This window comes from Amphiura filiformis, chromosome 15 (genome assembly GCF_039555335.1).
Source record: "Amphiura filiformis chromosome 15, Afil_fr2py, whole genome shotgun sequence".
In the NCBI taxonomy this organism is placed as follows: Eukaryota; Metazoa; Echinodermata; class Ophiuroidea; order Amphilepidida; family Amphiuridae; genus Amphiura; species Amphiura filiformis.
In genome coordinates, this window is record NC_092642.1 from 64,190,656 (window position 1) to 64,334,834 (window position 144,179).

Consider the following 144,179-nt stretch of genomic DNA (forward strand, 5'->3'; position numbering starts at 1 on the left):
TAGGAGAAGGTCAACACATATGACCTCCTATATGACATGTTATATGAGATGTACAACAACCTGAATATCATAAAGATCAGTGTTCGTTTGTGCATATGAACTGCATATTTACAATACTAAATATTACTCGTTATATATTATGTCAAATATTGGTATTATGACAACACGGTATATACATTGTATATAAAACGACTAATAGATCCTACTATCATGGCGTCAGGTCATTGGTTCATCATATCCCGTATGTTTCTTAAAATTCATTCATATTTGAGACAAATTTCTGTGCCCATTTTATAGGCGTACAGGTGGATCCGGGTTTTTTTGTCATTTTCATTTCTTTTTGATGAAAGAATTAAGGTTTTCCACTGCACGGAGGCCACTATGTGATACTAATTTAATGCTATTTGTAAATGAATGCGGATTCCCGGTTGTTGTTTTTCCACAGTGTGACAACTGTCCACCCATCCAGACAACATCATCACATAATAAAACGTCTGTATTTTTACGATGAGTAAATATTAAACTGAACTTTGCCTTGGAACATTGTGTAAGACGGTGTAAGATTTTGTGGGCGCCCTCAACATTATTATCCTCTTTGTATCCGTAAATGACATGGCATAGACTGTGTGAATTCTATGAAGACTAGGGGCCTACTTATACATGGGGTCATATCCATGGACACAAGTAACGATAATTGACAACACGATACGCGACTGTATTTAGGAGGCTAACCACTAATAATTAATAATGCCGGGTAGGGCCTACTCCTGGGCGACTCGTGTGGGCAAGGACGCTTAGGACGGTGACCAAATGAGTCTCAAATTTCACCGGGGAGGGCACTCAAGTATGATAATGTAGGCCTATACGCATGTGTGGCCAACTTTTTAAACACCCCCTAAAACGAGTTTGACCCTACCAGCAAATGGAGGATCAATAGGCCTAAGCTAACTTAATACACTAAAGGAAGTTTTGGATGAGAAAACGGACATTTTGATGAGAAACGGCCAAAATGGTGAGAATTTAAATTTTCTCATTCTTTTGGATGAGAAACTTCCTGGTGTGTGTGTCAATCATTATTGTCTTATTAAAATCCGGGACTTTGGTTGATCTGTGCTAGACTCCAGCACATGTTAATGACGCAAAGACAGTTGTGGTAACACCATGGTCGCAGACCTGCAAAAAAGCTCAAAAACAGATAGTAATGAAACCAGTTTTTATTTTCCTTGCTCTAGCGAGTTCACAGAGAAGGTGTTTCTAGTACAATGCAGCGTCGGACTCTAGCTGAGAGCGTAGCCTGAGTCCAAACGGACTCCAAGAAGGGCTCTCCATACACAAATGAACAAACACACAGGAAAGTAGTCTCCTCCGTGACCAGCTTGATTTCGATGGAGCGAAACCAAATTGGCTGCAGAGGAGACGGGTAATTTTGCCATGCAAATGAGGTGAGTGCCCTCTCAAGAATAACTACTCTCTGGTACTACCTACCGCACCACTGGGTTTACTGTGCAGCAGGCGAGCAGTGTGAGTAACATGACACCACTGCTTTGCTATGCTGCATAGAAGTGCATGGTTAAATTTGAATTTGTATAGTTATATTTACATAAAAAACGCAGTGAAGATGCTGGTCGATTTCACATTTTATGTTATCTACAGAAGGTGTGAATTATCCTTTAAACACACATCACTTTCGTTCTGAAATCGACCAAGTAATAATGACACACGCACAATTCTAAAACAACATCTTTTGCACAGAGTTCAATGGGATTTGAAAAGAAAAGTGGCAGTTGAAATTCTAGTGATAACACTTTCGCAGTGCATGATGGGGCTTCCTTAAATCATCCTCTGATACACCCCCTATGGAAGACATAACCTTCATCACCCACACAGGGGTGTAGATTTCAAATGGAGTCACCCATTCAGGTAATCCCATTTAAAAATTCAGACTCAGTGATTCAGTGTACGTGTATGTGCGATTTTAAAAGTTCATATCTTCCACAGGGGGTGTAAGGATTTCAACTGTAATAGCCCATTGACTTAAATCTACTTTAGTGTAAATTACATAACATCACTTCTAATTGCATAAGCATGTCGTTTACTATTTGTTAACTTTCCTTGTAAATATTCCACATTAAATATTCATTTCATGTATTAATGCAGATCAGTTACTGTGGTTACCAGTCTATCAACCCCTTGCTCTACTTTTAAAATAATTATCTAATTTCCAATTCTTTTTCTACTATATTCTACCATTCGATTCAATTATGATTTGTGTAATTGTTGTAATTCTTGAAAGGTTTTAGATTTGTTTACCAAGTACTTGTTTCTCTGTGTGATTTGATTTACATGTTATTATACTTATAAATGAAGTTAAGGTCCTACCATCAATCATCGGTTTAAAGGGGAAAAAGTCGAGACACTTCTGTCAGAATTGAATTATCAATGTATATATATTCTAAAACCGAGGAGAATATGTTTGCTTTAAGGCACTTCACTTTAAAAACCTTTCAAAGACTACATTATATTTTTCTTTTGTTAACAATGTTTGATTGGCGTAAGTCCCCCGCGTAACCCAACCGACCATACTTTTTTTTGGGAAAATAAAACAGTTAGCCGGGGTCGGAAAGTACCAACATTTCTTGAAATGGGGGTTGGTCGATAATTTTTTTTTATCCCCACAAATATTAAATAATGCTTCTTCCATTAGGGACATGTAAAAATCATCATTAAACTAGATGGACCGCGGTTCTCGGATGTCGCGGTTTTCGACGCACAGCGTGATCCCTCCACCAAAGGAAGCGATATAGTAGTTTTTACTAATTTAACCTCAGATGACCCCTGGTGACCTTCCAAAAATTTGGCTCTATAAAATGTTGACTGTATCCGCCAAGTTTCATGCCCATACGACAGTTTTTACTAATTTAACCTCAGATGAACCCTAGATGACCTCGGATGACCTCGGATGACCCCAAAATGACCTTCCAAAAATTTGGCTCTGAATATTGAATGTACCCACCAAATTTCATGCCCATACGACAGTTTTTACTAATTTGACCTCAGATGACCCCTGGATGACCCTGGATGACCCTGGATGACCCCAAAATGACCTTCCAAAAATTAGGCTCTAAATGTTGACTGTACCCTCCAAGTTTCATGCCCATACGACAGTTTTTACTAATTTGACCTCAGATGACCCCTGGATGACCCCAGATGACCCCAAAATGACCTTCCAAAAATTTGGCTCTAAATGTTGACTGTACCTACCAAGTTTCATAGCCATATGACTATTTTTGCTAATTTGACCTCAAATGACCCCTGCATGACCTCAGAAGACCTTGACCCACTAACCAATACAAACTTGTTCTGTCTGGGGTCAAGATGCACCCACCCACCAAGTTTGAGGAACGTGCTACCCCTAGTCTCTGAGAAAAGAGGTAAATAAGGAAAATGGGCCCCTGACCTCAAATGACCTTTTACCTCAGTATATGACCTTGAACCTCACCCAAAAAAAAGTAGCCAGAATTTTTGACCATGACCCACCTATCCTGAAAATCTGAAGTCAATCCGCCCATCCATTCCCGAGATATAGCATCCGGACGGAAGCACGGAATCACGGAAGCTCGGAAGCACGGACATTGCAAAAACAGTATGCCTCGCGGTGGAGGCATAAAAAAAATAAAAAACAAAAACAAAACAACTATGACCCTGATTTTTCAGGATTTAGGGTCAGTTGCTGAGGGCAACACATCAATTTTTTTTTTTGGGGGGCCTACCGATTTAGCTAACTTGAGTGCTAAAAACAGACTGCCAGAAAAATCTTTACCAACATCTATAACAAGAACAACAAAAACCAAATAATACTTGATACCACACTTGATTTTGTACACTCAAACTTTCTACTGTTTTTGTCGCAGTAGTTTTTAATCTAAAATTCCATACATGTGTACGACATCTGCATAATAAGCAGATGTTTCCATAAATATTGCAATCTTCTATCTGTTTTCATGTATTATTACACCGATTATTTTCACTTTTCAAAGTTTGCAAGGTGATGCATTTTCAATAGATACCATCATTAACATCTACTTCATACACTCCTATATAAAGCAGCCAATCATCAATTGATGGTGTAAAACAGGTGTATAATGCGAGTGCTTTCGCACATGTCACATACATTATGTAGGATTGATTAATTTTTGGGGCAGGTTGATGCATTTATATTTGGTTCTATTTTACAACATTTGTAGTGTTAATTTTGTAAAGAAAACAGCAAAAAGCATGGTTTTTTTTCTCGTGTATGAAAAAGGTTAATAAATGTGTGTCACTTGTTACTCGAGAAATTGTACAAATGCACTTGTACTGAGATGTTGATGCAACTAATGCACTCCCCCCTTTGAGGCTCTTGCATTAGACGCATCAACATCTCGGTACGCATGCATTATTTTGTACAATGCCACTCCCAACAAGTGATGATACGTATTTATTTAAACCTATAAATAATATTACGTATTTTTTGTGTCTCCACCTTCCATGCTTTCATTATTTGTAAAATATGCAGAAAAAAACAGCAGTAAAAATAATGTAAAATACTGCACAATAATAAAAAAATTAATTTTCTGAGCATTTTCATCTCCAAAAACTGCAAAAAGGCTTGCAAAATAAAATAATTATGACAATTTATATTCAACACTTATTATACCTATATTATATACATTCAATAATATTAACTTAAAGGTGGGTGGTCACATTTGTTTCATATATTCTCCATTCTATCTTACAATGAGGCCAACCATTAAAACAATCCATTTCCAAATTTTGAGTTGCATTACCAATTAAATTTTACTGGGGTAATGAGAAAAATATGAGCTTTCTTCGGATACCAAAATCCACCTAGACCAACTGGTTCAACAAACAAACAAACAGACAAATGCACCTGTAACAAAACAAAAGTTTCTTACCCGTTAACATACATTAAAAGTAAACAGGATTGCCACATCTAATGCTTCACAAAAATTAATGTTTCACAAAAATATATATACATCCCCTATAAGTTTGAAGTACTACATTTGAATATGTGTTGAATATAGAATATATTTTGCTCACATCACTGTGAGAAACATTCTGCTGAACATCTTGGGCCATGAATATACATTCAAATCATCTATAAAATGTTTCGGTGTACATTTATCATACAAAATGTTTTAAATGATCAATGAAAAAAAATGTTTTGCTCACATCACTTTGAAAAACATGATGCTGTGCATCTTGGGGCCATGAAAATACAACATTTAAGTCATCTAATAATGATGGTCAACCTATTATTTTTCCTAGTCAGAGGGATCAAGCAAGGACTGATTTCAACCATACCAGCTGTTGCTAAGAACTGAGTCGCTCCTGTGAAGAAACAAATGTGTTTGTACACATCTCTATGGGACTTTATTTGGTGGTGTGAAATCAAGGACACATGTTCAGTAATTCAATAAACTTAGTTTTTCTCAGATAAACTCAGGTTTTCACAGATAAACTTTAATCACACCAAGTATTCAGTAGTTAGATAAACCAAGTTTGTTTGTTTTTCATTTTGAAAGACTACTTAGTTTATATGCGAAAAACTAAGATTATGTGAGAAAACCTAAGTTTATTAAATTTGGCTTGCCATAGACTGGTTACAGGTGGATGGGCTGGCGACAGTCTGGTTTCCAACCTTTTGATCTCTCACTTTATCATATCACAGTCTGCTCTAGCCTCCTCCGTAATTTAATATTTGAACATAAAGCAGAGTATCCATGAAAAGGATGTAGAAAAAGTACTAAGGTGATTCCATTCAAATCACACAAATTTTGACTAATTCAAGATGACCACAAATGAACCATCAACAGATTTCAAATGAAATCACCCAATCAGGGTTACAACCCCATCTAAAATTCATACTCCCTGTGTGGAAGATTAAGGTTATGTCTTCCATAGGAGGTGTATGGATTTCAACTTAATTGTGCTAGAAAGTTTTTGGAGCACAATTTTGCATATTTCATATCTTCACTTGTGGCTTTCTTTTCTTTTTATTCTCAATTCTATTACCTCCACGACCCATTATTCAAAATCGCGCACTGTGATTTGTTGAAACGCGTCACGTGAGAGCCCATTATTCTGCAATAATGGGTCGATCGCTGTAACACATTCTACGCACAGCATCACGCTTGGTTACGGCGTGCAATATTTCCGCGATCACGCGCTGTCACTTACGCTGCACGCGCTCCACCTTAAAGTAAACAACTTAAAATATTTGTGCCAAAAATGATATTTTCTCTATAAATCGCACTATTTTATGGTAATAGAATAGAAATAAAGGGTGCAGCATTATCCTTTCCACGCAAATAATGTGTCCTCGGCAGTAAAAGCGTTTAAATAATGGGTTCGGCCTGCGCCGCCCATTATTTACGCTTTTACTGCCTCGACACATTATTTGGGTGTAAAGGATAAAGCATTACCCTTTATTTCTTAAATATTGCACCAGCACTTCTCAAGGTATTGTCTAAAATATAAGGTTGTAGTATTTTTCTTCATTAAATGTCAATAAAATTGTTGAATTCAAAACCTCTATGGATGACATGACCTTTAATTCCCCACACAGGAAGTATGAGTTTCAAACTGGGTTACCTGAATTGGTGGCACCGATTAGCTTCCCTGAGGCACTGACTGATGTTTGTGAAAAAGTGCTATTGTTTACATTGGTTACTAGAATTAGTCCATATTATCCAAGACTAAGCCAAACATCATCATCATCACCCTACTCTTTTCAAAACTGACTATGAACTACAGGTTTGGCTCCCTATACACTGAACCAATGGCTTAACATCCCCTCTGAATGATCATGTACTCTCATGGTTCATTTATCCAATTCTAATTGCTCAGATTGATGTGGCGCCCTTTAATGAGTGCCATATCATGGAGCTTTGTTTGAGCCAATTAAACATTTTGACACGCAATCGACCGATCAGATTACCACGTCTGTTGTATGATTGTCAGACGATTGAATCAGCCAAGCAGAACCCCACTTCCATGTTTATGCTGTGCATGCTTTAAAAATATAAACAACTGCCATTCTTGGCATAAAGAATTTCATCTGATCAAGATCAGTCAAAACTTATGTTTTCTGGATGCTTCATCATCTTTGACACTTTGCTGCTACAACTTCTAGAGTTGCTGGTTCAATATCACACAGCACTTCAAAACAGCAACACTGCTGATGAAGTCAACCGATGGTTGATGAAAGCGTCCAGAAAAACATAAGTTTTGACTGGTCTTGATCAGATGAAATTCTTTATGTCATGGATAATTTACAGACCTGATGAATTTATTCAAAGAACTGCCATTCCTCTCTGGCAGAGACTGTAAATGCAAAATGGGAAGTTATATAATAAGTCTGCATTTCATTTACACATGTTACCAAGCCAATGCCCCTTCTTGTTGTCACTGACAGGCATTGAACCTGTGTCCTCATACACTAGAGAAAATGCATTGGTAAGAGAGTGTGTCACAAGTGGGTACATTCATATCACTTTCTCCCACAAATAGAACACACTATATCGAGGGCTCAATGCAAGGAGGTCCATCTGCAATTGCTACCAGATGGCACAGGTGTAAAAAATATAATACACAAATTGCCAAATGTGTATAGGGCAGCTATCTGGATAGCGTCTTCTTGCACTACCCCTCCATGTTGCACCACTACTAACAGAGAACACCTTTCTGAGTACTGAATCTTGCCTGAATTCATGTGAGATCAGAGCCATGACACTTATACTGAGTACTGAATGTTGCCCCGGTTCATAATGTGATATTAGGGCTGTGACACTTGTATTCAATCCCTGTATCAAAAGTGATGTCACTTAATTCACTGGCATTTGGGGGAGTTTCTAGCCTAAAATTTATGTACATGTGCAGACGGTATGCTTGCATACTACTTCAATAGTGAAACTGAATTACTCCTAATTTTGTTTGATTGACAGTTGCTAGGCTCGATCATACTTATAGTCTTTATATCTACCTCCAGTCAGCGGCATGTAGCTTTGAAGTTCAGCATGTGCTGCATTGGCTTAGAGTGGTTTCTTTTGTACATACATGTATGTAGCATGTTGATCGCGCGCTTAGAAGTATGTACATGCACCAAGTAATGCTAAGCTAACGCAGAACACACTGCACTCGCTGACTGGAGGTAGATATAAATTATATAGACTATAGTTCCAGATCGTTGATTACATATTACAATTGTAACACAATTACGCTACACATGCTTTACGATACTCAACAAGTCTTGATCCAAGTCTTATCATCTGCCCGTCATACGTTGGAGAGATAGGCTACTGACTTCATTTGCGCAAACAAGTGGCTTATCCTATGGTATATTAGTACGCCAGAATCCTTGGTGAGACATCACTACACCAATTTCAAACCTTCAATATTAGCCAACAGAGCTGTTTAAGCGATTTTCTTTGTACATATCAATTAGGCTTGCTGGAAATGATCTTGAACGAATCAAGACTTTTAGATCCACAGCTTTATTGATAAAAGATAAGATATACTTTGACTTGAAACGCGATTCTACACACTGGCAAGTTTCTGGAATTTTCCATCCTTAACACAAGTTTGTGTGAATATCAAATCCATTGGTGTGATGAAACAAAATGTCCAACTTGGTTTTACCAAGGATCATTTTGCATTGGCTTCAGCCCAAAAAAGTTGTATTGCCCAAGCGACCCAAAAATGGGAAAATCAATGTGTCGTATTGTTTTGTCTTTCAGATTTGAATGTTCATATAAATGTTTTTAACTGTTCGTAATTCATTCAAATCTGATATGTCCCAAAAACAAGACTGACAGACTGTATAAATCATTGTTTACCGTCATAATTTGTTGGGGAGCATTCAAATTTCTAATTCATATTCATTCGATCTTGTATTGCTTTGTTTTTTTGTTTTGTTTTTTACTATCGCTAATTGCAGTGTTGAGATTTTGTTCAGTAAGCTGGCAGGTGTCACCCTTAAGTGCAAATCATATTGGCAGTCACAGCGTGCCATTTACAAATCGCTAGTAATCAACCGCCAAAAGCATTATTACAATTGCTACCAGTGTCCAATCGTGGCTAGCGAGGTAGAGATTCAGTTACCTTCAAGTTGAATGCTTGTGACATGATGCTAGGGCATGCTAGCGACTATCAATTAAATATTGGCAACCGCTTTTCTGATAAGTGACAGAAGTTACGTCACAAAAAAACGATACGCTCTCAGTGATTGCCCAGTATGATATGCCCTTGAATCAATATGTTTTGTCTGTGTTTAAAACATCAGATGTTATAATAAATAAATAATATAATAAATTTTGGATTTATAAAGCGCCTTTCTCCAGATCTTAGAGGACTCAAAGCGCTGTAATTTCGCTGCAATGGTGAATCATCACAATCAGATCGCATCAACTAGGCCAGTTGCTACCGAACAGCGCACACCTATCCACATTTAGATTGTAACATCCACCAATTATCTGTGCAGCTCCCCAAATTCCATTGGGTGAAGGAAGTTTTTGATAACCAAACAACTAATCACCGATTTTTGCGATACAGGAGGAAACCGGAGATCCCGGAGAAAACCTGCGAGAGCGAGCATGGAATCGGGATAAACCAAGTGCACATGAGTCCTTGGGCCCCGCCGGGGCTTGAACCCGGAACCTCAGTGGTGCAAGGCGAGGGACCTACCGCTGCGCCAACTCGCTCCCCCATGTTGTGTAGTCATCAGTCCAAGTATCTATGGACCCATGGCAGAACGTAATTACCACAGAAGAATCTATGGAAGTGATCCCTGCGCTGGATTTCTAGCACATACATGTATCATTTAAATGCGCAATGATACCTTCAATCTGCTGATGCTTTAAACACACACACAATATTAAAAGCAGTTGCAGACACATTGTGCTATTCTAGTTGAAATCCATACACTCCGTATGGAAGACATGACCTTGGGGTTCGATTTCAATCGGTGTCCCACATTCAGAGGACCCCATTCGAATTTCACACCCCCTGTATTGAAGACTTATGGTCACATCTTCCATAGGGGGTGTATGGATTTCAACTAGAATAGCACATTGGTTTGTGTGCACAAACATGCATTTTTAATATCATCTGCAAATTTTTTTTTTAAATCAACAGATCCCGATTTTTGAGCTAAAGGGCAATACAACTATTTTTGCATTATCTCTGATTGAGAGGATTCTCTGGCGCCTTCATCCAGTCTTTTTTCAGCATTTGCTTCAGCTGTGACAGTCTAAGATTGGGATTCTCTGCTTTCAGTATAGGTAGATGGATTTCTTCGTAGGCAAGAAATGCTGCCTTCATTCTCTTCTCTGGATGTATGTCTACTTTTGGCTCGTTCACACTGAAAAAAAACATGAAAATAGATAGAAATTTATATGCCTGCTGTCGAGTTCTTGGACAAAGAAATAATAGATCACACTCTGTATATTACTGTACTTATCTAGTTATTATTGTAGCAATGCCTACTGTCTAGTGAAGGGAGTAAGCATTGTTTGGCCATAAGCCAAGCTCTGACTTTCAGGCTCTGCTGGGGACCAGCAGTGTGGGTGGAGTCTGTGTTGAGTTATCCAGCAATAACTTGAAGAGTCAGCCCACTAAAGAATGGGAACACACACAAGAATGGGAGCTCATAAAATAATAGGAGCCCGCAAAATAATAGCCTGCAAGATGATGGTACGCAAAGTGCCAGTGATGGGATTACGCAAACACGCTTAATTAGGGATTATGAAAACATACATGATACAAGAGTAAACTGACGACGTATAAAAGAACTTTGAAAGCTTAGCCTCTCGGTAAACAATCAACTGTTGTAATAAGTAATAAGAATAGTAAAACATGTATGATAGAAATTTGATCAATAACAATGTGGGATCTCAAAGTATAGATGCCAGGATTTAGCACAAATTTATGGCATCATAACAAATTGTAAACCAGGAAGTGAGCCACACCATCATAATGTGCAACATCTGCACCTGCCGTTTTTCACACATGACGTAATTGTAACTAACATAGAGTGGAAATAATTAAAGTATCATTTCACATAATGACCTATATATTGACTGTTTGGAGGACAAAAATGTTAACTGCAGTTTTAGTTTTCAGAAAAGTTTTGATTAGATTACATATGAAAATCAGATTTGCATCCAATCATTGGTAACTATGGAACATAATGGTATTTCAAGTGAATTTAATTGTGTACTTTAATAGACTATTCCAGTTGAAATCCATATATCCCCATGGAAGACAGGGGGTGTAGATTTCAAATGGAGTCAGCCATTGTGGTAACCCCATTTCAAATTCACACACCCTGTGTGGAAGATTAAGGTCATGTCTTCAAAAATGGGTGTGCGGATTTCAACTGTAATTTTTAAATTACTAAAATAACCCAATGTACTCAGAAATGTACTTAACACTTTTGTGTACCAAACAATATTGGACCTTTCTTTGCAGTGCTGCCTCCTCCACGTTTATCTCTCAGTGGCCCGAAGTTTAAGGTTCAAACTATTAAACTGTATGTTTAATAATTAAAGAAATGGAGCTCAGACAAACTGGCATTATAATAAAGGAGAGAAAAAATCAGAACCGTTCGGATTCGAACCAGCGTGCACTAACGATTACATGTCGTTCAGCTCACCACCACACGCCACAACAGCTCATGGCGGATCTGCCGGCGAATTGAACATGTAATGGTTTTATTCTCTCGTAAATGTCTCACGGCCAATGTAAATTAATTATAATTAGAGAGGGCGGCCTATCTGCTGTGTCCTGGCAGAACAGGACAGAACTGTATATGTTTAATAGTTAAAAGGAATAACTATTATAAGATACAGCTAGCTGTGAACCTTTACACTACTATGTGAAGCGGAAAAATCACTTTACACCATTATTTGCAGTCAAACTTATGATCACTCAAACTTATAATAATGGTGACTTTTTTGTTATATGTGTTTAGTTTAAAGTATAGTCAACTTACTCGAGTACAGCAATGGCATCTTCTACGCTTCTTGCTTCTAGTTGTCCTTTTGCAGCAGCTTCAGCCACAGCAATGTTAGGATTCTCTTCTAACGGTACCTCCGGCATCCTATCCTTTTGTTTTCTCGCTGTAAGATACAATGGGTGTACCACAAATGAATAGCCATGTTGCTATAAGGGAGGCACCTTACCTGCACAACTAACCCATGCCTTATGCACAGGGATATATGTAAACCTGAGAAGCTAAAATTTTGTGGACCATATTGCCAATTTCAGAGTGTCAAAAAGTGCCATATGCAGTGTTATTACTAACTTTTGTTTCAAATGTCAATAATGTAATTTTTTGTGAGCAAAGGCTTCACATGCAGCAGTGGACATAGTTGGAGGGCTGCATATGGCCCACTGGTTCCATGTTGGCTACATCTAGCGGGCAGGATCTTAGCTAGAATTTAGGTTTGCCCGTCATTTGAATAAATTTGCCTGTCCCAATTTGACCTTTAAAACATTTACCAGACTTCTACAGCCCATTGGGGGTTTAAAGAGTTCAAATAATGTGCTGCTATAGTCTTGTTTTGCAAATCTGGTCTTCTAAAAAGGTCAACAGACTTTCTAAACACCTACATTTATAATATAGCATCTGTCAAAGGCATTAATTTTTCCAGTCCCAGGGGCAAACTGCCCATCTAAAATGACGGCCAGACGGGTGGCTAGCTAAGACACTGCTATAGCGGATACATATTTTTACAAGCAGACGTTAATATAATCCTTCCAGTGATGTTTAATTTCCAATGGCTTGATAAGTGTATGGTAAAACTGGATAACTTCTTCCAGAAGGGCTTATTTCTTCCATACCCAGAAAGTAGCGAATTCTCAGGTTTCTACCCCTGTGTTGATGGTTTCTACAGCTGATGATATGTGGGATTTCACTATCACTGTTTCTCCTCCACTTTAAATAACATCAGTTACCTCAACATATTTGCTGTCAACTGCCTCTTGTTTATCCTGCTGGTTTACCGGGTAATGCTGATTCTCCTTCCTCAATGCCCTTTCTTTATTGACCTCTGACCTATGACATACCTTGTTCTGCCTCTGCCCTTTCCCTTTCCTGGATTGCTTCAATCTGTGCTCTGGTTAACTTGCTTGGTTTAGCTCCTGCTGGTTTAATGGGTAATGCCGATTCTTCTTCCTCAAGGAGCTTTCTTGCTTCTTGTTTCCTGGCAATTTGTTCTTGCTTCTTTTTCTCACTGTCAGCCTAAGAGAAAAAATTAAATGACAATAAATATAGGAATACAAAGTTGACATGAATTATATTGCCTTGTTTCATCAAGCATGTTGATGAAAACTTAGCTTCGTTAACAAGATTATAACAGCTAATAGCAGCCATCTTGGATCAATACACTACCATAAACAGAGATGCCACTCAGTTTTACTCAAAAAACCTGAAACTGGTGAGAAAAACCTGAAAAAGCACTATTCTATTGCTATAAAAAACAAAACAAAAAGCCAAATCGTCGGTTCCATCTTGTTGTTGGCAGTTGAATTTTGAAGCTATCACTAAGGTCTAAATTATGGTTCCTACCTTACGCTGTTGCTTCTTGGCTATATGTTTATTGTCATCTCTCCAGTACTCATCCTCTTTCTCCTTTTCTTTCTTGGCACTCTCTGCTGCTTTTGTCTCAGCCTTGCGTGCTCTGGCAGTAGCTGCCTTGCTGTTTTCCCCTCCTTTGAATTTCTTTGGCATGATTTTTCACCTGCAATCAAGAATTGAATCGAGGAGTTTTAGTGCCATGAAAGCACTATCTGTAATAGCTGCCATGTGTCATATATTTTGATGTGTACACATTTAAATTGCAGCTATTGCTGTACTAACCCCTCAATATGGGACCTGCTACTGGTACCACAGAATTAAGGGTCAGTGGACAGGGTTATCTATGTCACGATATCATGGTAAAATTTATCATCATATCGCGATAAATTTTAAGACCAGGAAACTCAAACAACAAACATTATCCACACTTGGCCTGATTTTGCGCAATTTCAACAAAACTAATAATTGAAAATATTAAATGGATTCATGGAAGGAATTAGCTACATCGCAAGTGCTTCATTATAATTAGAAAGGTAAAATCTGACTACAAATTTGGCATGATCAATTCCATTTAGGTGGAAGTTGGGACATGTGTAAAGAAACATTACAAATAAAAAAAAAATCAGGTTTGACAAAAATTAACCAATTTTCATATTATTATAAGATCATACATTATGGCTTTAAAATTAAAAATATAATCATTTCAAACCAAAATGATTGTAAGTCATCTCAGGTTTGTCAGAAACCTACAAAATAATTTTTCATTGTAAAGCTGAAAGTGTACTTGGAAGACAATTTTGCAACTTGTAAGTTGATACAGGGTGCTGCAAATTAGGTAGGAAAATTTAAAAGTTTGGTTCAAAATGTAAAAAATGTTGTTCTTCTCTTATACCATAAAAACTTTTTTAATGCGCTAAGAACATTAAAGGCTTTAAACAATACATGTATGAGTTTATTTTTTTTATGTTGCTTAAGTGAGATACAGGGTGTTTAAAAATTGTACATAATTTTAATATTTTAATCAATAAAAAACACTTTCCTCCATCGCCTTCACAAAAACCAATGGCATATTTCAATTCCTCATCAAATTTCCTTTAAATAATTGTAAACTTGACAGAAGTAGGGTCATTCCCTCATTCCCTCATAAGATATATGACATTCAGAACATTTCAGAGTACATTATAAATGCACGCTTAGTACAGTATTCCCCCGTATATACTATAGGGAAACCATCAAAGGTAGGACACAAAATGGAGCACACTTGCAACAAATCAATTTAGCTTTAACTTAATTCTAGTCACATTTTAAAAGCTAGACATAAATACCAACAAAATGGTACATAATCCATCTCAATACTAATAATGTTGTGCACTAAAAATCAATATTCCCTATGTTTTAGGTCAGTCAGCCAAATTGGCCCAAAACACAATAGGTCATGTATTTTATACTGGGACCCTAAAAAAGGTGGTGCTGTCACATTTTGTCTACTTAAATTCCTTGATATTTTTGCTAAAATTCATCATGAACAAATGGTCTTGGTCTTATTTTGAAGATAAATTATTAATCTAATGAATTAATAACAAATACAATTAAACAAATGTATTAATTAATTACAACAGCTTAATTAAGTTAATTAGTCAGGGGTGGTGCGGAAGTGGAGGGCAGGCGGAGGAGCTCTGTGTAATTCAATGGGAAGTTGGTGTACATTAATAAAATGTATGCACTTTGTTGCCTAGTATAAGTAACAATGCATAATTTTGCCTTTAATGTTAATCTTATTTTTTAACTTTCTATAACTATAAATGCCTAGTTAATCTTAATAAACTTAGTAATTAAGGATTTAACAAGCTTTTAATTAATGCAGTGGAATGTGGGTCATGCAATACAATGGGCTTTAAATTTTGCATGCATGTACATATGAAATAAATTTCAATACCGGTTTTGTTTTATCTTTGAAATATAAAATAAATCTTCTCAAAGGAGATTATTACAGTCAAACGATTGAATCTGATGACATATTGATCTCTGGTTATTGTTAAATAGTTTATTGTAGGCTAATTGTGCATGTATATGCCTACATGTACCTTTGTTACTAATTATTCACTGTATATTGCTTTTTGGAACACCTTATATAGGAATTTGATATTATAGCAATTCTTTATTATTTTGAATATATTTTCTAAATTTAGTGGCACTTAGGGGAAATTTTACATAAATTCAAAAATTTAAAATACAACTTTTTTCACACCCTGTATAACACAAGGGGCTTAACAAATATAGTGCAAACTATATATTTAATGAAAGGACTAACTGTGTACATTCCAAAAATCAAATTCATTTTCCAATTTAATATACTATGTAGAAATATTGGAGTGGTAAAGAAATTTAATTTTTTCGGTTGTGTTCAATGGAATCACCCTGTATATTTTTGGTACACCCTGTATATCCACTCAAACTTTACAGATTTGCAATCATGACAATATATGCTTTCTAAAAATGTATACTTTTATTAGTTTGGGTGAAAACTTTTTGAAATATAATCAGAAATACAAAAAAGGAGTTGATTTTTGACAAATTGCAAGATGTGACACAATTGGGTCCCACCTCAAAAAACATGACCAATAGCTACATATTTTAGATGGAAAATTAAAAGAAAAGGTAGGTCAAGGAAACCTGCATAATCATTATGTCAGGCGGATTTATGTGAAGCTCTCAAATCTTCTTTCTTTCTTTCTTCTTTAGTAGAACCAAAATTGCTACTAGTGCCAGACGATTGCACCAATTTTGACCAAACTTGGCCACAAGAAGCACTGACCCAAGCTTAATATAACTTCTACACGGATAGGGGTCAAAGGTCATATGATATAAGGGTTATTAGGGGTCATTTTGTGAAAATCTTTAAAATGCTACTGCTCCTTTAAATGACATGCTATGACCACCAAACATGGTTAGCAAGAACCGCTGGCCCAAGCTTCAAATAAGTTGTACCACAGATTGGGGTAAAAGTTCATGTAAGGCTTGATAGGGGTCATTTTGTGAAAATATTTGTGTGAAATGTTATGAAGCAGCTATCATTAGAGGCAGCAATTTGGGTGATAACTTAGGCAGGGAGACAGCTTGTCTGCTGTTTTGATAATGAGAGATAAGCATAGTAAATATTTTGAAAGTCTCAACATATTAAATCTTAACCACAGTCTAGACCAAACTGAACATGTCAGAGATTGTCCAGTGTAGGGGCAGTGGTGTGGTTTTGGGTAGATAGCTGACAGTGGATCTCACATAAGATTTTCTTTCTTTTTGGGGGGGCTATTTGCTATATGGACCAAGTATAGGCACGGGGAACTGGGTTAGGAATGCACTTTTGCTTGGTTATATGGGAAAGTGCTTGGGAGGGCAGCGTGGGTAGGGGAGGAGGGGAGTCAGGTCAAATTCAAAGTTAATCCGATGGGGCTGTAACTCCGAGAAAATGATCACTGACAATTGAGGAATATGAAAGTGCAAAAGGTCATCCGAGGTCAAAGGTCAGGTCAAATTTAAAGTTGCTCCAATTGGCCTGTAACTCAGGGAAAACAATCCCTGACACTTAAGGAGTATAAATCCATAAAGGTCATCTGAGGTCAAAGGTCAGGTCAAATTTTAAGTTGCTCCGATTGAGCTGCAACTCAGGAAAAATGATCCTCGACACTTCAGAAGTGTAAAACCGCAAAGGTCATCCGAGGTCAAAGGTCAGGTCAAATTTAAGTTGCTCCAAACAGCCTGTGACTCAGGGAAAACAAACCCTGACACTGGAGGAGTATAAAACCGTGAAGGTCATCAGAGGTCAAAGGTCAGGTCAAATTTAAAGTTGCTCGAATGATCCCCGACATTTCAGGAGTATAAAACCGCAAAGGTCATCCAAGGTTAAAGGTCAGGTCAAATTTAAAGTTACTCCGATCAGCCTGTAACTCCGGGAACACAATCCCTAATACCTCAGGAGTATAAAACCGGAAAGGTCATCCGAGGTCAAAGGTCAGGTCAAATTTAAAGTTGCTCCAATCGAGCTGTAACTTGCAGAAAATGATCCTTGACACTTGGGGAGTATAGCATGAGTTTACCCGAGGTCTAAGGTCAAACGATGCTAATCAGAATCAATCACCGCCTGACATTCGTGGCTTGTGAGCCACAGTAGCTCTAGTGATAATTGTTGTCTATACTTCACTTTACCCAAACATTGATGAGAGAATCGCACATGGAATTTTAGAGGGATTTTAATAGCAGTTCCATATACCGTATACAAAAGCTGCTCTATCATTAGGCTTTGCTGTTTTGTTTTGAAATTGGATGCAGCCATAATTAAATGTTGGCTGAATGTTTTTGACGAAAGTGAATCTATGAAGTTTGACAAAATGTAACTTTGCTACGGAAAGCACTATGAATGACAAAAAGCGGTTTTCAGTTTTGGCTTTCTTTACTCAACATGCTCAAGTCGACAAGGGCTTCGGGCAAAATTTGGTGTAATGCTGGTTTCATACTACCCTGCCGCTTGCCGCTGAGCGGCGTGGCGCACGCGCATTGCAGACAAACGGACACAATAAAGGCTTGTCATTGGTTGAAGCGCCCTGTCGCTGCACGCAGCGACAAGCGGCAGGAAAAGTATGCTGGAGTTAGCGAGTTCGGTGGATTTTGGATTTTTTTTACCAACCCCCACAAATTTGGTATCACTGGAAAGAGCATTGAAAAAGAAAGCCAATGATGCAAAAAGTAGGGGAGATTGGGGTTAGTTGAAACATTTTTCACAAAATCGTCTTTTTAACGCAAACCGATTACTTTCAAGAAACACTAACCATATCAGTATAAACATATACATACATGCTACAAATACAGCCTTAAACTTTATTGGACCTGCTTATGATTATTCATATAATCCAATTTGAAAATTTGAAAAAAAGTGTTTCAACTAACCCCACCCCTGAGGTAAGTTGAAACATAGGGTGAGTTTAGTTAAACACGGCTTGTAAAAATTTCAAAATAATTATTATTGTGTTGTTAGGGTTATACTTCCCTTGAAGGCACCCTTTAACATACAATCAGTGTGAACAAATGAATAAATAAATATGTGGGAGTGTGGGTCAATACTTTGGACACAAGGTGACGAGTGTCAACATGGACCAAAATATGAGAAGCCTAAAATATTATAAAATGTACTTTCTGTGTGCACTTTTTGCTTGTATTATTGCTTTTTAACCATATTAAAGCAATATTGAAGAAATGGTAAACATGTTACAAATTTTTTTAAAGTCAAATTTTTAACCATATTTTTCTATGCGATTTTCACGTGTCAACTAAACCCACCTCAAAAGTTTCAACTAACCCCGATGCCTATTTTTACATTTCAGGTTCATTACACAAAATAAGAAATACAATAAAACTATTATTTAACATTATTCTGGAACTTACTACTAGTGCTTATGATACTCAAAAAATAATCCCCTGAATCTTCAAACAACATGGAGATAACGCATCTTTTCTGAGGGGTATAACATTAGTCAGTAAATAAAAAAACAGATATTCCTTTCCCAAGCCAACACTGGTGGGGCATCAGTGCTGTTGCTAATTTGGTGGATGACCCTTACTAATACCTATTACTAGGTGCCAGTATTTTGCCAAATTAATTTTTTGTGTCAGAAAAAATACAATGTTTCAACTTACTCTGCGTTCCAACTAACCCCAATCTCCCCTACCCCAATACGACAAAGTATAGGGAAGTTATGCTCTTTTAAAGGTCAAAAATGTCCGTTTTGTGTCTGACGGTTTTTGTCTTACACAAGGTCTACCTAAAATTTGGAATACACTTTTGAAACCAGTTAAATAACACTTTGAGTAGTTGAATTATATTAGGCCTGCTAAGAATACGCGATTTTGGAGGCCAAAAACGCACCCTGATTTTCCAAAAACCGCAAAAATCCGCGATTTCCGCCAAAAAGCATAAAATAAAAAAAAACAATTTTTTTTTTTTTTTTGCGATTTTTAATTTTTTTTTTACGGATTTGGAAACTAACTAGACCTAACATCAAGTGCTACCATCATTAAAAAAAAAAAAAAAAAAAAAAAAAAAAAATTAAGAAAATAAAAAAATAAAAAAAATAAAAAATTGCGTTTAAAAAAAAATATTTTGCGGATTTAGAGAGTCCCTTGACCTTGAGTGAGGTACTGCAATCATTTGTGGCTGATTTTAAAAAAATTGGAAAAAAGATACAAAAAAATTACAAGTTTGTATCCAAATGGGACCGATTTGTAACTTGTGTTCACTGCATAGTCTATTGAAGATATAAAAATGCATTGGTTTTGTACACAAGTCTGTATCTTAGATAGATTTTGAAGTGAACACAAGTTACAAATTGGTCCCATTTGGATACAAACTTGCAATTTTTTGTATCTTTTTCCAAATTTTTTTTTTTATAATTTTTTTTAATGATGGTAGCACTTGATGTATTCCAGCGACTCTCCAAATCCACGAAAAAATAAAAAAAAAAAATCGCATAAAAAAAAACCAAAAAAAATAGATTTTTTCAAAAATGTCAAAAAACGCAATTGGAGCCAAAATACGCAAATTGCGGCGCAAATAACGCAATTGCGTATTCTTAGCAGCCCTAAATTATATGCTGTTGCAAGACTTTTTATATGTAAACTGAACTAAATATTATATCAACCTCATAGCTTTTAAAGCATGTAAAGTATATAGGTAAGACAACTGCACTTGAAGATTTAGATACATTTGTCAGCATTTCACAAATTCCTACCTTTTACTACCTACCCATTTTGTTACATGAACAACAACACTAAGGTGCAAATATCATTTTGCTGACTACACAGGAGTGATTCAAATGGTTTATCAACTTACAAGTAGTTAAACAATAATTTGGAGATCTCCCTTTCTGTAATCTTCTAAAAGTTGACATGAATACACTGGTTTCTCATGGTCATACACAACATTATACCAGTGAGGATGGGTCAGACACAGTGCATTATGGGAAGATGTTTGAGGACAATTGATAGTTATCACTAACACCAAACACACACACCCCACACAAAATATTCACATCCCAGAAAACCAGCGTCGACTGAGGTTTTTCCAATGCAGTGATGTAATTGTGTTTATAAACTGCAATGCATCCTGGGAAGACATACAACACTTTCAGGGTTTCCCTATTCCAGTGCCCAATATTTTGATATCACACGATATCTCTTCCCATCATGCCCATGGTGTTAAGAATTTGTTGATGTGGAAAGTGGATTGATTATATTTCTTTTATACACGAAATGACTAAAAACGTGTTATAAATCTTTAAATTAGTAATAATTACATGAAATATGATCCTAAATCACATAGCCATAGATGATGTTCTCAATGCAGCACCAGCGCCGCGGCACCAAGAAGTTCTGGCTTCGACGACACATTTTGACAATGGTGATGATCACGTAATTTTCACATTTAGCTGTTGTGCTTCCTTGTGATAGCCCCAATCCCAATGAAACTTTGGCAATATACTCAGAAAATTCTAAATTTGATCACAATCTATGTTTCATATATGTTTCATCAACTCCTTATATGCATTTTAAACTGATTTTGAGAGTAGAAAATCGCAAAATTACGTGGTATTTTTCACCTAATTTGAACTGATCGCACTCCGTTTCTGCTTCGTTTGAATGAGTTTATTTTGGTATCAGAAGAAAGGTCATTCTTTGAACTTTGACATGATATGAATATTTATTAGATGACATCATCACGACATCAGATACAGTAGTGTAGGAATCTAAACAACGTTGTTGTTTCGAGATCAGTAGGAAAATGGCGTCCGATCTGATTAGACCGTAGAATTTTCACTCTAGGTACGTCATATTCAGTGACTTATTTCACCAATTTAAGGTTGGTTTTCGTGCAAAAAAGAAAATATGTAGGTAGATTCATCTATATATTTACCAAATATGTAAACTTAAATTTGTCGATATGGCACTTTTGAACCATTCTAAATAAATCAAGTTTGTGAACAATTTTTACACGATCAGATATAAACTGGAAAATCCTAATTCCACCGAACTCGCTACTGCCAGTACTGGAGTGGATCGGAGGCTTAATGATGTGGTTTGACAAATTTGATTAAAATTGCCTTTTATACCTACTTTAAACACATACATGACATACCAGTGCGCAAGGACCTTTATATGGAAAATCACGCAGGACGGCTAGCACTAATTTGTAAAACATGAAAAGGAATTCTGCAAAAAATAATACCTCTAATCTAAACATGCTAAAATTTTAAGCTTACTTCATCATAAGTGTAGACGTATCATTAATATTTAGGTCGCTTTCACGATGATAGGTCACTATATAAACATATAATAAATAGACATAATCCAGAATAAGCTTATCTACCTACCTGTATGGGCCACAAATTTAAGCTCATGAGCTTACTTCATCATAAGTGTAGACGTATCATTAATATTTAGGTCGCTTTCACGATGATAGGTCACTATATAAACATATAATAAATAGACATAATCCAGAATAAGCTTACCTACCTGTATGGGCCACAAATTTAAATTATTTAATAATAACAGCCCAGCATTTCAATTAATTTCGCAATGATTTGCAACTCCGAATTTAATATTTCGGTAAGCAGTAATAAATCCCATAGGCTGAGAGGTGGTTGTAAAGGAGCAACAAAAAATTCCTATAAAAGGAAATGCTATCTACCTAAGATAGCAATTTAATATCGTCACGTATTTTTAAGGGGCTGTCATTTTGAGTCACCAGCAGCTGACACCCAAAATAGGGGGGTTGTAGAATTATCAAGGGCTGGTGACCAGCCCTTAATAATTCTACAACCCCCCCCTATTTTGGGTGTTTAAAAAATTATAACCCATTATAGTAAAATTCCCATTCCAAAATTATTTATTTAAAAGATACTAAAGCTATCCTGGAGTTAAGTGGCATATTTTCTAATTTCCTGCAGACGTGAAAGATGAAGGTCGGCCGCCATCAATAATATTTTGGGACATTGATAGGTTTTGATAACACTTTTCAATCACGACACTAAAAAATTCTCTGGAGCCCCCCGTTAAAAAATATGACCACCCCCTAAAAATCGCTCCAAAATCACCTAAAATATGTTTTAAAAAGCAGTTTTTCATCGCATTTCAAGGAAATATTGTAAGAAACTCCATAATTCAACAGGTCCCAAACAAATTGGCATTGAAAATACGTATATTGGTAAATCTCCTCACAAATTTGCAGAAGCCAGCAATTTCATTAAGGTGGATTTTTCATAAACTCAATATAGCCATATTTTCAAAATGTCGAAAATGAGAAAAAATGCAAATTTTACCTAATTTCTAACTTAATTATTGCCTTTATTCAGGCTGAGTTTGATATGACCTTTTAGATAAACATTTCCCATCCTTTGACTATAGGAAAATGCTTTTTCTATTGTGGGATCTTTTTCCAATTTATTATGAGGGGTCTTTAAAATATTGCATTTTGCATTAGTTCGTAAATCAACAAAATCAAAATGAGCATATTAATATTGTCTAATACTATGTACAATCTGTATCTATCAGAAAGAAAATATTATATAACATCAGTATGTAGATTATTAATAACAACTGAGTGCAAGTTTTTACCTAGAAGTGACTTTTTAATGTCCAAATATCCCATTTTTGGCTGTATTTGGTCAATAATTTACATTCATATATGCCTACATACATGGCGCTACCTATAACGGCGCGCTTGACTGTTTGAGACTAAACAACGGCGATATGGCCCAGCGTTTAGGACCGGCTGATCTGCGTAGGGATTTCAGTTGGAGAAATAATGGTATATGATGAAGAAATAGTATAGTATCACAAAATGTTCTGGTATAAGTGTGGTTTTCATGAATGAATCCCTAAATTAAATTTGATGATGCGTGAGAATTTGTTAGATTTTACTACATCTACTTGGTCCCATTACCATTTGGTACAATAACCATTTGGTCCTATTTACCATTTAGACCAAAACCCAATAGTCTAGGGACCGTTCACAAACACTTGGGGGGGGGGCTAATGCAAATCGCGAAAATATTTCGGGGCCACCCCTTTACAGACCTCAAAGGCCCCTCCCCTTTTTGACATGAAAATTATGGGTCAACCCCATAGAAACCTATTTCGTTTTAAAGTTTGGAGTGACAGATAACTCATACTGGCCCATGCCCATGCCTGTGGCACCCCTGGCGATGCATGATGAGCCTATACCGGTTATATTATTTATATATCTTGTAAAGACCGGAAAAGAAGAACAAATAGCCCGGCAAAATGTCACTTTAAATACATGCAGGCCGCATATGTCTTCTTCTTAATTTTTTGGGTACACTATATTTGATGAATGTAGTATGTTTATACACGTGCCCGTCTCATTTACATATATTTACAGCCCGTAACGAGTTGTAGACGATTTTTTTTTGATGAATTGGCAAATACACGACATAGTATTAGATTATAACTGGTTATTAGACCATACGGTTAATAGACCAAACGGTTATTAAATCAAAGGTAATTAGGCCAGATTGTTAATAATACTAGAATTTACGCGGTTCATAATTAAGGTAGCCCCACCCAAAGGTGTGCAAACAACAAATAATATGCAATATGTTAATAAGCTCATTAATATCAATAAAATATATGCAAATAACATGACACAAAACTATCCAGCACATCAGGCCAACATTGGGCTATTCCAGATGTATTCCGCACCCCCCCTATGGAAGACACTTCCGGAATTCGGGGCTAAATTGACAGCCGGAATTCACATGTCAGGAAAAACCCATGGAAGACACTGCCGGAATTGTGGTAATATGTCTAATATGGCCAGCCGGAATTCACGTAAATGTAAATGTCTTCCATAGGGTTCCAGCTGGAATTAGAACATTTTTGTTTCCAGCCAGAATTCAAGTAAATGTCTTTCATAGGTTAATCGAGATGGTGATCATAAGTGAAGATTCTGCTGGAATTGGAGCATTTTTGACCATTTTCCAGCCGGAATATTAAGAAATGCGAATGTCTTCCATAGGCACATCATGGCCTTTCACAATCCCCACTCTTGTTTTTTCGTTTATTTTAGCAGCCGGAATTTCACCTAATCTCAATGTCTTCCATACCCTCCAGCCGGAATCTTTGCTAAAAATGACTGCTGGAATTCTAGACACATCTCAATTCCAGCTGGAATTGTATTTTTTTTAAATGTCTTCCATAGGGGGGGGTGCGGAATACATCTGGAATAGCCCATTATACTTCATGTATCACAAGACCAAGTTAGAAGATGATCGGTTGTTGCGTTTAAGCTGTAGAGTGGATTGATGAAAATGTGAGCAAAATATGCAAATTAGCTCATCAATATTCATAAATATAACAAAACTATACAGCTTATCAGGCCACCATATCCAATCACCAAACCAAGTTTGAAATTTATCGGTTATTGCGTTTAAGCTGCAGAGTGGATGAATGAAAATATAGGCAAAATATGCAAATAAGCTAATTAATATTCATTGATATACAAATAACATGACACAAACTATACAGCACACCAGGCCACCATATCCAATCACCAAATCAAGTTTGAAGTTGATCGGTTATTGCGTTTAAGCTGCAGAGTGAATTAATGAAAATGTTGCTGCAAAATGTAGGCAAAATATGCAAATAAGCTCATTAATATTCATAAATATGCCAATAACATGACAGAAAACTATACAGCACATCAAGCTACCATGACCAATCACCAAGCCAAGTTTAAAGTTGATAGGTTATTACGTTTAAGCTGCACAGTGGATTAATGAATTTGCTTCCGACCGGACAGCCAAACAAAGAAACAAAGAAACAAACAACCAGTCAACCATTTGGATGATAACATAAGCCCCACATATATGTGGGGGCCAAAAATATTAGACCAAATGGTTATTAGTCTATATGGTCAGTAGACATACTGGTTAATGGACCAAACAATATTATACTAAATGGACATTAGACTATATGATTATTAGACGTGGTAATTAGCCTTTCTGGTACTAGACCTTTTGTTTGTACAGACTTGATATTTAGTATGGAATATTTTTTTGCAAAATTCCAAGACTGGTCTGGAAGGGGTCTGCATAAACCGCACGGGCTAAATATTAATCGGGGTGTGTCGGGAGATGGTGTAACATAATTTTTGACAGAAAATGTGCTTTCCAAATTCCATTAGTTTACATTATGGCGCTCATAATGTAGTGAATTATCCTAAAATTGCGGTTTTAAGGAGACTGAATTGGATTTTTGTGGGGGTAAAATTTCTGAATTTGAGCAACATCATTCTGTTATTATCAAATTTATTGAGGTTTAAGGTGATGTTTACTGAACCTTAATACCAATAAGTGTTCATCAGAACTGAAATGCACTTGTAATTTACCAGTTTTGAAAGTGGGAGGAGCTTTAAAAATATGGCTCTTAAAAGTGGTACGCACTCAGAAAGTTTGAATGGCCCTTACAATCTTACTGTACACAAAGAAGCAGCGTGAGTTCATTGGACAACCAGAAATCCGCGCAGTTGTTTTTGTACCATAAGTTTATAACATTTGACCCCCGGGGGGTCATTTAAACTTTCTGAGTACGTGCCACTTTTAAGAGCCATATTTTAATCTCCTCCCATGTTCAAATATTTGTACATTGCAAGTGTATTTCAAATGTGATAAATGCCAATTGCTAACGAAGTTTAGGAAATATCACCTCAAACCCCTATACATTTGATTCTGATAATAACAGAACAATTTTGCATAAAGTCCGAAATTCCAGCCCAGTCCTCGAATTTTGCGAGAAAATATAAAAAAAAAAACTAAATGTCAAGTCTGTAGATAAAATGGGTATTAGACCAAATGGTATTAGACCAAATGGCAATAGATCTGACACCTGATAAAGTCCCCGAATGCGTGAGTCTCACGCTCAATGAGATATTGTAAACGTACATCATTACATGTACATATTCACATTCAATTTTAGACAATGCTTGAAGTACCTGTACATGTTATTTGATAGATAACTCATATTATCAAATTCGCCTTTGAAAAGAAATGAAAATTCCATTGCATTGGTAGTAGATATTATATGAAGTATGGCGTGGTGTTTGTTTTGTTTTGTTATAAATGTGTTGTTCTTTTTTGCCTGATCTAACAGTTAACTAAATATTAGTCAATTTTATTTTAAATATGATTTATTACCTAAACAGTGTAATGTTGGTTGCAAATTCCACTTTCGAAAATATGTTTAAAGACACAAATTCCTTGGAAAAACAAACTCCATTAAAAAACACATTCTGTTATTAGAAACATATTTCTAAAATCAGCAATCAAAATAAATATCATATCAATCTAGGAAACCCAAGTTTCATATCATTAGTAAGCAGGGAGATTCATATGCAAATTCCACAAATTCCACTATAATAAAAGAGCAAAATCCACATGAAAATAGTTATCAAACTTAAATCAATAATAACCTTGGTTGAGAATTGAAGCCGTATTGTGAATGTAAAATAATTAGTATGTTTATACATTGGAAAACGTTAATTGAGTCTAAAAAAAAAAAAAAAAACGGAAAATCCGCCAAAATCAACAAACTCCCCTGCAGTATAGGAAAAAAGTCCCACGCTAATTTAAACATATTTCAGAAGTACAACATGTTGGTTATATTATCCAAAAGGTTTGATCCAATGTTAGCCTGAATATAGCAGAAAATGTGATTTGAAAATGTTCTTTTTTCGCTACTTTCAAAATTATGAAAAATCCTGTTTTTGCCCAAATTCCACGATGATATTACGTAATTATATCAAAAGAAATAAATTTTTCTGAATAGGTCATCTTATAAAGCATAGTTCAATTCCAATATGTTCAACTTTCTGTCAGACCCAGGTTATTTCAAAGGACATTTTCATGATGTCAAATGTTGTTCATTTTTAAGCTGTATCAATTCTGAGGCAGGTCAAAAGAGGGCCAATTTTAGGGGGGTCATGGAATTTTCCCCAGGGGGGGGTCACCTGATTTTTTTACTATCATAGTTGTGAACCATCTGACCTAGCTAGACTACATACCAAATATCATTGGATTTGGCTGACCTTCATCTTTCAGCTTTGTGTAGAGGCCGCATGGTGCTTAGAAAATATGCCACTTAAGTTCTACAATGGCCTAAGAGGGGAAATGCAACTGAGTTTTCGGCTTACCTATTCAAAGAAATTGCACGCTCCGCGAGAAAAATGTTTTAAAAGGGCATTTCGTGATCCACAGCATCACCCCCCCTTTTCTCCAAAAAAATAAGATTTTATACCACTGGAAACCTCTGGATAGGCCTACATAATGACAATGTTTATCTGTTTATGTACAAAATATTTCTACCAGAACGAAATTATATGGATGATGATGGAGCAGTGAATGTACATTAAATCATGCATAACTCGCAAACGCAATCACTGTAATAAGAGTAATACGATTTTTTCGTGGATATGTACTGAAATGTGTCATACAAAGGGGATGCTAGGATCATGAAGAAATTGTCTATAATTTCATGTTAAATGCACGCATTTGAATTAATTCACTTGACCATTCATATTAGGCCTAATTGGAAATTTGCCCTATTTGGGCTCCCAAAATAATTCTTCAATGTAAAAATGAGAACATTATATAATATTTTAAAGCAATAATGTGTCATTTGCATAAAGAACCACTTGATCGGTGAACTCTGAATACTGAACCGGAGATCTCCGGATTTAATATAAAAACTTAACTTTTACTGTAATTAAAACACTTCAGGCTCAGTAGGCCTATTTCACGTGGTATTTTAGTACACCACTGGGCATTACAATCATGTAAAAAGTAGTCGGGGAAAATTGAAGGCGTCGCTATGGAGCAAATCACCCACCATAGTACCATGGTTTTAAGAAAGTGAATGGGCCTATTATAATTCAATTCACAGTAGGACTAATAATTATATACCAGAACAAGTTTGACGCCCTGAAATATAGCTTAATGACTAAATCGACCAATTTTGTCGCGACTATAGGGCCGGATTTACCTTTTTGGGGGGCCCTGTGCCCAAGTTTTGGTTTACTGCATATAAGCCTATAACATGTATAACATGCACCCACCCAGGATTCACAGTAGCGGAAGGCATTCATGAGCATATTGTGTTCTGATTGACTTTTGCGAGTGAAGCGCGCATAAAAACTTGACTTTCTTAGCTGAAATGAAGTTGAATTTAGCCAGTTCAAAAGTTTACAATAATTTTAAATTTTGGTCCAAACCCCCGCCCGCTCTCAGTATCTACTCCTCCTCTCTCCTCTCCTTCTTTTCCTCATCCTCCATTCATTTTCTTATTTTCATGCACTAGGGGTAGGCCATTTTGGCCCCCTGGCACTCCTCCGGCAGCTACACTACGTGGAAAATCAATTACGTAATACGTTGCCGTGTTTTTACAGTTTTTTTTGTGATTTTTGGCAGACCATTTTGAGAGTTTACCACCCGGGGCCCGCCCGGGGGTACCATCATAATTATTGCACAGGCCGTATATTGTCATACTGCAGTTACTGTCCGTTTTCCTATACACAATTACTGTGACAGTGCTCTTACCATTGACGCGTGACCTCTACAAATAGCGTACGTTATAAGCCTGTTATAAGTATGGGGATTTGCCTAGTTAACATCACTCCAAACTTCTAGCAAATATATTTCTCTAACATGATCTAAAATTACAGCTAGGTTAGATGTTCAGAAGGGGTCGCACTTTCGTAGAATATGAGTGAGGGCAAAGCATAGCTAGCTCATAGCCAACTCCCCGTGTTAATTGAATGGAGATTTGACCGAAAATATTGAGCTATATTGGTAACGGACCGCTCCGTTCTGAAGGATGCCACAAAAAACGGTACAAGCTACATTTAAACTATTCTATGAAATTCTAGAAAATATAGTTTTGTAACATGTCCTAATTTTTAGCTAATTTAGGTGTTTGGAGAGGGTCGCACTTTTGTGTTTTAGCGGAAGGATATGTAAACGACAGATAACACCAAAAATATGAAGAAATTATTTCCAAACCGTGTTAAGTCAACAATCATTATGTTGCTCATTTTCAAGAATGCTGGTTAACAAAAAGCAGGCCATTGTCTCATTTCGTGAACAAAGGTCCACATACCATTGTTTCCTTCCGTTTCCTTTATAATCGGTTACCCAACTGAAGCCAGTATAATACCAGCTTTATTGCGATATCGCACATGTAAAAACAGACACATGTGCACAACCAGAGAAGATCCGATTTAATCAGTTGAGCTGTTTCAATGAGTGTTATCTTGGTTTAATAGCTTTTAATGGGGTTTAAGTCCTGCAAAGGTCGAGATGAATTCTACTGTAGACATGACTGCATCATGTAGGGCCTACTACTTTTTGAGACATTTTACATGGTATTGATTTGATTTTATTATTTTATTATGACTGGGAATTTTGAATTTACTATATAATTTTGAAAGAGATACAATGAAAAGACTAAGCAACGGGCACTTGTAGACCTTTTTGCATGTAGTAATTATTATTGTAGTTATTATTATCATGCATACAAACACAAAGTAAATCAGGCTTTCCGTCATGCACCACTGATGCCTCTGTTGTCCAAACTTTTTCATTCACTACCCCCTCTACTGTTGACCATACTCTGATCAATGACGTTCAACAACACGAAAACGATCCAGTTTCGGCTCATTCAGTTGCTGGTTGCCTTTGTCTTTTTGCGTGTCCATTATAAATAATGCAAAAAACAAAAAAGCGATACTACATTTCGGAACCTGCTGAAAATAACGCAAATAAATAGCGCAGTAAATGATGGTCGACCAGCTGCTAATGAAAATTTTGCCGACAAGTTAATTGTCAGAAATGTCTTATAGGCAACCGCTTTTACAAGCAGATATTCGTAGTGTGATTCAGGCATGTCAGAGTGATCCTAAATCACCATTTCAAGGTATGTAAAGAGATTTAAGAGTGTCAATGACGACGATTTTCGGTAAGCTTATTTTTGTTTTTGGCCATGCGTTTTGAACTGGGCCCATATATAGGTGGAGTTGTGACATCTGCGCAGCACAAATGACATCATCTATTTAATTTTCTCTAAAATTATGCAAGTTATACAGCTAAATTTGGTATTAAATTAAAGCACTCATGCAGGGCAAGAGGATAGAAGTGATAACACATGTAAAAAATTTATTATGTTCTGTTAATTACTTGTTAATTAACAAAGCTCCAGGGTGGAGGAGGATCTGGCGCAGGAGGATCTGGCGCAGCAAAATTGGCATCTGTGGTGTAACTAAGTTAAATCATGTTCATATTACGATTTATTGCATTTGAGTACATAAACTGTGGCTAATTACTAAAACTAATCAGATTTTGATCATTTGGATGTTTGTTAATGAGTGTTAATTACCTTAATTAAAGAATTATTTTAAAATTACAGGCCTACGTTGCATTGGTAGAACTATGACTGTACGTCAAGTACTTTGATCAGGACGGTCATAGTTTTGCAGTCAAGGCCTCAAATTGATTCATAGATTCTGAAACTGAACCTCATACATGTATATAATTTAGCATAATCAAGCCAATTAAAAAGCATTTGCATATATTACTGACAAACTTGGTTATGACTTGAGCAAATAAAAAAAAACAAGAGAAACTAGGCCTATTTGAATGCAAGTGATGATATGGATGAGAGGGTGTCAGAGGACTCTGCAGATCAAACAGAAACCGATTCAAATGTGACACAGGTTATACCAGTTTGATTGTTAAGGACCTACATGTAGCTGTCACTGCAATTCAACCATCATCTGATGCTATATTCCTATTTCTTGCTTCATGTCATATCAGATGGCGTGGTTCCTCTTGAAAACAATATGCAGTCAGATTATGGTCATAATCAAAATATGTATAGCACTCAGGTACAAAGGTTGTTATGTTAAAGGAAAAAGGAAGGTTTGCTAAGGAAGAGAGGAGGCCATAGTACCACAGAAGTGTGTTTTAAAATATTGTGGTATCAGTCTTCAACAAAGCAAAAAGCAGACCGAGAAAAAAAGAGGACCATGAAGACATTATGTTTACAAGTGCATTATAAATCTGGACAATGAACATGACCATCATTACTGCTTGCTTGTTAACAACCCCCGTTTCAGTACAAAAAATGTAAATTTTGTTTTTAGCAATGATTTGAATTGTTTTGTATAGTTAGTATAACTCTTCTGTAAAGCAAATTTGTACAAAAATGGAGAATTTTCACTGAAGTCAACGCATTTGTATACAACGAGATAATGCAGTTTATTACGAGGAATTAATACCTATTTTAGTAGGTTTGCTGCTTCTGCATGCCTTATCAAATTGAATTAGACCATTTAATACATGTCTGGTGTCCTCAAGGGAGAGTTACAGTAAGAACATGGCAAGGTAAAATTTTCTGTGAAAAAAATGAAATCTGTTGGGTCATTTTTCTTTTTTTTTGCAAAAATATGGTAAACATTGCCGAGGTATAGAAAGTTATATATGCTTGGAAAGCTCTGACTGTGAGGAATTCAAATCTGCAATAATTAATCTTGTAGGGTATGCATCATTTCTTCAAAAAAAATTTTTCCAATAGTTTTTTTTCATGAATTTTGGAGGTTCTCAAATTCATAACCTTTTAGGGATACATCCTATGTTAATTTTAAGTGCATTTTTGAACTCCTCAGGCAATTTGCTTCCAGAAAATGTATACTTTTGTGGGGTTAATGCATAGTTTGAAAAAGTTATAGCCATTGAAACAAAAATACACGCGATTTGCGCAAACTTAAAGTGTGTCACACGAAATGGGCCCAACTTAAAACGCGTGGCCTTTTGTGAATTGATCAATGACATCATTCGACAAAAAAAGACATGACTCGACTCGACGACAAGGAATTTGAGGAGACTGGGACAATGAGGTAATCAACATGACTGTATCATCTGAGGTCATGTAAGACAACTTAAAAACTTGAAATGCAAGTTGAATTAGGGCTGTTCTCACATGATTTTACATTTTTAATTCATTTCCACACACAAAAGTCTTTGAACTTTGTGAAAATGGTGAATTCAGTTTAATGTTTTAAATTCAGTTTATCTACATCCATGTACATGACAATGATGACATGCATGATCTATTCTAGTTCACTAATTCATACTAGTTGTCCACATATAGTCCGAATAATCAGTCCCAGAACAATGCAATATTTTTATTTTTGACATGATCGTGTTCTGGGTCTGAACTGTTTCCATGCGAAATCTTGATGGCAAATTGGACAAAAGAAGCACATGGATGGTTCGACTTGACAGCTTTTTAATTAAATCCTAGATTCATGTTACGTGAATCACGGCACGCTATTGTGGACCATCCTTCTGATACTTGAGTGTTTTGACAAGCGAAACGGTCTTTCTGACAGACTCTGACTCTGTTTGTAAACAGACGAGGAGGTCGAAATTGTCATCCTCCCCGAATAGGAAAGTCAGCGTAATAGTCCACATACATGTATGCATACCCATATTCATTGATGGTTTTAATTCATCAGCATAAACAATAAGCCCTTTCGCAATTTCAGAACAGAGTGCATTGTGGGTAATATCCATGAAAAGAATTGGAGATAAACAGTCACAGTGACTCGTGCAGTATACATGTACAGGGTGTCCCAGAATGATCTGTACCGGGAAAGATGGAATTTTTTAGGTATGAAGGGCATGTTAAATGTTCATATTGTTTTACATTTTAAGTTTTACATATATTTAGCTTTCTCAGATTTTTAAGATAATAAAAATTGGACGTTTCTAGTAGAAGTTATAGAAAAAAAAAAAAAAATGGTGAATTCTAAGTTTTGACAACGCAACCTATTTTGAAAATCTGTAACATTACTAACCGTTCAGCACAAAGTTATTTGGAAAAAGTTATGCAGGTATTTTAGTTGTGCCCTGTTCATATTTCCACTAAATAGCCGATATCTATCTATTATTTATGACGTTCTGAAGCAATCATTACATGGAATTAAGGATTTGCGGCCTAATCCCATTCTCTCTTTGGCGGTAGTTTTAGTTATTGTGGTGTGAGGTCCATGTAATTTGAAATGCTTGCAGAGGTCGAACTGGTTGTGGTACAGAAAAGATGGCTCCTCAATTTATTGTGCAGCAGCGTAGATTCCTTTCAAAAACTTACTGGCAAACCGGCAGCTATGTTGAGACGCAAAGAAGATTCATTAGCGATTTCATGAAAGCACGCGTTCCAGTCAAAGGAGCGATAGTGTATAACGTAAAGAAGTTTGACGAGCACAGAACTGTCAGGAATCGGCAGAGTGAAGCTTCAGGTGCTCGTAAGACTGTAAGAACTAGAGCGAAGATTGCAGCTGTCTGGCAAGCTTTAAGGCCCAACCCCAACAGTAGTTGTAAATCGAAATGCTGTGCCAAACATCCCACGTTCTTTATTTAATCGTATCGTGCCATTTTCAAGGGTATGCGAGTCGTTTGCGCTGAAAATGAAAAGCAGTTTTTCATTGATTTTACATTATTGCATGCCACGCCAAAACAAATAAAGGTAGCGTGCTGAAATTCACAGAATAAGTAGGAGACATGTCCAGCATTATAATGCATGTATCAAAAATAGATACACTGCCCGTCTTCTATTTTTAGTTATTTTTGCAAACACGGTACAAATCATTCTGGGACACCCTGTATTTCAATGGGAGTGAACTTCGCACTTTTAAAAAAATGCTACCTACTTGTGTTTTTCACATTCTCCAGACAGGGTCTAATTCTGCATAAAACCGGGCAAAGTTATTTCTATAGATCTGCTGCGCATTCAAATTGCATTGTATTGCATCGTAATTTCATTTGTGTCTATGCTAATTATGTTTACACAACATGAACTCACGTGTTTTCAAGCAAATTCGCCGATAATAGGTGATCAAAAGCGATCGGAATGTTACAAAAGTACAGATCGCATTCAGCTTACTTCATATGAGATGTTCTTTGGAAAAATACGGCATAATTTGTCTTCGTGTTTGCGGAATGCCATGCAGTAAAATATTAATACGTTGCGGCAATTCATGATTGACAACTAACAATCGGCGTGTCCTTCGTATCCTCCACTGTCAATTTCTTATCCACTCAATAATCCTCACAAAAGCTTTGTGTTGATTACGTAATGTGTGGAGGCAAATTGCAATAAGTACAATGAAATAATGAGTTGGGCGGGCTCCGAGGCGGGTTTCTTCTTCATCTTACGTAACAGTATTGTTCTCAAAAAAAACCCGGAAGCTTGTCGTTTGGAGCTCTAGCTGAAATACAGCAAGATAATGTAAGATAGTAAATGTAAACCTGTATTTTAGCTAGAGTATCTCGAGCTAACATTCTCTGGTCCAGATGTCTTCTCAATACTTGCATACTAACAAAGGATTAATTGTGATTGTTTCAAATGGCTAATCTTGTAAAAGACAAGAAAAATCACAGGGGATTCCTTTGAGTCGCAGTTCATTCACACGGCCGTCAATGGGGGAGATTGGTTCTGTTTACATGTATGCTTTATCTCTTGTCGAAGAACTGTGTGACGATGTCTGAGCATGTGCAGTTGCAATTTTCCGAAATAGACATTGACATTGATATCATACTGACATTTTTAATGGAATACTACTTAGTTACAGGCATGATTGACAGGTAAATTAAGTAATTCTTGACCAAGGCTTAAGCTGGAACATGTGAAAATGAGTCCATGATCATCATGTAGCGTATTACTAGTAACATGATTGACTAGCGTGTACGCTACACCCATCGAATGTGTGTCTTCAGCCCTCAGTACCCTGTTTTCCATGGGTGACTGTAGGATTAACCCATGGATTCGATCCATGTACGTGTACGCAATGAATGTTAAGGCATGTGTACGTGCATGCTTTCTTCTGTACTTTGAATTTGCACACATTTGATGCTAGAGTGCTTTGCTATCATTTTTCGGTGGGACAGCTGTGCAATTTTTGCACCGGAGGTTATTTATTCTGTTAATTTTGAAATTTGGATGAAAGTTATTTTGATGAGTCAGCTGTATCGTTTGAGCAAGATTTGCCTATTTTGGACAATGGACAGTCTAAAATTTTGCTGAAGTGTAATTTTAGCAACAATTTGATACATTCGCCTGTCGTGATCGGCTGTGTTTACTTCTGAACTTCCATTGCTTTACACGGTGTCATGCTTCAGCGAATCCGGCTAGATTTTGATCATTGATGAATGCCTAGAATGTGAAGAGTTTCTATCGGTGAGCAAATTCTTGGCTAGACTTCTGGAGCAACCTGTTACAAGCACTGTACAATTATCATGTATGTCTCCTCATGATGTAGCCCGAGGTACCGTACTCACACCTCCGCACGCAGGGGTACACACAAAATGACACTTTTTCACATAAGTACCACTTCCTGAACATTATCGTTGCCATGTTTTGAATTCTTCCTATAAACAGAGGCAGTCGTGTGCAGTGTCCGAAATAAGGAAAATATGGAGGTTGTCCCGAGGACAACTAAAGCATGAATTCTTTGTCCTCAAAATATTTTGGTTGTCCCCAAAATATAAATGTCATGTTTTTGAGTACAAAGAATCCAAATAGAGGTTGTCCAGGGGATAAGTACATAGCTCAATATGGTTGTCCCCAGTGATTTTTGGACAAGAGGACAAGAGGATAAGCACTTATTTCGAACACTGGTCGTGTGGCATCATCACCGCGACTTGAGTTCAGGGTGTCCTGTTTCTATGTACGTACGCCATTCATGGACCTATGGTGAGGAAGGAACATGATACATGAGTCACGCACACACATGCAAGCTTTAATTTAGAGGGCTAGTTTTCAGCACAGTTCTTCAGCGGTCTGCCTATTTGGAGCAGAAATGGCGTATACGGAAGTGGGGTTTTGATTGGCTACTTAAATCCCGTCATCATCACATCAGCACCTCGTCGGCGTAGCATCGCATAACCTACAAAAAATGTACCATAGTTCTTTTTACGCGGTAATTAGACAGAGCAGGTCTACAGGCATCGCTGAAGTAATTTACTGAATAGTTAGTAACTTTATTTCACCGTGCATTCTTTTGAAAGTGAACTGCTGTGATGAAATTTCTTCCCAAACACACTCAAATATTGCTGCACGTAAACTTCATCATGATATTAAACATGCTTCGCTTTTATTATGCATACTGGTGTGGTGGATTTATTGCTCATAAAATGAATAAACTCAACTATCACAACTATGGTGGCGGTTTGCTATCACGACATAATTGGATGTGTCTATTGGATGTATGATGTTACATATGTGGAACTTTGTATGATGGTTTGTATTCAACTAGATGCAAATTCCCAGTTCCCAGTCATCAAGTTTCCAAATTCGGAACCATGCATGCCCAGAAACTTTACTGAAAATTACTAGCCTCATTTTGCTGGGTATTTTTGCTTTACCTTCCTCAAATAGAGTTTTGGGTTATCTTCAGAATGAAAAACAGGGTATATAGGCCCTGTGGATTGCCAGACTTAATACATGTATGTTGGCAGTATAACGTTTTTAAAGATTCAAAACTATGATGTTTCTTCTTTAAAATGGTGCACAAATCATCAAAATCCGTTCACCCGTCACTGAGATAATTGGGATTATAGAAATAGACCTATTTTTGGACCATTCCAATGGGGCAATACACAGTGGCGTGCACAGGATTCTTTGACTTGGGGAAGGGGCACACAATCCTATTCCCCGAATGATTGTTCCCAAAAAGTTGACCCAAATTCTTTTTAGATGGTTGAAATAGTGAAAAAAGCAATCAAAACCAAACAATTTTGTAAACCTCCCAGGGTCCCAAAGCTCCTGGATTTTAAGTTTTTATATGGCCATTTTAAAGGGTAAAGAGGTAAAGCTTATTTTAAGTTTGATGTTTGATACACTATTCATTGTTTCATCTTTTAATCAATCTTATCAGAAAATTTTTCGGCTCAAACTGGCATGAACAGTGACCACTCCAGTTTCCCCCAAATGACCATTTTCCCCAAACTGGGGGGGGGGGGGACTGTGTCCCCCTTGCCCACAAGTACTGGCAAAACACTAAGGCCAAAAAAATCACTTTCGACCCCCCCTACATGTACAAAGTCTGTGTTCTCTTGTCATATTTATATGATGGACCATACAAGGAGGAGACCGTCCCTGGTAGCATCTTGCATGTAGCATGTAGTGTAGTTTAGCATATAGTGTAGCATGTAGTGTGAGGGGACGACCGACTTGTGAGAATATGGGTAAGCGTCCTGATCTACCTTCACGTGGCGGGGGTTGTTACCTTGCTGTCTATTCAGCAAGAACGGACAGATCAGGGTGGCTAGGAGAGGACCGCTCATCCGCCTAGCTTACCAATGAGCATAACTGCATCATGATGAATAGCCAATACAGCACCAGGGTTGAAGCCCCTGATCTAGGGTAGCGCTAGGTTACTTTTTGGGGTCCCGGACCCACCAAAATAGAGTTCGGACCCCTTGTTTTTACATTTTCTGTAAGTTCAGGGGTCCCTGCAGACCCCCAGTTTTTCAACCTAGCACTATTGCAGACATACTATTTATGCTGCATTTGTGCAACTCGGACTCACCAAACTCTACTCCGGACCCCCTACTTTTTAATTTTCTGCAAGTTCGGGGGTCCATGCGGACACAGGAGTGTTTAGTTCTAGCGCTACCACTGCCCCTGATTATACTAACCAGTCATCTCTTCCCGCGGGCCTACACGTAGAACAACATGGCGCAGCAACTCCAAACCTAATCGGAAGATTTGATGGTCCTCCCAGAGCGGGATCAGCACCAAGTCGAGCCCCAAATAGCCAGAGTTGATGTCGATAAACCACAGGAAAGGGTGGCCTTACTAACAGCGAAAAAGACTATAGGTATCGGAACATGGAATGTTCGAACTTTATACCAAGAGGGTAACTTAGAAATCCTTTTTAACCAAATGGAAAACTTTCATTGGGAAATTTTGGGAATAGCAGAAAGCCACTGGACTGATTCTGGGGAATTTTCCAGGCAAGGATTCAAGATTTTATGCGCAGGAAATGACACAATACACCGTGCAGGAGTCGCATTAACTCTAAGTAAGACCGCACAAAACGCACTTATTGGATATAACCCAATTTCAGCACGCCTCATATCAGCAAGATTCAAAACACAGAATGGAGCAATGACCATTCTGCAAGTATATGCTCCAAACACAGCTGACTGTGAAGAAATGGTAGATGAATTCTACGATCTTCTCCAGACTACTGTTAATAAAACTCCAAAAAGTGATGTCCTCATCATCATGGGAGACTTAAATGCTAAAGTTGGAACCAATTGGCAACAGTGGGAGAATATCCTAGGCAAACATGGTTATGGTGAAGTAAACCAACGTGGTGAAAAACTTCTCAACTTCTGTGCCGTAAATGATTTATGTATTAGCAATACAATATTCAAACAGAAAAAAGATTCAAGACAATGGACATGGGAGTCTCCAGATCAACGCATACGCACAACAAAATAGACTATATCATGATAAGCAACAAGTGGAAAAACTGTGTGCAAAATGCCAGAAGCTACCCAAGCGCTGACATTGGATCAGACCATCAGCTTGTAATAGCCAATATACGCATGAAATTCCACACAATCAAGAAAGCCAAATATCCAAAACAGTACGATATCTTCAGACTCAAAAACTCCAAAACCAGAAGAGACTATGAAATTGAAATTGGAGGACGTTTTGCTCCACTAATGGAGCAGGATGATCAGGACACTGAAAGCATGTGGACAAAAATTAAAAACGCCTTCAGCGAAACATCAGGAAAATACTTGGATACAAAAAGAGCCAAAAGTAAAAACCTTGGATAAGTGAAGAAGTTATCCAGCTTGCCCAGGAAAGAAGCAAAAGTCAAACAAGAGAAACTTACTGATCCAACCAAACGAAGCAGATATAACTTCCTAAATCGTGAAATTAAGAGAAAAACCAAAGGATGCCGTGACAAGTGGCTCAAAGACCTATGCATCAAGGTAGATCAAGCACATCAAGCTGCAAAATCCAAAGAAGTCTACTCAACAATCAAGAAAATTACAAAGAAAGCAACCACCAAAATGCAAACAGTGAAAAGCAAGGAGGAGAAATACTCTCTGAAGCAAATGATGTCAAAGAAAGATGGAAAGAGAACTTCCAAGAACTGTACAACAGACAGAACCCTGTGGACAAAGAATTCACAAATAATATTCCCCAAATGCCAACCTCTGCTGTGGAACCAGATATCCTGCGTGACGAGATTGTCAGCTCAATAAGGAAGCTTTCCGATGGAAAAGCACCGGGCTATGACAGTATTACTGGTGAAGAACTCAAAGCAGCAGGAGACAGAGGAGTGGATATTATTCACAAACTGTGTAAGAAAATATGGGACGAAGAAGAGTTCCCCAGCGACTGGGGAAAGGCAATCATCACCCCATTTACAAGAAAAAGGACAAGCTAGACTGTGGCAATTACAGAGGAATCAGCCTACTTAGTCACTCATGCAAAGTACTCACATTAATTCTTCCAAGACGTATCATGAAAAGGGCTGAAGAAATTTTATCAGAAGCCCAAGCGGGGCAGACCAGGCCGGTCAACAATTGATCTAACTGTTCACTCTTGAGAAAAAAATTGGAAAAACACCTAGAAAAGGACAAAGGACTCTTTTGCTGTTACATTGACTTGAAAAGGCTTTTGATTCTGTGTGGCAGGAGGGCCTGTGGAAGGCACTGGGATTCTTTGGATTCCCCAACAAAATCATAAAGCTGCTAGAAGCACTCTACCGGAAATCAGAAAGCGCTGTAAGAGTTAATGGAGAGCTAACAGAATGGTTTACTACTGCAGTTGGAGTGCGTCAAGGGTGCGTGATATCACCTCAGCTATTTAACATCCTTCTTGAGCTGGTCAAGTTATATGCGCTTCATGACACAAATATAGGAGTAAACATTCAGGGACAGCTTATCAATAACCTACGCTTCGCGGATGACATCGCACTTGTAGCTAGGAGTGAAAAAGACCTACAAACTCTGGTAAACCTTGTGCATGAGAGTAGTACAACACTGGGTCTGAAAATCAACATAGGAAAAACTGAGGTACAGGCAATCACCAAAAAGAACACACAAATAAATATAAATATCAATGGAACACCACTAGCCCAAGTTGAGGAGTTTACATACCTAGGAGGGAAGATCTGTCAATCTGGATCCTGCACCGAGGACGTAAAATTACGCATTGGGAAAGCCATAGGGACTGTTCAAAAACTCCATAAGATTTGGGCGCCAAAGACATCCAGAGAAGCACAAAGATCGAGCTCTATAAGGTACTTACGCTCTCGATACTATTGTATGGAGCGGAAACTTGGACACTAAAGAAGGAAGATGAAAACAGACTTTCAACATTTGAAATGATGTGCCTTCGCAAAATAATGGGAGTGTCACGCCTCGACAAGATCCGAAACACCACCATTCGCAAAACCCTCGACATGGAATTTACCATCCTGGACAGAATCTCAACAAAAAGACTCCGGTACTTCAGCAATATACAGAGAATGCCACCATCACGTTTTTCTAAACTAGCATTTGAGGCACATATCCATGGCAAACGCCCAAGAGGGAGACCACCAAAAAGATGGAGTGACTGCCTGAAAGCCGACTGTAACAAAGTACACATCAGCTCCTTGGTCAGCGCTAGCAGGCTAGCTCAAGACAGAAGGAAGTGGCAGGACATCATGAAGCAGATGGCACCACTCAACCCCAAGTTGGAGTGAACGCCATAGGTCAAGGTAGGTCAAGGTATCCGTAGATCACTTTCAGAAGTTGGATCCGTCGTTATCATGCCTGGCAGACTTAAAATACTGCATTTTTAACTTCAATAATATTTTACTTGACGCTGAGGATAATAAAATTTTACAAAATATAAGAAGTTCGGAACCCTCATCCAGGGGTGACTGGACAGTGGGAAACATGCAGGAAATGTTATATTACAGCATTTCTTATATTCAGTTTTCCTTGTAATATGAGGCTATTTTGACAATGTTTCAAGGTAAATAATAAATAATAATAATATACAATTAAAAATATTGTCAATTCAGTAAATGGAAGTTGCCAGAAATGCTACAATTCTCAATGTGATAAATTCTTGAGGATTTAATTTTGCGAATCAAAAGTCCTCACGAAATTAAATACCTCGAGAAATTAAGTGGTTTTACAGTATTTGTGTGGTGCCCCTTACGAAAGGTGGGATAGCCAGTCAACCAGCCATGACGCATCACCATGGCAATTTTGATTGTGGTCCCATGAAGTTGGTCTTGCAAGCATGATTGACAATCTTTATCATGATACTACATGTACTAGCTGAAAAGTAGACAATTGAAGTAAATTAACAATAAAACACAAAACAGTAAGCGAACAGGAACTTCCTTTTGTGAAAACACATCAACTTTTGAAGGGTAGGATCCTGACCTCTTGAGATCAGAAACTTTGGCTGGTTACCAGGGGAACTTTCCGGTAAAGTTCTCGACCTTGGAATTTATGCTAGTCGGCAATCAAAACCTACAAAGCATAGTGCATGCATACATCAGGAGTTTACGTGAATTTCAATGCAAAATCGGTCATACATGTAGGTCTGCAAAGGATGATGTCAATTTTTATGTCAATGGGTGGTGCACTAACACATGTCCCAGACTTGTGTTTCCTTATAATTACCATACAGACGCGAGTATAGTCCCACCTTCGAGTAAAGTCCCACCGAATTTTCGATCTACCTGACACTAAATTTAGGCTGGTCACAACCCTGATGAGGAGAATCTTGTAGAATGCGGCAACATGGGAATCGAACAAATTAAAACAACAAAGGTTTCGCAAGTTAGGTTTTGAAAAGATTTTATTTGTTTTGCCATAGATCGTCTGTATATCATTTTGCCCGGTGTTAACACGTGACGCCACCGGTCCGGTCACCTCATCTAGATGTCTAGGCCTAATATCCTGATTTTTTAAAAGTAAAAATATACACATTTTTTCTCTGATACTTAGTAAACCAATAAATTACTCTAATGTATTTTACTAATTATTAATTACTAACCAATTCAGTGTCAGGTTTTCTGAAACCCCTTTTCCATACACACATATTCAATATTATATACTGATTTTTTAAGTGAAAATATTTACATTTTTTTCTCTTCTGATACTTCGTAAACCAATTAATAATTGTTAGGTTTTCAGGTTTTCTGAAACCCCTTTTCCATGCGCCAACTTTGTTCATGATCTGAGGACTCAACTGACTGGCAATTCATACATCCAGGAAGAAGAAAATATGGTTAATAATGATAATTTCATTGGCCCAAACCAAATTTTGTGTACAGTGAATTGTTCAAAGCTTGTGCTACCTTGGAACAGGAAGTGTAACACATGTTCAAGGTAATCACACAATCACATGACCAGGAAATAGTTCATTCTTATAGATTTTTTCTCTCCATATACAGGGTTACCAAATCTGCCATTTGTAGCCCAATTGGGTGGCTTTTGTAGCCCAATTGGGCTGCTTTTGGAGATATGGGATAGAATGATTTAGGAGGGTTGACAAACCCGATATTTGCAGCCCAGTTGGGTTGTTTTTACAGCCCAATTGGGCTGCTTTTGAAGATAAAAGGGATGGAATGATTCAGGGATAAACCTGTTATTTGTAGCCCAATTGGATGGCTTTTGCAGCCCAATTGAGCTGCTATTGGAGATAAGGGATGGAATGATTGAAGAGGGTCGAGGGTTAACAAACCTGCCATTTGCAACCCAATTGGGTGGCTTTTGTAGTCCAATTGGGCTGATTTTGGGGGGTAAAACAAACCTGCCATTAGTAACCCAATTGGGTGGCTTTTGTTTGAATATTTACAGGAATGGTGCCACAGGATTACCAAACCCAGCATTGGTATTCCAATTGGACAGTTTTTCAGATTTTCACTTTGAGTTTTCATCATTTCCTGCCCTGTAGAAATCAATGATTTAATTGGTAGCCCAATTAAATGCCCAATTGGCCGGCTTTTGAAATGATTATCACTGGTAGCTTTGATCATTTCCTGTCCAATTAAATAGATGGTTTAATTCAGAGAAAATTTGGGTCACTTTAGCAGGGACTACTCAATAAGGCCAAAAAAAAAAAGTTGTTGTGTTGCCCTCAACCGTCCGACCCTAAATCCTGAAAAATCAGGGTCGCAATTTTTTTTTTTTTTTTTTTTTGAATGATGATTTTTACAGATTTGTTCAAAAACTCAATGTTTTTCACTTAAAATTAATATTTTATTGAAAGACTAGTCTTTAATTGATGTCTAACAGGAATCCAGAAGTCAAAATGTCCCCTAATTGAAGAAGCATTATTTAATATTTGAGGGGAATTTTAAAAACTGAAGGTTTAAAAAAAAATTTTTTTTTAATCCGACCGTCCGACCCAAATTTCCCATTTTCCCACTTGAGGGCAACACAACAATATTTTTTTTTTGGCCTAATTATGAGCCTGAGGTAGAGGAAAATTGGGGGTCAAGAATTTTTGGCAATCCAAAAGGCCCCCACACGTTTTATGAGTGACACCCCTCACTGGACATACTGACACAGCGATATAGATATATAAACCTAGATAGATGGACCAATCAGAGAATGTGCTAGCTGGAGGATTGGTGGCTATGCAAATTAGGAGATTGTTGTTTATGCATTCTTTTATTCATTTTTTCCAATTTTTTTTTTTGACAGGCGACTTGACCTTTTGAGGTCATTTAGTAGACTTGTTTACCAGTTGTAACATTTTGTTGTAACATTTTGTTTTTGTAACAACAGTTAAGCCCTTTGAAAAGTGAACTTTGGCGTATGTGGTGCGAAACTTTCTTGCCGCCAGTTGCCAAGTTTTTTACGGTGCTTCCCGATTCTTCTGATTGTGTGGTTGAGCAGTGCATGAGCGGTAAATGACACAGGGCATTAGCTTAACTCCCTTGTACTGATTTTTTTTTCTAAAATAAACTATTGGATGAATGAACATGTGTAGCTATGAGGTGACAACTGTGACATGTGATGCCATGTGCCTAGGCCTAGGGTTACGACTATTGGGTAGGCCAAAAAATGCACAGGATTGATTTATCAACCCCCCCCCCCTCCAGATTTGGAGAATGCCTGGACCTAGTGCCTGTTGCTTGGATCATTTGTGGTTGATTTGAAAAATATGTGGAAAAATAAAAAATAAACCAAAAAACAAAATTTTGTATCAAGAAAAGTCTTTTTTTTTTGTTCAGAAATGCATACACAACCAATGTATCTTTATGAAGTAAACAAATGTCAAAAAATGCATAGCCCAAAACTGATTTGCGCTGAAAATAATGCAAAATTTTAGCACTTTACATTTATTCCACTGTCGTAAGAATGCTGATACCTTTGGGCAGCGCTCAATGGACAATATTCCTAACAGCTCCCCATTTCACCCCTGGGTAGAGAGAGGCAAGTATAGTAAAGCGCCTTGCCCAAGAGCACAACACAATGGCACCGCCGGGCAGTGTCCGAAATAAGGAAAATATGGAGGTTGTCCCAAGGACAACTAAAGCATAAATTCTGCTTGTCCTCAAAATATTTTGGTTGTCCCCAAAATATGTCATATTTAAGAGATAAAATATAGTGGTTGTCCAGAGGATAAGTATATATCTCAATATGGTTGTCCCCAGTGATTTTTGGACAAGAGGATAAGTGCTTATTTCGAACACTGCCGCCGGGGCTCGAACTCGCATTCCATCGATTGCAACAGGGCCTGTATCGCTGCGCCACTGCAGGATTGTGCCCGCCTCTTATTTTTTGTGCTTTTAAAACTCCCACTGCATCAGACCAAGGGCAAACATGCTAATTGAAAAGTGAAATGGTACATCATATGCTGAGTGTCAATGCTATTTCCTGCAGCATAAACCAATCTATTGCCTTTGTTTGTAAACATTTCTGTCACATTAGTAATGTATTCCATGAACCAACATAGACCTTGGAAAGCATACCTGACTGTCCTTGGTAGGTGTACATTGTGATTATGATATGTTGAAATCTCCTGACCAATGTACAGGTTCAAGGGAATATTTAGGGGTGTTCAGACGATGATGGAATTCTGGAGTATTGGCGTACTCAAGAATTGCGATTCATACGTCAATCCTAGACTTTGTGTCCACACGACACTATTGAAGACTGGAATGGTTTTGTCACACCTGTTGACATTGCTTTGACTTTTATACAACCGAAAGTTTTCGCTGTGACCTATAGTGGCATGCCAAATTGAACGATGTGTATTAAATAGGCCTATAGGCCTAATTAAACCAATGTCATAACTTAAACTCAGCACTGGCGAATTGCAACATAGCTTGTTCAGACGGTAGACTAGTAACACTGGAGGATCACTCTGGGAAATCCCCTAATTTCTTGGGGATATATTTGGGATCAAACTTAGAAATTGGAATCCTCAAGATAGTTCACACGGCAAATTTCCAGCAAGTTTTTGCTTGAGAACGACATTGCCAAATGCCCTCCATGTGGACGGATGTGCCTAATATGGATATTGTGGAAGGCCAATTCAAAGAGCTTCATGCAAGGTCTATTGCATGATTGAGATAAATCCCATGATGTGGCAATTTTTGAAGCATTAATTTTTGTGCTGCATCGTGTTTGTGATCTACGACAACACCTAGCGGGGGATACATGTACTCAGTACAAATGCAAAAAAAAATCAGGTTTGAAAAAAATTAACTTATTTCATGTTTTTAAGATCATATTTGTTATGACTTTTTAAAAGGGCTAATTAATAGAACATACGATTACAGGGGAGTTAAATAAATGTGACAAATTACTAATGATGATATTGGGCTATTGCACTACTCCAGGTAAACAGATAATTAAGACAGGAAATGAGAGGACAATTAAATCACCCAAACAAACAAAAGACAATCATCAGGCCTAAATTTCTTTATAGCTTTTTAAAATATAACAATAAAATTATCCAAACAAAGGAAAGGAAATCATGAGCCCTATAAATTTCTTCATAGCTTCATAAATTACATGTAGCTCTTGCCACATTGCTGTGGTACTGCCAAGGAGGTGACAATTTCATTCTCAATTTCATCTTCACCGTCTCAACGTGTGGGACAATTTCCCAGCGCTTCTGCTGTGTGGTATGATATAGCAAACTGAGCTTTATGTTTCATTTCTAGTGTAATTTTAGTCTTGCAGGTCATCAGTGTCCAGGGCTTACTTACAATTATGTAGCACTGTATAGTTGTTAGAGTAGTATTTGATTTGTCCAAAAGCAGCTATTAATGATGAGGACTGATCACTAGTTTAATTATAAAATGTACCTAGGTGTTTCATAATGATACATGTAGGACATGACCAGGGACAGGCGATTTGCGCGGAAAAAAATAGCAAATTGCGCGGAGATTGCGCGGAACTTTATTTTAGTGCAAATCATGTATCCCTGCCCATAGGAAAAATATAGCCGATTGCGCGGAAAAAAAGTTCCGCGCAAATCGCCTGTCCCTGGACATGACGCATATTTGGGTGATGGTGCTACAGAATATACACATACTTTACATTTTGATATATGGCAATAATCAGGGTTCGAATTCATTTAAAAATTTTGCATAGCAGTTTTTGGCTAATTCATCATAATCAGGATACTTCCATATTCTAAAGCACTATAATATAAAAATTGCTACAATTGGGTAGCAGTTGCTTCAAAATAAGGAGCAAACTGCTATGCGATACAGCTGAATTCGAACCCTGGCAATAATTCAGTTCTAGATAGTATAAAAGCCAGTCAAACATGTATGCCTGTTATGTTAGCAGGCCTCTGAAATTCGCTTTTTTTTCCCCATTTTTCTGATCGATTTCAACTTCCGCTTTTCCGTGTACTTTTCCGGATAGCATTATGTGTCGCAATAAAAGGGCTGGGAAATGAGGTTAATATAACAATGTTTGAAAGGACATGAAATGCAGGTCATAACATCATAGCGATGTTGTGGAGCGAAGGTCACATATTCTTTGATTCCTTATCCGTACTCTTTGTGTAATATGTGCGCCCATTGGAATGATGTTAAATGGCACCCATGTCCCTGTGTAGCGATACGTGATTGTCCGATAAATATTTTTTATCCAAACCATTCATCTGAAGTGTGACATTTGATTATAATTTTAAAAAATGGTGGGGCATATATTTGAGGGGAGCTTTACTTAGAAAGAATGGTATACTATATTTCCTCTTAAACACCCCTCCAGTCTTTTTGACAAATTTTTAATTCTAATTAAATTACCCTACATGTATATTATTAATTGTTTATGTATCTCAATTCCTAACCATGCAAAACCACTTTACTTTTTTTTAAATTTCAGATTTGAATTTTGAATCCCTGGAATCTAGGTTGAATTTTACTTGTGTATGCGATCAGCATGGTGACGTCTCGCAAGTGATTTTATACTCGCTCACATTTGCAGACAACTACCCTGGTAAGTCAAAAACTTTTTATTACAGTGTTTCTTATTGGTTAATTACTTGTTATGTATCTGAATAACCAATTAAAATGCAGCTTCCTTCAACCGTATCACCTTCTCAGATTGGCTCAATAAATCATAATAGTCTGCTTGTATTTTGAAAGACTCGGATAAAAAGACTAAATCGCGTCTGACATCATCTGTCAATCAAACTCATGCACGGTTTGTTTACAAGTGTCATGATGATATGAGTTGCTGAACACGGCAGTAAAATTGGGTGCCTTATGTAAAATAAAAACATACAAACCATCTCAAAAGTTAGGTCTTTATAGTAGGAAACTTTTCCTCTTTTCAGCTGATTTGCTCTTTTTTAATTCCTGAAATTTACATGTTTTCTTTTATTTTCAGCCCAGTTTGAGCCATTTTACCCAATTTTACGCTGTTTTTCAGCATTTTTTTAAGCATTTTCAGCTTTGTTCCTCTTTTTTTTTAAAGAACCTGTTTCAGGTCTGTATGTGCAAAACCTCAAAATCACAAATTCAAGAACATACAAAACAGTTCAAAATTGGCAAATTGCAAAAATTCCACACATGAAAATTACTACTTTTAAATGTGAAAATGTCAATACTGTAATCCTAGAAATCTCAATTTGCATAATATGTAAATATTAGTGCCGTCGTCGACATGCCTTATGTTGACATAATGTCGACATCGGCACATATCCCGACATATCGACATCAAAAATTTATTTTTTTTTATTTTTTTTTTAATTTTCAAAAAATATTTTTGGCCAGAAAAGCAAGTTATAGGCCCAAAATTACTTGTTATTCAAGTTTGGAAACCAGAGAAATACTGCTACTAAAAAGAAACAAATGCCAAGTTGGGTAAAGTTGTACATTTTGATTACCTTTGCTTTTCTTGGCCAAGTACTAGTAAATATGCAAATGAATAAATAAGTAAAATGACAATTTAGGAAGTTCTTGCCATTTGTAAATGTCTTGAACTTTTTATGCACACAAACATTTTAATGTATCTTTTAAAATCTGATCTTCATATCTACATGTATTTCTAAAAGGGTCTTTGTTTTTAGTGTGCTGTGCATATTGTGTACTGCATGTCATGTTGTACAACTGAATTTGTCACAATTTTGATATAAAATTGGATCAATTGAGCCCATATTTATTGGTCGAGCTTTGAGTTTTAACAATATTTTAAAACTCATAACTCGACCAATAAATATTGGGCATTTAAAGCATCCAATTTTATCATTATTATGTTTTGGATCCAATATTTTCACACACTTGGATTCATCAAAATATAATAATTATGTAAATCTGTAGTTCTGTACATTGTCTTGATCATAAATCAATGCTTGGCAGTATGCGCATGCATCATCACAATTTCCATTGTTTTTTGCCTGGCAGTATGCGCGCGCATCATATTATGTTCAGGGCTCATGTTTTTAAAACTCCCGCCACACCACAATAAGGCTATTGAACAGTGTAGTGGTTGCATGGGGTTCACTCAAGCAAATCGATATACCAGTCCCTTACTTTTGTTGATAAACATTGACATCAACTCACCTATAATGATTGAAATTGCAAAGTTTAGTGCGATACATAATTTGCAACAACAATTAAAACAAATAATAATTTACACACACACACAAAATTTATTGCAATTTTGGGTACTTGATTACCCACCCGAAAAATGCATCGGGTAGGGGGGGCCTACCCATGTACAAAATCACCCAAAAATGTCAGGCCTAAATCATCACCCTGCAACAATTGAAACTCTGTCATGGAAATATTTCTGTGCATGAAAATATTGGCTTATAAAATGCAGCATACAAAATGCTCTGTCATGTATTTAGTCACTATGTATAATGTTATGAAATGCCCAGGTGTTATAGTCTGTAGTGTGTTGGTATTGTATCTTCACAATAAAAACAACTTGAGAGAGAAAACACCAACCAGGGTCATGCTCACTTCAATTCACATCTTTTTGTACAATTATATTTTCATGTTGTATCTCCGACTGTGTTCATACATGCTGTAGATTTTATAAACAAACAGAAAACAAAATAAATTTGGTAAGCAAAGCTAGAAATATTAATTGAAAGCCTTATATTATTTCAGCCTTTGCCTCATGGCCAGACTAGTTGTTGCAATTACATTTTATTTTATCACAGATATTGGAACATTTTATTTTGTGAATATCACTAGGATCCACAAAATGCTCATCTATCAGGTCACAGTTCTTTAACCCCAATACATTTGTACATTCATTGCATGACCTTTGACAATTGTGAGTACAAAAACTCATACTCTGCAACTTGAGGTCAAATTTTGCACAATGATGATGTAATTGAGGTTATTGGACTATGCCATTAGGATGAGACTATTATGGTCCATAGTGTATGCAATGGGTTATTACATTATTATTATTATTACATTATTTCTTCCATGGATTTAGTAAATAAACCCGGGGTCACTCCCATTGTGGCCTGTACACCATCCGCGATAATCAACTTTTGAAAAGCACCCTAAACAAGGATTTAACCCTTGGCTAAAAAGCGACACCCTAAACAGGGATTTCATTCCTAACATCAAATTTCATACCCTAAATTTCATTTCCGCATATTTAGCAATTGCAATTTTGCTACCCTTTTTTCCAATTTTTCATGTTTTTGACACCCTAAACGCGATATGCGCGTATCGTGCCTACCCACAAAATAAATAATAATAAATAATAAATTTCGGAATTTATATAGCGCTTTTTCCAGAGGATTCAAAGCGCTGTAATTTCGCTACGTGGTGAATCATCACAATCAGATCGCATCAACTAGGCTAGTTGCAGCCGAACCCGGCGCAAACCCATCCGCACTTAGATTGTAACATCCACCCATTTTCTGCAGCTCCCCAAATTCCATTGGGTGAAGGAAGAAAACGACCCTTTTTACGCATTTTCATTATCGCGGATGGCCACAATGGGAGTGACCCCCCCCGGGTAAATAAAACAATGTACATGATGTAAAATGTATGTAAATAAATTGGAAACCTTGGAAAAATATTTGAAATTACAACAAATTTGCCTTCAGCAAGAATGACGTTATCAGAATATGAAATACATATTTACAATATAATTTTGTATCAGTGTATTTAAATTTAAACTTTTTTATTTTTTTCCCTACGAAGGGGATACCCCCCCCCCCCAAGAATTTTTATCCGTCACAAAAAAATGCACACGTTTACGCCCAAACGACCTTTAAGCTAATCGTAGATCCATCCTTTGCACTCATTTGATGATAAAATTTTTACCTCTGCACCTTACCCGGGGGTAGGACTGATCATCAAAGATGACCATAGAGGGGCTTGGTGAGGCCCACCATTGGTTTCTACAGTAAAATCAATGATTTTCATTTTGCTCTTGTGAAATTATTCCAGACCTACTGACTTTTTACTTGTTAGTTAGGTAAAAATAGTCATTTCCTTTAAAAGAGAAAATTCTGTGAAAATCACATTTTTGTGCAATTTTTAGCTGAAAATCAATTTTGCTTATAATCAATTTTGCTTGTATATGTAGCCAGACAGAATTTCCCAAATTTGCATGGGCGCTCTCACATTATGACATTATGTGGGGAATGTTTGTACTTATTTTGGTATCACTGGATAGAGGAGACCCATAGCTATATACATTGGTACCAAATATAACGGTATATGATGTTTATAATTGAAAATTAGAGGGTGGTTGTTGCAACCCCTTCATAGTTCGTCAGGCACTGCCTTTTGAGGACTTGCTCTCTCTACTGCTCTCCTTAAATCTGATATAGGACTAGGATAGTGATTTTTAGCTCCCGGGTTTTAGCTCTCCTAAGTTGACCATTCTCTCCTTACATGTACATTCTATTGTAAATGCTCTAAACAGCTTTCCTTGAAGGCTCCAGAAGAGCTTTTTAATGTTCTCCTGCAAATTCCAAAAGACATTCCCTGGTTCGTGTTACAAACTATGGGAAAGGGGCATGGTCAAATTGTTGTCAGTATATTCTGGTAAGTTCTGTTAAAACTACTCCTGATTCCAGAAAAATACAGCACTAATAATCTTTTGGAATTCAAAAAATATTATACTATTTTGCCAAATGAAACATAGCTAAATGGTCCAATCCTTAAATAGTTAGTTCTAACCAGCAATAATGTTGTGAAATTATATAATATTTTTTGCAATTTGAGGGGAAATGAGCCAAAAACAAAGCGTATTCAAAATCTTGATTCTATTATAGGCTAAGAGTTCATAAATTTAAAACATTTTATGTTATTTTTGATAATTGGTTAAATGAAAAATTAGAAACTTTGTTTTGCAAAAGTTGACCAAATATTAAAATTTGGATTTCATCATCAGTAAATGGTTAGGATTTAGTTATATTATTTATCAACATAGGATAATATTTTTTTAATCCCAAAAAGTTAGTTCTGTATTTTTTTTTTTTGTAAGGGGGTGTTTGTTTGTTTGTTTGTTGTTGTTTTTGGTGTGTGTTTTTTTTTTGGGGGGGGGGCTTTTTTCCATTAATCAGTTGCATCCAAAGTGAAGAAATTGATGCATTGTCTTCAGGAGCCAAAATGATCTCATCTCCGGTGGCTCAGTTTATCGACCTCCGATCAACAATCATGTCGCAATATTTGACCTCAAGTTGTGGCGTATTTAGTTTTTGTACCCAAGTATTCAAAGGTCAATCAATGAGTGTATAAAATGCATTGGGTGTTAAAGAACTGTGTTCTAATAGTGTGATCAACATCAGCAATAGGGAGTTTTAGGGACCCTCTCTAATTACCCCCAAAAGTCTATCCATTTCTACAGATACTATTTTATGTAATGTAGATCATCATAACTAAAACATGATCAGACTCGGAGTCGGTTGACATTTCAAAGGTAATCTTCTTTCTTGAATAAGGACAGAGATTTCTCGGAAATAGATCTTTGTGTGTGTAAAGTTGTGAGTGGAACTGGATGAAATCCAACTGTGCTTGTGGCTGCTCACCGATTTACGTCATCCTCACATTAGTGTGGGTAGGCCTAGATTTCAATGTGGTAAATGAAATTTGCACTAGATGTGATCATGTGTGGGTTTAGTACCCAGTAAATGAGCTTAAATGAACACAAGTTACATGACGAGACGATGCTTACATTGAAAGTTGAATGTATGGAATCTATCTGGATCAACATTTTCCCGGATGATTTGAAAATCAGAACACACTTAAGGGGGTACTACACCCCTGGCCCAATTTTGTGCCTATTTTTGCATTTTTCTCAAAAATTATAGCGCATTGGTGACAAGTAAGATATATGTATATAGGGGCAAGGACTACAACTACTGCACTGGAAATTTTATTTCAGCACAGACAACAGTTGTGGAGTTACAGTCAAAAATGAGGGAAAACCAATATTTTATCAATAAATCAATAACTACTTGCTTTGAGTTGCTGAATTTTCAGTACAGTAGTTGTAGTCCTTGCCCTATAATATCTTACTTGTCACCAATGCGCTATAATTTTTGAGAAAAATGCAAAAATAGGCACAAAATTGGGCCAGGGGTGTAGTACCCCCTTAAAGTCATCAACATTGATTTTGTGCCTTTTTGGAAAAATCATCTATGTATTAATTTAGTACTGCATGTAGCTAATGAAGCAGACAAATTATGGCAAATGGCATGATCAGATGCTGTTATGAGATGATAGTAATAGCTGTAGAAAGCTCTTTCAGTCTGCACCTCAAGCAGAGCTTTCAGAGGAGCTGTTTGCAGGGTACAGTCCTGGTTCATCTACATGTATTCTGTTTGTGTGATCATTGTGCTTCATATTTCACTTCAGCCTATAAATTCGTTTCTGAAATGATCAAGTGCATCTAGGGTGAAGCTACAATTAGATGCATGCAACTATAAATAAATACAGGCATCCAGAATCATAAATTTACTTCTTGTATGTGGCATGCTTATACATACTACAATGCTTGCATTTATAAAAACAAACTTTTAATGGGAATTTGGAATTACATCTTCTAAATACCAAAAAAAAAAAAACTAAGACCAAGACCTTTTGCTTTGTTGTACACATCTTCACACAATCTAGGCTATTCCAGTTGAATTCCACACCCCACACCCCCATTGTCAATATTAACCTTAATTTCTCACACATGGGGTGTAGATTACAAATGGAGTCACCCATTCAGGTATTACCGATTTGAGATTCAAATGGGGAAGATTAAGGTCACTCTTTCATAGGGGGAGATGGATTTCAACTGGAATAGCCAAGTAGCGATACATAATGCATACGTACGTATACATATATTGGTACATCTTTCACCGATGGGCCAGAATGCAAGTTCCCTCTTGTTGCACTCATGGATGTTCTATGCAACATGGAAAATGTTTTGTTCTTTTGTCACCCACGGTTTAAATTTCTTCTAGCCTTCAGGGAAAAAACATGTAAATTGTAAAACAATCTAATTTCATTGTAAGTTGTTTCGTGGATGATAGCTATTTTTGAAGCAACTTGATTTTGGGAATTCATACAGAAGTTTCATTTATTTACATGTATGTAGAAATGATTGTACTAGTAATGCTACCCAATGTACAAGTACTTCTAACATAATGCTGTATCAGTTGGCAGAAATCAAATGTCAAATTTTAAATCTGGTGAAAATAATTCAAGAACTGAAATGAATTTGCGGTCTATTACATTGTATTTACATGTAGGTAAGTTATGTACATGTCAACATCAATTAAAGCCATAACATTTGCTGAGGAGGACATACGTTTTAGAGGAATTGAGAGGTATCGGGGCTTTATTTTTAGCCTAACTAGTCTCTAACTGGTATTTATATTTTGTTCAGGAGTTATAAAACACTGTAAAAATTATAGCCTGCCTATTAGACTGCCATGTCATAATGCCAAGGAAAATATAAACCAAATCAGCACTGCATGATTTTCACATAACAAGCTGAAAGTTATAATAATATAGTGGTCAAACAGGACAAAATCAATACTGTGCTGTGGTTAAACAGTACTTTTATAAAAATGTAAATATGTGTTCAAGTGCAAGACAGGTGAATCGTGTACAACAACTCCCAGCCACCCACTGTTTGATGCCGATAGACAAGACAGAAAGGTACAACAAATAAGCTGGGGATGGAGCTGTCTGTATTTTAGTCTGCGACCTTTATTGAATGATGAGTACTGTACATGTACATATAGGTCAGGGTGGTTGCTCTGGTTGGCCCGCATTCATGATGCTGATGATGTTAAAAAAATGTACGATTTTAAAGCCAGCAAAGCGATAAGGTAAAGGCTGGCTGGGACAGACAGACACACACAGGCGTTTTATTTGCCGTAAGGGGTGTTAAGAGGAGTGACAAACTAAACTGGCTCATACATGTATTGATCGGTAATATCGTTGTAGATTTTATATCTCTGGTTTAGGGGTAGCATTTTTCTGGAGATATTTTAAGGGATGTGTATGTTTTTATCTCTGGTTTAGGGGTAGCATTTTTCTGGAGATATTTTAAGGGATGTGTATGTTTAGGAGAAAATGATATAACACTACACATGATGTAGTTAACTTTGTCATAACACCTCAAAAATTCCAAATTGAAAGGGAAAATTATACAAATACTCAAATTGATATTGATCATATAAATTTCTGATGGACAAAATAAATTTGTGAGGTTTTGTTTTTCGTGCTTTTTGTAGTAAATTTCAAATCCACAAATTTAAAAGCATGGGAAAGTGTATTTTACTCATAGGCGTGAATATATAGATGCATATATGTAGGATTGTACAATGTAGATAAATAATTCAAACTTTTTTGCTTGACAAATCCATTAAAGCCATAACATTTGCTGAGGAGGACGCCCTCAATATTTTTCAAAATTCTGTTTTTTACACGATTGTAATGTACTTTATAAAATGGAAATATTAGTCGTACGCGTATACGATGTTCACAACACAGTACGTACACGGCATGCGGGATGGTACACATCAAAGGCCTGTGTCATAGCACCACCAACGGAGTGACATGCATTGGCGACATCTGCGCTGGCTCAAAATTTAAAGGGGTCATATCTGACAGTAAAAGCTAACATTTTATAGAAAAGAAATACATATCTATTTTTATGGCAATGTTACAACATGGCTTTAAATACAAAATGTAGGTACTCACGACTTTAGCTTTTGCCATCAGGGCCAAAGTAATCAACCGCAACAAAGGTATTGTTTCTTTTTATCACATACCATCCACTGCTTAAAACAAAAACATCACTTCCGGGAAATGTCAAGAAGCCGTTTTCCGCCGGGAAAAGCAGTGGACCAAGTCTCTTGTGATCAAGTCATCAGCCCAGCTAAAGTTGTGAGTACTCATTTAATGGATTTGTCAAGCAAAAGTGTTTGAATTATATAATATGTAACTCTTAGTAATCATGAGTACAAGAAACCACAAAGCTGCTCTGAGCGGTTAAAATCGTGAAAAATTAAAACCGTAAAAATATCACGCTTCACAGATGGCAGTATTTTACATAGCTCTGGTCACTAAACTCTTGTGATGTGGTCATTCTTGTTTTTAAATGGGTTAAATAAACACTGCTTACCATGCTTACAATCTTCTTTCTCAAAAGTTGTGGAAATGTTGCTCAAGTGCAGGCTTAGGCGATATTTAGATTAATCAAAAATAATCGATTTTTTTTTTTAATCGGGTACTCAATTATTTAAAAACACCGTAATCGAAATATCAAGTTACCAAATATTTTCAGATCATTATCAGTTTTTCATTAATCGAAATTGATTGTTTTTAACAATCGCCTGAGCCTATAGTCAAGTGACATAGATTCAGCTTAAAATCTGTACTCAGATTGCAACTTGAGCCAATTCCAAGCCCGCATTTGATTTGAAGATACCAATTTTTGAAACATAATTAAAATTAGGCTACATGTAGCACTGCATCTACAAGAGGATCAGCAGGTTCTAAAATTGTCTTTTAATCAAGGAGGTTTTTTTTTAGTATAAAGAATGAGTAATATGTTACCAAATATTTTCAGGTCATTATCAGTTTTAACAAGTTTAACCTGTCCAGCAAAAATACCCACCTCTCCTCTCTAATTAGGAACACTTAAATTTGTATTACAAATTATTAATAGTTACCCTGCATGATTTCAAATGAAATGATCAGAAAAACTAACATTTTCTTTCCAATCTGTACATCTGTCAGAAGACAGCCATTTGAATAGGTCACAATGTGTTTTCCTGAGTAGCCCCTATGGGTGAAACATTTGACACAATTCATTCAAGTTGGGTGCTAAGCCAGCCTAGTTGTGTGATGCATGCCATTTAAAGTGACATTCAGTAATTTTGTGGGGTGGGCAACTGAATTTATTAAGCATCCATATTTTTATACTATCCCTTATAAATCATAAAATTACAAAGGAAAGTCACTTCTGGAGGGTGAGCAATTGCAGTCTATCCTCCTGTTGGTGACTACATTGTAGTCTGTGCTACATGTACAATGTACACACAGACCATGCAACTATGGCGATAAACCACTGGGTACCATACTCTCACAGAATTCTTTGACAAAGACTAGTAGTTGACCTGATAAGGACATTATGAATTACACTTCCTAGATGTTTTAACCTACATGTACTTTTTAAAGGGAGATGCAGCCATATACCATGCACCCCAAGCGTCAATCCGCCTTGAAAAGTGGGGGATCAAGAAATGGATGAAAAGAACAAAAAAATGACTAATTATCCTCAAAAGTGGGATTGGGGGTACAGCCTCATGCACCTTCCCCACCGAATTGATGTCCATGCCCCCTGCTTCCACTGTACAGTACATGTACATGTATAACCATACTTAGGTGTTAAACTTCAGTTTCTACTCCTTTTAACCCTAACACTGACCCATGCTTTTTGGTATCGGAAGTCAGAGAAGATCCGAATTTTTCAAGAAGAAGAAGAATTTTTTTTTTGGCACCCCGGGATCGAACCTTAGACCCCTCGCATGCCAAGCGAGCGATCGCGGACCGGTAGCTGCTCGGGTTATTGCTGCCCGGCCAGCAATTCCGTGAGCATATCACACCGGGTGATTGCGTCATCATGAGACCCTGGGATGCATGCATGTTATGAATTTTTCATCGTGGTATTTTGTGGTTTTTACTGGTGTTAGGGTTAATACAAGATCCTGTGAAATTTAAAATGAGCCAATTTTATTGAGTTTTAATATGTCCTGTGAAATTTAAAATGGGCAAATTTTATTGCTCAAGTTTTTACAGGTTATAGTGTAGGCTCTATATATTATTTTACAGTATTTGTCTTGTCAAATTTAAAATGGGCAAATTTTATTGAGTTAATACATGTTCTAGTGTATATTATTTTACAGTATTTGTCTTGTCAAATTTAAAATGGGCAAATTTGATTGAGTTGATGTCCTGTGAAATTTAAAATGGGCAAATTTCATTGAGTTTATACAGGTTCTAGTGCATGTATATTATTTTACAGACATTATTTGAAATCACTGATGCACAAAAAGCAGTACCTGGGTACATACAAAAATAGGAAGTACAATACTAAAATGATATCACGACAGGTCTAGAAAACTATATACATGTAATGAAAATAGATACCGATTGTAATATTACTGCTTAATGGTAGCCATAATTAATTTGTTTATGTCTGAGTATTAATGTTTATTGTTTTATCAATGAATGTATGCTACTACATGTATGTTGTACTACTACTAGGGCCAACATGTAATACAAAATTAATGAGCCTTGAATTAATAATTACATGTCTTACTCCAAGTGCACTTGCATTGTACATAAATATAACATTAATGTTATTTTACTTTGTGTTGTGAATAGAAAGTAATTGAACATGAACATGCTTGTATTGTGCAAAAATGCATGTTTTTCAAACATATTTTAAAATATATTATTTTTGGCTACATCATTTTAATTTAAAACTTAGTCTAAGATGATTTTGTGACAATTGGGTTTCTGCTTTATTGAAGATCAGGGGAAAATAGGAAACATTTGATTTCATGACATGATTTATTATACATGTTTGAAAACAGTACCAATTTTCATGCGCCATTAGTCATGAGAGAAACCTTACTGACTTTCTGCTTTACTCTGGGGAAATCTGCGAGGAGAAACCTCAACAGTTTGGAAAAAATTATAGAGAGTCACAGCACCCGATTCTGAGACTGAAACAGAGAAAAATCAAGGTTTGAGAAGAAAAAAAGACATGCCCAGGCCCATAACTTAACCTACATGTGTAAATCTTGAATAAGCCCAACATGGCCCAATTACGAAAAATGTCTTGGAACATAAGAATAGTACGGTGCAGGTCTGTACATGTTCTATGTGAGAGCAATGTTAACACACTCTTACTGTGCGGTTATTGATTATTTCAGAAAATAATACCCCACTTATGTGACGTATTTGAAGAAAAACCCCTACAGAATTTGGCATGTTTTGTGGAGAAAAAAAGTACATGTAAATTTATTGGCATGATAAAATGTTAAGATATTAAAATGTTCTATGTAGCAAGCATAGTTTAGCAGTAGGATAATGTAATTGCATGCAATTTTATGTTAATCAAAGTATGATAAATGTACTGATAAGTATGGAAAATATGTTTGATAAAATGAACTTCTATTTAAATAAACTTAAATACATTCATGTACATGTGTGTTGCTTATTTTCGAGTTTCGAGTTTCAAGTGATAATTTTCGAGTTTCGAGTGATCATTTTCGAGTTTCGAGTGATGATTTTCGAGTGTGATTTTCGAGTGTCGAGTGCAGATTTCGAGTATCGAGTGATAATTTTCGAGTGTCGAGTGATACTTTTCGAGTGTCGAGTGACGATTTTCGAGTGTCGAGTGAGGATTTTCGAGTGTCGAGTGAGGATTTTCGAGTGTCAAGCTATAAATATAAAAATCATATCCAGACTAGGTTATGGAGTTTTAATTTAGAAAGATCTTTGTTGTGTTTTCATTCATTCACCATTGCGTGAAACACTGTGTACTGAAATATAAAATCGGTGTTTATTTTTGAACCTAGACTTGCATCTAGGTTCTTATATAATCAGTTTTCAATATTGTAGTATTTAGTATTTGCACTAAATGCAGTAGGCCTATTTAAGGCTGAATTGTTCTTAAAGCATGTTTTAAGAGATTAATTGAGTAGGGCAAAGTACTGTGATAAATATGTCTTTTAAAGCAACTTATCGATTATTTGTCAAAACAATCAGATAACAAATGAGGAAATTTTTACATGTCCCTTTGAGTGCCAACCAAGTGACTTAATTACACATGATCCCCCTATCATTATGACTGTGCAGGAACCAACTACACATCAAACATGGAACCATACACTTAAAATTTTGAATATTGTTTACGTTTGCAATTATAAACAATGTCCAAAATAAGCACTCACCCAAAATGATGTTGATAAGCGCCCTGTGTGATTAATGGAATGAATACAGAATTAAGAAAACCATATAATTATGTCGGATTTACTTCAAACAAAAGATATTTTGATCAGTGTACTTTGCCCTACTCTATGACTGTATAGAACATGTTGAGCATTTACTAATATCCAGAAAATGCCTCATGAGCCACCTTAAGTTGAAAATATGTGGTATTTAAGTCAATTTATGGCAACAAATCAATTTGGGAGCAAACTCGAAATTATTTCATTTTCGAGTGACATGACTCGATTTTGATCATTTTTCGAGTGACAAGACTCGATTTTGATCATGTTTCGAGTGACAAGACTCAAAATTGTGCCATTTTCGAGTTTCGTAAAAATGCTCTAAATTAACATTTTTGGCACTATTTGTTATATTACAAATGTCCAAAAATGTTAAATTATAATATCTTCCCAAACGACAGACAATTAGACAAAAATGATTTTGCAGTGACAATTGGCACCTTTTAAAAAAAATTCCACTCAATTACCTAGTATGTATTGCTACAAAAATGATAAAATGTTAGAAGTTGAAAGTATTTTTTCAAAGCCCACTAAAATGGCCTCAATGTGTATATTATCATGTTGGCTCATTTTTATTAGAGTACCATTGCCTTTATTGGGGGGGGGGGCAGTTTAATTTAATTTCACATTATTTGTCATTAAATACAACAAATAGTACCAAAAATGTAAATATAGAGCAGTTTTGCGAAACTCGAAAATGGCACAATTTCGAGTCTTGTCACTCGAAAAATAATCAAAATCGAGTCAAGTCACTTGAAAAATGATCAAAATCGAGTCATATTACTCGAAAATTAACAAATTTCGAGTTTGCTCCAAAATGGATTTGTTGCCATAAACAGACTTAAATACCATTTTTAACTTAAGGTGGCTCATGAGGTGTTTTCAGGGTATTAATTAGTAAAATGCTCCAAGCATGTTCTATACCGAACCATAGATTTAGGCACAGTACACTGATCAAAATATCTTCTGTTTGAAGTTAATCGGGCATCAATTTTCATAATTCATAAATTTATATGTTTTAATTGTCATCTTATTGTTTTTACCAAATAATCAAGAGTTTACTTCAAACACAGGACATGGTCTGAAAGATAATGACACTGATGATGATGAATGAATATTTTGGATTTTTTTACGTACTTCTCTGGTATTATAGGCCTAAGTGATGTAAAAAAATAAGCGCCCACCAAAAAAAACTTGTTCTGACTCGGGTCAAGATGTAACAAGTTTGAGGAACATGCAACGCCAAGTATCCAAGGAAATAGGTGTACAGAAAGATAGATGGACAGATAGACAGAACCCGGGGACAGAGCGTTGCGTATTATTCTATAGATTGTCGCAAAAATACAAATATAGAGCATTTTTCTGAAATGCAAAAGTGGCACAATTTTGATGATGAAAATCAAGTCATGTCACTGAAAAATTAAAGATTTCAAGTTTTGATTTTTTGCACATAAATTGACATAAAAACACATTTTATTGAACACAAGGTGGCTTATGATGCATTTTCTATTATTATGAAATGCTCCGAGCATGTAATGTTACAGTAAAAATGTAAAAGCACATTTTTTTAAACTTAAGGTGGCTCATCAGGCGTTTTCTATTATTATGAAATGCTCTAAGCATGTTCTATATAATACAGTATAATATAGAGCTTGCTATTTCCAAACGTATGTAACAAATGCCTGTGTATCTATTCAAAATCCCAAAAAGTCAAATGAGAGTGATTATGAATAGATGCACGGGCATTTGATACCTGCAATTGAAAATCACAAGCTCTAATGTAAATATAGAGCATGTTTACAAAACTCGAAAATGGCACAATTTTGAGTCTTGTCACTCGAAAAATGATCAAAATCGAGTCTTGTCACTTTCGAAAAATGATCAAAATCGAGTCTTGTCACTCGAAAAATGATCAAAATCGAGTCATGTCACTCGAAAATGAAAAATTTCGAGTTTGCTCCCAAATTGATTTGTTGCCATGACTTAAATACCACATATTTTCAACTTAAGGTGGCTCATGAGGCATTTTCTGGATATTAGTAAATGCTCAACATGTTCTATACAGTCATAGAGTAGGGCAAAGTACACTGATCAAAATATCTTTTGTTTGAATTAAATCAGACACACACTTAAAGGACTGAGGATTTCATGATCCTAGCATCCTCTTTTTATGTAGATATCCACGAAAAAAGCTTATTCCCAAAATTTCAGTTGATTCGATTTTTGCGTTTGTAAGTTATGCATGATTATGTGTATTACACTGCTCCATAGGCCACTGTTGTAATTTCGTTCTGGTATACCAGAATGAAATTCAAATTTGACGATATTTCGAAAAATCTTCACTCGACACTCGAAAATCCTTACTCGACACTCGAAAACCCTCACTCGAAACTCAAAAATCCTCACTCGAAACTCGAAAATCCTCACTCGACACTCGAAAATCCTCACTCGACACTCGAAAATCCTCACTCGACACTCGAAAATCCTCACTCGACACTCGAAAATCCTCACTCGACACTCGAAAATCCTCACTCGACACTCGAAAATCATCACTCGATACTCGAAAATCATACTCGATACTCGAAACTTTTCACTCGATACTCGAAACTTGAAAATAAGCAACACACATAGATATTATATATGTATGGACAATTTTAAAACTTTAAGTTGTTGGTAATATAGTGCATTTATGACTTTCTAACACAGCAAGATTAATTTTTTGTCCAACATGTATGCATACATGTATGTGCTGTGTGTATACATGTAACTCCATAAACAAGAACCACTGGCACTAAGTTACTTTACTGTAAGCTTTTTCAGATTGGTCCAATTCATTTTTTTCAGCAGCTTTATGGCTCATGATTGATGGCATTGATTTGTGAGCTGGTGAATAGTGTGTACTTGCTGATTCAACGGCTGGATAAGAAGTAGTTTCGTCTCGTTATATTAAAAGTTTTTGAAATAAATGAGGAGGTCAGGTGCAGACATGATATGGCCATGTGCTGTACATTGTGTTCTTTTGTTAATTGTATTATATTTATAGCTCTATGAAAATTATATTTTTTGGCCCACCACACATATGTGGGGCTTAATGTTATCGCCTAGATGGTTGCCTGTGAATTGTTTTGGTGTCCACCTGGCTGGCTGTCCAGACGGAAGCAGAACCATTAATACCCTCTGCAGTTCCAACACAATAACCGATCATCTTCAAACTTGGTATGGTGATAGGATATGGTGGCCTGATGTGCTGTATAGTTTTGTGTCATGTTATTTGCATATTTATTATTTGTGTTTTCAAACCTATGTTATTTTACACCTTTACCACCTTAATTACAAAAAGTGTAATTCTAGTTACCGTTCTACACATATTTCTTTTTTTATGAATGGGCTGATGATGGATAATGATTTATAATATAGCATTACTGTATGTGGTGCCATTCCTAATAAATAGCCATGTAACAAAATGTTCAGTTTTTAAGCTGATTTTAGTATATTTTGTTTGCATTTTTCTGTATCAAAATGGGAATTAGCATGATGATTTTTGTCAAGGTATATTCCAAATCATATCCTGTTTTTGTGGCTCAGATTTAGATTGAGATTCAGATAAATCTATTTTCATCACAGCACACATGTTGACATTACAAGCAAAATTGTGATACACATTATAAGGCACTTGAAACTTGATTCTGAGTTTAGCGTCCACGCCCGCCCGCATTATGAATTTTGTGCCCGTTTGAGATGTAAAATCTGAAAATAATTCATTATTTTGCAAATTACTACTAAAACAGAAAGAAAATTTGTTCTGCAAAATTTTTAAACCCCTTTTTTTGTATTTGAACCCTTCAAAAACTATAGAAAGCCTTGAGAACTATTAGATGAATCCATCTAAATATTTTAGCATTAAAAATATACAGGTTTTTGACCCTTGCTCTATCCAATTATTTCAATTATACCTTTGGGATACCAGGGTAGAAGAGAAATCAACCTAGCCAAAATGTTTTTACCAGATTGTTGATGTTGTAGCCTAAATAATTTAACTAGGAAATACCTAGTTTTGACAAATTGGTGCCAAAAATGTATTTCATAATGTTCTGCATGATTGTTATTTTTGTATTTTAAAATGAGTCAACCCCCCCCCCCCCATTTCCCCCTATCCTCAAATGTATACGGAGAGGTTAGTACAAATTGGAGTGAAGAAGACTGGCATGGTATACATTGTACTTCGTAATACATTTAGTTTGTTTTAAAACTTGAAAAACCAAAAGCAAGACAATTATACTTTTATAAATGTTTGTGTGTTTGTGACATTATATTGCGACTGGCAATACCCAATTAGAATGAACAAAAGCGCATAAGCATTGGTAAAAGGTCGCTGATAATGAAACCTTGAAAATAATGAATAATGAATAATGAAATAGTTGCCTCATTATGAGCTGAAAAAATGGGAAGCTAAACTCAACATCATATTTATTCCATCATCTTTATTCAAGCAATTTAAACATACAAATTTAAAAGAATAAAGAAACCAACAGACATCCAAGACAACTGGGGCCTTTACTGACCACCAGGCATGGCGTGAACGAAATACAAATTACACATACACAATCTTTAAAACACCTAAAAAGATACAAAAAAAAATATAAATATTATAAAAAAATTTAATTAATGACATTGATCATCAGGCGACAGATACGCCACCCTGGTAGGCTATCTGAGGATATTGACATTCCACTCTTTTTCATGTCTTGCCTGAAAGATGGAAAAAGAAGACGTGAGAGCCATTTTGGAGATGTCATTCCTCAGATCTTTGTATTTAATGTGCGACTTGGCTACATGCAGGAGGCGGTTAAGACGAATCTTGTTCGATTTTGTAATTAGACCTCTTGAACCAACCTCGAATGGAATGTAACTGCAATTGTAGCCAGTGTCAGTAATGTCGCCTACCAGAGAAGCATATCTGTCAACCTTAAGCTTGTGAGACTTATCAATGTTCGTTTCAAAAGGCACGGTGAGTTCTAACAGAATGATTTTTTTCTCCTCCGGAAACGTTAACACAATATCGGGTTTTTGAACTGTGGGTATGACGTCAGGGGAACCGTCCCCCCCTGCAGTAAGGTACCCTTCAATGTCCGCCGTGATGAGAACACGTTTATTGAGAAAAAGTTGGCTGTTCTCCAGAGCGGTAATTATGATGCGGATGATGTTGTTATGACGCCAGAGGTACCGATCAAGCATATGGTTGCAGTTGTTCAAGATATGAAGAAGGGTACCCTTACATGCACAGAGGGAGCAGTTCCCGTTCAGTCGTTTCCCCCATTTATAGAGATTTGTGAAGGTGGGAAGGCTGTCAATGGCAGCATTGATAGCAAATTTTAGCACGCTCTCCGGAAGACTGTACATAATAGATTTCCAAGTAAGATTTGTATTACATTCGTTTAAAAGTTTAGCTGTATCCCCTGAGTCACGAGTGGTTCCACAACCGACTTCCAGTAAATACTGGTGTCCTCTTTCAGAGTACTTTTGATCTTGGGTTTTGTTATTTTCCAAAGGTGGAGCTGATCGCCATCAGTAGATCTTTGATGGATCTGATCACATAAGGCTGACGGTGGAAGATTTTTTTTCCAAATAGCTTCTCTTTGCAGTTTCAGATCAAGAGCTTTGTTGGTTGTGGAGGCCCCCAGACATCGGGTTGTGCTATACGCTAGGCAGTGAGATGTATAGTAAATATCAGATACCCTGGGGATATCAAGCCCCTCGTTCATATGGACCAGCGCTATGTTGGAACCGTTTTTGGGTATCCCAAGCCAAAAAAAAAAAAAATATCAGTCTTTCTATCTAGCATAGACAGATAGGACTTTGTGAGTTCGTGCACCGTAAGGCAAAAACGCATAGATGGTAAGCAATATCTACTATAAATAGCAACCTTAAACTCATTTCTTACCGGACAATTGTCAATATTCAGAAGGCTATTCTCAAATTTGGCCTTGATCATTTCATAAGTATCAATTTGACTGCCAGAATGAGTAATCAGAGATCCCAAAAAGCGCTGAGGATCTTCTTTAACAGGGGTTACAAGCGCACCATTAATATCAAATTCAACCACTTTAGGAACACCACTACATATTGACAGAGAACGACATTTACTAGGTTTTAAAGTCAAACCCATACTCTGGGTTTTGCATTGAAGTTCATTAATGATCTTTTGATGTTGAACTTTGTTACTTGTTAGGATATTAAAGTCATCCGCATATGGGGTTGTAATAACTTTAGTACCATCTAAGTTAAATCCACGCTTGTCACGAACATTTTCTAAGTATTCGAGGATGGGATTAAAACACATCAAGAAAATAATGGGTGACAGAGGATCCCCTTGAAATGTTCCTCTCCTAAATTGGAATTCTTCCGAACTCCAGTCAGGGCATGAACGGAACCACTAAGGCGCGAGTATAAATTTTCAACGTAGGTGATGGTATTTTCGGAAGATTGAATCTTTTCATGGAATGAGTAATTAGGGTATGACTGGCGCTGCGACGCATCCGCTAAATCAAAGAAGGTCACGTGCAAGGTTTTTTTCCTTGATTTAGAGAATGCGATGGCTTCCTGGAGAAGAATGTTATGTTCAATACAGCCGTTAATCCCCCTTAAAAACGCTTTTTGGACATCTGGGTTAATATAGCCATTTTTGGTTAGATATGCCCCTGTCCTGTCGGCAAGAACTTGGTGAAATATCTTGCTAATGCACGAAGTCAAGGAGATCATTCTGAAGTTCTCAGGTTTATCAGTCTCCCCAGCTTTATAGATCAATACAACTCTGGACTCAGATGAAATAGATTTATTTGGTTAAGGGATTATGGAGGGCCTAAAAAGAGGTAGAATAATAATATACAATACAAAGTGTGAAATTAATGTTCAGCAAAAAAAAATCCACTTTTGTATTGTACATGGTACATACATGTACATGCATAATGTGTTGAGCATGAAAAGTGAAATTAATGTTCAGCAAAAAAAGCCACTCTTTTAGGTAAAGCTATACAGGGATTAAAGTAATATGCAGAATTTAAAGGTGCATTTGGGTCAGTAACATAATGTTTATGTACAAAATATTTCTTGCAGGTTATATTCAGTGTGCCCCGGTTACCATAGCAACTTGCAATCTTATGGCTATTTTGTGGGTGCAGTGCTCATCTTGAGCCTGATGTAAGAATATTAAAGAAAATATTTTACATGTTCGGCATTTTAAAAGGGCATTTCGTGATCCACAGCCTCATCCCCCACTTTTCTCAAAAAAGTTGAGATTTTTATATCACTGGAAACCTCTGGCTACATAATGTTTATGTACAAAATATTTCTTGCAGATTAATTAGTTTAGCAAAGATATCGTGAAATTTGAATTTTGTTCTGGTGCACCAGAACGAAATTACAACGTATTGTCTATGGAGCAGTGTAATACACATAATCATGCATAACTCGCAAACGCAATATCAGAATCAACTGAAATTTTGGGAATATGCTTTTTTTCGTGGATATGTACTGAAAAATGTCATAAAAAGAGGATGCTAGGATCACAAAATACTCCTTTAAATATAGGGTATCTCTGTTTTTTGATCTGATAGCCTCACTTAAATTGGGAACCATCTCAATTTTGGAAGAGTTTTAATCTTCTAGAGTCGGGTCGACTATAAACTTGTTTGGGTAAAACTCCTCTGTTGAACTCTGCTGTTAAAAATATGTGAGTGTGTGAAACTCCACGGTTGAAAATCTCCACACTTTGGGTGTGTAGGGGTGTGTGTGGGGGGAGGGGTGTGTGCTTTTACCAATATTGTGTTGTCTTTCTCATGATTATTCATACATGACATGTAGAAGTTTAGATACAGGTGACCTGTACTGAGGTGAAATGTATTAAACATTCATCATTCTAAAGAACTGATGGGTGATGATTAAGTAATTGTTTTGTCATTTTAAATAAACAAACTGACTGAATTGCTCCATCTTGAAATGATGATAAGCATACTGATATGTAAGGTAAAGATTTTTTTCACCTTGCCAGAATCCATTTGAATTGGAACTGGCAACAGCATTTTAAAAGATTCTCCACATTTTTTTACTGCATCGGCTAAACAAAATCTGCTAGAATATCTATAGATTCATGTAAATCAGTTTAGGAGAATCTCTATGAGAAAGGACTCTCACCAAATTTCTAGGTTTGAGATGAAATTGGGCTATTCCATTTAAAATCCATGTTCCCCCTGTGGAATATTTTGGGTATGAATTTCAAATGGAATGAACACATTTCAGCTCCATTTGAAACTCATCCTCACTCAGTATAAGATTCAGGTTGAATCTTTCTCAGAGGGTACAAATGTATATGAAATTCAAAAGGAGCTGCCTAATATATTCATTCTATTTGAAATTCATACTCCCCCTGTGTAAGATACTTCCAAAATCTTCCTTTGGGGTAGTGTGGATTTTAAATGGAAAAGCGGAAAAGCACATTGCAGGGCACAGGTTTGAATAAAAGCAATATTTGTTACATCTATCATTAAATAATATTCTGCACTTTGTTATTAGGGATGTACAATGTATGTAACATTTTACTCACTGAGCAAGATACATCTGTGTAAAGTAGTGTATATCATCACTTAACTAATGTTCAAATTCAATCACATCCTTAAATATATGCCATTTAAAAATTAGTTAGAACCCTTCGGCATCAGACGTTGTTGCACAGTTACAAGCAGAGGAGGCACCGCGTACCAGGATGCATACAGGTTTTGTCATGTTTGGGCAATGCTCAATCTGAAGAAATGAAAATAAACATGTGATGGTTTTCACAAGCAATATTTAGAAAGGGTTTTGAAACATTGTAGATGTGGGTGGGTGGGTACTCTTGTTTTGAGTTTCTGTACATGTATGCACATGTAAGTGTGGTTGTACATAGGTGTTTGCCAGCAAATGTTTTCACATTTAAAGTGTGAACCTCTCTGCAATGGGGGACCGTCCTCGGTACAAGGAGGTCTGCAAACATCCACAAATGCATGTGTAATGCATTTGTGACATGTACGTTTTCTATCGTACGTGAGCTACAACATCCGCAGTTGCTAGGTCCATACATACAAAAATACACACCAAAAAAATGGCGGAAAACATCCTTGGTACGTTGATTGAGTACAGATTCAGATGACCATGTTTGCATATGTATGATAGTCCTAAACATCGTCCACGTTTGGAGGCAATTACACATGGGGGTCATTTGTTTGTTTGTGTGTGCAAATGAGGCCACACACAATTGAAATCTCTACTCAACAGTGGACCATAGATGTCCACAGTCAGATGTCCACAGTTCCTAGCCTGTGTTTCTAGATGTAAAATCCCATACAAAGGTGTTATAGCTAATGACTGCAATTACCAGTATAGAGTGAGTCCGCACTTTGTCCACATTTGGATAAAAACACTTGAATACCATTTTTTTTTCATCCTTGTTTGCCAGAGTGGTGGACAGTGTGAGCCAGTGTATATTTTGTTGGGGAGCATTACCTAATTGCATTCACATTTACTGTAAAAGTTGAAATTTTAGCACGATTTAATTTGTGCAGTTTGCCAATTTTGAACTATTTCCCTTGTTTTTGAATTAGTGATTCTATATTGTTCTTCCGAAGTTAGCTGCTGGAGCCATATGTATGGGTAACTGATGAATGTGTAGACAAAATGTACCCTTGATCTTTCAGGCCTGTGAGATCTCAGCTTTTAAAAAAAAATTTCTGACCAATTTCAATTTCCGCTTTTCCGTATACTTCTGATAGTACATGTATTACGTGTCGCAATAAAATGACTGGGAAATGAAATTAACGGTGCTTGAAAGGTCATGAAACGCAGGTCATAACATCATAGCAATGTTGTGGAGCGAAGGTCACATATTCTTTGATTCCTTGTCCATACTCATTGTATAATATTTTTGTTTAGAACTGTGCCCATCGGAATGAGGTTACAGTTAAAGGGCACCCTGGTCTCCGTGTGGCGACACATGATTGTCCGGTAGATATGTTTTATCCAAACCATCCATCGGAAGTGTGACATTTGGTTTTATAAAAATCATATGGAATTTAGAGAAGATACATCATGGCTACCATGTATCATAATTTTGTTGAGCGACACTCACATTGATGCAATGAAATACAAGCTTATAATCTTCAATTATTTCTGGTGAAATATGCACGAATAGCATTGAATTTGTAGTTTGGTAGGTAAAACCCCACTCACAGGCCGGGTTACATATTACCCAGTTACTTACACTTGTATAAACAATGATGAAAAGAATAGAAGCTTGCACAACTACTTTAGTAGTCTAGCAGACAAGGGTCACTTGGTATACAAATAAGAGACAATCACACAAATGGATTTTCAGTGGGAATGTAAAATAAACATGTCTATTTTTTTCCATTTCTGTGATTTCATTTCAGATGACTCTATGCTGACTTCTTCTCTCTGTCCCAATGCACCTAAAGCAGTAAACCAGAGAATTCCTGATATATTCAACAAATTAGCATACAGTAAGTTTTCAACAGGCTCAAGATTCTGCAGATGATTAATTTGAAATTGCACAATAATGTAATTCTGTGGCTTGAATATTTTATGCGGCTTTATATTCACATCAATTTCAACGCCTATAATTACGTGAAATCTGTGAAAATAAAACTGCAAAAATTACAGCTGGTACAGTATTCATATCTCAAGATCGAGACATCCACTATTAATTAGGATTTTCGGTAGGTAAATTGTAATATTTTGAAATGGACAAAAACTACATGTAAATTAAAAAAAAAATCATGTCAGATTTCTTTAATTACAGGCTGTATAAGAATTATTGTTGCCAAGCTGGTAACCAAGAATTACTGTGGGGAAGGATGGATTTTTGAAAGAGTAGAGTTTTTGTGGGTGCTGCACAAAGTTGGGTGGATTTTGGTGGGTTTGGAGGAAATATAGTGTGATTTTAAGGTCGGTTTTGGTTATTTAGGGCAGAAATTTAGGGATTTTGGGTGGATTTGAAGGAAATTTTATTGACCTTGGTCCGGGACCTTAATGGATGGGAGCCATTCACGAATCTTCCTGGCTAATGGGTCTGATTAGGCTATTCCAGTTAGAATACATACATGTATACCCCCTATGGAAGACATGATCTTTATCTCCCATACAGGGAGTGTGAATTTCAAATGGGAGTTACCTGAATCTGTGAGTCTTGACTCCATTTGAAATCTACACCCCCTGTGTGGAATCTCCCATACAGGGAGTGTGAATGGGGTTATGGGGTTACCTGAATCTGTGAGTCTGACTCCATTTAAAATCTACACCCCCTGTGTGGAAGATTAAGGTCACATCTTCCATGGGGGTGCATGGATTTCATCTGAAATAGCCCATTGGGTTTTCTTGAAATGACCCTATTAAGGCAACAAGTTATTAATTTATTTGGCTGAACATTTTTAGAAAATGTGTTTTGGTGAAATTTTAGGGTAATTTTAGCCTCCAGAAAAAAACGAAAAAAGAAAACGAGTGATCTACCCTATTGTACTTGACAGGTCCGTCCCACCCTTAGAACAGGGTTTGTTTTTTATTTTGTTGCCCAAGTTGTACAAAATGTTGTTTTATAATCTCTTAATATTTATAAACATACAAATTAGGTGGCTCATACATGTATATTTCATTTTGACATGGCAGTCTAGTCCATAAATCACAGAAACTACATGGTTAACAATCGTTTTGATATCACCAGTATAGTGTACTACAGTCTATGAGTATGTTAGTGTTCAAAACAGAAACTGGTTAATTGTATTGTTGCTCAGGGTATGTAATTTGATGCCAGTTGAGTTCAGTATGTATGCCTTGTGTGGATATGCAAGGAAGTTAATTGGTCTTTTTCTGGAGCGCAATAATAAAATAGACAAATTTGGCTGTACATGTGCGATAGCCCGGAAGAACATGACACTTAGTTAACATGTACATTGTACATATATGTTGTCCGTTGTTCATGTACATGTAGAATTATTTATGGGCAGTCAGATTTATTTTGTTGTATAAGGCCACTAACAGTCAATTTTGAGTTTCCGGTCACATAATTTTTGAAAACATATGAGGTTACTTTTTCATTATTCATTATTTTTCTGCTTTTCATTATAAATATGACCAACACGCATGTAAAATGTGTTGTTATTTGCCGCTCACTGACTTGAAGATGGATGTTTAGCCCAAATGAGATTCAAAAGTATATTAAAAAGAGTCTGCAAGGTTGACAGCAAAATGTATGTTCGATTTTGACTTTTCCACAAAACATAAATGCATTCATCATTTTTTTGCAAATATAACCGTTTTTATCGGTATGTTTTGGGAAATCACAATAATGAATTCAAGTGAGGGTCACCGTCAGAAAATGAAGTGAGGGCGGGTGACGCGAAACTCAAAATCGACTTTGATTGGCCTAATAGTTGAAATACCATCTATCAATAATTGAGGTTTCATTGTGGATAAAGAGGTAACATAGTTCTAAAATTGTTGTGATTTTTTGGTGTGTGTGGACTCCACACTGGACAAACCAGGGTCGTAGCTAGGATTTGACAAGTACCTGTCATGTTCAACAAAAACTGCCTGTCCAAAATTTGACCCTGAAAACATAAACCAAACCTCTGCCCCTTCCCCGGGTCCCTTCAAGGGGTTCAGTCATTTCAAACTTCTTTATTAGTCTAGTCTTGTTTTGTGTTCACATAACTTATTCAAGCATTAGTTTTAGAATTTATCATGTTTGTCACAGCCATTAATTTAGTCTGTCCCAAGAGCAAACTACCTGTCCAAAATGATGGGTGGCTAGCTAACACCCAGGGACGAACATAATTGAAACTTTGGTTCAATTTCGGCAATTTTAAAACTAAAAAGCAGTAGGAAATGAGCCAAGGAAGGCAGCAATCGCATACAAGTATAATATTTGCATATGTCTTGCGGTTGTCAGTGGCGTAGCCAGGATTTTGGAACCTAGGGGCATATTTTTTACAGACGGAAGTTGTGATTTGTTGACCCCAAATTTTTTTGCATGGATTGAAAAAGTGAAGAGCAAAAAAAAAAAAAAGGATTATAGATAAAAACACAAATTCTGTTTCATTCACAATTTTTCATCATTTATAATTATCCCCTTTTTTCTGTCACCCTGGGTAAATAATAGTCTATAGTTAACCCAATTTTTTTTCACTAACGCCTTCCATGAACGGGGGGCATTTCCCCCACCACTGTCGGTTCTTGAGTTAGGCCAAAAATATATTAAAATCAACATTTTGGGGCATTTCCCCCACGATCAATCATGTACGTGGTGTGTAAATGACACCCCTCCTATCAAGCCTTGGGATCTCCTAAATTATAGAATTCATACTATTTCTCTTGTGTGTCAGCTTAATTTGTCTCAATATTAGAGTTCAAAACAGCTTGGTTATACTCATCTCTAACCAGCCTTATTAGGGGCTGTGCAATAATTATGAGCCTGGGGGTAAAATTTCCAAACAGCTCGCCCCCCCCTTCTCGGTCCGCCAAAAATCGCTTGACCCCCTCTCGGTCTGCCAAAAATTCTTTGCCCCCCCCCCAAATTACAAAACTTAAATGATCTAGATACATGTTGCGAGTGCAGCGAGCAGGACAATTTGCATATTTAATTGGTTCTCCAAAAATTATCCCCCCCAATTTTAACCTCCCCAGGGCTCATAATTATTCCACAGCCCCTTAGTGCAGATGTTAACTCATTGTTATTGTGCTTACTCCCTCTGTAGAACATGGCCACCACCTAGACTTACCATTACCAGAGGTGGATGTGGATGGCCTTATATTGGATAAAGGAGGCGGGGATAATACCAAGAGGCTAAACAGCCATAGTAACTCAGCTAGTAGCCAGCAGCAGGTATGTACAAAGCATTTGACTCATCAGATTTGATTTCTACAATCAAAGTTGCAATGGGTTATTCCATTTTTAAATGGTATTGTGGCTTTAAAAAAAGCCACAATACCCCTATGACAGCGTTCAAGCTTTGACTTACGTTTGACGGACAGAATGGAGGAAACTTTAAGTGAAAGATATCCTACTTAAATGAACTTTTTCTAGGGTGAAATTTTGTGTAGAAACTGAATCTGACATAAAAAATGCATAATTATCAACTTGAAATTTTTCCCCATAGCACTGTACACAGGCATATTTCTGCCCCAAATCCTCAAATTTGAGCGAAAAGTTTTGTTACAAAAATAAGTCCTTCAAAATGGAGATACTTAGGGCTAAACAAAAATCATGTTGCTCTTGAGAAATGTATTAGTTAGAGCAACATGTTCTTTGTTTAGCCTTAGCTTTAAACAAAATCCATTACTTTTTCCACGCTGTCAAAATTCTTAGGGGGGGAGCATATTGCAAGTTATTTTCTTTTCTGTAAATCTAGCTTACTTATTTGTTATATCACCATTTAGCTATTGAAATACTGAGCAAAAAGACACTTAAAACATTACTATAGCTCATACCATTCAAATCGAAAATGAGGCGAATATTATATTTTTTTCCAAATAAATTGTCACCCGAACCTTTGAGTTTCTACCCCTGCTACGAAAATAAAGAAATATATATGGACCCCATTCTGTTTTAATATCACAATTGTACCCTTGTTACACAATTAGCATAGAAAATTAGGCACTGTTTGATAGTGTTCATGTTCATATACACTCACAGGAAATTAGCAAGTCAAAATTTTGTCACCCTTAAACGGCCATTTTCGCCAAAATTGGACCAAAAATGAATTATTCTCAAAATCAGTGAAAAATAAGCGGTTTAAAGTGCCAAAATCTGAAAATATGTGACATTTTACCGCTAAAAACGTTTAAGTAATCAAGAATTTTGACTGTTTTCACCCCTAAATACTTTTTTCACCCATTTGTCCACCAAACGTAAGTCAAAGCTTGAACGCTGTCCTATGGAAGATTAAGATAAAGTCTTCCACAGTGGGAGTATGAGTTTCAAATAGAATAGACAATTGGATAACTTCCATTTGAAATACTCACTCCAGTTGTGGAAGATATAGACCACTTGACATGTGACGTCATTGCCCGGCAGTATGCGCAAGCATTATGGTATTTTCCATTGTTCTTTGCCCTGCAGTGTGCGTGCGCATCGTAGTCTGCTCAGGGCATGTGTAATTTAAATCTCCCACCACATTTCATATAGTACAAGAAAGCCATTGAACAGTGAAGCGGCTCGCTCAGACCAATCCCTCGCCTTTGTTGATAAACAATAATGTAAAGTGGTCTATAGGTAAAGCCATAATACAGGGGTAGTATGGGTTTTACAATGATTAACCCTGACCAATTACATTTGAAAAAAAAACCTCTCTCTGTGGTAGATATTCTCAAAATCTTCCACAGGGGTAGTGTGGATTTCAACTGGATAATATAAATATGCCATGTCATGTTAGCCTCAATTTAATGGAATGTACCAAACTACAATAACAATTGTGGTTTCCTATATATCTTGAGATTGTCAAAGATCAAAAGCAGTGTTGCCAACCCCGCGATTTGGTAGTCCAATTAGGCGACTTTTGAAGATATTCCCTGCGACTTATGACAATTTCCTGTCCCATAGAAACCAATGGTTAAGAACAAAATTGGGCAACTTTTCAACATTGGCTCCCGCGACTTCCAATAGTTTCCTGCCCCATAGAAACCAATGGTTAAGAGAAAAATTGGGTGACTTTTCGATTATTTGACCCGCGATTCGGGTTGCAATTTTTTGGCAACCCTAATCAGAAGTAGTTTAGGTCAAATCAACAGGATGATTTGAATTGTGACTTTTTCAAAGAAACTTGTGGGAGTCATTTAAGTTTAAGTAAACATGTAGCAAAAGTTGAAGTTTAGGCCTTGGAAATTTCGAGCCCTTGCACTGCATTTATTTGATAGTCATGGTTTGTGTGTACTTATGGTCGATTGATTGTTTGATTGACTTGTTGATTGATTTGTTGATTGATAGATATATTGCTTCATATAAATTGCTTCATATTTTCTTTTATTTTGGAAATGTTTATATTCTGTCGGTCCGTGTCACGTCACTTCAGGTTGATGATGTTCGAGTGAAAACAAGTCCCTGATTCGATTTTTGTTGATGATTTCTGTCATTGGTGTTATAATGTAAATTTCGACCGCAAATAGTCAGTGGAATCAAACAACCGTTTCTAAGTCTTCAGAGTGGAAGAAACTTACTTGATTTACCGTTTACATACTGACAAACTTAAAATTAAATTCCATGGTCGAGTGTCGTTTTTTCCGAAATTGAATGTCACTCCAACAACATCGCTATGTAGCCTCCTTCACAGTCGGTTTCTGTTGTTCATAACAAACCGTGAGCCACATGCAGTTTGGGCCCGAGACTAAAGATAGCCCGGATGTTGGACCGACAGAATAATGATCTTTAATGCTCTAGTCATTGAAATCACTAATATTAATTAATTGATTGCTTAACTGATTGATTGATTGATTGAATCAAACTTGCTTAAACTACAATGTACAATGTAGAGTCATATTTCAGTCAAGTGTCCCTGCATTGACCAGTTCATGAAAACTATGTTTTATTTTGTGTGTTTCAGACTAGCAATCTACCGGATGTTGTCAAGTCTAGTGCCATGAACCAGCAGAATAAATGTGATCTGGAGACAGGGGAGCTAAATATAGAGAACAACAGCCCCTTTCAACAAACATTGGTAGGTTATTAGGCAGAATAAATGCGATCTGGAGACAGGGGAGCTAAATATAGAGAACAACAGCCCCTTTCAACAAACATTGGTAGGTTATTAGGCAGAATAAATGCGATCTGGAGACAGGGGAGCTAAATATAGAGAACAACAGCCCCTTTCAACAAACATTGGTAGGTTATTAGGCAGAATAAATGCGATCTGGATACAGGGGAGCTAAATATAGAGAACAACAGCCCCTTTCAACAAACATTGGTAGGTTATTAGGCAACCGTTTAGACAATAACTGCACGTTATCTGTTTTGAGGTCATTGAAGGAAAATCAGAGTGGTTTGTTTCTGCTGAGGTAATTTTCCGAAGGAGCACGAGCTCCAGATGAAAAATACCGAGGCCCAACACAAACCCCGAAGATTTCATGCAATGACTGTAAAACAGATGGTGCACAGTTATTAATGTCATTCGTTATGCCATTTTTTAATTTCTTTCATGAAAATAACACAAAAGACTATTGAAAATGTATCTTCCTTTCTCTGTTTTAATGCATATTTAACACGCGATCAACAAGTACGCGGAGTGCGCTTTGAGAAATGATACGCAAAAGCAGGACTTATTTGTGTGCCAGATTGGCAGGACTGTAGCCAGGATTTTTTGTGGGGGTGCTGATTTTGAAAAAGTGAACTTTTTTGGCAGGGAGTTGGGGCAATTCTGTGAAAAGTAGACTTTCTTCCCCAAATATAGACCTTTTTTGATCAAAAAAGCTTAAAAAATCAAATTTTTTGGCTCGCTACGCTCATAAATTCTTATGTTTTTGGACTTTTTGTATACTTTTCAATATTTCCCCCCAGGCTACGGGCCTGGAGATTGGAACAACTACACACTTTACGCTCATTTGCAAGATTAATCACCTCCATTTGTGTTTGTTGTTACAAATATTAAAATATAACTGTTACAAATATTAAAATATAATTGGATCACACACATCGCGTATATATTCATGAGGTTATGAATATCTCTCGTGAAATAATTGCACTTGACATTGCCCTGGGCAAGGCATTATACTGCTTGTTGTCTCAGCTACCCATATGAGGTCGTGGCATATCCTGGCTGTGATGGTTTATTATGGTATGTGGTATGTATAGGATGTGTAGCTCTTTAACTGATATCAGCACAAGAGTGAATGTTTCCAGGGCTTCATATTTCCTATATAGACTGGCTAAACATGGTTCAATAGTCACAAAAGAAACATAATTTAAGATCTGGATCTGTTAAATTGAGGTACACTTAGTCACTATCGACCCTTGTTTCACTAGATAGCAAATCAGGATTGAAAATTGAAATGAAAGCAATGCATTTTGGGAAGTGTAACATATCTTCTCTGCTTCAGCCCTATATTTGTTTTTAAATGTCTTATTTTTAGCCCCACATATATTTTTGTGTAAAGCTTGTGAGAAGCTGTGCATTGCACAAAATTGCAAAATGTGTGTCAGACATCAAATATTCAAACTGAGGTAAGTCATCAATTGTGCTATTCCATTTAAAATCCATGCTACCCCTGTGGAAGATTTAGCTTAAGTCTTCCACAGAAGGAGTAAGAGTTTCAAATAGAATGGAAAATTGGGTAGCTTCCATTTGAAATACTCACTCTAGTTGTGGAAGATAAAGGTGAAGCCTTAATACAGGGGGAGTATGAGTTTCAGAATGATTAACCCTGACCAATTACATTTGAAAAACACACTCCCCCTATGGAACATATTTCCAAAATCTTGCACAGGGGTAGTGTGGTTTTCAACTGGAATAGCCCATTTTTTGTGCTTTAAGTCGGGCTAGATTGCTTTGAAATGGCATGTATAATGTTACAGTGAAAGACATAATATCAATTGTACAGTGTTGCCAGAGGTCTGTATGATTTAATTGCCACATTGGACCACATTTGATGATCTTTATATTGTACTTTAGTGGATTTTTGTTGAAAGATAAAGCAATGTCATAGAAATAGTTTAATATCTAAAACGCTAAGGCAATGACAACAAAACAGGTTTTTAGTAATTTTTTTTTGCTTTATACATTTCAAATCAACCTTGTTTTTTTTGTAGCAAATATAAATTGATTTTGACTGACAAAAATAACTAGCAAGATAATAACAAAAACATTGAATTATTTTGAATTTGAAATGTTCATTTTGATATTGACCGTTTTTTCCTTCTTCAATACAGCCTGCCTTATGTGATGGCGGCAGTGATGGATTAATGTGTGATCCAGAGGTATGCGCTGCTAAACGAAGAAATATTGACAGAGGGGATGTGGATAACAGACTCAACAGCCAAATGGAAATCCATGAAACAGCTGATAATATACAAGTACGATATCAAATCACGTGTTTATGTTATGTACTGTAAAAATGGAAATTTTCATGGGACATTTATTTTTGGGCTTTTTGCGTTCCAAACTGCTACCGCAAAAATAACAACTTGAGAATATATTCCTTTAGTGTAGAGGTCAATGTAAGGAAATTTGGAATCGCAAATTTAAAAACATGAGGAGCAGTTAAAATTTGGCAAAGCGTAAAACATTTATCGTGTGGAAATTTTCTACTTTTACAGTACGTCGTGATATGAGTTCTGTTTATGTCAAGGAGATTAGACTCAAAGAATACCAACTCCACCATGATTTTGTGTTACTTGTGGAGGTCAAATTGTGTTTCTCCGTATTATTTCTCCATGGGCTCAGCAAACTCTGATTTAAAGTGTGTGTTTGTTTGCATTCTGTGTGTAATGCAATATGCTGGTAGTGCCTGCAATATGCAAAGTATGTGACACTCAAGTTTTAAGGTGCAACTTATTCAATATAGGGCTTTTGCCGACAAATACCGCAGGGACACTATTTTAGTACCCCACATGACAATCCAATATGGTGGATTTACCATAGCGTTATGTAGTGGGCTTTTCTGAGTTGGTACTCTTTGCATCCAATCTCTTTGATCTTGATAGACTCAAAGATACAAATTTTAGGTTCACTGTTTTGGTCTCCATGTGTGTCAAACCTATATGGTGTATTTACCATAGCTTTATGCAGTGGGCTTTTCTGAGTTGGTACTATTTGCATCCAATCTCTTTGATCTAGGTAGATTTTATTTGTAGTAATTGTTATGTTCAGTTTGTTGAGTTTGCTGACATTCTTGCTAGCATGGGAAGAGATTTCTTACTGTTGGGGTGCGCTTGTTTTCACCTACAAACGTGGACTTTGAGTCCACACTTATGTAGTGAAAAACCAGAAACTGCGAAACGTGGACGTCCACGGTCGTAGGACAGCGGCATAGGGTGCTATACAGCATAACTTTGCATATAGGGTAGGGTCCTCTATGGTAGGTGTAATACCACTTTACCAGGACCATGGTTAGCGGCGATATATTAAAGAAGTTTACGTTTGGATTATGATATGTCTGTGTGTGTGGGTCCACGGTTTCACTGTTAACAACCACACACACAAAAAGGGTCCACGGTTGTCGGTGAAGGCGAGTAGGGGTGCGTTTACGTAGGCAGGCAAACGAGGACACACACAAGGATACACACATGTCAAATGAGGACACCCGGTGACCGTGGAGGTCCTCGGTGTTTTAAATATATCAAGACATCGCAAATAACGTAAAAATGCATTTAAAGCGGGTCCACCTATGGGTGGTATAGGACGGGGCACGGTTGGATAGTAGGTGGTCTGGTGCATGTGTGAGTGAGGTCCACGGTATGGCGATTAAGAACGGATGTGTGAGTCCTCGGTTAGTATGTTTTAAATCAAGTGAAAAATTAGGTCCTCGTTTTCCTGCCTACGCGAGTGGGTGTGGGTTTGTGTGTGTATCTGTGGGTGTGTGTGCATGTTTACCTTTGGTTTGGGGAGGTCTGCAGGAGCTGGCGATTACAAGCTAAATCAGTAGCGTACGCAGGAATTTTTCAAGGGAGGTGTGATAAAAAATAAGGAAATTGTAAAAATGGCCGTGTAGTGGACATCGCGTTGCAAAATGAATACCTAATTGAAGCGATTTGGTGCACCATTTTGGCACTATTAGTGTGTAAAATTTTAGTTTCAAAAAGCCGAAATAATGGTCTATGAAGCCTTTCGTGAACAAGTTTTCCCTCCTCAGAAATTTTGCAAAATGAAGGTCCAATTGAAGCCAATTGGTACATAATTTTTACACTATTTCAATGCAAAATACTGTCTAAATATGCTTTATTTTAACATATTCTTTTGAAAAGCGATTAGATTTAGATTACAAAGTAAAAATCAACTTAAGTACATAAGCTTGCGTACTTGCACCATGTTTTGACAGAAAAAAAATGCAAACATTTTATTAAAAAATTTTTTTAAGGGGACAGTAGTTGCTTTGAATGTAACTTTTATTTGCATTGATTTCTGTTATTTTATTTGCATTGATTTCTGTTATTTTATTTGCATTGATTTCTGTTATTTTATTTGCATTGATTTCTGTTATTTTATTTGCATTGATTTCTGTTATTTTATTTGCATTGATTTCTGTTATTTTATTTGCATTTATTTCTGTTATTTTATTTGCATTGATTTCTGTTATTTTATTTTCCATTCTGTAGTGTCCAGCAGTGCATGATGCTGGCGATACTAATCTGACCGATATCAGTGATAATACTAGTGACGTTAACCATGAACATAACACAGTCCTAAGAGCGCCACCGAGCGATGAGATCTCAAATATATGTGGTGACTTAAAAATCACCACCAACTCTGAAGATAATCATGAGGGTGTCATGATAGAATCAGTAGATAATAAAATCACTGAAGCTGGTGATGGTAATACCAGTGAAGAAACTGTAAATAAACTCAGCGATTCTCAGCAGGATGAAGAGGAAGAGGAGGAGGATATGGAAGAGGAGGAGGTGGACGAAATGTCAACTTCTGTAAGGCTTACTATGCTATGATCAAATAATTTCAATCTGGTCACCTAGAAATACCTTTTTGGAGCAACCAACTTTGTGACTATAGTCTGTATACCTTCCTTCGAGTCCATAATTTAGATATTGTGTTGTACTGTGAGAAGTAAATAAAAGTATACATTTTCAGAAAGGAAATGATGCAAGAAATCCAGCTAGCATAACAGATTCCTGTAAAAAATAATAGTTTTTGAGAAAATCTCAAAACTTGATTTAAGTTTACTGACTCGAAGAAGGTATATGGACTATATAAGCTACAGTCTTCAGCTGGGTTGTGATGTTGTATACCTTAACTTCAGTCACTTCCAGGAGGGGACTTAATTTGGCAAGGAATGTTCTTTGTCTGTTTCACCTGTGTGAGATTTTTGTCGACCACATCACTGCGGTTGAGGGAAGGTTGTTCTGCCCTAAGCCCCTCACCCAGATGACTTTTTTGACACTGCATTTTAACCAGCATGATTCTCATTTCAAAATTCTGATTTTGTTAATGTCAAATTAGTGTCCATGCATTAAGTGTGTGTTCGTGTACACTACTGAATTTTTGCAACATCACAACTCTGCTGGAAACCAACATTGGTTGCTCAAACAAGATATGTCATATTGTGTAGGTTAAACTTATTTGATCAGTTTCAACATTCCCAAATGAATGATGGTCTACACAGGCTTACTAGGCTATTTCGATCAGTGCTAAATTAAATATTTGTCAAACTTTACCAAGTAAATAAACAATTATGCTGATTATATACTGTCATGCCACTTTGCTGCTCTGACAACGATTTTTATGCCTCCACCAGAGGTATTATGTTTCCTGGTTGTCCGTCCGAGCTTGCGAGTGCAATTTGTCGGAACTGGTAATGCGTATTGTGATGCAATTTGGTGGAGGGGTGGCAATTGGTGGTCTCCAAATTTTAGCCGGTTTTCATCGCATAATATGGTAATTAAGTACCTAATTTGCATAATTTATGCATATCAAGCAAAATAACCTTGTGCACAGATTATCTGGAGATCTGTACGAGTTACAGTGATGAAACTTGGTGGAGAGTAGCACAGCCAGAGGTTCTTGACCTGATTTGCTTTTCAGCACAAAATTTGCATAATCGCAAGGTCATTGTGAGGTCATTTAGGGTCATCCGGGGTCAAATCGCCTTATATTGTTGCAGGTTTATGAAATTTGCTGGGAAGGACTACTGATGGAAGAAAAAATGTCAAGGTCATTTTGGGGTCATCCAAGGTCATCCGAGGTCAAATCCCCATAGATTGTTGCAGGTTCATGAAATTTTGTGGGAACGACAACTGAAACAAGGCAAAAATGTCAAGGTCATTTTGGGGTCATTCGAGGTCATCTGGGGTCAAATCGCCATAGACTGCTGCAGGTTCATGGTGGGAACGGCCACCTTCAGCCCTCGAATTAAGGATCTGAAGGGGCACGGCAACTTTTTTAGGGCAAGTTGATAATTGCCGTGGATTTTCACTGAAAAGGCAAGGCAGCACGGCAATTTGTAATATTTCAAAAGGGCATCAAGGCAACTGTTGAAAATTTGAGAAGGGCACCAAGGCAATTTTTCAAAAGCGAATAGATGCATTGCCGTCAGCTGAATTCGACACCAAAATAAAATTCGAATAAAATAAGACTCAACTTTACACTAAAATAATACAAAGCAATCAAAAATCAACAGTTTAATTTACTTAAATTTTGCGATCCTTAGTTCTGAGCTGCAAAACTGACTCGAAACAGCGATGAAACAGCTGTAACTTTGGTTATAATATTGATCAAATTCGCCGGTATAAAAACTATTTCGTGCAAAAAATATCTAGAGATGGGCTTACATGTATAAGATAAGACGATACCGGAAGGGTATCGCCATCGGTTTGCAATGGGAAGTCAATGTTTGCTAATCGAGAGATTAATTGATTTGCCCAGCGCTCAGATTTTGTTCACGACACGAGGTCAAGGAAGCTTAGCTGCTTAGTTACTAACAGCGTTTCTGATTGGTCGATAGTACGCTGAAGGTGTTTCTCTGACCAATCGAGAAAATGAAGTCATTTCTAGCAACCAGATAATGTATAAAAGCCGATGTGATTGGCTGAATATCTAAGCTTACGTAATACGTAGGGGTAATGAATATTAATTTACAACAAACTATTGTGTATACTGTAATTGATAGCTGGGTTACGATGCTCAAAATAGCGATCGTGTTCAATATTTTCGATCTAATTTTCCACAATTTTGCGGGGATTTAACCAGTACTTAATGATTTTATAATGAAGGGGCAGGGCTGGCCGGCTAGGGCACCCACGGCAACTTCATTTAGGGGCACAGCAAGTGACTGCCGTCGGTAAAGGACATATTTTGAGGGCATTGCGGCAATGGGGGGTGGGCACCCACGGCAATATGCCGTCGGTGCCGTGGGTTAATTCGAGGGCTGGCCACCTTAGTGAGGTAAATAATGTTAAGGTCATTTTGGGGTCAAGTGAAATTGCACCTGTTAAAATGATGGGCATCAAGGTGGAGGCATTGCGGCCGACGCTTTGCGTCGAGAACCGCGCAGGTCGAGAACTGCGAAATTCTAGTTACATTATGCAATCATCCTAGCAACGCCAGCGGTGACCAGCAGCAAGCCGATATATTGATGATCACTCCACCGCTTTGCCCAAAGCGGCAGATCACTAGGAGTTAATTTCAAATCAACGCGGGAGTGGTGCCGCTTTGATGTATGAGAACAATGAGCACAGAGCAGCAACATTGGTTTTCAGAGTTATGCTGCTGCCACTCAACGGTGTGCAGCTATGTGATTGCCGCATGCAGAAGAGTACAAGCGGTACAATGCTCAGCGGCAAGTGGCATGAGTATGATACCAGCATTAGCCATTAGTTGATAATTTCCTTTAAGGATTTTTATCTTCACCCTACATAGAGCAGTCCTACATTAAGCATTTTAAATGAATGAATGCAGTGTGCGGTAATTACATGCGTCTAGCTGCTGGGTCTAGTATGCATCAGGCCTGGTGGCCGTTCAGGGTTACCTGAATGGGTGACTCCATTTGAAATTCACACTCCCTGTGTGAAAGATTGAGGTCATGTTTTCTCTAGGGGGTGTAAGGATTTCAACTGCAATAGCCCATTTTAACCAAACCTGACCAAATATTTTACATTTGTTTCTTTTGTACAGCCTTCCTTAACAGCCATCTCAGAGTCGCATGCAAGTCGAGACAGCGATGGTTTTGATATGGACGTAGAGAAAGGCGTTACGGAGGATTTCCCCTATGCTGACAAAGATATGCAAGAAGACGAGGCTGAATCGTCCGACTTAGATGATGATGACGATTACTATGCGTCTGAAGACGACTTTGATTTAGAAGAGGTAATAGTATCTAAGTTTGGTGCTTTTTTTTTATTATGTCGAGCATATCTAGGCATTAACGGCTGAAATCTAGGAGATAACGCTGATGAAACATTAACCAGGCACAAGTGATCTGGTGAATGGGATCACTGTAGATAGCTGGCGTGGCCATTTAACAGTACGGGCAAGTGTAACAAGAATTGGCGTATTAACCTACTGTAACAAAGGTCTTTTATCATGTGTAATCTGCCCGCCTTTTCCAAATGAGCCATGAGGCAAGCGGATTTTATTTGTTTTACTCATATTTTTTGGTCCTGCAGAGATTTGAACCCGAGGACCTCACGCTCCAAAGGCAAATATCTTAACCAGTGTGCCATGCTGCTTGCCATGCGACATGTGCACCATGTTAAACGCACTAAAAGATTGGTGTCTTACCCGGGCACTCAGATGCTAGGCAGCTAGTTTCAGAAGACAAGATACAAATGTGTCATAATATGACCCAGGAAACACAAAATTTGTTTTAAAACTTTATATACATGTTATAAAACATGTTTTTGTTTTGGTCAAAGCGTTTTAATAGCATTTGAATGTCAGGTTATATAAAGGTCATGCAAACGTTTCTTAAATGCTTTATATGAAGAGAAAAAAAACCACTACAACAACATTGTCAAAATGTTATTGTAATTTTTTTTTCAAAAATGTTTTCGAATGTTTTTAAAATGTTTTATACCTTTCGTATACCCTTTGTGTTCACTGTAGAATCAATCTTAATGCAAATATGTTACATCAAATGAATGTTTTTGTAATGTTAATTATATAATTTTTTTTGCCCATAGGCCTTTGTGTCGGAAGATGAGGTTGTTGAAATGAACCAACTTCTTAGACATGACATGGAGCAAGTAGGCAAACACTATGGACCTGATGCCGTCACATGCAGGACGTTTGACACATTGGGTGATATTGATGTAGAACTACACATTGATGTATCCTTCCTGGAGGTAAGACCTTGACCTATGACCCATGACCTATATCCCATAATTTGACATGACATGGAGCAAGTAGGCAAGCACTATGGACCTGATGCCGTCACATGCAGGACGTTTGACACATTGGGTGATATTGATGTAGAACTACACATTGATGTATCCTTCCTGGAGGTAAGACCTTGACCTATGACCCATGACCTATATCCCATAATTTGACATGACATGGAGCAAGTAGGCAAGCACTATGGACCTGATGCCGTCACATGCAGGACGTTTGACACATTGGGTGATATTGATGTAGAACTACACATTGATGTATCCTTCCTGGAGGTAAGACCTTGACCTATGACCCATGACCTATATCCTATAATTTGACATGACATGGAGCAAGTAGGCAAGCACTATGGACCTGATGCCGTCACATGCAGGACGTTTGACACATTGGGTGATATTGATGTTGAACTACACATTGATGTATCCTTCCTGGAGGTAAGACCTTGACCTATGACCCTTAAAAGATTACATCTGACTTGTTTTTATCCTTGTACTGATGTACTTTAACTGGAGGATAAAATATCCACTTGTTATTTTTGAAGTGAATATAAATATATAAATAAAAATTGTAATTAAATCTTGTTTGTATTTGTTTGCTACAGGAGGAAATATCGAAGGCATGGTGTATAGACAGAACAGAGTCACTAACATGCAGGTTACACTGCTCGCTTAATAAGTACTTGGATGCTAGTAAGTGTTACGCTCCATAGTTTTCAAATTTCTTTTCATACTAGAAAGCACATATATCGTCGCCTGCATCACATGCTGCCATATCTCAAAAGGCTGCCTTGTGTGATTTTTTTTTTTATTGTCGTCTAAATTGTGTGGAGAATGGAGATACACCATCAATTTAATTGCAATCGCATGTCCATTCATAAAAGAAAGATGCATGCTGAGATATAAAATAACAATATGATACAACAATGATAATAAAAATCACACAAGGCAGCCTTTTTAGATACAATAGTATGTGATGCAAATGATGATATTTCATGGGATATATTGCTCTGTTTGATAAAGCAGAAATTTTCACAGTGGGTTTTATTTTTGCGCATTTCGCAGTTTGACATAGTTCAGCAAATTTATCACCCCGCTAATGTGCTTGATAATGAAGCTTAATTACTCTGCTTAATTACTAAGAAATCTACAACCGCAAAATCATCACTCTGTGAAAATGTTAGGGAAACTTGCAAAATATTGTGAAAATATTGTCCTCCTTTGTCACTAAACAAACGGTCTGGCGACAACCACATAGTACGTCATTTCTGATTGGCCAATCATCGTCATCATAAAATGTTAAGACTGAGAATTGGCGCTTCAGTGGCTGCCAAGCTAGTGTATATTTTGCGTTCGCGGTATCTACAAATAGTGGGGGCCTATGATGTTTAGTATCACTTACACAAATCACGTTGTGTAGCCAATTGAAAACAGTTTTATTTGGAAATCCATTAACCAAGTTGCGATAGTCATTTCGGGGTTGTCGCAGACGGTTTGTTTAGTGACAGAGGAACACAAACCGGCTGGGACCGAGACAAAAGACAGTATTTATGCAGATATCTCAGTTATCTCAATGAATGATCTCCAGAAGAAAACATGTTTTCAATGTCATCACACATCTTTATTCTCTTAAGCTCTAGATGGACAACTCTTTGTTGTGTTAAGCACAGTAATATACTCAAATGTGTTACTGACCATCATATATTGATAAAAGAAATTGAATCAAATTAAGTTGAAGTGATGCCAAATTATTCACAACACTTTGGTAATATTTTTTTAATCAACATTTTCTTGTTGTTTTCATTCCAGATTTGCCAAAAGTTGAAGTCTTTCAGAAATCCAAGCAGGGTCCTTCGGGAATCTGCAGTCAAGTTAGGAAGTAAGTCTTGTGTCTTGTAGATTGTCCAAGTTAAGTTTCACTTTTTCTACAATTATTCAGGGAAAATTGATACTTTCCTCTTTCATATTATCAAAGCTTAAAGCAAAATTATATCAAAGCAAAACTCTTGAGCATTTTCCCACACGGAGCGGAAATGACGGCCCTCATATCAAGCCTTGGGATCTGCTTTAAAGAACCCATACCATTCCTCTTTTGTGGCAGCTTGATTTGTCTCAATATTTGAAAGCAAAGACCACTGTGTAATGTCTTCCCAACCACAACCATGGAACTACCTTGATACAGTAACTAACTATTTATTTTTGTTTCCAATTTGCCAGAATTGCCGAGACATTTTTGTTGCAGCATTGGAAGGGTATTAGCAATGATTCTGTGCAATCACAGCTCAAGACAGTACCAGTGTCTCCTGCCAAGTCACCGTCAAAGTAAGTTTTGAATCTCCTTGCTGCAAATTACATTAAGCAGTATAAGCACCCTGGATCAAAAGCTGAGGGAAAAAGATGGGTACAGCTTGTGAGAATTACTCTCGTGAAGTACGAAGTGGATTATTTTAATTTCTATAATGAAAGACAGAAAGATTCAAGCCAAGTATAGATGAGTTGACTTCTGATGTCATTGCCTGGCAGTATGCGCGCATCATCACAATTTCCATTGTATTTTGCCTGGCAGTATGCGCGAGCATATTTTGTTCAGGGCCTGTGGTTTTAAAATTCCCGCCACATCACAATAAGGCTATTGAATAGTATAGTGGTTGTATGCAGCTCGCTCAAGCATATCGATATACCAGTCCCTTGCCTTTGTTGATAAACATTGAGGTCAACTCATCTATACCAACTTGGTGTGGGGAACAAGCCAAAGACAAGATAAAAACTAATGCAATATGTAAACCATGGTGGTGTATACTGACACTGCACTAGTAAAAATCCAAAACCACCACTTTAGGGTAAGAGTTGAGGGTTATGGCTTGGGTTAGTATTAGGATTAGTAAATAAATAATAGTGGTACCCCATATTCTGTAATTACCACATACCCGCAAACCCTGTTTTGAAACTAAACACCTGCGACCACCAAGCAGAGAGTAGATCGTCATAGATCGCTCGGTCAGCTCATCACCTTCTTGCTTTAAGGGACGCACCCTTAGACTTCAATGGAGTGGGGAGGAAGTTTTTGAAGAAAAAAAAACTTCCCCCACTACATGAGCAAAAAAAAAAACTTCCCCCAGCAACACTAAAAAAATTTAAAAAAACATTCCCCACCTAATTGTATAAATGCATGAAAATTTATTTAAAAAACTTGTCGCCTTTGGCGGCGAAAAAAACCCAGCTTTGGCGGCGTAACAAAAAATTTGCCCCGACCCCAACTTCCTCCACCCCCCCCCTTGAAGTCTAATGGTGCGTCCCTGCTTAGCTATTATTGTTCAACACTGTCATATTAAGTTGATTCTTTATTGTTTTCATCCCTTCTTACAGTAACAAGCGTTTAATGCAAGATGCATCGGTAGCCCGTCTGGTTGACATGGGCTTTGGTGTGGAGGCAGCATGCGGCGCCCTCAACCTATCCAAAGGTCTGGTGGACGAGGCTGCACATCTACTATGTACACAACCGGAACTGTAAGTACAACTGCAGTATAGTTGGATTTGATTGAAATTGATTCCATAAACTTACCTGGTGAATTTGTCAGAATTTCAAATGGGGTTACCTGAAATTTTTACATATCGTCAGTTCGTCACTGGGCGGGAAAACCCTCATATATACTTTTGGCCCTTGAACATGGATAAAGCCTTGTAGGTGTAGACTTTATATTGAATATTGCTTCATCCATGTTCAAGGGCCAAAAGTACATACGAGGTTTTTCCCGCCCAGTGACGATATCATCCTATAATGAAAGACAATGATAAAAAGACTAGTTTGCGTCTGACGTCATCTGTCAATCAAACTCCGAGCAGGGTTTGTTTACAAGTGTCGTGATGATATGAGTTGCTGAACACGGCGGTAAAAGCGGGCGCCTTATTGTTAATTAATTTTGCACCATCAAACATACAAACTATCTCAAAAGTTAGGTCTTAATTGTAGGAAACTTTCTTTGGTAAAGGCACCATGTCAACAATGCCTAGAAATGTTGCTTTTTGCCTTGAAAGAGTACGTAATTTTTGGGTTTTTCGCCATTCACTGCTATTCCTTTTCTCCGATCGGCACCAGCCAGATGAATGGACCTTCCTTATACGCGCTATTAGTCAATCAAGGATCGTAGATAATTTAATTCAGACGCAAACTAGTCTTTTTATCTTTGTCTTTCATTATATCAATGGTTTTATCATTTTTACAGCTGTACATCCCCTACGGCCCAAGGCAGTAGTGGAAGCAAGTTTGTCAAGCGTCTCTTCTCTCGTAAGTCAACAAGCCCCAACAACCAAGTGCCACAGTCATCTCCTCCTGCCCCGTCCTCACCAGACTATACTGGTCCACTCATGTCTGTTGGTGCAGATCTTCATCTTATACCGGCTGTAACACAGGTAGGTGCATGGCGCTATACAAATTCATTCAGGAAATATTTGTTTCATGACATGTGTTTGTAAAGTTCAGAGGTCATACCATATTAATTAAAGACCTGTGACCCGATCAACAACTCATCCCTCCAATTTACCTCATTGTTGATGAGATTTTGGTATCTCAATAGATCATATGTTTTCTCATTACAAACCTGAAATTTGATGTTCCAAAATTGATGTATTTCCGAAGAAATCATGAAAAACCATAGATTTGTTGTTACACGCTAACAAAATTTCACACGCCATGGGAATTGTGGGTGTGGGTAGCTCCAGGAATTTAACATTCTGTAAGCTTCTACACCTTGATTCCGGGACTGATACTCCTTCATGATAGCCCATTAACACTTAACAGCTAGCACATAATGTTGGTTTCATACTTTCCTGCCGCTTGCCGCTCTGATGACGATTTTGCTTCACTGCGCAGTCGCATCAGAAACACTAGCGATGACCAGCAGCACGCCGATATATCGATCACTCCAACGCTTTGCACAAGCGGCAGCATCGCCATGAGTTGAATTCAAGTCAACTCTGGAACATTACTGCTCTGACGTATGAGAACAAGATACGATTTTTGGCGATGCTGAGCGGCAACATTGACTTTCATAGTCATACTGCTACCGCTCTGCTTGCAGACAAGTGCACACGGCATGATGAAGCGTCACACAGCTCAGTGGCAAGTGGCAGAAAGTATGAAACCAGCATAAGTCATTTGTTGTGGATTTGTTCATTTTCAAAAACACATTTAATAATACAACAGTGAAAGTAAAACATTTGATCCTGCAATCATTTGTATGTTCAATGAACATTAAAAACAGCTTTAATCTTAAAGAACACAATCTGTCAAGGGTATGTGTATGAATTATAGTAATACAATAAACAGATTTACCTGCTGTGAAATAGCCTTGTCCGGGCCAGTGCCTAGTTACTGCTTTATGTAAGGCCTGTCAGGTTAGGGGCTATTGTTTGCGGTAGCCAATGGGAAGGTGTCAACAACATTCTGGCGCCACCCGGTTTTCCAGGAATCGGGCACATTGCTGTCTGTCACGGAAGGAGTATGGTGGTTCTTCAATTTGATGAAGAAAAGTAGGATTAATGTATATGCACTTTTCTAAGGAATTTATATAGGATCAATTCAATAAATATATGTAAACTTCTTGAGAAGTTAGGCCACATTTGATGTATTTGAACGGTATTTTGGTCCGTATTGTATTGGATAAGCTGAAGTTAAATCCAAATAAATGGAGATAATTCTGATGGATATGCCTAGCAAAACTTTTGAGTAAAATTTGCCTAATTTCATCTGGGGGTAAAAAGGTAGAGATGATGAGGCTGTGTTCACAGGCTGGAAGTACCACGTCTCTTCACAGACTCCTCCATAATGAAGTGGATATTTGATTGTCTTCTGTGAATGATGTATGAATAATGTGATATTTAAATTGCAATTTACTTTTAATAACCCAACAATTTTGTTTAATTTTACCCAAATAGAATGGCAAGAATGCAAAAGTTGTACCAACATTAGAATATGGATTCCTTCATCAAATCTACACTTTTCTACGTAACCGGGTACCTACGCTTAGTGAGTTCTGTGTCGTATGCGATGAGCAACATATCTTCCAAAATGGTGCTATGCTTAAGGTATGTAGACCATCCGCTTTTTGTTATATCGTAAAATGTATTTTTATAAATGTCTTTTAAAAGAGGTTGTTGTAGTGAATAAGATAATGTTATTGTTGTATTTAAAAAGATTAGAATGAAAGAGGAATGGCTCTGCCATGTTTGTGTGTTGGTCATGGAGGGTACAAATAGTATACATCCGGATTATTTTGCCACGAGCATGGTAAAATTTGATTTAAAGTGTGTACTTGCTTGCATTCTGCATAAAGTGTGTTGTACAGTGCTACACATGCAACCAGTCAGTAATTTATCGTCGGCAGTCAGGAAAAAACCTCCTTATGTGTCATTGGCCCCTGAACATGTTTAAAGCAAAACTTCCTATGTAACCTTTTGGCAGTTTTGTTTTACACACGTTCCACAGGTAAAGGGGAAGTTTTCCTGCCCAATGACGTTATGCAAAGTCACCATAAACATCATTCATTGGAGTATGACATGTCCAAATAAGGACATTCTATCATTTGTTTGGCTTGTAACTGATGAAAATTATTTGTTTTTTGTTACTGTGCGTGCCAATAAAGTCCCAATTTACCACATAAGCCGGCGCCAGTCACGCATTACAGAAGGTGTAAGTAGTATAGATGCTCCAAATGCATGTACACCACAAGTCAGTATACAATGTTATGAGTCTCTTTTTTTGCCGATAATAAGCGGACAAAGTATAAGGACATCCACAAAATATGTAAAATGTGTTTTAACATTGGTTGTGTAATTCTCTACTTTTGAATTTGTTTTTGCCTCCATAACAGCCTGCAGTGTGTGAGCGTGAACTATGTGTGTTCTCTTTCCAAACATTGGGTGTGATGCAAGACGCTGCAGAGAACATTGCCACCGGTGCCGAGGTGGTTGATCTGATGGTTGCCATGGTAGCGTCATCCATCAAATCCCATCGAAGACATTTGATCTTTGACCCCTATCCCATGGTAGTTGACCCAAGGAATCCAAAAGAATTTGCTTTTACTCCAAAGGTGAGTGGAATTTTTAAAAAAATTAGAAATAAATAGTAGCGCTACATTTATTTTCGCGTTTTTTGTGGTCCAATCCGCTACCGTGAAAATTAAGTAGCAACGTGTGAATGTCTTCCTTTTGTGTATCGTTCCATGTATGGAAGCTTAGAATGAAAGTAAAAAAACATCAGGATTATTATAACATTAGTTGAATATGTAAGCATTAAATGGTGTGGTTTGATTCCTGTCGGCAAAAAGCTACCCCAACACATAATCATATTTTGGGTATCCATTCCATTTAGATTTTGTGTCACTAACAAGAAGTTATGGCTTCATATGCCATAAAAGTCTTCAAATTTAACAATCTGATTAACTCATCAATAATAGATGACTGATATCTGTCCTAGGTGGCAGAGCATCAGGTGTGAAGTTTATCAATGCTGGTGTACCACATGGTCCCATGCTGGGGCCACCTACTCTGCAGGCACTTGGAATGCCCTAACAGCACATGTTAGCTTCAAACAAGGATTTGCTGAGCTTCAAGCGGGAGGTTATAGCTATCTTGATGCCAATCTATCAGTGCTTTCTAAATAGATTTCTGTTGTTAATGTCCAGATTATCCTTGCCATAAAAAACACATTTAAATGTAAAATTGATGTAACATTCCCGTTTACAGAAGAAGAATTACGAGAGAATACAGCAAGCAGTGGATAGCTTCATATCTATCCGTGAGATGTTAGCGGCTGGTAACTCATGTGATGTGAAAAAGAAAATGGACCATGCTGATGTACTAGCGTATCCCCTGTTGCAATGGATTATTTCAAGCAATCGTTCTCATATAGTCAAGCTACCTGAGTCACGGGTAAGGGGTATAAGTCATGGATTAAGTGCAAGAAACCCTTATCAGTGATAGCTGCCAAGTGTCATATGTGTGCAATATAGAGTGTAGAACATTGTCAAATGTCTATAGGGCAGCTTTTGCAGGTACGGCCATCTTGCAGTAAATTCTCAAAATGTTTTTCAATAATTTTGGGACAGATTGCAAATGTTGATGTCCGATGCCATCGGACTTCATCAGGCATCTGATTGGTGGTGATGTGCAAGAATATACTTTCTGTCGCCTCCTGATGAAGTCAAATGGTACTGGATGCAACATATAGCAAAGCAAGTTGCAAATCTACTCCAGAAAAATACAGCACTAATTTTTTGGAATTAAAAAAATATTATCCTGTTTTGCCAAATGAAACATACCTAAATCCTAATCCTTTAGTTAGTTCTAACTGGCAATAAAAGTCTTTAGTATACATGTAGGCTAAGAGTTAGCTCATAATGTTAATTTTTCATGTTGTCCTTGATAATCGGTGAAGAAAGAATTTAGGAAATGCCAGTTTTGCAAAACAGGATAATATATTTTTAACTACCGATTTTATATATGGGTGCGCCATTGATAGCACATTACCGGGCAGCCAGTCAATGTGTGAAACTACAGTACTGGTGCAGCCAGTCACTGTGTGAATATGGTCAGGCTTTCGTCAGATGTGGCTCTGACTTCATCAGGACTAAAGACAGAATTGAAAAAGCAAGCAGATTATATGTGACATGATCAAGGGGAATGAGTCACATGTCGACCCTGGTCGAAAATGAGTTATATATATGTTTCTAAAGAGGACATTGAGAGCTTTCAGAAACTGAAAACCCCAAGTTGATACGACTTTTCTTTACAAATTAAGTTATGTCACTTTATCTATCGCTGAAATCAATAGAAAACAAAAGCATTTTAACACTGTTTTTGCCAATATCTCAAAATCAATGTTAGCCACATCCGACTCATTCCCCTTGATCGTGTCACATATTATTCCTGTATTTTTCTGGAATAGGGAGCAGTTCCAGTTTAAGATTATATTAAAAAATATTGTTTTTAAATAAACTATTAGATGAATAATCTACACCAAGATATACTTAATGATTATTAACAAACCTGATATCTGTTTATTCCTACAGCAAATCAAGTTCATGCACACAGCGCATCAATTCTTACTACTCAGTAGTCCACCTGCTAAAGAGGCTCTCTTTAGGAAAGCCAAACAGACTTATGGTAGTGTCTTTGCGTTCCACGGCTCACATATAGAGAACTGGCATTCAATACTTCGTCATGGCCTTATTAATGCATCCGGCACCAAGCATCAAATGCACGGTGCCGTATATGGAAAAGGTATCTATCTGAGCCCACATTCGAGTGTGTCGTTTGGCTATTCAGGAATGGGACACGGTGTACACACTAAAATAAAGAAACAATTGAGTGTACAATCAGGCCACCATAGTCGGCCACTGCTATTGCCGAGGGCGCCGCAATGTAATCGTCGTCGACAACAAAATCTTCATCAGCAAGTGAAGGGACAGGGGCAACAGCAAGCTCAGAAGGACAGGTTAGATTGTTTACTTGTTACATGTAATTTAACCTTTTTCCTCCTCAGTATCAGTTGGCCTATTCCAGTTGAAATCCATGCACCCTGTGGAAGACATTACTTTAATCTTCCACACACGGCGTGTGAAATTCAACTGGGTTACCTGAATGTGTGACTCCATTTGAAATGTAAACATTCCTGTGTGGGAGGTTAAAGTCATGCCTCCTTTTTTGCTTTGTTCTGTTCTGTTCTAGCTGTTTTGACTGACGAATTCTGCTCAAAATAAGCTTTACAATAATATCCTACATATCAATATTGCTTTTTCGGAAGATAGTAAAAAATTACCAATAAATATATGTTGTATCAAAATGATTGATACTAATCAATCTTGATGTGTATTGAAAAGCCTGCCTCTTCAAAATGCAACATTGGATAGACTAAATCCGTCAGTCGTCTACGCTGCGCATGCATTTGTGTTATGCTTATAGTGACGTCTGAAAATCTTCTTATCGTGTCGGATTCATGAAAATATTATATTATCACACAATTTTTGGTGTGCGTCATAGTGCAACTAACTATTGGCGCCTGTGTACCGTGCCGTTGTGACAAGATTTCGCCCAGAAGTTCTAAAAATATGTTCAATAACAAACTCGGTCAAAAAGTCAAGTTGGGCACAACTGCACAGTCTCAATAATGCAACCAAATCTTGTTGCAAAGTCCAACACTTTTTTAACACATAAGTTTATCAGTCGTCAACTCAGAAAGCCAAAAAGTTGATGAATAAGGGCAGCAGTCTAAACATTGGATGCTCTTGAAATGTCTAGAACGTATAGGTTATGAATTGTTATACAAGTAATCTGCAAATTATTTGGATCATATGTTTAATTTTGATGCATCAGACTCATCTATTATCAATGAAAACTGATAGGTACCAATCATTTTGATGGGCAGCCGATGATGATGATGATGATATTAATCCTTTGTTTTCTATTGTTTATTGAAAGGTTCTGTTTAGCATATCTGACACCCAGGGTTGTAACTACGCTGGGCGGACCCGCCCGGCACTCTTAATTTCCACCCGGCACAGAAGTTAATTTTGAGCCCAAATACCCGGCACTCCAGTCTCAAATGTTTCAAAATCAATGAACAATCAGTATAAAAATTAGCAATTCTTATCAAAATGTCAATTTTTTCACCATTTCATCTAAATTTCACCCGGCACTAAAATTTAGCCAGCTATAGCCCTGCTGACACCTATTTTTGACGATTAAAAACCTCTTTGTTGTGGATGGTCACATGTCACATTCTGCATGTTGAATAAGTGTCGTATGGATGCTAATGTTGTGTAATAAAATTTGGATAAATTTGTAAGGCGTTTTATATTTTTCTATTGACAGGGAAGAGAGACAGGCTCTGGTGACCATAGATACCCATCAGACAAAAATATTGTGCCAAGGGAGCTGGGGCCTGGTGAGAATCGATTCTTACAGAGCAAGAATCTCACATGCATAGCACTGTGTGAAGGTGAGTATGCAAAGTGTTTCCATTTAAGTCTAGCACATATGTTAGTCACTTTTGTGGATTGTCACAGATTCATATTCCTGCATTCTAGTTCTAGTTGAATACTTCTCAACACCTTATTAGGGCCAAGCGAGAAGGACTCTGGAACCTTTAGATGATGAGTGCAGATATCAGAACCGGGGATGGTCCCCCTTCTCTTTTCCAATAGCTCTGTAACATGCACAGGGATGAATCCTCCTGAACACGGGACCAACTGCTTTACGTGACTTACGAATCACAGACATCACACATACACTACCTATATCTGCACATGCTAAGCAGTGTATGGGGTGAGAAGAAATTCTACAATTAAATTCTGTGATGAAACTACACTTAATTGAAGGCATTCCTCATTAAGTCATCAACATTATTGGAAATAAATGTGTCTTTTCTTTTCAGTGATCAAGTCCAAAGACCTGACCAAACATGGGCATGTCTGGGTGTGCACCAATCCAGACCATGTGTGCACAAGATTCTTTTTTGTGTAAGTACAAGTTACATTTATTTATTTATTTATTTATTTATTTGAACTTTCTTTACTCATGGTAGCTCCTTTAATGTAAAAACACTTGATTTCCAAGGAGGCCGTGCATTTACAAAGATACATGGAGAACATGAAACATTCTTTTATACAGTAATAAATCATATTATACAAATGCTGTTAGTGGAACATGAAATTGTGAACAAATTGGATATGAAAAACTCAAATGAAAAAAGCATATATTACCCAGGTTTTATGATATAACAAAAACTTAAATTGATCAATAACAAAAACAAACGAATAAGTTTGCTTAACGCAAGAGCTTACTTAGCGCACACTTAAAAATCCCTGTATTTAGTTTTTTAGTTCATAAAATGTTTTGTGGGAACGACCACCAAAAAAAGACAAAGAATGTCAAGGTAATTTTGGGGTCATCCAGGGTCAAATCGCCATAGGCTGCTGCAGGATAATGCAATTTGGTTTGAGGACCACCATAGTGAGACAAACAATATTAAAACTAACTGAGAAATAATTATATGACTATTTGCCAAGTGTTGTGTGAAAATGAAAGATGTCAATGACTTCATGGCTGTTTTTGTCTTCAATATGGGCTCATTCAGCCCTGAAGTCATGGACATCTTTCATTTTCACACAACATTTAGTAAACAGTCATATAATTATTTCAAAGTTAGTTTTATTGGTACAAAACGAAACCTTACAATGCTATTACGAAATATTGGGAGGGGGACTTATTTTTGTTGATGTGTATACATTTGTTCTTCCTTGTAAATGCCAGTGGTAAAATGGTGGACTTTTCTCAAAAAGCTTTTTAATTTCAGCGCCATGTGAAATTGACGCGCGTGTAGGTGGAGGCATTGCGACCGACGATTTGCGTCGAGAACCACGCAAGTCGAGAACTGCGAAATTCTAGCTTAACATGTTGTCATTCTTGTTTCTTTTTACAGCTATGAAGATGGCAAAGTAGGGGACCAAGGCGTGGACACAACGCAAGAAAGATACGCTAAAGAAATTTTAGTTGCCATGGCTGACTGCAAAGCGCCATAAAAAGACTTGACACAATCATCTCCACTCATACATGTGATTTGAAATGAGGAACCAGGACTATATTCGTAAATCCATACCCACCTATATATTACTTTGATTGACAGATGTAGCGCCACAACAGAATGTTATGCCTTCCCATGATGCATTGCTGAAATTGTGCTAAATCACCCATTCGTCGTCTGCATCACATACCGCCGTATCCCAAAAGGCTGCCTTGTATGATGTTTTTTTTTGTTATTAATATCTAATTGTGATGAGATACACTGTAAAGTTAACTTTTTATATTAATTTTGAGTTAATATCACTATATTACAATCTCATATCCATTCATGAAAGAAGGAAGTATGTTGAATAAAATAAGAATATGAAATGCAACAATGATAATAAAATTCACACAAGGCAGCCTTTTGAGATACGTCATTACATGTTTATGTGTTGGTTTCTAGAAACACTGGAATAAGGCATGATGGGAAGGTATGATCGTCTGCTGTGATATAGAACATAACCAATGTCTCCTCACTCCCCGATAAAAGGGAGCTCAAATGGGGTATTCTGGTTGAAATCCATACACCCTATGGAAGACATGACCTTAATCTTCCACAAAGGAATAGTGGGTTTCAAATGTGATTATCTGAATAGGCGACTCCGTTTGAAATCTACACCCCCTGTGTGGGAGATTAAGATCATGTCTTCCATATGGGTGTGGATATCAACTGGAATAGCCAAATGTCTGCAAACCGAAAGAATCAACTGAACAAGGACGATGAAAAGAGATTTATAAAGATTTGCCCCAATGTGCCTTTTATACTAGACATTTTTTAGATTTGATTTTTTTTTTTTGAAATTGAACGGAAAGTGTGCTGGATTTGTTCTTACTGGATTTTGTTCATGGAGGCAATTGAAAGATATACAATGGACTATTCCAGAAAAAGGTGTTCCTCCCTGTGGAAGTCTTATACATGTATGGAGATAGAGGGCAGTAGAACAACTCATCAGTTCCATCTCACGTTTATGTTTCCTCCTCCGGAGTTTACTGGCACTTTGAAGGATACCAAGTTCAAAGAAGTAGAGTTAAACGAAGCATTTGATTCAGATGATTGTGAGTTTCTCACCAGGAAATGACATTAGCCAGCAGACAAAGCAAGTTGAATACCAGCCATGTGTGTGTGTTTATGTCTTATCTTCCCTACATGCAAATACCAGGAGCTGAGTGGAATTTGTTACCAGCCAATTTCACCTGAAAGCTGACATTGCAACTTCCGTAGAGGACTTGAAGAATAGCTGGATTAGTTTTACAGATGATTTTACCGAGGAGTTGAAGATTAATACAGAATACATGTAGTCAAGATTGTCTCCCAATTGTTTGTGTTTGTGCAATTGTAGGCGGCTATTACATTTTGCTCTTTTAATTTAGAATAGGGAGTCATGATTACTATATATGTATTGGTCATCACACATTAAGATACATGTTCCTTACAAAATGTTGACTACATCAGTGTTGTCATGTGTGTGATATCATTTACATTTTAATTTCAAGAACATCACATATGTATCTCTTATTACTGTGCTGAATATAAAATGGTTAATTGTGGTAAAAAATATGCGAGAAAATGTTATAGCAGAGACGCTCAAAACATTTTTTTTTGTTCATACATTTAACTAAAAATTGCTATGTGAGATTGAAATTGTCGAAAAATAACAAAAATCACACAGTATGCGAGGCTGATAAGAAGTATTAATTGGGTATTTCTGTTGAAATCCATACACCCCCTGTAGACATGACCTGAATCCTCCACACAGGGAGTGTGAATTTCAATAGGATTACCTGAATGGGCAACTCCATTTGAAATATACACTGCCTCTGTGGGAGATTAAGGTCATGTCTTCCACAGGGGTTGTGCAGATTTCAGCTACAATAGCCCAGTGATGGGGAAGAAGGATTAAAGATTTCGTTTAACTGTTACAGTTGTAGAGAGTTACAGTGATTGAAAATGTTTTTTTAAATTGCTCATTAGACTGGGGCATTAGAATGTCATTTTGATGTGCGTCAAATTATTTTTATATTGATTTACTTACTTTCATTCTTTGCCATTTTATCGGATTAGACAGTACCCTGAGCTAGTTGTTGCGCTTTATACTGAAATGGTACATGTAGCCTCTTGCCTATTTGTCAGCTTTTTACTGTGTTAAACTCAAATAACAGACAGTATAAAAAAGTGGTAATTTTTATGTGTGTAATTTTTCATGCTTTAGGCCAAACCAAATTAATTATCTCATGTCCTTTGGACTAGAAAATCTAAGGCAGCATGCATTTTTTATTTTATTTTTTATAATCCAACAATACCAATTTGGGGTATTTTGTACCCAGTTTCTCAATATAAATGCAATTGTGTTGTTTACATTTTTGAGGTTGCTAATTCGATATTGGAAATATTTGAGAATGAATATTAATTAATTTTACAGTCGATTTTCGGCCAAATTTGTAGGAAAATGTGAACAATAAAATGTAAAATTAAATTAGCAGTTTCGCACAACCAACTGCGCAGCATAAAATCTAATGGGTGTAGGAACATGATTGTTTTTGCCTAACTGATGTTGAATTGTTTTATTTGTTTAAATCTGCAATTCTAAGCTTCTTTACATTGACCTATACACAGAAGGAATATATTCACAAGTTGTTATTTTGACAATAGCGGCGTGGAACGCGAACGCATGGAAATAAATAAAACACAAAAATTGTTACTTTAACAGTACATTGTAGTACTCAGATTATTTGATTGCAGACCAATACCTTCCAGTCACTATAATTTGGTAGCAACACAGAATTAAAACCGGAGAACCCGGACTCCCTATCCCGCCACAGGGACTGCCTTTTGAGGAGAGCAATCACTCTCTTCTGCTCTCCTTAAATCTGGAGAGTGCTTTTTACCTCTCCTTAGTTGAGTATTCTCTCCTGAGATTCTATTGTAAATGCTCTAAACAGCTCTCCTTGAAGGCTCCAGAAGAGTTATTTAATGCCCTCCTGCAAATTCCAAAAGACAGTCCCTGCCGCCATGTATAATAGCGTTGTCAGCTATGGGGGAAATTGGGGTATTCGAGTCCTTGCTGATGGTGCATGGAAAGAAACAAAAATAATTCTCAGTCTGAATCGTTTATGTATCGCATGTAGGTCGCATAAAGTGCATCTCTCAAATGCATGCAGTATGATGTCGCGCTCACATGACAACGATTGCCTCAAGCTCATTCTGAGCAAAACCGAATACCCCCAGTTTTTGTATCAAGATGGCGGTCAAGTCTGGGTTCTGTGGTGTTAATTCTGTGGATAGTAATACACAGGGTTCTAGTACTATAGGGAATTTGTATTTTATAACCAACCTGAAAGGTTCTTCATAAATATATAATGGATATATATTAAAACAACAATTTGGGACAAGTGGCCATGTGCAGAAGTCTATGTACTTAACTCGACAACAAAGACTATGTAGATAAGATTTTTCTTTTGTATAGGTCTATATTCTGTGAAATATGTACATTATATTGAATCAGTACTTCCTGAATCTTGATTTCCACACTGACACAGTTCAAAGTTTTCTTTAAAAATTCAACAATTTCAGAATGTTACATTGTCATGACCATATTTGGAATCAGCATGAAAAATGCATTGAAATGAGTACAAACAAGCCCAGTATTAGTTCAGTGGTTCTTGAGAAAGCTCTTGATATTTTGAGAAAACATCTCAAAATTTGGAACTTTTTATGTTTAAGCATATGACCAACACGTAGAGCATTATAGTAGGAATTCCAATTGATTGAACGCAGCTTTCAACAGTTGTACTCGATCCAACCGCGATTGTATATCGCGTATTTCAAACTACAACGCGAACGCATGAGTCACAACCTTGGATACAATGCTAACCAATCACGAGTGCATTGGCATGACTGGATTCACTTCCACGCACACACCCACACGCTGGCCTATATGGTACATCGCACAGTGTACGCAAATGTTCGTCACACAGACTCACGCTATTGAAAGCTGCGTTCATTCAATTGGAATTCCCACTATAATTATAGTTTGATCAGTGCATAATCGGCGGGAATTGTTAGGCTTTTACCACTACGCCAAAAAGTAGACCCACGTTAAGAGTGATATTGTTGACCCATCTGGTCTATATTGTGCGTGTTAAATAAAGTATAGACAAAGTATTGGACTTAAATAATAATTTGTAATACTTCTGGTGAGTTGTCACAAGACATTTCTCGAAATTAAATATTGATATTAATCCGCGATGTTATAAGGCCCGCCGATTACGAGCTGATCAAACTATAGAGAGGTACATAATAGCACTCCAAAAAGTTCCAGTGCTTTGTATGCTGTTACAACTCTTGCATTTATGCATATTCATGAGGGCCTTTTACCAATTACATTTGGTAAGGGCATTGGTTTGAAAAGCCAGAGATCCAATTCTAGTTGAAATCCATATGTCCACTATGGAACACATGACCTTAATCAACCATACAAGGGTGTAGATTTCAATGGAGTTCAGGTAATCCCATTCAGGTAATCCCATTTGAAATTCACACTCCCTGTGTAGAAGATTAAGATCATGTCTTCCAAAGGGGTGTATAGATATCAACTGGAATTGCCAAATGGTGATGCAAATGATTGCATATTTAAAGATTATTAGCCGTAACATGTGTCATCTTGTGTATCAGGTCCGACTCGCATTATGTACAAACTGATAGCAGAGTGATAGTATATACATACAGGATAAAATTTCTGTATGGGAAGGTTTTATTTTTATGACATTATATTATGACAAGCAAGTGATTTCTTTTTAATTTATTGATTATTACATTTTAATTACCCAATTGCATCATTCATTGTCTGATTTTGAGAATCACAAATTGCGGCAATCATGTTCAATTTGTCATACAATATTCATAATTTGTTGTTTCATATTCATACATACTCTAACAGCGTGTGTGATTGGTTGAAAGCCGGCCCCGTATTAATGTCCTGCTGCTCAAAGTGACGATCGGGAGGATAGACAAAAAGTAGGAAAATCACATTTTCCAGAATCAATCATCAAATGTTCTGGTAGGCCTATGTATACACTTTTGGGCTCAAATACCTTTGTATAGCCATTGGGCTGTTACAGTTGAAATCCATATTCCCTCTATGGAAAATGTAACCTTAATCTTCCACACAGGGAGGGTAGATTTCAAATGGGTTACCTGAATGAGTGACTCCATTTGAAGTCTACACCCCTTGTATTGGAGACAAGATATTGGTTTATTTATTGAGCTCTATGGTTGAAAATTAAGATCTTGTCTTCCATAGGGGGTATATGGATTTCAACTGGAATCCCCCATTTGAGCTTTTTTCAGCAGATTCTAATTATAGCCCTTTTATCGCAATTTTTTTTTTCATATGAGCTATTTTATGAAATATGAGCATGGGCAAATCACTCTTAGCCCTCCTGCATTTTAAGCCCTGATTGTAGCATTCCTGTATTGTACATACATACATAGTTTTGAAATATTTGCATACATCGCACAATTTTGGATGCGGAAGGAATAGTATTAAATATAATACAGGTATCAGTGTATGATTTGAAATAGTATATCTAAATTTCTTATGCTATATTGTCTTCTTTTTTCTTTCAAAACCAATTGATGTAATTCACTTTATTTTATTTTATTTTTAAATTGTAGTTAATTTATACCATACTGTAATATATTTCATGCATGTTGCCACCCTATGATATTTTTAGAAATGAGTCAAAAACGTTTAACAGAAGTTACCAATTGGGTAGTAAACTTGAGTACCCCCTGCTCTTGTACAATACAGGGGGTACTATGCTTCAGTGGTGATAAAACACTCATAACCTCTGCCCCTATACTTATTATTGGACCATACTTTATAAGCGCAAAAACATAAAATACATCTCAATGCGCTGTTTTACCTGTGAGAGATTAAGGGTGTGTCATCCATAGGGGGTGATGGCTTTCAACTAGAATAGCATAATACAGAGGATTGAACAGGGCACCTGTCTCACTGATCTACTTTTGACCTCATGTTCAAAGAATAAGATGGATGACAACATGTCTGAAATGTGATGTGATCATGCAAAATGAGGTTTTTGTCAAGAAATACAAATTTAACAATTTTTGTATATTATTAGCCATTGAACTGGCTATAATATGTGACCAGCTCCAACAGAACCTGGAACAAGTAGCCAGGCATGTTTTTGAGTTATAGGCCTTTAAAGGTGACATTCCCATAAACAAATTTGGAATTCTTAATTTCATGGTATTTGACTGAGGGACAAATCCTTGAAAGTGCTTATTAAAACAAAGTTTATTTAATCAATAATTAACAATTGAACTATGATAATCGCTATTCAGTCCTGTAAGGCAGGAAACTAATTAGCCCATTACTCAGAATAGCAATTTTGCAAAAATATCAAGGTATCATTTAGGGCCTACAAAATTATCCATATCTTGGAAAAGTATTGATGCTATGTATAATATTTTGGTATCGCTTTAAAGCTTATTGTGTAGTGCTTACATTTTTATTCAAATCATGAAATGTCAAAAATGCGACTTGTTCTTGGTTTGTCAGAACGGGTCACATATATGCTAATTTTCCAATTGAAGGTAATGTTTCTGAGGAATGTTAGTTTTCAATTCTTTGAGAGCATACCTAATAAAAGACAGCGAATATGAAAGAAAATTTTTAAGATTTTTGTTTTATCTTAAAATCATTTTACCTTGATCACACTACATGTGTAGTGTACGCAACTGAAAGTGTGTTATGTTTGTGGTTTGCTCACTTTGAATAATTGACCTATTTTATGCACTTTAATTTGTTTTATAATCAAGATAATTCTCCTTTTTTAATATTTTAGTTTTGTCTCTTCTTTTTTACTCAGATTGCTAATTATTCTAATGCACATTATCTTTTGAACATGTAATTGTTAGATTACTAATCTAGTTGGGTGTTTGTGTGTGTGCGGTTGAACCAAAGAATTAAATTGGAGAAGGTGGACTCCCTTCACTATTTGAAATCCACCATTTGTCATAGTGACAGAAGATGAGATTGCATGATATTGGTTTCACATAGTGACGGATAACTTTGGCAATCTGTTGCATAAGATGTACGATATTACATTTTAATATTTTGGGAATATTTTTGATAATTCTACTTTTAAAAGTCACATGAATTGCTGAATTAATTCGCTGACTCAACGTTTTCCCAATTTGCGATCCATGTCCGTCACTATATGATACACCTGATGTAGATCTAAAAGCTCCATTTTGATTGGTTACTTTGATGATTATACCATGTAATTGAGCAATCAGACACAGTGTAAGAAAGGAGTAGTGCTCATGGGATTAAGTTTGCAGTGCTTTTTGCCAGTACACTTATACCCTTGGTCCTGAGCAGTATGTTAACAGCAGAGTTGGCCTTTTCCATTTTATTTATTTGGTTTGAGCCAATGTGTTAAATTTTAGTTGATTACGATAGTGACTGAAGGAATTGTGTGTGATCAGAAGAAAGTATCCGAATAAATTATTTACAAAATATTCTTTAATATGTCAAAGATATGATACCAAACTGAGTGCTTGCCAGTTGATATCCAAGTACAGTATGGGCTCTTGTGTGTGGATGCAGTAGAATTCGGCAGTTTGATCAATATATCAATTAGAAATGATGATTGTGCAGATTATCATTCATCCAGGTAGTAAGTAATAACTATGAATTTGAGATTACAATCTGATCTACTGGACCGACTTATTCATATTGCTACTCATAAAAAGAAAGTCCAGTAGGTCTGATCGTAATCTCAAAGTCATAATTTGAAACAAGGCATTAGCCAGAGGGGTGCCAGGTGTCATTTGTTATCAATTTGGACACCCTAAAATTCTGATTTTTATAATGGAGTGAATAGGAAGTAGACACCCTGATTTTGAAGAATAAGGTATTTTTGACCATTTTGGACATCCTGAAGACACCCTCGGGCTAATGCCTTGATTTGAAACATACTTAGAAGAACTGGCCAGAACTTGGGAACTATGCTATAAATAAACTCTTACTTAAGTAAAAATTAATTTGAATTAAGTGTAGACCAAAAGAAATTGTGGTAATATGTAGTTCTTGATGACCAAGCAATGATGAATTTAACTTGGGGTTGTAGCTATTCTGGTCGGGTGTAACCGGCACTGATGCTTGCCAACCGGCAAAAATTGTTTTTATCATCCAAATTTTAGGCGGGTGGTACCCCTGTAGCTCTGAGCCTGTGCTTTAATTGGATAGTAAAATTAGCTGGCACCCAACTTGGGCTAGCTACAACCCTTATTTAACTGTCCTTCTAAATAGCAACAGAAAGAACCATAATTTTCTTCTTGATATGTAGGACATAGGCTCTCATTTTTCTACAAATTTGCCTTATTTTTAATGATATGAAAAGAGATTATAGAAGAATGTGTTTTTAAAATGACCTGTTGATTGTTGTTGTATGTTGACACCATAGCATAAGAGAAGTTACTGTATTCACTTGTACAAGCCAGTGTTCACCAGAGGATGGTTGGCATGCTTCCCTACATGCACTATGGTTGGGAAATTTGACCCAAATGAACCCATGCAGTAGCACTTACCCACCCATAGACCTACTTGATAGGTCCTTTTGACAGTGGCAATCCATAAAAAACGCTATACCCCGAGAACTGCTCAAACCCACACTGGGTTTTAGCGGTTCTCAGGATATAGCGTGTTTAAAAGACCGTATATAGTAAGGCTACTTACCAATTGAATTGCACACAAAAATAGTCATTTGGATATTGCTCTCATGGAGTAAAATGGCAATTCTTATGCAAATGATATCTGGGCAGATAACAGTGTTACCTATACATAATATTTATGCATAGAAATTTTCATGTTGGTAGTATAATCATAGCATGATTTTAGAAAAAGAATTTCTTCACACAAACCAATGTAAACTGTGGGTGACCTTGACCCGTGTTTACTCAATGCCGAGATAACCTGCAGAACCAAATTGTAGGTGGACACTTGCAAACCATCCTCTGGTATTCACAAAGAGGCACTAACTGTAGGCATACTTGATTAAATAAGCTACCTGCTCCTCGCATACCTATTAAAAACTGGTCAGTTGAATTCCAAGTACATGTCGAGTCTGAAAGAACTATAATCCATTAGCTTTGTCAAGACAGTAGCGTCCATGTGTGATACATGGGCGATCAGAGGCGATGTACTTGTAAGGTGTAGTCACTTTGCGCTGAATCTCTTGAAAAAGCCAAATGGACAAATACTAATAATTGTGGTTCATGTGGGGGCAGTGATAACAAAGTTGCTCCATCACAGTAACATTCTAATTGCTTGAATCATGTATAGGACCCCATTTTGTTAAAGGGTATTAAATTTTTGTATGGACCAGAGAGATAAAAAAAAAATTGTCTTGCAGAATGCTGGATTTTTTAAACATTTTATTTATTTTTTTTATAATGAATGATATGATTCACCACTGATGGGGTACCCAGTTGACTTGCAGATTGGGCTTAACACACATTAATTTTCTAATTAAGCACAGGAGCTTAGTGGCAAACTAAGTATGTATCTTAAGATATTTTGTCAAGACTCAATCATGTTGAGTAAGAGTTGTTAAATAAATACTGGCCAGGTAGTGATAATTATTATGCTATTCAGTTGAAATCCATATTCATCCCTCAGTGGAAGACATGACCTTAATCTCCCACACAAGGGTTTAGCTTTCAAATGGAGTCACCCATTCAGGTAACCCCATTTGAAATGTACACTCCCTGTGAGATAGATTAAGGTTATGTCTTTAATAGGATGTAGTATGAATTTCTAATGGAATTTGCCAATATTTTAAGAAATAATGCCTTTGTTTTTTTGCTAATTATGCATGCCAAGAACAGCTGAAAACTGTAATGTAAATAGATAAGCGCTTGCCAGCAGACTTATGCAAAATGCAGGTCTTAAAATGTTATAGCTACTATTTTGCATTTTTTATTTGGTACAGTTAATACATTATATGTGTAAAGATCATCTCAATTGAGTGGATGCCGTATGGGCCAAATTCATCTCTGACTAAGATAAAACCACCCTGTTCTACGGACAGACATATTTTCCAAGCTGGTAGTTTTGGATTTTTTTTTGTGGAAGAGGTTAACCCCCAGAGCACTACCTGCGGATCTAATATTGCCTCTGATTGGTCAATTACATGATATATTCACTTTAATCACCAATCAGAATGGAGCTTTGCTAATAATTCACCCCAATTTTTTTGGTGTGGAGAATTTATTCTAACAATGTTGCTGATTGGGCCAATTGATAATGAAAACTTCTTTTTGGCCAATCGGCAGGTAGTTCTCATGGGGTTAAATGACCGTAAAATTGCACCGGATTTATAACAATGAAGTTTTTGTTGCTATATTTTGCTTCACCTCAAGATTCGATAGTGACATCGGTGCTTTAACACAGTTGCGCTGCAAGCGTTACCAGCAAGCTACCCTTGTGGCATTAGACTCGCACGCAACAAGTTGATACTGCGACCAGTGAAATATATGCACCTACCGTATTGTTTGTAATAAACGCCGGGGGCGTTGCATTTTTCCAAAAGGGGGGCGTTTATTGGAAGTGAATTGTCATTGAAAAGAGCTTGAAAATCGGGTTCAATTTCATGATGGTGCTCCTATTAAAAGGAGGGATTTACGACTACATCATGGCGGCGCCCACTGAAAATGATATTTTCGTGGGAATTCAACAAAATTACACCTGTAAGTGCATGGAATTAGTGAAACCATAATTAGGCAATGAAATGGACGGGAGTTGAGTCATCACAGGTTTTGTCCATTCAATTTAGCGATCGTGACTGACATGACTGATGCAAGTTTTAAGCTTACCTACACGATATGCGATGGATGGCATGGAAATGTTTGCATTTTTGTCAATTTTTCACAGAAAAATTGGAGGGGGGCATTTATTAGAGGGGGAGCGTTTATTATAAACAATACGGTATGTCACTTCCAAACACAGGATTGATACAAAGTATAGCAACAAGCTATCGAACCTTAAATCAAATCATCAAAGTGGATTGTTCCAAGCAGAAATTGTGACAATATTTATACAATTTCACATTTCAGAAAGCCCTTATTCTTTTCTGTTATTTACTAAGAGTAACCTTCATAGTGCCTGTGAAATAAATACAAGATGAGCTTTTTGGCTACTTTCGATTGCCAAAAGAGGCGACAACATTTTGAAGTGTTTATAGGTAGCATATAGCACTGTTGGCATAAATTGAAAAAAAATGGGCTTTTCCTTTCGAAATCCATACACCCCCTATGGAAGATATGACTTAAAATCTTCCACACAGGGGTGTGAATTTTAAATGGGGTTACCTGAATGGGTGACTCCATTTTAAATCTACACCCCCTGCATGGGAGATTATGTCATGTAGGGGTGTATGGATTTCAACTGAATATGCCAATCTAAGATCTATTTGAGAACTGTAAATTTTGTAGATTAATTTTGAATGCCATAAGTCTTATTGAGATATCATATCATTGTGATGTTTGGAGAATGCCATGTACGATTAGCAAATATTTGAATTTTTACGATCTAAATCTGTTGGGGTTGGCCAGTGAACCCCACTAAATTGCCTTTAAATTAATTAAATATAGAACTTATTTATTATTGGCAGAGTTTGCTATGATGTAAAATGCGGTTTAATATGGCGTGTATATTTTTTTGATCGAAAAATCCGGGTTTTGATCAGTAAACAGGGTTTCTTTGTACAAAATACAGGTGTAGACACATGGACACACAGCTAGGGTGCTGGCTGATCCTTTTGTCCTATTCCCTATTCAAGAAAATTCATGTGCAACAGACAATCGTCACTATGCATAGATAGATCACGACAATATTTTAGGTGTATTTGACAGTTGATTTCCAAGATGTTATTTCTTTGGCTTGATTTTGATCCATATTTGAAATCTGAATTATTGTGATTGGTTATTTCTATCTTAGCAAAATTGATCCACAATGTCATAATTATGTGCAAATCAAAGCGGCCTTGAGTTGTAGCTAATCAAACCCAGGAGGCTAGTGCAGCCCCAATATGGTAAAAGATTCCATCTTATATTTAGTACACTAACATGATGTTACTTCCTTTTGCCATAGATTTGGTGACTTTTTCAATGACCCTCACAAGGTAAAAGGGTGTAACTTGTAAAGACAAGATTTTACTTTCTTTTGTCAAAACAGTAATGTCACTTTAATCTCTTTGTATACTGCAACTTTTCCATGTCGGTCAAAAAGAAATCATCACAAAAATAAATTGTTAGGGAAGTAAATATAAGACACACCCTTACCATATTATGGGTGAGTAAGCATTCAATTGTTGGCAAAGTAATTAATTAATAATAATTATATTTGTAAGAGAACAAGATTGTGAAAACAATATTGTCTTATTTTTCTCTTCCAGAAACTTTTGCCACCCCCTAAAGATGACATGGGAATTCTTAAAAACTTTTGCATTTTTAGCAGTGGGAAATTCCCAAGAAAATTGTCATTTAGAAGTGCAAATTCCCGCAAAAAAATCCCTCTTACAAAAGGAATTTCCACAGATTTACCGGTCTTTACTGATGAGCACAGGTAATTCCATTTTTTCCCTTAAAATGGAATATCCCCAGTTTCCTATTTTTATGGAAAGAAAAGATGGTCTTCTTTCGAGGGGTGTTATTCATTTCTGGAATAGGAAAGACAATACTCCATCATGAGTTTATTAACAAAGCAGGCCCTGTTTCACAAAACATTACTATGTGATCTTACAAGTTTTTTACCACAGCTATTAAATCAATGGTAAGATCGATCATGTCTTTTGTGAAACAGGCCCTCAGGAGACACACAGACAAATTAATATGTAGTTTTAGACTTAATGTAGTCCTAGTCTAACACATTGTTAATATTTTTGTCCGCACCATAATAATATTTTTGCTAATTATCAACAAAGATTGTAAATTTTAATTATTATGTAACATGTACACAGAGAGAAGTTATTAAAATATTAAAACTCTTCAGTCCAGTTACTGGGGATTTTTTATTTAAAAAAGAATTGAAAACAGTTGTTGTGTGTGTTTCTTTAGGTTGTGTGTGTTTCTTTAGGTTGTGTTTAAATTATGTCTGATTTGTTCCGGGTCTAACGCCACCTTCAAATTTATTTCCAATAAGTATTTACCCAATCAAAGCTGTTTTGTACTTCCCGTCCCATTTAAAGTATTTCACCCAACCTTGGCAAGGATCTCTTACTTCCAGAGGAAACATTTTTTTAGCCTTAGTGCATAATTATTGACCTTATTTAACCCCAAGATAACCTCAACATCCTTCAGTTCATTTGTAAGTCTCCGACCCAATAACTATTACGATTGCTACCAAGTTAGATTAGTAGTGATGGCATCCATTTTATGAAAACTAGAGCACATACACGTACATATACTGCACCAAGAAAGTATCCCTACATTTGGAAAAATAATCACAATTTCAAAACTGAACCATATCTAATCCTGCACATTATGACACCACATTGAAGTAAAGTTGAAAATGAATAGACGACACAGTTTCTTCAATGAAGCCTTATTTAGAGCAGTATTTACTTCGGTTTTTACTTCTCTGTACTTTTCATAACTTGCATTTTATTTGTCAGCTCTTTTGCTTTAAGTTTTCTTTTGTTCCTGTTGTTTTAAATTAAAGGCACACACAAATTAGCCATTTACCACTCTCAAACCAGATGTCTAGTCCATGGAGTTTTGAATAGGCCAGTGTGTCACTTTTAAAACTGGACCTTCGTCTAATCAAATGCTTGTAACTTTGCTTCTTGAAGTCATATTGGATTCCATGGGGTCTCAAAATGTGCCGGATTAGATAGTGCATCTATTAAAAAAACAAAGTTACCCAAATATGGTTAAGCTTTAAAATTGTGATTACACAGCCGTGACGTTGGTCACGGCTGTGATCATTGACCATGCCCCCACAGGTCACATGAAACTGGCGGGGCCACAGGTCACACAGGGGGCAAAAACGTGATGTCAACTAAAAATTCATCTTCTCCTACAACTTACGTAGGACAGCAACCTCACTTGCACACATGCATTGTTATTACCCAGTGTCTATGTGGTGTACACAGATTTGTGGTCAAAGGTCATTAAGGGGTCACTTCCGGTATATATACATTCAAAAAATTTTATTAGCTAAGTAAAACATAGCACAGTAACGATATGTTCACATATGATCTGCAGTCACCCAATGTATATGTGGTATTTTTTTATTTGGGGTCAAAGCTCATTAAGGGGTCACTTCCGGTATAAAAAGAAATACCTTTAAAATACATCTTCTTCCACAAATTATGTGGGACAGAGATGCCACTTACACACATGCATTGTTATTACCTAGTGTCTATGGGGTGTACACAGATTTGGGGTCAAAGGTCATTAAGGGGTCACTTCCGGTATAAAACGAAATACAATCAAAAATGTTTATTAGCTAAGAAAAACGTAGGACAGTAGCGGTATATGCACACATAAATTGTGGTTGCCCAGTGTATATGTGGTATTTTTAAATTTGGGGTCAAAGGTCATTAAGGGGTCACTTCCGGTATAAAATGAAATACTTATAAAATGCATCTTCTTCCACAAATTACGTAGGACAGTAACGCCACTTGCACACATGCATTGGTGTTACCCAGTGTGTATGGGGTGTACACAGATTTGGGGTCAAAGGTCTTTAAGGGGTCACTTCCGGTCTGAGACGAAAAACCTTCAAAATGCTCCTTCTGCCAGAAATAACATGGCATAGTGATGCCACGTGCAAATGTGCATTGACATTAGCCAATGTCTATGGGGCTTTCATATATTTTGGGGTCAAAGGTCATTAAGGGGTAACAACACGGCTGTGTTCGTGGTCTTAGACCACAGCTAAGTCTAGTTTCTTCTTCTTCTTCTGTCAACCTTTACATTTGCTCTAGCACTCACATGCTTACATCGATTTTGACCTAACTTGGTCACAATGATCATTGACCGTGCCCCTACATGACACATGAAACTCATGGGGTCAAAGGTCACGCAGGGGTAATAGGGGTCAAAAACGTGATTTAAACTAAAAATGCATCTTCTCCCACAACTTACGTAGGACAGCGACGCCACTAGCACACATATATTGTTATTACCCAGTGTCTATGTGGTGTACACAGATTTGGGGTCAAAGGTCATTAAGGGGTCACTTCCGGTATAAAACGAAATACCTTCAAAAATTTTTATTAGCTAAACAAATCATAGGACATTAACGGTATGTTCACACATTAATTGTGGTTACCCAGTGTATATGTGGTATTTTTTTATATTTTGGGTCAAAGGTCATTAATGGGTCATTTCCGGTATAAAACTAAATACCTTTAAAATGCATCCTCTCCCACAAATTACGTAGGACAGTGACACCACTTGCACACATGCATTGTCATTACCCAGTGTCTACGGGGTGTACACAGATTTGGGGTCAAAGGTCATTAAGGGGTCACTTCCGGTATAAATCGAAATATCTTCAAAAAATTTTATTAGCTAAGAAAAACATAGGAGAGTGACGGTATGTTCACAAATGAATTGTTTACTCAATGTATATATGGTATTTTTTATTTGGGGTCAAAGGTCATTAAAGGGGCATTTCCGGTATAAAACGAAATACCTTTAAAATGCATCTTCTCCAAATTACGTAGGACAGTGATGCCACTTGCACACATGCATTGTTATTTCCCAGTGTCTATGGGGTGTACACAGATTTCGGGTCAAAGGTCATTAAGGGGTCACTTCCGGTCTGAGACGAAAAACCTTCAAAATGCCCCTTCTGCCACAAATAACATGGCAAAATAAGGCCACGTGCACGCATACATTGACATTAGCCAATGTCTATGGGTTTTTTCATATATTTTGGGGTCAAAGGTCATTAAGGGGTCACAACACGGCTGTGTTTGTGGTCTTAGACCACAGCTAAGTCTAGTTATTTTTTTAAGTGTAAGGATACTTTCTTGGAGCAGTATACTTGCATATATAGACTGAAATAGTGACTGCATAATCTCTCTAAAAAAATTCAGGCAGGACAAAAATCAACATGGTTGATTTTCTAAACCTGGGGAAGTGTTGGTTACAACCCGGGTCATTTGTAGTGCAACAGAAATTGACACTTTTACCTACTTTACCGGAAGTAAACAAAACTATTATTGCCCACTTTCTATTGATATTGTTTCCTGAAATGATTTTGTCTGCACTCTGCACAGTGAAGCATAATATTATAAAGTTCTGTGACAATAAAATCAATTGCAGATCCCTTCATTTCAAAGTTTTCTGCAAGTTCTAGTTCCGAGTAAAATTTGTCCACCGTGCTTACACGTTGCAATGTTTACATCATGACAACTGACAAGGGACTGTAAAAACACCACCGACTTCACATATGTTTTGATGAATCCATGCGTCTGAAAATATTGGATCCAAGACATAATGATAAATTCGGATGCTTTACTCCCAATATTTATTGATCTCACTACGAGTTTTAAAATGGGTTTGAATGTCTCGCCTGATATTTTTTAAACTTAAAGATCTACCAATAAATATGGGCTCAAGAGATCTAATTATATCACAATCGGCTGCATAATTGATCTATGAAAAGACAGGATGAAACATGAACCCCAGACCTGCCAACATACCCAAGTCAAATTCAAAGACTTGAGGTGTGCAATACTTTCAGAATTCAGAGTTTTGCAGGTCTGAATTTATTACAATAGACTAAAGAGAATGGTATAGCAAATTTCAAAGTGACATTTTCATCATTTTCTGCTGTTCTTACATTTAAATTTGCCATCACTGAAATTTTCAGAAAACAGGACTGTCCCTCATTTTCATTTTGGTAAACCCCAAATGAGGGACAGTTTGAGGGACAGTTGGCAGGTCTGGACCCCCCCCAGTATCAACCAGTCATAATCTTGGGAACCCAGATTGATTCAGGTCCTGGGTAAATGAACTAAACTGAACTATTATTCTAATGTGAACATGGCTCAAATGACGTCTGTTGGGTACACTTATTGTGTGTTCTATGTAGTTCCTGGGGATATTTAATTTTGGATTGACTGGGAGATTTGTTAAAAACATTTTTAGAGTCCCATCCCCCAACCTCAATCCAAAATTGATTTCAACCAAAAGTTCAATCCAAAATTTCATTTTCAAAGTTTAATCCAAAATTGATGAAAACAAATTGTCTGGAAAGTAAATTTACCAAACTGTGGAATATTTTCCCTAATATTGTTAAAAACATATTTAAAAACAAGTTTTTTTGACCATCTGTAACATGTGATTAGATCACCACATGTCAAAGTCACATGTCTTACCATATATGGCATAGTTCTGGGATTGATTAATGTCAAGTGTGTGCCAAGTAATTATCTTGGATTCATATATCGTCACCCTCGTAACAAAACTGCCTAAGTCATTATTGCATGTTTCTCATTTGTGATTTTGATTTTCTGAATAAAAACCCATAAAACCTCAAATTTCCAGTCGCATTCTTCATTCACTTATGGAATACATCTCTTTTGATGCATTCCATAAGTTAACGAAGAATGCAGCTAGAAATTTGATTAATCGAAACATGTAATAATACTTAGGCAGTTTGGTTTTGAGGGTGACGATATGCGAAATCAACTTTGGAGTACAGAGAGAACAACTTCATTAATATGCAACACATTAAGAATAAACAGTTAACACATTTGGACACATTTGTACCTTGTTTATACAAATCTTTTTTATATCAACATAAATATCATGGTTAAGATTACATTTACCTGCATGATTTACATTGAAATTAATGTGGTACCTTTTGGGGAAAAAAACTGTCAGCTCTGTTGACTTACCCAAAAAATATATGGACTCAAACTTGCACCATGCGTAATGCTATCATGGTAAATCTGAAATATTGGCTTGTCATGCATGGAGACCAAAATAGTGTACCTTTAGCATTTATTGGCAAAAGCCTGATATCCAATGATGGTTGCATCTTCAAGCTTGCACATGTGATCAATGCATTACTACCAAAACGCATACAAGCAGACAGTAAATTGAAAATTACAAATGCATGGGGAAATAATCGACTCCCTATTCCAGAAAAATACAGAACTAATTTTTTTGAATACAAAAAATATTATCCTGTTTTGCCACATGAAACATAGCTAAATCCTAATCCTTTAGTTAGTCCTAGCTAGCGATAAATGTCAAATTTTAATATATAGCCAATTTTTGGAAATAAGGGCCAAAAACATGCGTTTTTAGGGTGTTTTTCGTATGCTGTGACCATGGAGGTAGTAGACAATCAAGCCTAAGACTTATTTCAGTTTATGCATTCTAATTTTGGAAAAGACACGTTTCATTCTTATAACCAACCATTTATTAAAGGTGAACCTCATTGAAAATAAAGTTATATATCAATGGAAAGCTTATGATGTCAGGATATTAAAAATTATTTTTTCCGATTTATTTGATGGCTAATAAAGCTGAAAAATTAAAAAAATGATTGAATTTTTGGTCTTTTTTAAGGCGCCCAAATCAATCGTCTATGACCTTGGGAATGCTCGTGACGTAAGCTCAGGGTTCGCAGTCACGTGATCCTACTCGGAAACATGTAAACAAGACTTGCTTCCTGTACTTTGCAAGCTGCCCGGCAAGTCTGATTTTCACAATAAAGCTTGAAATTAGAGGAATCTTCAAATTGCTGGTTCCTTCTATATATATTAGAAATAATAGAATTATTGTCAACACATAAATTTTCCGTACATTTTTGACAAAATCAGTCATAACTGGCTGGCTATAACTGGGTAATTGAGTTTGAATTTCGCGCTGGGACCAATCCCATGCGCAAATGCTGCTACCGTTCATGTCATGGACTGAATAAACATGATCGAATAACAAATTAAATAGTTGTTTGTGACATTCCCTATATATTCTTGATTCACTTTAAAATGTCTGATTTATAAAAATATCGTCTTGCAGTAATCAAAAAATTAATAACAAACCGCCGATTTCATCAAATCCAGCCCATAAAAGGTTTTCATATTTAGCGTATTGCGGTAATACATTCTTTCCACACAATCGCGATTGAAAGAAACAGATACTCGGGCAGATACTTTATTATAAAATAAATACAATTTAGGCTTAGTATGCCGTTATTTGATGGAATTCTGAAATCTGAATAAAATTAAAATATTGTCACTTGTGTCATGATTCTTTAATGATAGTACAATCAGTGTACGGTACTGAAAAAGTGAAACATTCATGTTTTATGGATTACCGAACACGATGCGTAAATTGCTGCTGAATTGCAGGGACGGATATGCACAAACACAGCGACTCGCTTCGGGCTTCGTCCTCCGTGTTTCATGGGGTGTTTCAGCAGATTTGATCAATCGTTCCCTTATATTTGGAACATTTACAGGAATAAATTTTGCTGATGAAGCAATAAGTTGGAAATATCAGAATGTGAATATCAAATCGGTCATTTTGTCTGCAAGTTCAGTACAGTCGCGGATACTGAACACTCGGCGAAGTGAGACTCAGTCAGTCACTGAGCTCATCCCGTATGTATCTATACGAGTTCGCCTATCATACGTGACCGGCCATGACTGGTTGTAAAGCTAAGAAATAATTAAAAAATCCTGTACATGTACCTTATTCTATTCCTTCATTTTCTCATTGTGATAAGTTCATCTCAACTTGGTGTGACGATCTGTACTGGTAGCACTAGCAGTTCTTTTTTTTTGTAATCTGTTTTCATTCCGGTTCTTCGGCGAATCTTCGCTCTTCGTGTTTTACTGTAATATTCCCTATGCATATCGTGGATGGCTTGGCCTATCCCAAATCACCCGCCAGCATTTTTCCCATTTTTAAATCCACACACTTTATTCAGGAACTTCATTCTTAATTTGATCATGATATTTCCTTCATGTTATTCTTATTTTATTGAAGATATTTTTCATGTAAAGTAAGTTGACAATGACTGAATTCGTGCATTGGCCCGATGCATGCCACAGTAATACACGGACATTGTGTTAGAGGGGTGATCTCTGACCAAAGTTTTAAAATACTTGTGGAAATTATTGTAGTGACATTGTGCGAGTGGGAAAATAACCTTTATTTCGTTCGATTCGGGCATTTTACCCCATGGACATGGCTTTTTTACGTTTTCGCGTTTTTGCTCATTTTGGTACATTGTAATGCATAGTGTGTTAGCTGATAATAGTTTATGGGTGCAGGGCCGTTCTTAGGGACTTTGCCGCCCTAGGCAAAGCCCCTCCCTGCCGCCGCCCCAATTTTTCTCCGCCCCATTACTTCTTTCTTTTTCTCCGCCCCGTCTATTCTTTCCTTTTCTCTGCCCGTTTCTTTTCTTTTTCTCAGGTCCCCCTTTTCCTTTCCCTTTTCTTTCTCTATTCCGTTTTTTTCTATTTTCGCCCTTTCTTTTGCGCCCCTCTGCGTTTGCCACCCTAGGCCACCGCCTTACCTGGCCTAATGGTCGGAACGGCCCTGTATGAGTGGCTTTAAAACTCAACAGCCGGTCGACCGGCAGCTAATGGCGGTTGAACCGCATTCCATATTGTTTAGAACAATAGAAACCGGCTATAAGGCGAGCCTGCACATTATCGCCGCCCACTTTCGTGGTGACCACGAGCCCTTCGTCGTTAGCTTCTCACCACGTTGAGTTGTATGCTCGGCCACTAGCAACTACTAGAAAGCTATTCTTTCCTCGCCGAAAAGATCACATTCCGTCCATGGCGGCTTATAAACTAGAACCAGAAAGTATCAAACGATTATAAATGGTCAGATATATCGGGAACATATTTAATGTTTATAAAGCGCAGCTTTCTCCTGCGCATTTTGATGCCTCTTTTGTTGCTCTCACGATATCCTTTGGTCGAGTTCTGGGCGCTTGAGTGGCTTCAAATCGGATTTTGAAAGTTGCACTTAGCACCTATTCAAGCCAAATCGTTGTACTGTGACCAATAAATGACCATTGCTTTTGTCCGCTAAATTCAAATGAGTATGTGCAAGGGGTGACACTAAATTCACGGTTGTTCTATTAGCAACGCAAAATCTATGAAAAATTCAGCTGGTTTACTAGCTAGAAAGTGAGGCCAGTTATCGATCTGTTATAGCTCGTTATGAATAATTCATGTTCGACCCCTTGGATCATGTTAATTGAGTTTGGCAAATAACAACGTTGTTAGTTTTGCGAACTTTGCCTGTTCAATGAGAGCATAGCGCCCTCAATACATCTGGGCACAAAACAGGCGAAAACGATCCAGTTTAATGAAATGGCGGACGGGTATTCCCATCAGGCACCAGTGATATGTTTTTTCAAAGAAAGTCTACTAATTTGATATGAAATGACATTTTGCACTATAGCAAAGTCAAAATTAGGACTTGCTGTCAATAATATGAAGGAAATATGTGACAGAGGCAAGGTGGGAAATACAAGTAGTATTTAAGTTATAATAACCTTTGATACCGACCTGACCTTCCATCATGGCGCCTTATTCGTCTTTAAGCTTTATGTATTTCTATTATGCTCTCAAGTAAAATAAAATACCAATTTGCACTGAGCAGGCAATGTTACTTGGCTCCCAGCATGAATTATTGATTTTATACTGAGTAAAGAAATGCACAGTGTATGTGCATGATGTGCAAGCATACTCCAAATATTTACGGTAAATATGAATAGTGGTCATATGTGGACATATCAAATCACGTGGCAACATTTTAAGATTTCAGGCTTGTTTACTAGTTAATTGCCATTTGTACTCTTTATTATTTATCTTTGTTAATTAACATATATTTTAAATGCTGATAAATCGTGGTTGGCTACCAAAAATATCTGTTAAATTCAATGTTTTATGAATATAATTCTACCACGAGAGGGGTCACGCAGCAGAATTTCACATCACCTGACTTAGCTACATTTGAGCTATGCTCTTCAAATTCATGTAAATTTCAAAGTTTATACATTTAATATATTTAATATGATACAAATTTTTTGTTATAACCAACTGGTACACGAAATATACTAGCTTATTACCTATACAGAAAGGTGATTATCAGCCTTCACTCAGCAAATTGACATGCCCGGCATATGCAGCCATTCTCCGTCTGGATAACATGACTGTCGCCCTCAATACGTCTGGGCACAAATTTAAATAACAATACGCTATTTACATATCAATGCGGCCTCATGCTAATTAAAGCTGCCCCATCCAGGAGATCATCCTTGGTATGTGTGTCGTGTGTTGAGATGTCAGCAGAAAGAGTTCATGAGATAAGTCATGAGATAAGTCAGAGATAAGTAAAGGGTAGCAAGTATTGAAGTTGGAAGTCGAAGGAGTAAAATAAAGTAAAGTTCATGGTTAAGTAAACAGAGCACATCGGTGTCCTTTGTCTTGATTTTGTGTGTGGGGTGTGTGTGTGTACACGATACAAGTGCCAATGATGGCAGTGCTGGGGATCTGGTCCTTGATAGGTTCAAGATTCCTGAGAAAGTCCGGGGTGTCGTGTATGTATGACGGAGTATGAGAAACAAGGGGTTTAATGAAGTGATCAACATAGAGGGATATGTATAAAATAATTAGAAAATGTTTTATAAAGCTTAAATGATATTAAACTGGTAAGAAGTCAGTATACACTACATGAGGATTTTTAAAAAAAAATTATTTATTCTATGGTTTTCTAGCCACTTATTATAAATCTGACATATTTCTGGCGAGTTTTGCAACTTTTAAAATTCTATTTTTTTATTTGATTTTTAATGCTATACAGTAATGATAATGTGATAACCGTTACAGTTTGTTAAAAGATCTGACTCACTATCTATGTGCGTGCTTTTTGACAATAACACGCAACAGGTGCTCAACATTAGTGTTGTCTAAATGATGCTGTTTTCGAGACATTAAAGATCATTTTATACAACTGTTACGTGTAGAAATATATAGAAATACAGAGTACAAAATATGATTCACATAACTGATCAATTAAGGTAATACACAATTTTAAAGTGTTGCGATTTGGTAGTTCACAACATCTTGCGAATGGTAGTGAGTTTCGGCAAAAATTGCATTGCTCATTTCCTTACGAGCGTGTAGAAGAATTCAAATATCACAGAAATGCTTTTATAGGTCCTGTGGTTCTTGAGTTATGTTGTAAAGAGGGCTAAAACAACAACACTTTTGTAAAATGTACATAACTCATTAACAACAATAAATTAAGCAAGTTTTCAAAGTATATGATTTGTAGAATGAACTTTTGCAAAACATCAAAGTGTTATTTTTCAGTAATATATTGATTTAGACAATAAAAATAGATTTTTTGGCTGTTTCGACCAACAATACCCTGTCTACCCTTAAATAATATGTTAATGTTGTTGAGTTTTGTATTGTCGACTACGCTTACAATGTACAGTGTAGAAAACGTCATCGGACCAGCTGTGTACAAAGAGTTTTGCAATGATGTGATTGTGTAGATCTGAATCGTGGCAATATGAGCGTGTTTATATTATAGTAAATTTGCAGAATTGTACGTACATCTTTGACGATCATCTTTAATTTATCGCTACGGCTGCTGTTTATAGCGAATCAAATTTACCAAATTTAAAATAAATATTCCTCCCTCAAATGATCTGGGCTATACCGAGATAATAACTGCAAACATGGGCATCAATCCGGGGAGACAGGGGGACATAAATCCCGGGGAACAGGGGGAGTGGACATCCCTCATGTTTTTAGATATAGGACACAATATCAAATCCCGAATACAGAATATCGACCGATAAGCAAACATTTGGAAATTACTTGTTAGTAATGACACACATTCACAAGCAGATTCACATTTACAAAACAGAAACATGTGGCATGATAGAGGCAATGCTCTTGTATTAACAAAACTGTTTGCAGTCATAAGCATAATTACAACTAGAGCTGCTGTGACTCACAAGCCACGAAGGTTAGGCGATGGCTTCTGACTTTGATGACATCTGCATGACATTGACCTCACCCATTATCAGGTAGCGGGTACCGGTGGTGGGGTGGGGGCTGTTGGCCTGTGAAAATTAGTGTTGGCACATTTTGTCTCGAAATTCAGTACTAAGATGGACTCAATGCTGACTTCAATATCAATCCATGCATGCTTTGTAATTGTGAGTCAAGTTTTATTAAGTGTCAGTGGACCAGTGTAATAATAACAATTTTGCAAATTGTGTGCGGGCCCTTATTTCATGTCAGTATGTAATAAGTTGATACAGAATATCGACCGATAAGCAAACATTTGGAAATTACTTGTTAGTAATGACACACATTCACAAGCAGATTCACATTTACAAAACAGAAACATGTGGCATGATAGAGGCAATGCTCTTGTATTAACAAAACTGTTTGCAGTCATAAGCATAATTACAACTAGAGCTGCTGTGACTCACAAGCCACGAAGGTTAGGCGATGGCTTCTGACTTTGATGACATCTGCATGACATTGACCTCACCCATTATCAGGCGCGGGTACCGGTGGTGGGGGTGGGGGCTGTTGGCCTGTGAAAATTAGTGTTGGCACATTTTGTCTCGAAATTCAGTACTAAGATGGACTCAATGCTGACTTCAATATCAATCCATGCATGCTTTGTAATTGTGAGTCTCAAGTTTTATTAAGTGTCAGTGGACCAGTGTAATAATAACAATTTTGCAAATTGTGTGCGGGCCCTTATTTTTTTCTAAATCAGTGATAATAGTGTAAAAATAATGCGCCAAATGGCTTCAATTGGACCTTCATTTTGCACAGATTTCCAACTTCTCAGGGGGAACATCCTCAGACACCCTACATATGGATAAACAAGTGCCTGTTTTCGCTTCTGTTTTGGACACCCATTACACTTTATGTTTTAAGCAACAAGACAAAAGTAATTAAAATAATATGTACATAATTATTATCAGTTGGATTGTTTTGATATTGTGATATCAAACACCCAGGGGAATTGTATTTAACCATTGAATTTACTCATACACTTCACGATCATGATGAAACGATCGCTTGTATGCTTAAAGGAAGGTGACCTGATATATTTGGAAAATCAAATTCTTTAAAACTTACGTATAACATAAAATGTCATCCCTTTCAAGCACTCATGCAAAAAGAAAATGTAAATGTTTTTTGTAAATGTGACTAATTCCTAATGGAATTACTGACATTTATACAGTGTGATATTGGTAGTCTACAATGTTTTTATTAATGATAATCATCATGATCATGTAATATATTGATTTCAAGTGAAATTTTCTCATAAACATATTGAAATTAGTAGTTCCAACTCAGTGTATTTCTCAAGATATCATCAAAAAAACTGCCGAATTAGTCTCAACTATGGTTAATTCGGCAGTTTTTTGATGATTTCTTCGGAAATACACCGATTTGGAACGCAAAATTTCAATATGTTTATGAGAAAAATATGGGCTTTCATCTGATACCAAAATCAGCATTTTGTTGAGGTAACGTGGGGGATTAGATTTTAAATCAGGTTACCCACCTTTAACAACACCACGTAAGATACAACCGGCTGACACTAAGAAATTTGCATGGCAAAATGACCCGTCTCCTCCGCAGCCAATTTGGTTCCGCTCCATCGAAATCAAGCTGGTCACGGAGGAGACTACCCTCCTTTGTGTTTGTTCATTTGTGTATGGAGAGCCATTTTTGGAGTCTATAATGACTTAGGCTACGCTCTCAGCTAGAGTCCGACGCTGCATTGTACTAGAAATACCTTTTCTGTGAAATCGCTATAGAGCCAACCGGGAACACGTATTCATTTAAATATATATAGCATTAATTTAGTATCACCCTTGTGGCCACCGTGCAGTGGAAAACCTTAATTCTTTCGTTAAAAAGAAATGAAAAAAAACCAAAAAAAAACAACAACAAAAAACACGGATCCACCTGTGCAACTATAAAATGGGCACATCAATTTGTCTCAAATATGAATGAATTTTAAGAAACATACGGGATATGATGAACAATGACCTAACGCCATGATAGTAGGATCTATTAGTCGTTTTATATTCAATGTATATACCGTATTGTCATAATACCAATATTTGTCATAATATATAATGAGTAATATTTAGCATCGTATATGTGCAGTCCATATGCACAAAGCGAATACTGATCTTTATGATATTCAGGTTTTTGTACATCTCATATAACATGTCACGCAGGAGGTCATACGTGTTGTCAAAACCTAATAAATTATTCATAACAGTTACGTAATCAATCGATAGTGCGGACACTTTTCACTTGCAAACCACCAAAATTTGTGATCTTTTAGCGTTGGAAAAGAAACCACGTGAATAGAGTGCCCTCTCAAGGATAGGTACTCTTTGGCAAGATAGTGCAATAAGCGATTTCAAAGGAAGTTTATGAGTGGTTCGTCGTGGTGGCCACTAGTCTTCGCTGTGAAGGGTGCTGTGAGTATTGAGTTATGCATTGCTGGTCGCAGATACATTGTCAGTCAGTGACCGTTATGTCCTAAAGGCGAAGCTTCGTGGTCATCACGTAAGTGACGGCGATAATGTGCATACTCGCCTAACAGAGAAGAACCGAAGGCGTCACTGGTGCGCAACTGGCGGATGAGTTTTGAAGCCCTCTCTATAAATTATGTGAACTTATGATTATTGTTCTCAGACTAATGAAAAACAAGAATCAGCACAGCATTTGTAAAAAGAAATTGAACAACTTTGTTACTGATGATATAAGGGAGTGTTCAGAGATGTTTTTATGGTAGGGGTTGCTTGTATTCTGAATTTCAAAAGGTTCAAAACATCTTGGCTCCCTAATCCCAAATTAAGTGGTAAGGCGGAAAAAGTTTTAAAAAAACACACATTTAAGGTTAGCCGAGAGTTTTTCATGCGCTGGATTTCAGTGGGGCGTAAGTTCAAAACAGAAACAGCCATGCAGAAAATGAACAAGCGTATCGGGATGTAGGCCTACTTACAATAGAATATCGATCCACGGTCAAGCCATGAAAAGGCTATGAAACTTGGCTCAGCTCGTGCCCGGAGCTCGTGAGTCGGGGAGGTGGGGGAGGGTGTCATGAGGCGGCATGCGGGTCGGATGCCGGGGGCACAAGCCGTTTTGGCAATTTTCATAAGGATTTTATAAATTTTAAAATTGATTGGGGACACTTAGTCAAGCTGCACCCTGGAAAATGTGTTGATTTTGAATTTATAGCCTTGATATCTTTGATGAAATAAATCAACGCTGCTATTCCCCTGATTGTAATAGGGTACAACAATAAAATCAACAACAATATCAAAAAGCAATTATTTGCAAATCGAATTTGGGAAGAATGTTCAACAAGACAGACTTAGCAGGCCTACAAATTTCTGAATTATATAAAGTGAAAAACAATCAATCACAATTCACTGTAGTCAGCGAATCAATCAAATAAAACTAAAAAGAAAGGATCAAGAAAGAATAAAGAAATAGTGAAAAAGAGAAAGAAAGAGAGAGAAAGAGAGAGAAAGAAAGAAAAAGAAAGAAAAAGAAAGAAAAAAAAAAAAATGAAAGGAGAAAGAAAAGAGGAAAGAAATGAAGTAAAAATGAGGAAAGAGAATAAAAAAAAGAAATTTCAGCCACACGGCTGACACGGGGACTCGAACCCACAAAAATGGTTCACAACAGATTCCCAGTCCAATGCTCTATCCACTCGGCCATACATCAGCTTACGCAATAATTCTCAAAGCAGATATAATAACTATAAATTGGATGCAATTACTTGATTACAATCGCGTCCGCACAATGGCTCTTAGAATAAACACGCATGTCGGCGCTGAAATTTTGAACGAACTGATGGAGGAAAAACCTCGTTTTTTTGCAATAATAGCTTCAATTTGGAGTGAAAATCAAATGGGATAGCAATTGGCAGAATGTTGAGAAATAATGTAGGTATTCAGATGTCTAAATTAACGTCCCGTAATCAAGATATCGATAATTTCACAAAACAGTTTTTTCTCAGGCAAGATTCTCGAAAATGTTCCCTAAAAACTGGCTTTTAAAATGTAATCGGTACTGTATTTGGTTCTTCCCCATGGCAACATTATTTCTTTAATCGATTTGTAGTACAATACAAAAAAGAGGAAAACAATCACTCTGCGTGGTTTTATACGGGGCGCACATTTGAAAAAAACGTCATGGAACACGTTTTTGATCTTGTGAACATGGTGCGAAAGCGGCTTTAAACGAAGGATTTTCAAATTTATTCTAAAATTTGTATAAACACACAAGAAAATGTTAAGCTACATCCAATGCAGCAACATTTCACTTGCTGCGATATTTGATTACTGAGAAAACTCTGTTTTAGAGAACAACTTTATACGTCTTTTATACGTTTTTTATGCGTTTCTTCGTGTAACCTTAAGTACCACCTTCTATGCGTGTTGGTGCAACCCAAAAAAGACATCTTTATTATGACGTCATTGTGACGTCAAATGGGGGTGTTGGAACTTTTTTGTTTTGTTTTATGATATCAAAAAAATACTCTCTGATATACATTTTAAAAGATTTAATGATAAGTTATGTTACAAAAATAAAATGGAAAGAATATTTGGTTAACTTGTTGTTATTGGCCTTATAGTCCTATAATCAAAATTTCAGACCCCATGTCCAGGGGGTAAAATAACCGAATCGGATTAAATGAAAGGCATTTTCCCACTAACGCAATGCCACTACAACTATTTGCACAAGTTTTGAAATGATATCTCACAAAGTGGTTCAGAGATCATCCCCTAATTGTGTTTACAATCAAACCCGGAAGTAACTGTGTGTCCCTGGGCTGACGTCATCAACGAAAGCGCCCAATTTGAACGATTTCGTTTTGTAATTTAGGGGGTGCCAATATCCAATCTTTGCATGGAGATTATGTCTAGCCTGGTACGCTATGCAAATAAAAAATATTCTTTTCTGCTTCCTGACATCATAAGCTTTCCATTGATACATAACTTTATTTTCAATGAGGTTCACCTTTAAGTAACACAAAAAATAGTGAAAATTAGAGCAAAATTTCGGCATATATTCAAGATTTTGAATGATAAGACTTGTTCCAAGTCTGTGATTTTTGTGATCGATTGTCAGAAAAAATGCAGAAAATGCATGTTTTTGGCTCTTTTTTCAAAAAATTAGTAAAATAGTGAACTTTTTCTTTTATCTCCAGTTAGGACTAAATGAATGATTAGGACTGAGCCATGTTTCATTTGGCAGAACTTGATAATATTTTTTTAATCCCAAAAAATTAGTGCTGTATTTTTCTGGAATGGGGAGTAGAAATTGCACCATTTTACTCTCCATGAGTGACACACAAACATGTCAGAGCTGGTAGCCAGCCTTTGGGGTAACTCTTTGACCATTTTATGGCGCAAAAATATTGTGCTTTAAAGTATACCTATTGTGTAACATTTTTTGGCTGTGAAATTTTTTTTAGAAAATGCGACCGACCAATCCCGTCTTCCAGATAGTGAAAGGACAAGCGAACATTAGTTTTTGCCTAATGAAAGACTAGTTTTTCACAAATTTGGTGAAGTTCATAGAAAATAACATGTTACACAGTTACACCTGCACATTCTATCGCTATGTTTTTTGGTTTGTGTGGAAGGTTGGTTTTTTAATATGCAGATTATGTGGGTTGAATTTTAAAGAATGTGCATTCAATTGCACGCCTAGAATGATCACCAGATGTGTGGATTGATCACACTCCTACAAAAAAATACAATTTTGTTCCAAAAAGTGTAAAGTTGTAATTTGTATTTTACTTTGGTCTATGCTAAAATGGTAAAGATCCATTGGTTTTGTATATATTTATACCATTTTTGCATAAAACAGAGTAAATATAAATTACAATTTTGCCCTTAATGGGTAGTAAACTGAAAATTTGGTTTTCCATTTCTGGTCAAGGAATTGCTGAATCCACACAAAACAATTCTTAAAGTGACATTGTTTATCTGGTGGGTCCAGGGGCAACAGCACCATAGTAGAGTATCTAGACTTCCAATAGGAAAACCTCTCGGGATGACTAAAATCCAGGAGCTTCCAGACTTCCGCCAGGTCGTTGCCCCTGGACCCACCAGTTTTAAAGGACTTCACTCCAAGGCGCTTGCAATGCACCCATTGCGTTTGGAAAATCACTTGCCTCAGTCATCAATAAGCATATATATTGAATGATTTGGGCCAACAAGAATGATCAGCGACTTTCTGTAAAGTGTGCGGCCTTGTGGATCTGGCAGTGCACTATAAAGAGCATCACTCTGAAGTTGGGACACAGTGTAGTTCTATCAATGCATCCAATGATTTATCTAATTTGTTGGTTACGATAAACATATCATAAACTGAGTTAAACATATCATAACTTGAGTTTAGAAGCTGATATCTGTTTTTTATCTTTCTTCCTATGCTTGTCCCTTTTAACACCATGTACTTCTGCTGTAACTTCCTCTTGAAGTTGTGTGAAGAATGACTTGGAAGATGTCAGCGATTTCTTAGTACCTTTTCCTTCCTGCAGTGAAAAGACAAGAATTAAGGATTAATCATTATTATGTGCTAAATATTAGATGATCCCATTTCCAGTCCAGTGGTGTACTATTCGATGGGCCCTCACATGAATTTCAAGGTATCAGTACCAGTCAGGGAACAAAATCTAGTAGTGTTTTTTAGAAGGATTATACCTGGTGGTCATTTTTTGATATGATAGCTATTCCAATATTGCAACTTTGTGATTGAAATCCAAAATGGCACCCAAAATGGCCACCATGTTTCTTCAAAGCTATTTTGGATGCTACCATTCAACTTAAGTAATATTGGGACAACATCAACGAACATTCTGAACTTCCTTTATACCTGTTTAAAACCCAAAAATAATGTAACCCTGTTAAAGCAGCCTGTTAAGGTCTCATGCACAAACTGCATAATATGTCAATACATTTGTTTTTAAATGATTGGTAATATACAGGGGAAAGAATAATTGTGCAAATGGAAACATACCATGCATAGACAGATAAACCAGAGAAAATCCCTGCACATACCTGTCCAGGAACTTGAACCCCAGACCTCTTGCATGCAGGGCAAGTGCTCTAACCACTGAGCTACACAGACTTTCCCTGATAAACAGGACTCAAGTTTGGTACTTATGCATATGAGCAGTTAGGGTGGTAATGGTAACTTCACTTCTTAACTTGGGAAACATACAAAGAAATACCAAACCAAATGTACCAATTCTTGACTTGGACCACATCTGAGCCCCAAAATAGTTTTGGCTATTAGGATCAATGTCAGAGTAGACCCCTGGAGATGTTCAAACTTACAACAAACAGAATCAAGTTACGGCCATTTTAGCATTAAAATAGCAAATATTTAAAATGCTTAATAAGCCTTTCTGGTAGTCATGTGGTTAATTGGTAGTCAATAATACCTGGCTGGGACTTGGTGACCTGTGAACCTTACTTTTCAGGATCAAAGCCCTGAAAACTGTGGGTAGACGGCACACCCAGCCAGGTGCTGTCCCATAAATAATTACCTGAATAATTGTAGTTCTATTAGAAGCCATCTTGCTGGATTTTTCCAACTTAGCCATCGCTGCCTGTTTGCTGTACTTATTACCAAGACCGGGTTGAGTTTCTCGACAAGCTTCGCGTTTCTCCTTCTCTTTGGCTCTGACTCTCTGCTGGGTTTTCTTTTTCCTTCTAGCGTGCTTCTTGTCCGTCTCTGTCCTTTCTGTGTCACCTTTCAGTTCACCTTGAGTCTTTTCCTGGAGAAAAAACGTAAGAAATTTTCATATTAATAAGAATACATGTAAATCATGTTTGACATTTGAAATGTTTTGGGTTACACCATTTCAAACCCAACGAGTACCAACTCGGCAATGTATGCATGTGGCTCATGGAGGGCAAAACATACTGTGCCTCCAGATTACTAAAAATTCGCTTAGCAACCTTTGAATCAAAATGTGTGCTTGTTTGTGTTGTGCGTGCAGACCTCTTCTCAAATTGCTGCAATAGACCTCAAATTAATGCTAAATGCATTTAATCGATACTTGCTTAAAACGGCAGATCATGTGTGTAAAAAATACAGTCAGCAGTTGATGGCTAAAATTCCAGTTTATATCATACACAAAACAATCTTTTAGTCTACAGTTAGGCGACGAAAACACAGTACACACATCCTCGGTTAGCAATACACACTGTCCTCGGTTGGCGGCAAACACACACAGGGGTGTGTGCAACTTGTGCCCACAACACATGCTATCAAAGTGCTAAGCTTGTAATATTTTGTAACAAGCAAGCTTAAAGATGCAGGTTCAACATAAGGTTTATGCCAAATGTCAGAGGTGTGCTATCTTGGTCTCCATAAGTGACATACCAAGTGTCATGCAAGGGACAATTCTGAGTTGGTACTCCTTGGGTCTTATCTCTTTGTTCAGACACAAAGCCACAGACTACTACACACTATTTACCAACAGCCAAACTCCCTGTACTTTGTATGCTGTGATTTCTCACATATTCATAAGGGCCGATCGTTCGATCATGTATGCCTAACATGCCAGCAATGTGTGCCTTCTTATTACTCAATATATAGTATTGCATGTCTGCACATGTACATAATTTGCATGTCTTTGCGTTCACGCAAAAGATTGGAACAATATGCGATATGTGCGTAGCAGTTTCGCATATCGCGCTTCATGGAACGATTGGCCCTCATTAACGTGTGAATATGGTACTTCACCTGTTGGTGAATAGTCTGTAGTTGCCTGTGCACAAAGCAGATGCTTGAACCATTTTGTGTTCTTGCTGAAAACAAAAGTTGCAGAGATGGGAAAAAACACCTGCAAGCTTGTTCTACACACCTGTACTTCTTCCGGAGCCAGCAGCGTTGCATCAGTGGCAGTGACAGGTGCAACCTCCTCCATGGTGATAGATGGTAGATTGGACACAATCTTAACCTCTGGTATAGCCTGCAAAAAAAAATAACATAAAAACATTAGACATGGAAGCATGAAGTAATTTTATTTTGCCCAACGTGACATGATCCGATCCATATATAGATTTCTGTAATCCGATTGGCTAAAAGTGCAGGCATGGATTTGTCAAAGTAAATTAGCTTGATGCCTGTTGCCCGGGGCTGCGCGATGGGCATGGCTGATCTGTGTGTACAATACATCCAGTAATTTAAGCAGTGCTGTTAGATGACAAGAATTTTTGCCGGCAAGCTCTGTCTACAGCTGGTAGCGTAATTAAAACAAATATTGATTGCTTTATATTCAAGGCATGATTAAAACTATTGGAGAACTTAAATATTTAGGCAATTTATTTGAAAAAATTACCTATTTTTACACCAAATGTATACCAAATTTGGCATAGAAAAGGTATATATAGTATTGCATGTCTGCACGTGTACACAATTTGCATGTCTTTGCGTTTTCACAAAAGATCGGAACAATATGCGATATGTGCGTAGCAGTTTAGCATGTCACGCTTCATGGAACGATTGGTCAATTATCTTCTTTTTATTTATTTTGATTTCTGTTCTTTCTTTTCAGCAAACATCCGCAACCCCCGATGAGTGGGCTGTGACACACAGTTTGGGCTATGGTGTACTAACTACTTACTGGTTTTGGAGTGTAATGGAAGTTTGATAAGGCATCAAGCTTCAGAAACAATGAGTCCATCATGGTTTTGATTTCTACATGTGCAGGATCCTGCTTTTCTTCTTTCTCTCCCTAGAAAATGAAAATTATTAAGTTACGAAAATTCATAATTCATATGGGTTCAAAACAATTAAGTCCCATTTTGAATAGCTGCCCTTTGTTACTCTTGTGTTCTTTTCAAGCACTCAACATACAAAATCTAACACATGGCAGCTATTTGAAACAGGCCTCCTTGCCTTTGATAGATTGCTCCCAAAACCTTACTGAATAGACTGCATTTCAAATGGTACAGGAAACTACAATCCTGGAAAACAATAGTTGGCACACTTGTACTAAACAATTGAAATTGTGTGCCTTATCAAAATTTGAAAGGCGGGTGAAACATACATGTTGTATATGCGGAGCACAGACTCCCCCCTGATAAAGCTGGTACCCATTTATACACCTGGGTGGGGAGGGGCAATAGGGGTGAAGAACCTCGCCTAAGTGCACAACACATTGATGCCACAAGGATTTGAACCCACAACCTTTGAACATCCTCGTGATCTTGAGTCCATGTCTTAGACCATGTTTTCCTGTGTCTTAGACCCTGTTTTTCCTGTATGTTGAAATTATTTATTTGAAATGACATACACTGGTCTAACCAACCACAACCTAACTTTCTTTGTACTATTTTATAACATTTAAACTAAAGGATGTTTCACTTTTAGTCTTACCTGAGTTTGCTTAATGTACTCTTTCTCGTAAATCTCCGCCAGACTGAGTTTGCTCTTCTCCTGATCCAAGGTCACACGTTTCTTGAACTCAAACATGTCCTCTTTAGGCTTCACTTTCCTCTCCACGTCATCATAGGCAGCATCAAGGATGCGTTGACGAATGATGTCTTCAATGCTTTTGGTGGTCTCCTCCGTGATCTCAACACCTGCAGGTGAAAATTCATGTTACCGTGGAATCAGGGCACTCCTTTGACAAGCAACTTTTTTTATGAAACTTGTTTTCAGAAAATAGAGACAATGCCTTTTAAAGAAATTGGCTTTAATATTTAACTGAATGGGCACACTCTCCATAACATTACAGTGGTTATAGAAAAATGGTCCTGAAATAAAAACACACATTTCTTTTTTTCCAAAATCTTACATATGGCGGAGATTCAACATCTGGTATTAATGTAATGCAAATTATGTTGTCTGCAATCTTTTAAATTTTCAGTATAAAATGTCCACCCCAGACCAAGGTGAGAGCTCCATTGGCTTATTCCATTTAAAATCCACACTACCCCTGTGGAAGATTTAGCTAAAGCCCTTCACAGAGGGAGTATGAGTTTTAAATAGAATAGACAATTGGGTAACTTCCATTTGAAATACTCACTCCAGTTGTGGAAGATATCCAAAATCTTCCACAGGGGCAGTGTGGATTTCAACTGGAATAGCCCATTATACACTTACCTGCTTTTGCTGTGGCATCAAAATCTAGATCTTCTTCCAAGAGACTGTTGGCAGGTCTCTTGCCACTTGTCACTTCTCCACTCAGCTGCCATGGCTTAGTAGCAAGGTTCACTTCCTCCAGCTGCTGAATCTTCTCTTTTAACTGAAATGACATGTGAATAAGCATTTTACATCTTTAGGTCAAAAATAAATAAGGGGCAGCTCAAAATACTGATGATACCCTACAATAAACTTGTTTTGTTTAACAGCTGACTCCCTGTCTGAAACAAAACCGGAAGAGAGTCAAAATAACATCATTGTTTTTCAAGAACCTTAATTGACACTTTGAAACCCCCTCCTTAACTAAACTATCTAGGCAAAATATAAAATACCCGATCATGAGAGAATGTACCTTTCTTACTGTTGCGGCAGCATACTTTTCGTGGAACAATACAATTGTGCGACCAAAGACCGTGATTGGTTAATTCTCCAAATATGTGCTTGCACCGTAAGAGTGTGGCTTTGCGTAGTACGCTCGACGCAAATATCTGTGCATACCCAAGTTGGCTCTCATGATCGAGAATTAGATATTTTGCCTATAGTTTGGTTTACAGGACAGCTTTGAACTATTGCATAATGCAGGTGGGGGTCATATTATATAATTAGTTATTCACAGGCAGCTTAGCGTGCAATTGGTTTCCAGTCCATGTATGCTATCATAGGCTATAACAGGTTTCTTCAAGATGTTCCAGTTTCTTCCTTCATTAAAAAAAGCTAGTATTATATAATTCAACAATTTAGTGCATTGAGCAGGCTGATTTTCCCCACTGCAGTGTTGTAGGTCTCGAGACCGGCCTCGGTCTCGAGACCGGTCTCGAGACCAGCTAAGCCTGGTCTTGGTCTCGGTCTCGGACCTGCTGGTCTCGGACCGGCTGGTCTCGGTCTTGGTCTCGGTCTCGCCCCTCCTGGTCTCGAGGTCTCGGTCCGAGACCGGGTCCAAGGCTGGCAAAATAGCATCATTCTGGTTACCTGGCAGCAATTCTGCTCAGACAGTTTTTATCCATTGAATCATTAAAGATTAACTAAATCCCCAATTAACTACCTTCTCATTTATTTTCAATTCGCATGTTTAGGTCCAATTAGTAATTGTTCAAAACATTGTATGAATTCATTGTAAACAAATTCTATATCAATCTCCTGAATCCAGTTCCATTAAAATTTATTTTAAGCAATCTCAAATAATCTTAAGTACATTGTATATGTGCCAAAACTTACAAATGTTACCAGTCCAGATAATGTCAAAATGTACATTCTAGTAATGGTGAAAAGTTTTCATAATATTTTACAATAACGTGTCCGATTTTGTCGTACACACTGTTATTTTAAGGTTGAAAAACATATTTTTAACGTTTGGCAGAAAACAGTTTACAATAATATTTAGACATTTTTATAATATTTTTGTATGAAGTCCACATTAAAGGCCAAAGTTATTAAAGCGTTACACAACTTTTCTGAGATAATTATCTCAAAATATAATATGAATGACTTAAGTGCATTTATTATTTCTTTAAAAAGGGACATTTTGGGTGGGAGGATCTTTTTTTTCTTCAAATTCCATACTTAGACATTTGGCAGGGATAGTAACGCTACAGCTTGATGCACCATGATCAAAGGCGCATTGCATCATAGAGCTTTATGAGTGCACTCTTTTATAGTTTTTGGGCCCAATATTATCATTTCGAAGTTACTAACGAGTCATTTAAACAGCCCTATTTCTCTTGTTTTGGATCCAAATGTTTTGAAAAATAATTGAATTTTGGTATCCTTGGTTTTAAAAAAAGCTAGCACTAAAAATGGATTGTATGGCACATTATGTACCAGTCACCGAGATAGTTATCATTCATTAATGATATTACTTTCAAGCCCGGTCTCGGTCTCGGTCTTGGTCTCGGACCTGCCGGTCTCTGTCTTGGTCTCGGACCTGCCGGTCTCGGTCTCGGTCTCGGTCTCGGACTGCCTGGTCTCGGTCTTGGTCTCGGATAGGCCGGTCTCGACTACAACACTGCCCCATTGGGTTTTTTTTTTTTAATTCCTCTCATCAATTCCATTTATCTTCTTCAAGCAGACTGTCACCTACCCTTTCTTGTCTCTTCTCAAATGCAGACTTGTTATCATTCTGACCTCCTCCTCCAAAGATGTCTCTTGCATCCTCTCCCTCATCACTCCCATCACTGTCACCAAGGAGACCCATCAGTGCCTTCCTGGCTGCTTCAGACCTGTATGGAATACAAGTGTTACAGGTCATAAGTCAGAATGGTCATTAGTCCAAAAACCCAATGACTTGGTTAAAACCCATAATCCTTACCGTATAAACTTTTAAAATTTCGCCCTAACCCTAACCTATAACCCAAGCCATAACCATTACTCTAATCTTAACTCTATCCTGAACACTTAACCCTACTAATACTAACCCTGAACCCTAACCATGACCTTATCACTAACTCTAATCCTAACCTAAAATGTCCTAACCCCTAACTTTAACCCTTTTCAGAAGTGTCAAAATTATTCTATAAAATCAGACTGTCCTTGCCCTGTGAGTATTCATGTAAACCTATCAACAAAAGAAAGTCTCCAATACATTTGAGGGGTAGTAAATTTGAAGCACAATTAATGAGAAATTGAGAATGTTGTTAGCTGCAGTATGATACCTAACTTGTGTAAAACTAAATCACAATGCTCAAGAAATTAATGACTGATCGATTAAGCTTACCATAGCATGCTCCACTCACCTGAATGGATGATTTTAAAGCTTTTGTTATTGACATTTATGCATATATCCAATTTAAATCCATTTCCAGACTAAATCTTTTCTTTCAGAAAAATAATCTTCAATTTCTGATTAGATGATAGATCTTAGATGTCTTTTCAAATCGCATTAGGCTATTACAGTTGAAATCCATCCACCCCTACTGATGACATGACCTTAATCTCCCACACAGGGAGTGTGACTTTCAAATGGATTCACCCATTCAGGTAACCCATTTGAAATCTACACCCCCTGTGTGGTAGATAAAAGTCATGTCTTCCATAGGGTGTATGGATTTCAACTGGAATAGCCCATTTGTAACCCGAATCTGATACATATATTTCCTTTTCTACAAATATAATATAATAAATAGACATACCCTTCATTGTCTCCATGGTCCTCATCCGCATCCTCCTCTTCATCTTCCATCTCCTCTTCATCATCAGACTTCATTCCTTCAAACCGCACAGATTTCTCTTTGGTAGCAGATTTGCTTGAGTCCTCTGGGTCCTGGATCCAGAAATCGCTGTACAACATTTCTTTGGGATTTTTATATTCCTGCAAGAGTGACTGACAAGGTAGAAATTACATGTAAGTGGTCAAACCATCTGGTTTCTTCAAATTCAAGGACTTTCAAAAGCATCCAAAAGCATGATTTTCAAGGACTTGCCACAACACAAAAATCATGATACGGCTCTCCATGCAGCACGTATTAACGAAAGTGACAGCTCCTCTCCACTCCCTAAATTTTGTCAAAATTATACTTTAGGTAAAATTCAATTTTCAAGAACTTTCAAGGACCTTGTGCAAATTTCCAGGACTTTCAAGGCCTTAATTCAAGGACTTTCAAGGACCGTGGGAAACCTTACAAACGTACCTGATTGTCATCATCGTCGTCATCTTCATCCTCCTCCTCATCCAGTTCCTCATCTTCATCAGACGGCAATTCTTGAAAGTAATCAACCGATTCGTCGTCATCATCGTCCTCTCCATCCTGGTCGCTCTCATCCTCGTCTCTTCTTCCCTTTCCGTCCTCTTCTTGTCTCCTTCTCTCCTCTCTTGCATCTTCCAACTCCAAAAATTGCTCCATCTCTGAGAGTTTAAAGAATCTGTCATCTACCACTGACGTTCTCATGTTAGATTTATTAGCACCTTTGGACGAGGATGAGGATGATAATGAGGATTTCTTTTTCTTTGCATTAGTTCTTCTGAGGGCGGCAGCATCGATGTCAAAGTTTGTTTCTGCATCATCATCATCATCATCATCATCATCACCATCATCATCATCATCAGGTTCTCCATCGCCATCTTCCTCCTCAGTTTGCATTTCCGGAAACAAGTCTTGGCTGCCACTGTATTCCAAAAGCCCTCTTTCATCCTCCTCCTCCTCTTCCGCCACTGATGCATCTTTAGTTCTTGATTTCCTACTCGTAAAAAGGCCTTTATCTCTGTTTGCGATGACCTTGGCAGCATCTTTGAAGGAATGTTTCAAACACATCTCATTTTGTAGCTCGATTTGTTGCCACACTTGCTCATCATCAAAATTCTCTATGATGAGTTCAGAAAGGATGTTTAAATCATCACTGTTGTCTGCTGAAGACTGCTGCTGATGATAGCTACTGAAAATTTGCTTGGTAAGATTGGTGAAGTTGGACGCTACTTTGACCTGTGGACTAAACAATCAGATGAAACAAGAAGTTAGATATTTTACATCATGAGCACATTGTCTCCCTGCTACAATAAGTGCTCAACTTTTTGTAATTTTGAGAAAAAGTACAAAATGTTATCCAACCATGCATAAAACATATTTATTCACCAATCTTTGGACAAGAACAAATTATAATGAGACAAATTAAAAGGAATTATTAGAAACAATTAAAAATCAGAGCAAATCAGAGTTTTTATGCCTAGAACTCACCACTTGTGACCTGTTATAATTCGCAACTCACCCCAAAATCTCAATGGCATTATTACAGCAGGTGCACATGCTGATAGAGACATGATTAGGCAAAAAGCTCAATTCAGCTGAAAACTGATATTTATAGGCAATTATCGTAGCAGGGTGACAACACATAAAATTGTAAGGCCAAAGAAATAGTGGGTCTCAAAATTGCCACATGCATTTGTTTTATGGTGCACATTTGTCTTGGAGAAATTGGCCAATTTAATTCTTGTTTTCTCATTTTTATTGTTGTTGGGTTGTTTTTTATCAAAAATATTGGTCTGAGTGTCTGATTAACACTAAATACAAAATATTAAGTTTGCAAAGTTCAGAGTATCGCAAGCCCATTTTGACTCCGTTTGAGTCGGGAAATTTTTTAAAAATTTAAAAAGAGGAACAAAAACCTTGCTGTGCGGGAGGAGTTGCCCTCCCTCATGACACATTAATTCAGTGGAGTCTTACCCAAACACAAAGGGGAAAAGAGATGGGTACTTCACTTCATGTGAGCATTGCTCCAGATGACTTTACCTCTACTTTTTATATCAATTGCAGAAAAATACTTCACTGCAAATTGAAGATCAGATACATGTATAACATATTCATCAAAAACAATGAGGGAAGTACATGTAGGATCTTACCCAATCAATTAGCAGGGCCGGCTTGAAGTAAACACCTCAGACAAGCTGTAACACCACAGGCACTTGCCCATGTGTGCTGTTGTAATATGTGTTTCAGTATAGACATTCATAAACATCTTGACTCTTGATAATGTCGATTTTGACTATTTGGATTTTACTCTTGGAAAATTTGATTTGGGGGGGGGGATTTGATTAAAAGAGTTAAATTATATTCTTGAAAATAAAATGGGAGGATATTTCTGATCCTTTGGTGTTGACAGATATTTACGAAAATCTTGACTAAATACATGGTTTTATAATCAAAATGAGAATGGCAAGCTGAATATGTTGGCCGGCAAGTTGTAAAACACAGCAACTGGTCCAAGCTGAAACCCTGGAAGCAAGCCCTGCATTAGGGAACTCAAGTATCATATTTTACATTCAGAAGCTAAACCTTTCTGCCTATATGGATGGTAAATTCATACTTCCAACCGCATGTCCCAGTAACCTCAGTCTTGACAATACTTGTCATGGGCTATTCCAGTTGAAATCCATACACCCCCTATGGAAGACATGACCTTAGGGCTCATATTGAAATTCCCTTACACAGGAAGGTGTGCGCCATCCTGCAGTTTTCCTGTGCTAGCCTTCTTTTGTTAAAATCCTGGGCAGGGTGTATCACTGATGCATATAATCCATCCGTTTTATGACCGAGCTTTCCTGTGGCGCGCGCTTAGCGAGGGGAATCCTGCCTTCTTTCTGTGTGAAAACGTGGTAGGGTATTTCAATATGAGCCCTTAATCTTTCACACAGGGAGTGTGAATGTCAAATGGGGGTTTACCTGCATGGATGACTCCATTTGAAATTTACACTCCCTGTGTGAAAGATTAAGGTCATGGATAATAGCCTGGGATGTATGGATTTCAAATTGAATAGCCCAATGGAGGGGCTGTACTACTGTGTGTTCAAACATCTTTAAATTCCAACCATGCTCTTTCAAACGATTAATTTCCATCATGTCTTTCCTCAGTCTGCACTATGCCGACTGATTTGTCTTAAATCGGAGGTCCATCTCTAAATTCCACCCACTGTTTACACTTTCTTTACTTTCGTCACATCTTTCCGTAATCCATGAAGACAAATCAGTCAATAGCAGTGACCTGGTTTGTCTTCATGGGTTAAATGACGGAAGGAAAACTTCTAAGTGAAATATTGTCACAGACTGCCCAGCCATCATCCGTTAACCCTAACACCCAAAAATCTTACAAAATCTTACGATGAAAAAATCTGCGCATGCATGAATCCCAGGGTCTGCGATGGCGCAATCACCCGAAGTGTTATATGCGGACGGAATTGCTGGCGGGCAGCAATATCGGTGTAGCTACCGGTCCGTGATCGTGTGCTTGGCATGCGAGGGGTCAAAGGTTCGAATCCCGGGGGTGCCAAGTCAAAAATTCTTCTTCTCCTTGACTTTTTCGGATCTTCTCTGACTTCCGATCCCAAAAAGCAGGGTCCAGTGTTAGGGTTAACTAAGATGTATTTTTCCAGATTAGATCCTACCCTAACCCTAACACCCAAAAATCTTACAAAATCTTATGATGAAAAAATCTGCGCATGCATGAATCCCAGGGTCTGCGATGACGCAATCACCCGAAGTGTTATATGCGGACGGAAAGCAGGGTCCAGTGTTAGGGTTAATTCAATATCCTGCGCTATCTTTCAGTAACTCGGTCCTGCCGGGACTCGAACCCACAATCATTGACTACCTTGTGGTGAAGAGGCGAGCACGCTAGTGCATAGACTAAAGTGGCAAATTTTCTGTGTCACAGAAAAAAAAACGGAAAACACAGAAATTCACAGAAAACATGTTTTTCCTTGAGAAAAATAAAAATGAAGAAAAAATACTGAGAATGTAAGTTAAAAATAATGAAAATGAAGTCTGTCTTCAAAGATATCAACCTTAAAACTAGACATGAGTAGACATACGCTTATATTTAATTTTGATTTGTGAAATGTGATTTTTAATCACGGAATGTGAACACAGAATTGAAATTACATCACGGAATTTAGTTTTTAAAACCATGCACATAAAATCATGGAATTCGGTGTTTTAAATCATGGAAAACTTGCCACTCTAGTATAGACCAAAAGAGGACTTCCCCATCTGCAGCCCTTGAATTAACCCACAGCATAATGCCATGGGTGCCCATCCCCACTGCCATAATGCCCTCAAAATATGTCCTTTACCGATGGCAGTCACTTGCCCTGCCCTCTAATGAAGTTGCCGTCAGTGCCCCAGCCCTGCCCCTTCATTATAAAATCATCTATCAGACTGTTTGTGTGTGTTTTCTTTGCTTTTGAGAAATTGCCTTGGTGCCCTTCTCAAATTTTCAACAGTTAAATTGCCATGATGCCCTCTTGAAATATTACAAATTGCCTTGGCTTTTCAGTGAAAATCCAAGGCAACTTGAGATCCTTAATTCAAGGGCTGCCCATCTGGCCTATGACACTTATACCTCAGTGACTATATCTATTTAGCTTTCTTACTTTATGTATCCTTAAAAAGTTGGAGAATTGAAATTGACTTAACATGTGAGTTGTGTCGAAGTAGAGTACACAATTAAAATACTGTGAAATGGCTTAATATGTTGCATATCATTCAATTCTTTATTCCAATTTCTCTTACCTTCCATTGTGTTCAGTTTTAACAGGTAAATTTATAATACAAATGATGTCAATGATACACTAGTGCAGGCTCGTAGCCAGGATTTGCAGTGCACGGGACTTTTTATGAAGTTTTCTTTCAAAAAGGACTAATTTCAATGTTTTTACCAAAAAAAGCTGCTTGACCTTGTGAATTTTTCCTTTAAAAGAGGGCTGATTTTCAACTTTTATGCAGAAAAATGTGGATTCTTTTATTAGGATTGGCATTTAAGGGACCACCACCCCGCTACGGCACTGCACTAGTGTCCCATGTGACAACTCCTTTCTAAATGGATATTTACTTCTTTAAGTTAAAATTGTTTTGGTTCTTTAGGCCTTATATTATGCCTGGACCAGGAGCTAAAATGAGCTCCTATATATTCCCAAAGATGGCTCCTGACTGGTCCTATAGTTTGTAGTGTAAAATATTGGACACACCAGGAGCCAAAACTGGGCGACCATATTACCCATGTTTGCAGCATGTTGTCGTTCCCGTATGATCATTTGTACTGAGTACCCTCCGGGACTAATCACTAAGTTGGCAATAATGTAAAAGAGAAAAATCCTGTGTCAAAAACGATGGTTTTATTAAGGGCTCTGTCACCCACCTTTAATTTGCACAGTATTTTTTTGTGGGACATGAGAGCACATCAGACATATCAAATTGCATTCTGAATACGAAGAATGTCCTTCTGATATCAAATAATTTTAATTTTTAGAAACTCGCTATATAATAAAAATTTTATGGCAAATTATGAAAAATTGATATTTTGATAACAGTCCTCAAAGTAAATTTTATAAATCTAATGATATTTACAATGTACTTAAAGCGTATGTAGCTGGGAGAAAAGGCAACGATCATTTGAAAATTTTGACTTTTTGTATTAAAGATATACATTTTTTCCCAAAGTCAAAATTTTCAAATGATCATCAGCTTTTCTTCCCAGCAACATACACGTGAAATAGGAAAATATCAGTAGATTTATAAATTTTACTTTGAGGCCTGTTAAATATGAAAACAAATATCAATATCTAAATAGGTAAATATCATTAGATTTATAAAATTTACTTTGAGGACTTTTTTGTTCCTTATGACCAAGGGAAAAGTTTGACATATCTCACGACTCTATATAGGAAATGATGTACATCATCATCATCATACATCATCATTTTATTTGCCATTATTTTGTATTTGTATTTGTATTATATCGCAATTTAAAAAATTAAAATTATTTGATCAGAAGGACATTTCTCATATTCAAAATACAATTTGATATGTCTGATGTGCTCTCATGTCCCACAAAAAATACTGTGCATACATTGTAACCGATCCCTTTTTAATTGCTTTCAATCTTCAGAGTTGAGACAAATGTCTATATCATCCTTCATCTGTTGACAAACAAATATCAGCA

At 37.0% G+C, this 144,179-nt stretch overlaps 3 protein-coding genes across 4 annotated transcripts in view; 1 reads left to right on the forward strand and 2 right to left on the reverse strand.

The window, feature by feature from the left end:
- Positions 1–7,806: 7,806 nt before the first annotated feature.
- LOC140171945 (coiled-coil domain-containing protein 124-like) lies at positions 7,807–22,309 on the reverse strand. Its single transcript, XM_072195289.1, has 5 exons — positions 22,199–22,309; positions 13,631–13,802; positions 13,129–13,303; positions 12,053–12,179; positions 7,807–10,420 (listed from the first exon to the last, which is right to left on the reverse strand). The coding sequence occupies exons 2-5, from the start codon at positions 13,790–13,792 to the stop codon at positions 10,237–10,239; spliced, it is 648 nt and encodes a 215-aa protein (XP_072051390.1). The 5' UTR covers positions 13,793–13,802; positions 22,199–22,309; the 3' UTR covers positions 7,807–10,236.
- Positions 22,310–30,487: 8,178 nt separating this feature from the next.
- Positions 30,488–106,964, forward strand: LOC140171946 (protein mono-ADP-ribosyltransferase PARP6-like). The gene is made up of 21 exons (XM_072195290.1): positions 30,488–30,670; positions 48,151–48,264; positions 71,242–71,331; positions 74,581–74,708; positions 77,422–77,535; positions 79,740–79,883; positions 82,125–82,448; positions 85,651–85,842; positions 86,658–86,819; positions 87,464–87,551; positions 88,668–88,737; positions 89,076–89,180; positions 90,225–90,365; positions 91,082–91,268; positions 92,793–92,942; positions 93,728–93,946; positions 94,602–94,787; positions 95,927–96,245; positions 97,768–97,854; positions 98,290–98,374; positions 99,337–106,964. The coding sequence occupies exons 1-21, from the start codon at positions 30,586–30,588 to the stop codon at positions 99,434–99,436; spliced, it is 3,090 nt and encodes a 1,029-aa protein (XP_072051391.1). The 5' UTR covers positions 30,488–30,585; the 3' UTR covers positions 99,437–106,964.
- Positions 106,965–129,307: 22,343 nt separating this feature from the next.
- Positions 129,308–144,179, reverse strand: part of LOC140171947 (U3 small nucleolar ribonucleoprotein protein MPP10-like) — a 23,510-nt gene continuing 8,638 nt past the window's right edge. The window contains exons 2-10 of one of the 2 annotated variants that reach the window (XM_072195292.1): positions 138,383–139,178; positions 137,885–138,063; positions 136,837–136,975; positions 134,721–134,862; positions 133,992–134,197; positions 133,237–133,347; positions 132,475–132,582; positions 131,149–131,379; positions 129,308–130,131 (exon numbers count right to left, since the gene is read on the reverse strand). In XM_072195292.1, the coding sequence (XP_072051393.1) occupies positions 129,979–130,131; positions 131,149–131,379; positions 132,475–132,582; positions 133,237–133,347; positions 133,992–134,197; positions 134,721–134,862; positions 136,837–136,975; positions 137,885–138,063; positions 138,383–139,178 (2,065 nt within the window). In that variant the 3' untranslated portion in view covers positions 129,308–129,978. Of the gene's footprint in view, positions 130,132–131,148; positions 131,380–132,474; positions 132,583–133,236; positions 133,348–133,991; positions 134,198–134,720; positions 134,863–136,836; positions 136,976–137,884; positions 138,076–138,382; positions 139,179–144,179 lie in introns of both variants that reach the window. The other variant, XM_072195291.1, reaches the window with a different exon arrangement.

What these genes read in the sequence shown, in the direction of transcription:
- LOC140171945 (XM_072195289.1), bottom strand. Translation starts at nt 13,792, where the DNA reads ATGCCAAAGAAATTCAAAGGAGGGGAAAACAGCAAGGCAGCTACTGCC. An exon ending in AAGGGCAGAGGCAGAACAAG is followed by an intron (nt 12,180 to 13,128) that starts GTATGTCATAGG and finishes TGTATCTTACAG; the next exon opens with CGAGAAAACAAAAGGATAGG. An exon ending in GATGCCATTGCTGTACTCGA is followed by an intron (nt 10,421 to 12,052) that starts GTAAGTTGACTA and finishes GTTTTTTTTCAG; the next exon opens with TGTGAACGAGCCAAAAGTAG.
- LOC140171946 (XM_072195290.1), top strand. Translation starts at nt 30,586, where the DNA reads ATGTCTTATAGGCAACCGCTTTTACAAGCAGATATTCGTAGTGTGATT. An exon ending in CAGCTAGTAGCCAGCAGCAG is followed by an intron (nt 74,709 to 77,421) that starts GTATGTACAAAG and finishes TGTGTGTTTCAG; the next exon opens with ACTAGCAATCTACCGGATGT. An exon ending in CCTGCCAAGTCACCGTCAAA is followed by an intron (nt 89,181 to 90,224) that starts GTAAGTTTTGAA and finishes CCCTTCTTACAG; the next exon opens with TAACAAGCGTTTAATGCAAG.